General features: G+C 58.9%; 10 protein-coding genes, 1 long non-coding RNA gene and 1 other non-coding gene across 23 annotated transcripts; 9 read left to right on the plus strand and 3 right to left on the minus strand.

The window, feature by feature from the left end:
* The first annotated feature begins 7,728 nt into the window (after window positions 1-7,728).
* Window positions 7,729-9,849, plus strand: LOC117437276 (uncharacterized). Its single transcript, XR_004550424.1, has 2 exons — window positions 7,729-7,775; window positions 8,936-9,849. It is a non-coding gene; the product is annotated as an uncharacterized lncRNA (long non-coding RNA).
* Window positions 9,850-10,501: 652 nt separating this feature from the next.
* On the plus strand, window positions 10,502-10,575 carry TRNAR-UCU (transfer RNA arginine (anticodon UCU)). Its single transcript has one exon. It is a non-coding gene; the product is annotated as a tRNA-Arg (tRNA).
* A 1,211-nt stretch (window positions 10,576-11,786) lies between these two features.
* Window positions 11,787-16,308, minus strand: PRUNE1 (prune exopolyphosphatase 1). Of its 5 annotated transcripts, XR_004550423.1 has the most exons (10): window positions 16,209-16,304; window positions 15,900-16,050; window positions 14,425-14,529; window positions 14,151-14,353; window positions 13,839-14,017; window positions 13,602-13,760; window positions 13,336-13,430; window positions 13,104-13,278; window positions 12,627-12,987; window positions 11,787-11,846 (listed from the first exon to the last, which is right to left on the minus strand). XR_004550423.1 is itself a non-coding variant. In XM_034071297.1 (9 exons), exons 2-8 carry the CDS (start codon window positions 16,014-16,016, stop codon window positions 12,664-12,666), a joined length of 1,473 nt encoding a protein of 490 aa, XP_033927188.1. In that variant the 5' UTR covers window positions 16,017-16,050; window positions 16,209-16,308; the 3' UTR covers window positions 11,787-11,846; window positions 12,627-12,663. The 5 variants fall into 5 exon arrangements, 4 of the variants coding, with proteins under 4 accessions (XP_033927188.1, XP_033927190.1, XP_033927189.1 ...); XM_034071297.1 differs by having other exon boundaries at window positions 12,627-13,278; window positions 16,209-16,308; XM_034071299.1 differs by lacking the exon at window positions 11,787-11,846 and having other exon boundaries at window positions 12,371-12,987.
* A 2,832-nt stretch (window positions 16,309-19,140) lies between these two features.
* On the plus strand, window positions 19,141-24,578 carry CERS2 (ceramide synthase 2). Of its 2 annotated transcripts, XM_034071301.1 has the most exons (11): window positions 19,141-19,227; window positions 20,190-20,363; window positions 20,641-20,758; window positions 21,378-21,496; window positions 21,930-21,987; window positions 22,069-22,119; window positions 22,272-22,364; window positions 22,500-22,628; window positions 23,011-23,117; window positions 23,211-23,364; window positions 23,908-24,578. In XM_034071301.1, the coding sequence occupies exons 2-11, from the start codon at window positions 20,191-20,193 to the stop codon at window positions 24,028-24,030; spliced, it is 1,125 nt and encodes a 374-aa protein (XP_033927192.1). In that variant the 5' UTR covers window positions 19,141-19,227; window position 20,190; the 3' UTR covers window positions 24,031-24,578. The 2 variants fall into 2 exon arrangements, with proteins under 2 accessions (XP_033927192.1, XP_033927191.1); XM_034071300.1 differs by lacking the exon at window positions 19,141-19,227 and having other exon boundaries at window positions 20,029-20,363.
* A 218-nt stretch (window positions 24,579-24,796) lies between these two features.
* Window positions 24,797-42,473, minus strand: SETDB1 (SET domain bifurcated histone lysine methyltransferase 1). The gene is given in 23 exon segments (XM_034071295.1): window positions 24,797-25,134; window positions 25,460-25,548; window positions 26,048-26,256; window positions 26,631-26,811; window positions 27,938-28,070; window positions 28,231-28,259; window positions 29,164-29,714; window positions 31,052-31,221; window positions 31,645-31,761; window positions 32,212-32,324; window positions 32,326-32,800; window positions 33,777-33,935; window positions 36,119-36,257; window positions 36,610-36,739; window positions 37,486-37,676; window positions 37,965-38,038; window positions 38,705-38,906; window positions 39,072-39,239; window positions 39,537-39,636; window positions 39,739-39,773; window positions 40,083-40,255; window positions 40,876-41,115; window positions 42,440-42,473. Coding segments are annotated over 22 exon segments (3,789 nt in total). The 5' UTR covers window positions 41,109-41,115; window positions 42,440-42,473; the 3' UTR covers window positions 24,797-25,016.
* Window positions 42,474-44,435: 1,962 nt separating this feature from the next.
* Window positions 44,436-69,161, plus strand: ARNT (aryl hydrocarbon receptor nuclear translocator). 4 transcript variants are annotated; one of them, XM_034071099.1, is made up of 23 exons: window positions 44,436-44,516; window positions 49,825-49,918; window positions 51,164-51,208; window positions 52,207-52,251; window positions 54,558-54,602; window positions 56,848-57,061; window positions 57,644-57,857; window positions 57,939-58,004; window positions 58,113-58,212; window positions 58,442-58,507; window positions 58,961-59,046; window positions 59,442-59,518; window positions 59,637-59,771; window positions 61,024-61,098; window positions 61,765-61,916; window positions 63,174-63,284; window positions 63,444-63,522; window positions 63,757-63,880; window positions 65,161-65,260; window positions 65,696-65,846; window positions 66,830-66,989; window positions 67,581-67,732; window positions 68,755-69,161. In XM_034071099.1, exons 1-23 carry the CDS (start codon window positions 44,492-44,494, stop codon window positions 68,842-68,844), a joined length of 2,406 nt encoding a protein of 801 aa, XP_033926990.1. In that variant the 5' UTR covers window positions 44,436-44,491; the 3' UTR covers window positions 68,845-69,161. The 4 variants fall into 4 exon arrangements, with proteins under 4 accessions (XP_033926990.1, XP_033926992.1, XP_033926991.1 ...); XM_034071101.1 differs by having other exon boundaries at window positions 65,696-65,795; XM_034071100.1 differs by having other exon boundaries at window positions 63,450-63,522.
* Window positions 69,162-71,874: 2,713 nt separating this feature from the next.
* On the plus strand, window positions 71,875-74,556 carry CTSK (cathepsin K). Of its 3 annotated transcripts, none has more exons than XM_034071122.1 (8): window positions 71,875-72,016; window positions 72,443-72,572; window positions 72,658-72,780; window positions 73,448-73,603; window positions 73,693-73,911; window positions 73,984-74,149; window positions 74,230-74,335; window positions 74,410-74,556. In XM_034071122.1, the coding sequence occupies exons 1-8, from the start codon at window positions 71,925-71,927 to the stop codon at window positions 74,507-74,509; spliced, it is 1,092 nt and encodes a 363-aa protein (XP_033927013.1). In that variant the 5' UTR covers window positions 71,875-71,924; the 3' UTR covers window positions 74,510-74,556. The 3 variants fall into 3 exon arrangements, with proteins under 3 accessions (XP_033927013.1, XP_033927014.1, XP_033927015.1); XM_034071123.1 differs by having other exon boundaries at window positions 71,885-72,016; window positions 72,446-72,572; XM_034071124.1 differs by having other exon boundaries at window positions 71,898-72,016; window positions 72,449-72,572.
* Window positions 74,557-75,752: 1,196 nt separating this feature from the next.
* CTSS (cathepsin S) lies at window positions 75,753-79,717 on the plus strand. The gene is made up of 8 exons (XM_034071121.1): window positions 75,753-75,907; window positions 76,306-76,474; window positions 76,638-76,760; window positions 77,149-77,367; window positions 77,441-77,665; window positions 78,464-78,629; window positions 78,993-79,095; window positions 79,480-79,717. The coding sequence occupies exons 2-8, from the start codon at window positions 76,349-76,351 to the stop codon at window positions 79,577-79,579; spliced, it is 1,062 nt and encodes a 353-aa protein (XP_033927012.1). The 5' UTR covers window positions 75,753-75,907; window positions 76,306-76,348; the 3' UTR covers window positions 79,580-79,717.
* Window positions 79,718-82,368: 2,651 nt separating this feature from the next.
* Window positions 82,369-86,065, minus strand: CD244 (CD244 molecule). 2 transcript variants are annotated; one of them, XM_034071230.1, is made up of 9 exons: window positions 85,983-86,065; window positions 84,236-84,556; window positions 83,906-84,166; window positions 83,488-83,610; window positions 83,120-83,154; window positions 82,935-83,000; window positions 82,768-82,833; window positions 82,630-82,689; window positions 82,369-82,550 (listed from the first exon to the last, which is right to left on the minus strand). In XM_034071230.1, the coding sequence occupies exons 1-9, from the start codon at window positions 86,020-86,022 to the stop codon at window positions 82,479-82,481; spliced, it is 1,044 nt and encodes a 347-aa protein (XP_033927121.1). In that variant the 5' UTR covers window positions 86,023-86,065; the 3' UTR covers window positions 82,369-82,478. The 2 variants fall into 2 exon arrangements, with proteins under 2 accessions (XP_033927121.1, XP_033927120.1); XM_034071229.1 differs by having other exon boundaries at window positions 83,090-83,154.
* Window positions 86,066-89,782: 3,717 nt separating this feature from the next.
* On the plus strand, window positions 89,783-92,511 carry LOC117437268 (uncharacterized). Its single transcript, XM_034071215.1, has 3 exons — window positions 89,783-89,967; window positions 90,110-90,433; window positions 91,609-92,511. The coding sequence occupies exons 1-3, from the start codon at window positions 89,913-89,915 to the stop codon at window positions 92,133-92,135; spliced, it is 906 nt and encodes a 301-aa protein (XP_033927106.1). The 5' UTR covers window positions 89,783-89,912; the 3' UTR covers window positions 92,136-92,511.
* Window positions 92,512-97,399: 4,888 nt separating this feature from the next.
* Window positions 97,400-121,149, plus strand: LOC101877195 (kin of IRRE-like protein 1). The gene is made up of 15 exons (XM_034071239.1): window positions 97,400-97,460; window positions 113,913-114,062; window positions 115,235-115,384; window positions 116,357-116,514; window positions 116,639-116,789; window positions 117,783-117,888; window positions 117,977-118,125; window positions 118,204-118,331; window positions 118,410-118,536; window positions 118,634-118,734; window positions 118,826-119,024; window positions 119,168-119,275; window positions 119,386-119,525; window positions 120,108-120,185; window positions 120,271-121,149. Exons 1-15 carry the CDS (start codon window positions 97,403-97,405, stop codon window positions 120,712-120,714), a joined length of 2,247 nt encoding a protein of 748 aa, XP_033927130.1. The 5' UTR covers window positions 97,400-97,402; the 3' UTR covers window positions 120,715-121,149.
* Window positions 121,150-126,809: 5,660 nt separating this feature from the next.
* Window positions 126,810-131,982, plus strand: LOC115947529 (SLAM family member 8-like). Its single transcript, XM_034071328.1, has 6 exons — window positions 126,810-126,882; window positions 129,495-129,836; window positions 130,035-130,328; window positions 130,605-130,724; window positions 130,795-130,886; window positions 131,866-131,982. Exons 1-6 carry the CDS (start codon window positions 126,810-126,812, stop codon window positions 131,980-131,982), a joined length of 1,038 nt encoding a protein of 345 aa, XP_033927219.1.
* Window positions 131,983-134,799: the final 2,817 nt, after the last annotated feature.

A 134,799-nucleotide genomic window follows, 5' to 3' on the forward strand; every position in this document is an offset into this window, starting at 1 on the left:
TCAACCAGAGGATTCCTGCTTAGTGCTTGGTAAAGCCTTTGGGAAGAGTCCCACTTGCCTTCAGTGCTGGAGCTTGAGGAATGTTGTCCACCTCCTTCCTGCTTTGGATCCAGGTTGGCAGGGGTGGAACTGGAGGATCCTTAAGGTCCCTTCCAACCCATTCCAGGATCTTATCCAGATGTGTCTTTGTTTTCCTGGAATACATCAGTTTCCTCCTCGGCTCATTCCCGGCAGCAGCATCAGCCTCCTCTGGGAACCACCATGTGGATATGGGGAAGTTTTGCTTGGCTCCATCTGGAAGCTGTGGATTTCCCCATCACTGTTGAAGTCGGCTCCGGAATGTCCCATAGAGGACACCCAACGCTCCTGCTTTCCCACAGGATTCCCAAGGATTTGCCCACCCTCCATATGAATCCAAGAGGAACCTGTGGCTCTTTCCAAGTGCAGGGATCTTGGGAACCAGACGGAGCCAGTTCCCACTGTGTTTTCCCAGTGGAAACCAGTGAGTGATGACCTCTGGTGGCCTCAGCCTCAGCCCCCCCATTGAAGGGCAGTGGGTTTGGGCAGCCCCACTGGGGGTCCCTTGAGCTCAGGGGCACTTCCCAGATGGTCCAGGCAGGAGCATCCATCCAGGCACGATGGGATGTGCTGTATGGTCTGCATGGAGCTGCCCTGTGAAGCCTATCCCTTAATTCAGAGCCTAAACGGCCCCAGCAGCTCCTTGGGCTGCACTTTTCCCATTGGATTTCTAGGACGGCAGCCCCGCTGCATTCCATAGGTAAATGTTTGCTGCCACCTAATTGTCCCTGATCCACAGTGTTCGAGGCTGTTGGCTCTGTCCCCAGCGTGCTGAGCTTCAAAGGAAGCTATAGAAGAGCCTCTGTTCCTCCAAGCATGGGGTATATTTAACACGGAGCCATCTCCCAACCTGTCAGGGCATGGGAAGGAGAAGGGAAGGGGGGAGCAGCAAACCCCATGGGCTAATTATAAGCACTCAAATATAGGAGAAAAGCAGCTTGCAGCAAGTAAATGACACCAGCAACAACACTGAGCTCATGGGTACCAACGAGGACCTGGGATGCTGATGGGTGTCTGCATCCAGGGATCAGGAAGCAGACGGGATCCGGCCTCGGGAGTGAGCTCCCAACCATCCCCTGGATGTGGGATTCACCTCCAGGCTCCTTAGAGTAAGGCAGGTACCATCCTCGGCTCCGCATCCCGCATGGATCCCAATGGGAATGTGGAGGGATGGATGGAGCCCAGTGCCGGCAGCGCTGCCTTGGTGCTTCCCCATCACCAGGGCTGTGTTTGCACAGGCTTTGGGCGAGGGAAGCTGCGTTTTCTCAGCTCTAAATACAAACAGAGGAGAGGCTGAGCAGGGTTTTTTAAGGCAGGAGCAGCCTGTGTGTGTGCAAAGCAGCTCTATTTTCAGCTCAGGAAGGGCTTTGAGTTGAGCTTTTGGGGTGTTTAATGCCTTTAGTTTAGAGCCTGCCTGCAGGAAATGAGCTTCATGCACAGCTCTGAGGGGTGTGATGGGAGGGAGGGCAACAAAACCCAGGTTTGGGGTCAATGGGATGCTCCTGAGAGTCCCCGATGAGCACTCAGTGTTCCAGGGAGATGGGGCTGCAGGGAATGGGATTACATCCGCTTGGATTGCAGGAGCAATGGGCAGCTCGTGGTGGGAGCAAGTATCTGCTGCCTGACCCGTTCCTGGCTATAACGGGACCAAAACCTCATTGGAGGCATCACTTTGGGGCTGTTTGTATTGGGATGGATGAGCCTCAGCAGTGGGTTTCCCAGCCCCAGTGATGAGGTCCCAGCAGAGCTTCTGCTTCCCTCAGGAACAGGCACTGAGATGGCAGAGTGGGAATCACTGGGATGGGCACTGGGATGCAGGGGATGAGCACATGGAACATGCTGGGACCACTCAGGGTGGGGGGGGGGGGGGGGGTATCCCCACCATTAATCTCTATCCAGAGTAGGATATTCCCAAGCAAAGCCTATTGGGAACAGTCCCTGTCCTGTGCCTGGAAGCTTAGAGGGACCTGGATGGCCAAACCCATGCTGGAAGCTGCCCAGGGGATGGAGTAGTGAGGATGAGAGTCCCTGTGCCAAGGGATGTCTGATGCAGTGGAGATGGAAACACTTCCAGCAGCAGACTGGGATTTGCCAGGCTGGGAGCTGTGGTCTCCTTCCGGCACCCAAAACATCATCAGCATCACATCCTCTAACAGGCTTTGGGGAGTCAGTTCATGGATTCATGGATTGGGAATGTGCTCCAAGCATCCTGGTTGCAGACAGCTCCTAGGAGCAACAGGAATCGATTCTGGCTTCAATTCTTCATAGCAAACCATCCCCAGATGGACACCTCCTGCTTGGAGGCTCCTGAGGTCCTGTCCAACCCATCCCATCCATCCTATGCTGCTTGCCCTGCCTTCAAAAGGAGCCTTTTGCTGCCCTCTCCTGCCCAAAGCCGGCCAGAAAAGGGGCCGGATGGATCATGAAGACCCATGGAGGTGATGGGGTGGGAAGGGGGCAATGGCAACGGGATGGTTGAGGGGTCCCCGCTCCCCCCAGCAGCCAGGAGAGCACTGGGGGCACTTGCCCCTTGCCTTGATGGGTGCCCCTTTGCAGCAGCCCCAGGCTTAGACTGGGGCTGGTGGAGCTGGAACCCATCAGTGAGAGCATGAACCCCCCTCCAGCTCAGCCTTAGCTGGTAAGCGCAGCTCCTGGCTTAGGGAATGATGTGCTCAAGCTCTCCCCAGCTGCTGCGCTGGAGGATGAGCCTGAAGCTCCGCATTGATGGCAGGAAAAGGACAGATAAGGGTTTTATCTGGGATGTCTCAGCTTGGGAAGAGAAATTGCAGCATGTTTGAGGCCGGACATCCCCCCCCCGCTCCTCAGGGCTGCTGAAGCAGCGAGTGCTGTTATCAAGCCTGCCTCCCTATCGTGTTCCTTAGGTGACAATCTCCAAGCACAAGGGAAGAAGAAAGCAATCGCTTATCGGCTCCAGGCTGTCACATCAGCCTCTGTGCAGGGACTTCCCATTGCTCGGGCGATTCCAGCAGTGAGGAGTGAAGATCCTGAGGGTATCCAGCCCCTGCTGAACGCTGGGGGTGAGCGGATGATGCTCTCCATAGGGTTATGCTCTCCATAGGGTTATGCTCTCCATAAGGTTATGCTCTCCATAAGGTTTCTAGGTGGCTCTTTCACTGATGGATGATGCTCCTGGGGCATCTCTGGCAGCAGAATGAGAAAGGCCATGGAAAGAGGGGGAAAGGCAGGAAAATGACCATTGTCAGAGCCAAATTCCTGGTTTCCAGCAGTGGGGATGAGCTGGGAGCTGCATTAAACACAGGATCAGACCCTCTGGCCATAAGCCATAGAAGTGTATGGAGCAATGAAGCCCAATGTGATAGGGGGAGAGCTGGAGGGGTGGCCATGGCATTGCCATTACACACTGTGGATCGTGTCAGGCAGAACCAGCTCCATAGCCCCTGGGAAAATGGTCCTTGCTCCAGTGGGAGATCCCTCCGGATCCGGCCCATGCAGCTGGATGTGTGTTCAGGCTCCATCCCAGTCACCCCTTTCTGCCCATAGTCACCCTACACTGGTGATGCTGGTGTAACTGTGAGGCCCCTGAAGCCACTTGGCTCTCCCCTGTTAGAACTGATCAAAGCACTGCCCCATTAGCCCATTATGATGGGGTTCCTCATTCCCTGCTCTGCTCAGCTCTGATGGAATCTGTAATGCACAGTCAGGATTTGGGGCTGGTCATTGCTTGACACCTCCCTTGCTCTGTTCCCCACCTGACTCATGCACTCCCTGCGTCCTCATAACTGCAGAATTCCTGCTTTAAACAGGTCCTGGTCCAATCCGGAGCCATGTGTGGAGCACTTGGATTTGTTGGGATATTTATGTTCATGCTTTGGAGAGCAAGTTCCCCTCTGAAACCTCACACCCATCATTCCTGCTCCGGCTCTTGCAGTGGTTCTGCATCACCCAGTGACAAGAGCCCTCGGCCCTGCAGGATTTATGCCCCAGGAGATGGAGCAGCCATAAAACATCAACATGTGGGTCAGGTTTAACCGGTTGGATCCTTTGAGTGAGTTTATTAGAGTTCACTCATTCTGACCTGATTTAGTCACAGAGATTCCCTAACCCTAACCCTAACCCTAACCCTAAACCTAACCCTAACCCTAATGGTTTATCGGAGTTCACTCATTCTACCCTGATTTAGTCGCCGAGATTCCCTAACCCTAACCCTAACCCAACCCTAAGCCTAACACTAAGCCTAACCCTAACCATAACTGTAACCCTAACCCTAACCCTTCCATGCTTCATGCCTTGTGTGGGACCTCCCATGGTCCCAGAATGGATGAAGCACACGGGATTGGAGTCCATGGGATGTGGCAGGAAAGGCTCAGCTCAGGGATGCTGAGAGCCTGGTATTGAGCTGTTGTACCTTGTCTTTAATCAGGTGGGAATCTGTGGTGTGCACATGCTCCGGGATTAGGCACAGCTGGAGTGAACCCATTCCAGACACGTGCATCCATCCCCGTTCCTCATCTGCTGCTCACCATGGATCATGGGAGTCCCCATTGGGGGAGCTGAGCTTGGCTTTAGCTCCAGGCACAGGGGAGAAACAGGGGCTGGCTTCAAGGGGCTTCTAATGCCAAGGTGAAGGAGACACATCTGACCCCCCCATGATCCCAGTGCCGAAGCTCAGGCTCTCCGGACACTGGGAATGCAACAACCTCCTAAGGCTTTGCCACACTGGGAAAACTGGGATTCACCTGGCCTGAAGATGCAGCAATAGCACAGGATGGACAGCAGCAGCCCCAGCAGGGCCTGGGCTTGGTCCTGGGGTGCCTCCTCTTGCCCCATCTCCTATAGGATGTGACTCGGGATCTCATTCCTGCCCTCACAGCTGCTCCCTCCTTAGGGAACAAAGGCTTTGAGGAGGCAGAAGGATGTTATTTTACCTTAATGCCATCATTAAAGGCTTGGCAAAGACCCTCCCAGCTTGTCCTGTGTCCTGTTGCCCACCTGATGTGGTGTTAGGCTCCCTCCCAGCATCAGGCTCCAGCTGTGCCCAGATGCTGAAGGGTCCAGATGCTGCCTCCATGCGCTCCCATCACCATGTGCTGCTCTGCTCTCCCTGCCCTTTGTCACTGGTTCTGTTGGAGCTTCTTTATCTGCTCCAAACCTCCCCAAAATGCTGATCAGAAGCATTAACTGCAGTTAATGGAGCTGCTTCTCCACAGTCAGCTCCTGGTCCAGCACCTTCCCAGCGCTGGCTGGGGCAGGATGGGTGCCTCCGAGAGTGAGAAGCATTTCTACTCCATCCAGATATGATCCATAGGGGGGATTGATCCCTAAATACTGGCTATGGAGAGCACACAGAGCCGGTGCTGGTGGGTATGGCCAAGGGAATGGGGGATGCTCAGTTCCTTACTGGCTGAGTGTGCCTTGGGAATGCAACGGGAGCCGTCACCGGGAATCTGGCCGGAGCTTTGTCACCAGGAGTAAAAGGCAAAGCAGTGACAAGGGGGAATGTTCCTGCCCAGTGATGGATGGAGCTGCCACCAGGGCCTGATTATCACATCTAGAACACGTCTTCCCCCTCCTGCCTTCCCCAGCTCCTGGTGCTTGCAGACAAGGAGCAGATATTGGGATGGCAGCAGGAGCCGGAGCTTGCAGTGCCTAAGGAACCAATACGTGCCCTGGGTTGGTCCTCATTGAGCTATAGGGGCATCCTATGAGTGGTCACTGCTTTGCTTGCCCATGGATCTCTCTAACCCCACAGACAGGGAGCTCCTAACAATGAGACCCACATTTATCACTGCTCCGAGATGATTCCTGTTGTCACAATGAGGGTGGTCAGGGAGAACTGCAGCACAAACCATGCAAGAGAAGCAACATTCGTGTCTTCTCCAGCCCAGGAGAAGGTGAATTTGGCAGCAGCAGCTATTGATAAGCTCTGAGATCTGGGTTATGATTGGGAAGCTCAGCTGTCAATGGGAGCTCCACAGCAGGGCTGACAGGGCACATGGGTTTACACACAGATCTCTATGGCTCCAAAGGCAAAGGGACCCTTGCAGGGGCATCGCACAGCCCCACAGATGCTGAAGCCCTTGTTCACCATCTACAAACCCTCTGAGAGGCTCAAGTCCTGTCCTTAGGAAGCAGCAGAACAGAGTCAGGGTCTTGTCCTTTAGAAGCTGCTGTTGGGGGTTCCCAGTTCTCCTGGTGCTGCCTGGATGCTCTGGTCCATGGTGGAACCAAGCGGGATGCAGGGACCACAGTGACCTGCTCCATCCTCCTCCCTGCAGACACTGCTCATGTTTATTCATCCCCGTGTGGTGTTTCTCTTTGTTCAGCTCTACCATCACCAGGGCCAGATGCCAAAAAGCATCTGTTGATATGAAGCACGTAATGATAACAGTGATTTGATGGGGAGCTCAGCTCCATGCACCGATAGGAGATGATGCTCATCCGGCTGATGAAGGGAACGGTGTTGACACCTCCATGTGCATAAAGCACATCCTGGGCCTTGCTCTTGAACACACACCATGGTCAGAGGGGACCATGGGGATGGCACCTTCACCTGGACCAAAGGAACCCAATGAGGTCCCTGTGCTACAGAAGGTGCAGGCGCACTGCTCATGGGTGCTCATCTCATGCTTTGAGGCTCCTTTTGACCCCACCACAGTGGCAGTGGCCTTGAAGGAATCCATGGGCCCTATTGACCCACAGCAGCCTCACCCCACACATGATGTCCTCGGGTTGTGCACCCAAACCAGGGCATGGAGCCTTAGTGCTCAAGCTCCCATAGCCATGAATGGGAGGAGCAGCATCCCTGTACCCCTCCATCGCATGAAGAAGGGGTCTCTCTGTCCCCATAGGGTTTGTGCCAATCCTGCTTTATCTTCCCAAACTTCCCACTCTTTGGATTGCTCTGGGCTGGTTTTTCCCTGCTTTTACCCCAGCCTCACACCGGCTGCTTTGCTACTGGGAAGCATGGAGGAACAGTGGCACCAAGTGACCATAGACGGGAACAGAACCACAGCAACCGGGAATGCTGGAAAGGGAATAAACTTCGATCCACCATCAAACTCTTTAGGGCCAGGGCATCCCACAGGATGCGCTAGGACAGGAGGTTGCGTTGTGAGCATCCACAATGGTTTGTGTGCCCTGGGATGGCTGACCGGGACCTTTCCCTATGGCAGCAGCAGGATGGGATGAGCCCTTCTCTATGCACTAAGCTGCATCCCCCGAGCCCCAACCTCCCATAGCATCCTTGAGGAGCATCCCAACCGGGTTCCTCTCGCCATGCTTCGGTCCTGCTCCCTGCTAACCCCATTCGGGACCTTCCTTTCACCCTCACCCCCCCTTGGATGCCTGTTCCAACGAGAGGAGCCACGACCGGAGCCCAGGGCTGCAGGACGGGGTTGGGGAGGGTTATTCGGGTGCTTTGCGTCCCCGAAGCACGGACGGGGCCCAAGCACCGACCCACCCCCGAGGGCTCCGATGGCAGCGGCAGCCTCGGGGTCCCTCCTCCGTGTCCCCCCCTCGCCCAGCCCCAACCACCGCCTCCATCCCCATGGAAACTCCGGCCGGGCCGGGCGGAAAGGGCAGGACGAGAGGGGACAAAGGGGAAGAGCCGGAACAGAGGGAGCGAGGCGGAGCCGGGGGAGGTCGGAGCAGGATGAGGCCCCGGCCGGGGGGTGCGGAGCGGAGGAGGGTGACGGTGTCCCCGGTGGGACAAGGAGGTGAGTGAGGGGTGAGGCCGGGATGGGGTTTTGGGGAGGAAAGAGGCAAAAGTGGAAGGTTTTGGTCCGAAGGAGCCGCAGGGGTCGGGAAGGAGGCAACGGGAATGGGGGTCACGGGTGAGTGGGTAAACTGAGGCACCGACACCATGGGGGGGGGGGGGACGTTTGGGGCTGGAGCAGACGGGAAGGGATAATCCCCATGGATCCGGTGCGCGGCTCCGGGGCCGTCACTGCAGGAGCTGGAGTGGGGTCAGGGGAGGGCAATGGGGCTGGGGCATAAGGGATGGGGAACATGGGGGGGTCCGATGGAGAAGGGGGGGTCCGATGGGTCCCTACAGGAGCATGGAGCCAGGAGGGGCTGGGCTCTGATCCCAAGGAACAAGGGATGGGACAAGAGGAACCGGCCTCAAGCTGCACCAGGGCAGGTTCAGATGGAGCTGAGGACCAAATCCTGCCCCACAGGGTGCTCAGCATCAGAACAGGGCTGGACTGGATGAGCCGAAAGCTCTTTTCCACCCTGGTTGATTCCATGATATCCTTGGTTTCTGTGGATTTCTGGGCTCTGGAAGGTTCCCATCCCCTCTGTGTACAGGGTGGTGGTGATTGCTCCGTTGGGATGGTGTCAGTGACTGCATCCCAACACTAGGATCTAGGGAAAACCCATTCCCATTGTTTCTATGGGGTTATTGGGCTTGGTGCCCTGCAAGCACTCAGCTTCTAACCCCATCCTTAGCCCGGTGGGGCTGGTCCTTGGTTTCTGAGGGGATGCTCTATAAGCCATAGCCACGGATGGCACAGAGCAGCCCAGCCCTGAGGAGGGTTTGCTGTGCATGGAGTGGGCAAAGAGGCTTTGGGATCCCAGTGCTGATGATGGAGGTGGCATCATCCTGCTCCATAGAGACATCCATGCTCCTGCTTCAGGCTGTGTCCCACAAAGGCCTCTCCCTGCTGTTTCTAAGGGAATAAATGGGTTTGGTTCACCCTGTTCCACCACATCCTGGCTCATGGCTTGTGGTTTGCCTGCTGGCAGTGAATGGTTTGATGCTGTGGGGACCAGTTTGTGCTGGGGACATTGGCTGTAGCAACACCTCCCTCTGCATCTCAAGATGCTCGTGCCTCAGAACATGCAGCTGACTGAACTCCATTGTCTCTTCCCATAGGAACGGGTGTGTTGGCATCCTCCAGCGCCAGGAATAACCTGCTTGTGCCTATCTCTGCTTCCCAAGCATGGATGGAACAGGGACAGGCAGTACTGGGGGAGCACTGGGCAAGTCCCTGCAGGTATGGAGCTGCCTGGATGGTGTTCCAGGGACCTGGAAGCTGCTCATTGCTTCCTGCTATTTGTTATGGGGCTTTGGTGCCTTGTGGCCGTGTCCTTGTGCTGGGACAAGGAGGAGGAAAGGGCTCTCAGGGGGTGCCCTGTGATACTGTATGAGAGCAGAAGGGAAAGGCAGAGCTCAAACAAGCCCTAATTCAGCTCAATGAGGGGGAATAGGGGTTCTTCAAACCCCAACTGACCCATAAAGTCACTGCTGAGCTCTGTGCCCTTGAATGCTTCATCTCCATGCTTGGTAACACCGTGTTTGGGGTGCAGCCCCCCAAACATCCCATTGGAAGGGCTGGAGGTGCCTGTGCTGTGTGGGGTTTGTTCCTTCCCTTCTCTTCTGTATGGCTGCTTTATGGCTTGGCCTGAATGGGATGGTTTGGGTGACGTTCATGAACCCCAACCTTTGCTCACCCTGCAGAGAGGTGTTTTCTACCCCTTGAGCTGGCTCAGGGGGATTACAGTCGGTTCATGGTGTTCTTTACCTCCAGGGTTGTTGGTTTATGGGTGTCTCTTGCAGCAGGAGGGGGTTGGTCTGGCACAAGTTAAACCTCTGCCTTCATTCCCATCACTTCAGGCTGGATTTCACTGTCAAGGGAAGCCTCAATGCATCCAAAGCCTCAGAGCATCAGGCAAAGGGAACCCCAACTCATTGGGTTTGCGTTGGATGTGCTGGGGTTAATGCTGTGAGCATGTTAATGTCCTGCCTTTCCTAAGGAGCCTATTGAGGAGTAAATACCCTAAAATCCCTGCAGTTCAGCAATGCAGACGGGTTTGTTCCCAGCAAGCATCATGCCACAGAGCCTGATCCATTGCTAATAGCAGCTCAGTGGATGGAAAAGGAGATTTCCTGGTGTTTTGATGCCGTTTTGCTAATGGGAGCTGCACACAGGGCAACATTCAAGCCCTGATTGACAGATGCTTGGAAACAAACCCACGGGAGCTGCTTTTCCTTTGCTTTCTGTGCTCCAACCACAGGATCCTGCATTTTTCATGGTGACAAACAGCTTTCATCCTCCTGTCAGAGCTAAATCCTCTTTCATCTGCCTCTCCCTTGGCTCTGCACTGAGGATGCTGCTGAGGGAGATGCAGCAATTCACTCCTCCAGGCTTTAGCTCTGCCCTCAGGCAAGCAGGAGATGCTATGGGAAGAGGAGCCTGCATCCAGGTTTTTGCTGCATCCCTGCTGCTGCGCGGATGCAGCTCATCCCGCGGTACCTCCTATGGAAGCAGGGATGCTGGAGGTGGGGATGTACAATGGGGATGGAGCAGGGTACCGGCTCCCCTCCTGCCTCCGGTGCCGGTGATGCTGGTGATGCTGGTGATGCTGGTGATGCTGGTGATGCTGGTGATGGAGATGTGGCATATTTCAGTTGCGGAGCGGATGCTGCAGCCGTGGTGAGGTCTCTGTGGCGCAATGGACGAGCGCGCTGGACTTCTAATCCAGAGGTTCCGGGTTCGAGTCCCGGCAGAGATGATCTCCAGGCAGGTGGCTCTTTTCTTTTCATGCCCACCCCCCCCCAGGTCCCATTCAAACCCCCCCCCCAGGGCTCCATAGGTGAGGATGACAATGACCCATCTGACATCCCTCTGATGCACATGAACACTCCTGTGCTCCTAACACAGCTCCCTCATCATCCTCATTCCTTTTGGTACCTCCGGGTGTTCTAACCCTGCTTCTGCCCCCTCCCATCCTCACTACCTCCATCAGAACAGTCCTGGGCTTCCCATTGGGAATCAGGTGCTGAGGCAGAGCTTTAGAGCCTTCTGCTGAGGTTTCTTGGGGTAAACGGGGCCTTTTTGCTTCTTTCCCTCAAATCTGTGGCAGAAATAACATAGGGCCACATTGTGCATCCCACCTTAGAGAAACTCGTTGCAAATGCCCTTATTTTGGCATGGGTTTAGTTAGAAGATGCAGGTTTGCTGACAAACACATCCCCATAGAGGTTCCTCTTCCTGGGTACCAAAGTGACTCTTCTTTCTCTTTCATGGATGTTCCAGGTTGTTAGTATGGAATCTGATTGCTGTCAATAGGGAGAAGGGAGGGAGGGGAGCTGTGGTGAGAGCAGGGACTGGGAGGTGATGGGTTTTCCAGGCTATTCCAGGGGTTACTGGTGTTGGAGAAGTGCTGAACTGGGACTCGTCAGAGGGAAGTGTGTGTTGTTGGTGTGTGATGGAGGCTCAGCTCTGGAGAGCTGCTCGGAGCAGGGATGCTTGTGCCTGAACACAGAGGGTGCTCTGGGATCTGCTGTGGGTCATGCCAGGACCTGCTCATTGCTGCCACTTGGAGCTCAGCCTGGTGGGAAGAGCATCCCTGGTGCTGCTTGGAACTGCACCTGTGGTCATCCCGACATCCAGGACATCCTGACATCCATGACATCCATGACATCCATGACATCCTGACATCCATGACATCCATGACATCCATGACATCCAGGACATCCAGGACATCCAGGACATCCAGGACATCCCTGACATCCAGGACATCCCTGACATCCATGACATCCTGACATCCAGGACATCCAGGACATCCAGGACATCCAGGACATCCCTGACATCCATGACATCCAGGACATCCAGGACATCCATGACATCCATGACATCCATGACATCCAGGACATCCATGACATCCATGACATCCATGACATCCAGGACATCCATGACATCCAGGACATCCAGGACATCCATGACATCCAGGACATCCAGGACATCCAGGACATCCAGGACATCCTGGAAGGCTGAAGGAGGCTGTTCAGAGAGGACACACAGTGAGCATGGATGCACCCCAGTAGGGATGAGGGAGACAGGGCATGGATCCCATGTACCCTACAAGGAACAGAGGGTGGGATGTGTGTTTTCCTTGCACATGTGGCCAAGCAAGCCCAGATCCCTGTGGTGTGGGAGCTGTTGGGGTTGCTTGCAAAGGGATGGGGACACCACCAGGTCCCTGCTGCCTTCCACAGCACCAGCAGGCAGTGGGAAGTGGAAAGGGAACTTCAGCCCCATTTCAAACCCCTTTCAGCTGCAGGACCTTCAGAAGGGGCCAGGAGCTGATGGGGGCAGCTTGGGGGGACCTGCTGACCCCATGGGGAGGACCTGGTTGTGGGGCTGCACCATACCCAGACCCACACTGTCCTCCAGCCCCTTGTCCTGTGCATGGCACCAAGGCAAACACCCCTCAGGGAGGCTGCACCCCAAAAGAAGAGGGGACCCCCATGGGGTGAATGGGGCAGCATTGGACCCATTGCAATAGAAGAGGCACGAGCCAAGAGTCCAGGAGGGGAGTTTAATCCTGGGAGCACATGGGTACAGCATTGGGGTGGCTGCACATCCAGCCCCACCACCATTAACACCCCCCTTGCCCCCCCAATGCCTTTGTTAAAGTGCATGTGAGTGCTGCTGCCCTAATGCCCATGGGGTCCCCAAAATCCCACCTGGGAGGACCAAACCCCAGCAGGACTGGGGGTGCGAACTGCAATGGGACCCCATCCCTATGGGGGAGCCCCAAACACCCCACCATGCCCCCACCTTGTATGGACCCCCCATCCATGGGGCGCTGATGCTGTTACTTGGGGGAGCCGGGGGGCTGCCCCACAGCGATGCGGCTGACGCGCTCCAGGACATCATGGGGGCAGATGGGGGGCACAGCCTGTGCCAGGGGGCTCTCCTCCACCAGGCTGTTCATAGGGGTGGGTGGTGGCACCACCTCCTCCTCCGGCCCCCCCATGGCAGCACCGGGCGCTGCCAGCGCTGCCTTGAGGATGGGCAGCACCTTCTTCCTCGATGCCAAAGCATTGCCCTGGTTGTAGGCAGTGATGCAGGACCATGGGGTCGGGATGGGTTGGAGGTGCAGAGCTGGTGCTGTGGCCTCCTCCAGCGCCCGGCACACCTGGAAAGGGGGAATGGGGTTAATGCCCCGAACCCAGCGGGTTTTGGGGTGAGCCACAGCCTGGCTGCCACCCCAGCCCCTGTCTATGGGGTTTGGGGTCCCGGCCCCCATCTCACGGCACTGCGGAGGTTCTGGTGCTGGCTGTAAACCATGAGCTGCCGGCTGAGCTCCTGGCTCTCGTTGTATGGGACGATCATGGCCACCAGCCCCATATAGCCCTGAGCTTGGCAGAAAGCATCCAGGTCCTGCAGCAACCCAGGTCTGTGCAGGAAGGCCTGGATGGGAGAGGTGCTGGCATCACCCCAGTGCCACCATCGTGCCACCGGTTCCCCCCTTGCCGGCTCTCACCTCCAGCCCCACATAGATGGCACTGATGGCAAGGACCAGCTCATCACCGGAGAGGACTTTGAGGTCCTTCCGCAGCATCTGCTCCGTGCTCAGCCCTGGGAGCCAAAGGGGATCTCAGTCCTTGATCCCAGGGAGATGGGGCTGTCCCAGTGCATCCCAGTACATCCCAGTGCATCCCAGTGCATCCCAGTGCATCCCAGTGCATCCCAGTACATCCCAGTACATCCCAGTGCATCCCAGTGCATCCCAGCACCCCGGGCACGGACCCGACACATCAAACTTGGCTGTCTGCAGGGTCCTGAAGAGGGTGTCCCGGTCTGGCAGGTCAGGGAACCTCTCCTCCAGCAGGGATACACAGGCCACATCCCTTGGTGTCACCTTGCCAGCGGCTGGGCTCAGGTTGATGGAGTCCAGGATGATGGTGGCTGTAGGGGACAATGGGACCCATCCATCACCCATCCCTGACCCCCATTGCAGTGCATTGAGGACCACCCCATGCTCACCATGCAGCAGAGCGGCCGTGGTCCTGTCCAGCACCCCCGGGGGTCCCTGTGCCATGCGCTCGGTCACCAGTGTGGCACAGGACCCCACCAGTGCCACGGTCACTGGGCAGCCTCGAGGCCGTTCCAGCGGCCGGTGGTCCAGGACCTCCACCACAGCATCCTCCAGGGCTGCGTCAGTGCTGGGGGGAGATGGGGATGGGGAAGCTCCATTCATGCCCCAAATCCTGCCCTAAAACACCCCACAAAGGGAACAGCTTCACCCACCCTGAGGCCAAACCTGACCCCAGTTGTCCCAGTACCCCCCATGCTCACCGGGGCAGGACATTGTGGTCAACCAGGGTGAGGGTGAGGATCCCAGCACGGTGCAGCCCATCCAGGTCGATCTCATCCCGGCAGATGAGGGATGCGCTGGGAATGCCGTGATCCCGGAGCAGGAACGTGGTCTCCGTGCGCAGCGGGAGCTCGGACCGGGGGATGTTCAGCACCGGGATGAAGGCTGTGGGATCCGGGGAGGTCTGGGGCAGGCGGTGGTACCGGTGAGGGGTCCCCGAGCCCTGGGTACCCCAGTACCGCACCCGAGCATCACCTGTGCCAGGTAATGGGCCAGGGCCATGGCTGAGACGGTGGAGTCCAGGTCACAGGCTTCGTTGCCCATCACCACGTGGATGTGCCGGTGGTGCCGGATGTGCTCCTGTGGGATGGAGGCATCAGGGAGCACTGAGGGATCCGGCAGCTCCGGACATCCCATAACCCTCCGGCCGGAGCCGTTTCTGGCACAGAAGCCACGTTTTTGGGGCACGTGTGTGAAACCGGAGGCCCCAAGGACAACGGGAACACTGGGACATTCCCAACGTCGGGAATGCTGTCACAGCACAGAGTGTCTTTGGCAGAGCTGCCTGTCCCCCAAAGGACAACATTGCACCCCCTTTTCCTGCCAAACCATGGCAGCGTCACCCCCACATGCCCCATCCCTGGGTGCTGGCACCTATCCCATCACACCCCATGGAGCCCCCTCGTCTCCAGGCCCTGGGTTTGGGGACAAGGAGTTGATGCCATGACCCAGATTCAGTGGAAGCCAAGGGAGGAAACAGGCGAGAGCCACTGGTGGTGGTAACTGGGAACCAGTACCCGGTGCTGGGGGAGCAGGGACAGGGCTGGGGGTGCTGGGGAGCCCCCATGGCTTTGGGGGGGCCCCAGTGTGGCTGTGTCAGCACAGCCTGAGCCCTCTCTGCAGGGGATGTGGGTGCACCCCAAGGAAGGGTCCTGATGCACCCCATTGTGTGTGTGCCTGCACCCCAGTTCCAACACTGGGAGCCCAGTCTCCTTGCTCCCCTGGGGACACAGCCCTGCTGCAACCTGCACCCCAATCCCATGGGTACCCCAATCCCCCTGCACCCCCTCCCATGGGTACCCCAATTCCCCATGCACCCTAAGCCCTTGCATCCTGCTCCCTCCTGCCCCTCAAACCCCTGCACCCCAATGCCATGAGCATCCCAATTCCCTCCCTGCACCCTAAACTCCTGTGTCCCAGTTCCCCCAGCTTCTGAGCTCCCTGCTCCCCCATGAACCCCAAACTCCTGCACCCCAATCCCCTGAGCACCCCAGTTCCCTCCCCTGCACCCCCTTGGGCACCCCAATTCCCCCAGCACCCTGCTCCTGTGAACACCCAGTCCCGATGAGCCCCAAGTCCCTGCACCCCAATCCCCTGAGCATCCCAGTTCCTTCTCCTGCACCCCAACCTCTGCACCCTCATCCACTCAGCATCCCAGTTCCCCCACATCCCAATCCCTTCAGCACCCCAGTTCCCCCCCCGCACCCTCAACTTCCACACCCTCATCCCCTGAGCATCCCAGTTCCTCCGCATCCCAATCCCTCGGGCACCCCAATCCCCTGATCACCCCAATTCCCCCCCATGCTCCCTCAACCTCTGCACCCTCATCCGCTCAGCATCCCAGTTCCCCTGTATCCCAATCCCTTGCCCATCCCAGTTCCCCTGTATCCCAACCCCTTGCCCATCCCAGTCCCCCCCATCCCCCTGACCACCCCATTCCCCCCCGTTACCTGCAGAGCCTCCCGGTTCCGCTGCACGAACGTCTCCATCCCAGCTCCGCTCCGGATGCGGCTCCGGTACAACCGGTTACGCCACGGGACGGGACGGACCCGCCCCCTTCCCAGCATCCCCTGCGCCGGGTCCCATTGCCGAGGCTTGAGGCTGCGGTGATGGTCGTGGTCACCCCCATTGACCCCCCCCCCTCCATTGACCCCCCTAAAACCCCTCCCCTTTAACCCCCCCCCATCCCCATCCCATCCAACACCGGGCGTTAAAACGGGAATATCCCGGTGATGTTGGGTCTCGGTTGGGAAAGGCACCGGGAAGCGTCGGGATTCCCATAGGGAAGCGGCGCCGCTGCCTCCGCTTCCCACCCCTCCTCTGCCTCCTCCTCCTCCTCGTCCCGTCAATCCCGGCGGAGGGAGAGGGGGAAGGAGGGAGAAGGAAGGGAAAGAGGAGGGATAATGAAGGGAAAGGGGAATAAAGAAGGGGAAAAGTGGAGGAAAGGGAGGAAAAAAGGAGGAATAAAGGAGGAAAACGGCAATAGGAAGGGGGAAGGAATAAAGGGAAAGGAGGAAGAAAGAGGGGAAAAGCAGGAATACAGAAGAAAAGAGCAGGAATAAAGAAGGAAAAGGGAGGAAAAAGAAGGAAAAAGGAGGAAAAAGAAGGAAAAAGAAGGAAAAAGGAGGAAAAAGGAGGAAAAAGAAGGAAAAAGGAGGAAAAAGAAGGAAAAAGAAGGAAAAAGGAGGAAAAAGGAGGAAAAAGAAGGAAAAAGGAGGAAAAAGAAAAAGAAGGAAAAAGAAGGAAAAAGGAGGAAAAAGAAGGAAAAAGGAGGAAAAAGAAGGAAAAAGGAGGAAAAAGAAGGAAAAAGAAGGAAAAAGAAGGAAAAAGAAAGAAAAAGAAGGAAAAAGGAGGAAAAAGAAGGAAAAAGAAGGAAAAAGAAGGAAAAAGAAAGAAAAAGAAGGAAAAAGAAGGAAAAAGAAGGAAAAAGAAAGAAAAAGAAGGAAAAAGAAGGAAAAAGAAAGAAAAAGAAAGAAAAAGAAGGAAAAAGAAGGAAAAAGAAGGAAAAAGAAAGAAAAAGAAGGAAAAAGAAGGAAAAAGAAAGAAAAAGAAGGAAAAAGAAGGAAAAAGAAGGAAAAAGAAGGAAAAAGAAGGAAAAAGAAGGAAAAAGGAGGAAAAAGAAGGAAAAAGAAGGAAAAAGGAGGAAAAAGAAGGAAAAAGAAGGAAAAAGGAGGAAAAAGAAAAAGAAGGAAAAAGAAGGAAAAAGGAGGAAAAAGAAGGAAAAAGGAGGAAAAAGAAGGAAAAAGGAGGAAAAAGAAGGAAAAAGAAGGAAAAAGAAGGAAAAAGAAAGAAAAAGAAGGAAAAAGGAGGAAAAAGAAGGAAAAAGAAGGAAAAAGAAGGAAAAAGAAAGAAAAAGAAGGAAAAAGAAGGAAAAAGAAGGAAAAAGGAGGAAAAAGAAGGAAAAAGAAGGAAAAAGAAAGAAAAAGGAGGAAAAAGGAGGAATAAAGAGGGATAAGGAGGAATAAAGAGGGATAAGGATGGAAGGAGCAGTCGGGACACGGACGACCGAAGGCAGCGGCTGCACCGTAAGCGGGGCCGGGGGCTGCGGGACCGGTAACACCGGAGGGGGGGGGGACACGGACCCCGGTACGGGGGGGCGGGGGCGGGGCTGGAGCCGCCCCCCCGAGCCGGTTATTCCAGCTCCGGTCCGGGTCTCACATCCCTCCTTTCCCTTTAATTCCCATTATTTACTCTTATTTCCCTTTATTTCCCATTAATTCCCTTTATTTCCCTTTAATTCCTATTATTTACTCTTATTTCCCTTTATTTCCTTTCATTTCCCATTATTTCCTTTTAATTCCCATTATTTCCCCTTATTTCCCTTTATTTCCCCTCAATTCCCTTTATTTCCCTTTATTTATTTACTATTATTTCCCTTTAATTCACTTTATTTATTTCCCTTTATTTCTCTTTAATTCCCATTGTTTCCCTTTAATTCCCATTCTTTCCTTTTATTTGCCATAATTTCCTTTTATTTCCCATTATTTCCCTTTAATTCTTTCCTTTTATTTTCCTTTTAACCCAATTTCATTTTATTTTACTTTTTCCCTTTCATTCCTTTCTTTCTCCTCCCCATTTCCCTCCCAGATTCCAGCCCCATTCCCTCTCATTGACCCCATTCCCTCTCATTGACCCCATTCCCTCTCATTGACCCCATTCCTGCATCTCCTCCTTAGCAATTCCCTACCCCATTATTCAATCCTTACCCCATAACCCTCAGCTCTTTCCTCACCTCCCATTGCTCCACATTCATTCCCTTCACCCCCACTTTATCCTTCCCATTTTCTGCCTTTATTTCCTTGGTTGTGGGTTTATTCCTGCAGGAATTCTGCTTTATTTGGTTATTAATGACATTTTCCATGTCTTGGGAATGTTGTAGTTATTTATTGCTCCACCTCTGTGCTGATACTCATTAAATAAGGACAATAGTTATACTACTATTACTACTACTACTCCTATGTTTGGCATTAGACTCCATCCCCTTCCTTTCCTCTCCCCAAATCCCTTTGCTCCAGCCCTAAACCCGTCAGGAACAGCCAAATTTCCTCAAATTCCAGGATTTCTAAGCCAAATTTCCTCAAATTCCAGGATTTCTAAGCCAAATTTCCTCAATTTCCAGGATTTCTAAGCCAAATTTCCTCAAATTCCAGGATTTCTAAGCCAAATTTCCTCAATTTCCAGGATTTCTAAGCCAAATTTCCTCAAATTTCAGGATTTCTAAGCCAAATTTCCTCAAATTTCAGGATTTCTAAGCCAAATTTCCTCAAATTTCAGGATTTCTAAGCCAAGTCCCACTCGGTGGGATCCCAGGGACAATACATGGAGGAAGGGGGGGTCGTGTCCCCCCCCCACTGCTGGGATCACCCCAATCTTTCCAGTGGCCTTAACACGGGGGGTTCCCCCCACAAGGGGACACTTATGGGGGGGCACTTATGGGAGGACACTTATGGGGTGGGCACTTATGGGGGGACACTTATGGGGTGGGCACTTATGGGGGAGACACTTATGGGGGGGCACTTATGGGGGGGGCACTTATGGGGTGGGTTATGGGGTGCACCCCCCCCCCCTTATCCCCTGCTGTATAAAGGCTTCACCCCTACGTGTCTCCGCCCGGCTCCGGGGGGGGGTGCGGCTGTTCCGGGATGCGCCGCTCCTCCTCTCGGCGCTCGACAGCTCAGGCCTGGCGGCCCCGCCCCCCCCCGCGGCCGTCGGCGTTGGCGGTGACGTCACTCCGCCCGCTGCCTGGCGCGAGGCGGCGGCGGCTCCGGGCGGCGGCGCGTGAGTGGGGGAGGGGCGGGAGGGGAGGGGGGGGGGGAGGGGAGGGGGGGAGGGGGGGGGAGGGGGAGGGGAGGGGGGAGGGGGCGCTCCCGGTACCGCTGCGGGGGGGGCGGGGCCTGGGTCCGGGTCCCTTCCCCTCCCCCCCCCCCGCCGTCCCGGGGCTGCCCCCGGGGGGGGGAGGGGGGGGGGGGGGAGCGGCTCCGGGCTCCGGTTCCCCCTCCCCCCCCGCCCGCCCCTCCCCCCCCCAGCCCCGCTCCGGTTCCGGCTCCTCCCTATGCCCGTTCCAACGGGAACCGGAGCCCCTCCCCCCCCCCCCCCCGGTCCGTGCCCCACGTTGGGGCCTTCACCCCCCCCCTCCGGTCCCGGTGTGGCCGCAGACCCCTCCCGTACCGAGCCCGGTGGTGCCGGTGACGGCTCCGCTCCCCCCCCGGTGCCCATCGGGAGCCTCTGTAGGCACAAAGCTCTCATTGTCCCGTTGCAAATCCTGATCCCGCTGCTCCCGTTCCTGTATCCCATTCCCTGTATCCCATTCCCTGTATCCCATTCCCTGTATCCCGTTCCCTGTATCCCATTCCCTGTATCCCATTCCCCCCATCCCATTCCCCATATCCCATTCCCCACATCCCGTTCCCTGTATCCCATTCCCTGTATCCCATTCCCCATATCCCATTCCCCCCATCCCATTCCCTGCATCCCGTTCCCTGTATCCCATTCCCTGTATCCCATTCCCCATATCCCATTCCCCCATCCCATTCCCCATATCCCATTCCCCCCATCCCATTCCCCCCATCCCATTCCCCCCATCCCATTCCCCCCATCCCATTCCCATTGGAACACACGGTGCCGGTGCCCCAGCTCCGGTCAATGTCCACCACTGCCCCCGGGGGCAGAGTCCAGCAGTGCCGGAGCCAGGGGGGGGCATTGAGCACCAGTGTCCCCATCACCTCCTGCCTCCTTCCCAGTATGTTCCAGTCCCTGTACGGCTGCTTCTGGTGGGAGCGGCTGTGGCTGCCGGAGAACCTGACCTGGGCCGACCTCGAGGACAGGGATGGTCGAGTCTATGCCAAAGCCTCGGACCTGTACATCACCATCCCCATGGCCTTCGTCTTCCTCGTTGTCCGGCACCTGTTTGAGACGTGAGTCCCATCCCAGTGCTGTACTGGTGGCACTGGGAGGTCCTGCCCCATATCCCCCTATCTGCACCCATCCGGCTCTGGGCATCCTACAGGGCTGGGAGCAGATGGGGCTTTGTTGGCGAAGCCCATGGTGGGATGGGGATACAGGCACCGAAAGGGGCATTGATGGTGGGATGGGGGAACCGGCACCAAAACGGGTGTTAATGGGGCCCTATGAACCCCATGGTTCGGTGCCGCGGCACCGGAATGACCCCCCCGGTGCTGTGTTCCCCCCCAGGTATGTGGCCACCCCCTTGGCCGCGGTGCTGAACGTCAAGGAGAGGATCCGGTTAAAAGCCACCCCCAACCCGGTGCTGGAGAGGTTCTATGGGGCCACCTCCAAGCACCCCAAGCAGGTGAGGTGATGGGGGGTGTCCCCAAATGGGGTTCGGTGTGGATGGGGGGGGTACGAGCAGGGTCCCTGTGTGACGGTGGTGACGGTGGTGATGATGGTGATGATGGTGATGATGGTGACGGTGGTGATGGTGATGATGGTGATGGTGGTGATGATGGTGACAGTGGTGACGGTGGTGATGATGGTGATGATGGTAATGATGGTGACGGTGGTGATGATGGTGACGGTGGTGATGGTGATGATGGTGATGGTGGTGATGATGGTGACAGTGGTGACGGTGGTGATGATGGTGATGATGGTAATGATGGTGACGGTGGTGATGGTGATGATGGTGATGGTGGTGATGATGGTGACAGTGGTGACGGTGGTGATGATGATGGTGATGATGGTGATGATGGTGATGATGGTGATGATGGTGATGATGATGGTGATGGTGATGGTGGTGATGATGGTGATGATGGTGATGGTGATGATGGTGACGGTGGTGATGGTGGTGATGATGGTGACGGTGATGATGGTGGTGATGATGATGGTGACGGTGGTGATGGTGGTGATGGTGGTGATGATGATGGTGACGGTGGTGGTGCTGGTGATGGTGGTGACGGCTCCGCTGTCCGCAGGTGGATGTGGAGATGCTGTCCAAGAAGAGCGGCTGCACCGTGCGGCAGGTGGAGCGCTGGTTCCGGCGCCGGCGCAACCAGGACCGGCCCAGCCTGCTCAAGAAGTTCAGGGAGGCCAGGTGAGAGCCAGGGCATGGACCTGTCACCATCCCCATCAGTATCCCCAGCACTGTCCCTATCCCCATCGTCCTCATCACCATCCCAGTCACAGTGCCCATCACCATCCCTGTCCCCGTCCCCATCATTGTCCCCATCATTGTCCCCATCACCATCTCCGTCACCCTGCCCATCACAGTGCCCATCACTGTCACCGTCCCCATCACTGTCATTGTCCCCATCACCATCCCCATCATAGTGCCCATCACCATCCCTGTCCCCGTCCCCATCATTGTCCAGTCACCATCCCCATCACAATCTCCATCCCCATCACCCTGCAGGGGCACCCATGTGGCTGGGGGGACATGGGGCCGGGGGGTTATGGGGCCAGTGGGTCCGTCCTTCTCCCTCCCTCACCCTGTGCCCATCTCAGGACCCTCTGCTTCCTTTTTCCAGTTGGAGATTCACCTTTTACCTTCTTGCTTTCATTGCTGGCATGGCTGTTATAGTGGATGTAAGTGATGCTCCCCCCTTCCCCTGCCCCATAACCCCCCGCTCCCCTCTAACCCCTCTCTGTCCCCTCCCCATCCCATAGAAACCCTGGTTCTATGACCTGCGGGAGGTGTGGAAGGGATACCCCATCCAGGTGAGCTCCATCCTGCCCTGGGCAGCAGGGTCCAGAGGCCCCAGTGCTGTCCCTACTGGTGCTGGTGATGCACAGGAAGGGGTTTGGGTGCTGTGGGTCTGGGGGTGCCCATAGGAGGGGGTCAAGCCCTTGAGCTGTGTCTTGGGTTCCAGAGCATGCTGCCCTCCCAGTACTGGTACTACATGATCGAGCTCTCCTTCTACTGGTCCCTGCTCTTCAGCATCGCCTCTGATGTCAAGCGCAAGGTGGGATGGGGCAATGGGGCTCAATGGGGGTTCTTCACTGTGCCCATGAGGGTTTGGGGCTGGGGGGATGTGGGGTAGGAGCAGTTGTGGTGCATGGAGCCGGCTCCAGCTCCAGCTGCCCCATTCCTGGTGCAGGACTTCAAGGAGCAGATCATCCACCACGTGGCCACCATCATCCTCATCAGCTTCTCCTGGTTTGCCAACTACATCCGTGCAGGGACACTCATCATGGCTCTTCATGACTCCTCCGACTACCTGCTGGAGGTACAGCCCCCCCATGGCCACCCCATGGAGCTATGGGGTGGGTTGGAGGGGGCTTAGAGCTCATCCAGCTCCATGGGATGGATGGGACCCTTCCACTGGAGGATGCTCCAATCCCAGTGCCTTGAGCACTGCCAGGGATGGGGCAGCCACAGCTCCTCTGGGCACCCTGTGCCAGCGCCTCAGCACCCTCACAGGGAACAGCTTCTGCCTCAGAGCTCAGCTCAGCCTCCCCTCGGGCAGGTTCAAGCCATTCCCATTGTCCCATCCCTGCATCCCTCATCCCAAGCCCCTCTCCAGGTTCCCTTCAGCCCCTTTAGGCTCTGGAGCTGCTCTCAGGTCTCCCCTTCACCTTCAGCTCTGTCCCCCTCTCTGTCCCCCCCAGTCTGCCAAGATGTTCAACTATGCCGGTTGGAGGAACACCTGCAACAACATCTTCATCATCTTTGCTGCCGTCTTCATCATCACCCGCTTGGTCATCCTGCCCTTCTGGTGAGTGCTGAGCACCAGGACCCTGAGCCACGGAGCCCATATGGGGTGTGAGGAGCAGGATGTGGGTCCCTAACGGGGCCGTGTCTCCCATAGGATCATGCACTGCACCATCGTGTACCCGCTGGAGCTCTACCCGGCCTTCTTTGGCTACTACTTCTTTAACCTGATGATGGCCGTGCTGCAGGCGCTGCACATCTTCTGGGCCTACCTCATCATCCGCATGGCCCACAAGTTCATAACTGGAAAGGCAAGAAGGGAACTGGGGGGACTGGGACACATGGACATGATGGGGAACCCCAAAGATTGGAGCCGGGTTGAGTTTGGCTCCTGCATCCCGGAGAGCCCTCGGTGGGGATGGGATGTTCTGGTGCTGTGTGGGTCTGGTTGGTGCCCATGGTGGGGGTCAGGCTGCAATGGGGCAGGTGCTTCAGCCCCATGGTGGAGGTCAGGCTGCAATGGGGCAGGTGCCTGAGCCCCATGGTGGGGGTCAGGCTGCAATGGGGCAGGTGCCTGAGCCCCACAGTGTGGGTCAGGCTGCAATGGGGCAGGTGCCTGAGCCCCATGGTGTGGGTCAGGCTGCAATGGGGCAGGTGCCTGAGCCCCATGGTGGGGGTCAGGCTGCAATGGGGCAGGTGCCTGAGCCCCACGGTGTGGGTCAGGCTGCAGTGGGGCAGGTGCCTGAGCCCCATGGTGTGGGTCAGGCTGCGGTGGTTGCAGTGGTGAAGGTGCCTGAGCCCCACGGTGGTCGCAATGGGGCAGGTGCCTGAGCCCCACACTTGGTGACCCACAGGTGGTGGAGGACGAGCGGAGTGACCGAGAGGAGACAGACAACACAGAGGAGGAGGAGGACAAGAACGGGCCCCTCTCCAATGGGCACCCAGTGCTCAACAACAACCACCGCAAGACCGACTGACCCCCCCTATGGGGCGCCCCATAGCCCCGGTGCCCTCCGGGTGCTGCCCTCCCTGCCTTTCACTGCTGCCTTAACGCACTGCGGTGCCGCGCTCCGGCCCCGTTGTTCCCCTTTCCCACTCATCCCAATGGGAAGCACATCCCATAGATGCCTCTAACACGGGGAGAAGCCCCGAGCCCGGGGCAGGGGGGGAGGGAGGAGTGGAGCAGATCCATGGGGACACTGATGGGAGCTGTGGGGTTTGGATCCCTTCCTTTTGCCAATGGGATTTGGGGTCCCCCCCCCCCCCCACAAATTCACATCCCAAATCCTTCCTTTTGGTGTTTTTGCTGTTCTCTATTTATTTGGATGCCAGAAGGAGCCGGAGTCGGCTCCGGGTCTCCTGCCTCCATCCGGATGTGCCAGCGCCGAGGGAGGGAGGAAAGGACCATTCCCAAGCACAGACCAAAAACCGTCTTTTGTTGTTGTTTTTTAAGAAAAGAAAGAAAGAAACAGGTGAAAAGAGGAGAAAAGTTCACAATTAATAAACTTCCAGAAGAAAAAGAGAATTCCAGAGCTCTGGAATCATCGGGGGGGGGAGGGGGTTGCAATGGGGTGAGGCCAAAATGGGGCAGATTTGGGGGTTTTTGGTGGTTCTCAAGGTGTGAGCATCACTTTGGTAACATCACCTGTGGTCCATGGCTCTGCTCCATGCCCCAGCTGCAGGCCTTGAGCATCCCATCAGCCCACACTGGGCCATTGAACTGGACTCATCCCATCACCCCCCCCCCCCCCCCCCCCCCCGCACCAATTCCCTGGAGTGTTTCCCATTGGAAAACCAGTGCCAGAAGCACATCCCATAGGCTCAGGTTGGGCATCCATCATCCCATGTCCCCCCATCCCATCTGGCTCTGGTTCAGTTCGTGTCCATCCGCTCCCTGCAATGGGAGGTTCGGGAGTCGAGGCCGCGTCCTCAGCTCGGGAAGGCGAGGCTGCGGGGATGAGGCTCAGAGCAGCCGCCCACGGCACTCGATGGCCCCACAGCAGCACAGCAGCTCCTTGCCCTCCACGCTGCCCACTTCATAGTTGTAATCCCAGGTGAGCTCTGTGCCCGCACGGATCCTCCTGGAGACAGAAGGGAATGATGGGAAGAGGCAATTCCAGAGGGCAGGAGCAGCTCCAGCTGATCCCATTGGAGTGATCCAGCTCCCCCCAGGCCAAGGGTGAAGGTGGAGCCTCGGGCTCCATAGGGAGCAGGGGGACAAAGGTCCTGGATGAATCACTCCTATGGGGTTTCCCTAAGGAGGCTCCGTGCTCCTGGAGGCCTGGACTTGGCTCCCCCCATAGGAAAGGTCTAAACCAACCCAGGGGCACACAATGGGGGGTTCCCCCATTCCGGCTGGGGGGGGATAGGGGATATGGGGACCCCATTCCTGTGCCCCACACTCACTTGCTGGCGAAGAAGGCGACCCATGGGAAGCGGAGGTCATGGGTGTCCACAAAGACGTTCTGCACAAAGAGGTTGGGGCTGCAGCTATGCTGGAGGGAGCAGAGGCACCATGAGTATGGGGCTGGAGCCAGGCCCCAGCATTCCCTATGGATCCATAGGGGTGGATCCGTCCTCCCCATCCGGGTCCTTTCCCAGCTGTTAATGGGTTGGGTTAGGAGGGAGCTTAAAGCTCATCTAAAGCCATGGGCAGGGACCCCTTCCATGGAGCAGGATGCTCCAGCCTGGCCTTGAGCCCTGCCAGGGATGGGGCAGCCACAGCTTCTCCATTCAACCCATCCCAGTGTCCCTTGATGCAGAACTTCCCAATATCCAGCCTAAATCCCCCCTGTTCCAGTCTGAACCCATCACCCCTTGTCCCATGGCTGCAGTCCCTGATGAAGGCCCCTCTCCAGCATCCTTGCAGCCCCTTCAGACACTGGAGCTGCTCTGAGCTCTCCACGCAGCTCCTCTGCTCCAGGCTGAGCAGCCCCAATGTTCCCAGCCTGGCTCCTATGGGGCTGCCCCATTGCCCCCCCCCATAGCACTCACGTTGAGGTATCGGCCCAGGTTCCCCTCCAGTTTGGCATCAATGATGTAGCAGGACTCCTCCCCATCATAGAACTGGCGCGTGGTCCGGCGCACTGGTGTGCTCTCACCCTTGTCCGTGCCCATGGGGGTGGATTTGATGGCAATGCCATGGGTGGACTTGAGGGCAAAGCCCCGTGTGGATTTCACAGCCACCTGCCTCTTCATGGGACCTGCCATAGGGAGGTAATGGCACCATGGTCCCTTCATCCCCTATAAGGCATTGATTCCAATGCCCCATCCCTGGCAGTGCCCAAGGGCAGGTTGGACACAGGGATTGGAGCAGCTGCTCCAGTGGAAGGGGTTGAACTGGATGAGCTTTAGCATCCCTTTGGACTCAAACCTGGGCTGGCTCCAGAGCCTCTCCCAGCTCTCCCACTGACACATTGAGCCCCACAGTTGGTTTTCCTCAGCTCTCCCAGTATCCAGCACTTGGGGACTGGGTTTTACAGTCATGGTCCATAGGGAAGCCTCATCCCTCGGGTGATGGAGCCGGATGCACCACGCTCCAGCTGCATCCCCACTGACCCCATTGTGTGCTCCTCACCTGCCCCTGAGGACGGGTTCTTCTTCTCATCCCCCTCTTCCTCCCCGGAGCCGGAGGAGATGGTCTGGATGTCATCACTGTCGTTGGTGGGGGCCTGGCCCTGCCCCGGGGCTATGGGGCCGTTCTCCCCCTCGCTCTCGGTGCTGCTGGACACGGTCAGCACGTCCTGGGTGAAGGGCACCTGGGGCAAGGGGAGCATCGGTACTGGTGGGGATGGGACAGACCCCACAGCACAGCCCCATAGCACTGAGGTGTTACAGCCCCACAGCACTGAGGTGCTGCAGCCCCATAGCACCGAGGTGCTGCAGCCCCATAGCACTGAGGTGCTGCAGCCCCATAGCACCGAGGTGCTGCAGCCCCATAGCACCGAGGTGCCGCAGCCCCATAGCACCGGGGTCCTGCAGCCCCATAGCACTGAGGTGCTGCAGCCCCATAGCACCGAGGTGTTACAGCCCCACAGCACTGAGGTGCTGCAGCCCCATAGCACCGAGGTGCTGCAGCCCCATAGCACCGGGGTCCTGCAGCCCCATAGCACCGAGGTGCTGCAGCCCCATAGCACCGAGGTGCCGCAGCCCCATAGCACCGGGGTCCTGCAGCCCCACAGCACTGAGGTGCTGCAGCCCCATAGCACCGAGGTGCTGCAGCCCCACAGCACCGGGGTCCTGCAGCCCCATAGCACTGAGGTGCTGCAGCCCCACAGCACCGAGGTGCTGCAGCTGCACAGCACCTCTACAGCCCCATAGCACCGAGGTGCTGCAGCCCCACAGCACTGAGGTGCTGCAGCCCCATAGCACCGAGGTGTTACAGCCCCACAGCACTGAGGTGCTGCAGCCCCACAGCACCGGGGTCCTGCAGCCCCATAGCACTGAGGTGCTGCAGCCCCACAGCACCGAGGTGCTACAGCCCCATACAATGCACAGCCCAAAGCCCACGTGGCTCTGGAGCTCTGGGAGCCACAGAAGGGCCCCAGTGGCAGATGGAAATCACAGCCACCAAGCACAGCCCCATAGCACTGGTGCCCAATGGGAATGGAATGGAAAGGGAATGGAACTGGGAATGGAAGTGCAGAGGAACAGCCCCAAAGGAAGGGTCAAAGCCTTCAGTGCAGCAGGGGCAGAGCCAGGCCCACCCCTTCCCACCCAGCTCCGGCATTCCCATCCCATCCATCCCATCCCATCCCATCCATCCCCATCCCATCCCAGCCCATCTCATCCCATCTCATCCCATCCCATCCCATCCATCCCATCCTATCCCATCCCATCCATCCCATCCATCCCATCCCATCCCATCCAAGGAGCTCTGCTTACAGCCGTGCTGGGCTGGGGGGTGCTGGAAAGCCTCTTGCTCTGCAGCAGTGCAGTCCTGCTCGTCGGCCTCCGGATGCCCTCAAGCTTGGGGGGGCTGGGGTTGTACCCATACATCCTGCCCAGGTCACCCAGCCTGTGGGGAGAGGGGGTCAGTGGGATACAGCAGCAGGGACCGGAGCTGGATGAGCCCACAGGGGTCCCAAGCTCTGTGCTGGTGCTGAACCAGCCCCAAAGCTGCATCAGTTCATTATGTGGCTGTAAGAAGCAGGAATCTCCATGCTCAGGAATCTTACCCTGGAATCTTGGGGATGTCCTCAGGTTCCTGCAGGGGGATAAGGACACAATGAGAACCTCTCCCTTTGGAGCATCCTCCAGTGCAATCCCTTCCCAACCCCCAGACCAAGCTCTGGCCATGGCTCTTCTGTCCTCTGTGTCCCTTATGGGTCCTCAACAGAGCAGGGATGGGACAGGGAGCACCCCATGTCCCCACCATCCCATGTCCCCCTCCACAGCCACAGAGCACCAAGGGCCTGAGGCACATTCAGTGGGTGCTGAGCAGCCTCAGTGCAGGCTCTTGTGCCCAAACACCCCCCAGGAAGGGGACAGGCACCTCCCACCCCCCCAGCAAGCAATGGCCAGGTAAGGGTTAGGGTTAGGTAAGGGTTAGGGTTAGGTTAGAGTTAGGGTGAGGTAAGGGTTAGGGTTAGGTAAGGGTTAGGGTTAGGTAAGGGTTAGGGTTAGGTAAGGGTTAGGGTTAGGTTAGAGTTAGGGTGAGGTAAGGGTTAGGGTTAGGTAAGGGTTAGGGTGAGGTAAGGGTTAGGGTTAGGTAAGGGTTAGGGTTAGGTAAGGGTTAGGGTTAGGTAAGGGTTAGGGTGAGGTAAGGGTTAGGGTTAGGTAAGGGTTAGGGTTAGGTAAGGGTTATTTATGAGTTAGGGTTAGGTTGGGTTTAGGTAAGGGTTAGGGTTAGGTAAGCAGAGCATGTGGACACCAAATAGCACCCCAGGCACGTTGCATGTGTTAGGGTTAGGGTAAGGGTTAGGTAAGGGTTAGGTTTAGGTAAGGGTTAAGTAAGGGTTAAGGTTAGGGTTAGGTAAGGGTTAGGGTTAGGTAAGCAGAGCATTGGGACACCAAAGAGCACCCCAGGCACTTTGCATGGGTGTAGAACCCATTGAGCAAGAGCACAGCTGATCCCCATTGCAGTGCCTGCAGTTCCTCCTCTCCCTTACCTCTTTCTTTGCCACCTTCATCTCCTGATCCCCATCTCCGGCTGCAGCAGCTCCAGTTTTCTCCTTGTCCTCTGTGATCTCCTGTTTGCCGACCTTGTTTTCCCCCCCGTCCCCCATCCTGAACCCGGCTGCACCATCCGTGTCCCTCATTCCCTGTCCCACACTGTTAGTGCTCAGCCACGACTCCACTTTGTTATCAGTGCTCTGCTCCGGCACCGGCACCACCGGCTCCTTGGCAGCCGCCTCCGAGAGCCCTCGGGTCTGGCGCCGGGTGGCATAGCTCCTCCATACAGAGCCAGTGCTGAAGTCCTCGTCCTTGCCGAAGTTGTCATCCGAGCTGTCCTCATTGGACTCCTCTGGCTCCTCAGTGCCTGTGTTATCATCATCATCCTCCCTCAGGTCTACCCCGCTGCTGTCGGATGAGCACCGAGCGTCGCTCTCATAGCCCTCCTTGAAGTTCTCCACGCTCTCTATGTGGTCCAGGTTGGCAAAGTACTCGTCGCCCATCTCCAGACCCTCCTTGTCTGCGAAGTCGTCCGTGAGGATCTTCCCTATGGAAGGGGAAGCAGAGGGAGGTTTGGAGGGATGTGGATCCCAACACGATGCACAGCACTGGGATAATGGGGCTCGTATCACCTTATGGCAAAGGTGGGTGAGGACAGTGTAGGACACTGATACTGGGGGTAATCTGAAGCACTTGGGTGGTGTAAATGGGTTAGAATGGGTTAGGTTGGAAAGGAGCTGGAGATCACCCAGTTCCAAACTGGGACACCTCCCACTAACCTATGGCACCCAAGGCTCTGCCCAACCTGGCCTTGAACACCACCAGTGATGGAGCATTGACAGCTTTGGGCACCCTGTGCCAGAGCCTCAGCACCCTCACAGTAAAGAACTTCCCTATATCCAACCTGAACTTCCCCTGTCTCAGTTTGAAGCCATCACCCCTGTCCTGTGCCTACATCCATGTTTCCCACTGCAAGGTCCTTGCTAACATCCAGGTTTCCATGGACAGCAGCAGTCAAACAGGGACACTGCCTTTGGGCTGATGGCACAGCCCAGAGGTGATGCTGAGGGTGCAGAGCACCAGACCCCAGCAGTGCTCCTGCTTCAGTGTGGGGCTGATGCAACCGCCCTGAGTAACTTCTGCATTTGGTTGCTTTGTGCTCATGGCCCCAACAAGCAGTGGGGTGGAAACAGGAACCAGGTTTGTGTTGGTTCACAGTGTGCACAGGCAGTGCTGGGGTCACAGCAGTGCTTGGAAGGGAGCTTAAAGCTCATCCAGCTCCATGGGATGGATGGGACCCTTCCACTGGAGCAGGATGCTCCAATCCCTGTGTCCAACCTGGCCTTGAGCACTGCCAGGGATGGGGCAGCCACAGCTGCTCTGGGCACCCTGTGCCAGCGCCTCAGCACCCTCACAGGGAACAGCTTCTGCCTCAGAGCTCAGCTCAGTCTCCCCTCGGGCAGGTTCAAGCCATTCCCATTGTCCCATCCCTGCATCCCTTGTCCCAAGCCCCTCTCCAGGTTCCCTTCAGCCCCTTTAGGCACTGGAGCTGCTCTCAGGTCTCCCCTTCAGGAGCCTTCTCTTGTCCAGGCTGCCCCAGCCCAGCTCTCTCAGCCTGGCTCCTATGGGATCTGCTCCAGCCCTGCAGCAGCTCCATGGCCTCACTCCAGCATCTCCACGTCCTATTTCATGTTAAACAAAGCCCAGATCCCAGGCCTGACACAACCACATCTTCTCAAACCCTTATTCCCCCCACTCCTGAACTGAAACGGAGCAGATTCCTATCGGGATTCATGTGACAGCCTCAACAAAGCCTCTTCATTCAGAGCCCCCATTCCAAAGCTAAGAGGCTCCTACCTGCTCAGCCCATGGGTGAGGTCCTACCTGCATAGATGCAGACAAAGGAGCCTTTGGCAATATCATCGAGGCAGCGAATGCCCCAACCTTTGTTCTGGGTCTTGAATAGCTGCAGGCGGACTTGGAGGCCGTGCTGGACCAAGCGGTTGGTGCACATGTTCACGTTGCACTTGCACCTCTTGTTGCACTCATAGACCCTGAGAGAGGAGGACAGAGGCATCTCCCTTGGTTAAGATGCTCCCAGGAGCTGCTGTGGACCAGGAATGACCCATAGGGACCTGCAGCAGTGACTGGGAGCTCAATGGAGCAGGGGAAGTGTTGGGAGGTGCATGGCCATGAACGGAGATCCCGGGGTACATGTGAACAGGCAGCAAGGACAGAGGCAGGTTTGCATTACCTCCATCACAGAATGGTCTGGAAGGGACCTTAGAGCTCATCCAGGGACACCTTCCTCTAGACCAGGGTGCTCCAAACCCCATCCAAGAGCTTCTTCCTTCATCCCAGTCTCCCCTCGGGCAGGTTCAAGCCATTCCCCTTGTCCTGTCCCTACATCCCTTGTCCAAAACCCCTCTCCAGGCACTGACAGCATCAAGAGACCAGTGTTCTGGGGCTCTGCTTACCCTGTAGGCAGACACTCTTCCAGCCGCTTGTGCTGGTATCCAGAGTTGGGGTTGATCTGTCCCCCTGGGGTGCAGCCTGTGGCTTGGACAGTCAGCTGGTGACAGGCACACTTGGACCTAGGGAGACACCAAAAACACACCCATCCTTCAGAGGGTTCATTTCAGACACTGCTTTTAGAGCAAGGAGAGGAAACCCCATCTTTGTGAATGGTACCCACAGAGATGAGCGAGTTTGGGGTCAAATCTGACCAGAGATGACCAGTCAGACCAGTCAGGGATGACCAGTCAGACCAGTCAGAGATGAGCAGTCAGACCAGTCAGAGATGAGTGTGTTTGGGATCAAATCTGACCAGCCAGAGATGACCAGTCAGAGATAACCAGTCAGACCAGTCAGAGATGAGCAGTCAGACCAGTCAGAGATGAGCAGTCAGAGATGACCATTCAGACCAGTCAGACCAGTCACAGATGAGTGCATTTTGGACCCATCAGTGCCGTATGAAGCCCAGAGCAGACCCACCCTGTGCCATACCCCCCCCCATCCCCACCAGCCCCCATGGGGTCACCCACTTGTCTCTGCATCCATCCTTGCAGTCGCATCCCACCAGGAACTCCCAGCTGGTGTTGATGTACACCCCCTTGCCCGGGATGCGCTCCTTGCTGTATGCCACCTGCGGGGGGGGGGGTCCCATCGATCTCATTGACGCAGGACAGCGGCACATCCTCCCTGCCCTTGGTGATGTCCGCGATGTAGTAGTAGGGTTTGTATGGCTGGAACTTGCGATCCACCAGCACGTAGGGATCCAGGCAGAACATCTCCAGGAACAGGAAGTCACAGTCGGTCTCGAACAGGTACCGCTCGATCTCGGCCATGCTCCGCAGGCACAGCCCGCAGGGTGTCTTATACAGCACGTGGAATCCCACCTTGCGGTTGAGCCGGCGCCTGGCGGTCATGCGCCGGAAGTCATAGAGCAGCGGCACCAGCAGCGGGTTGCGCCCGCGGTACTGGTCGCGCCGCAGCGGCCGCACGCGCGCCAGGCAGGCCAAGCTGCAGACGTGGGGCAGGTAGAAGAGCTTCTCCAGGGGAGCGCGGTAGGAGGGCTCGGCCGGGACGCGCTCCAGCATGCTGTGGAAGGGGTGTGGGGTGGTGGTGGGCTGGCTGGGGGGGAGAGGGGATGTTAGCATCAGGGAATGGGGGGAAGGGACATTAACATCAGAGAATGGGGGGGAAGGGACTTTAAGATCAGAGAATGGGGGGGAAGGGAACTTAAGAACAGAGAATGGGGGGGAAGGGACCTTAGCATCAGAGAATGGGGTGGAAGGGACCTTGAGATCAGAGAATGGATTGGAAGGGACCTTAACATCAGAGAATGGGTTGGGCTGGAACCCTAAGATCACAGAGTGGTTTGGGTTAGAAAGGACCTGAAGACCATCCAGTCCCAACCCCTGCCATGAGCACAGACACCCTCCACTTGCCCATGGCACCCAAGGCTCTGTCCAACCTGGCCTTGAACAGCACCAGGGATGGAGCATTCACCACTTGGCAACCTGTGCCAGAGCCTCAGAGCTTCAAGGAGCTAAGGGATTTCAGGCACTTCACCCCTGCTTTGGTGAGATGCTTCTTGTGGTTACACACAGGACACCCCTTGGTTTTGGTGCATGGCTGAACCAGACACCAGCATCAGCACTGCCAGGGATGGGCAGGCCCCAAAAGGGGTGCTACCAGCAGCAGAGAACATCACAGGAGGGAAGCAAAGCCAAGGCCAGGCTGGTTGTGGTCTGACCATGGAGCAACAGCTTCTGTGCTTCCAATGGCCACAAAGCCACCTGGAGATGGACACTAACAGCAGCTTCCCTCTGGGCCTAGGAGGCTGTAGGAACAGGAGTCCTCCAACAATAAGCAGGGAGAGGCTTTGGCCAGAATCCCATTGGAGTAAATGCTGCTCAGAGCTGATAAGAGACCCCCCGAGCTCAAATATAACAGTTCTCTGGGAGGCAACAGAAAGCAGCAGCCAAATGGATGAGATAAGCTGCAACTGAAGAGCTCAGTCCATAGGGAAGCAAACCCAACAACCCCAAAAGCTGTCCCAGCATCCCAAACTGCCCCAGGGATGCAGGGAACACACTGCACTTACCGGTGCTGCTGGGCTGCACTGGTCCTGCCTGTCAGAGCTGCATCACTGAGGATGGGGGGAGAAGGGGAGGACTGCCCAGAGCCCACAGAGCTGGGACGGAAGGAAGTGCTCTTCTTGGCCACTTGTTTCCTTGCCTGGGCCAGCTGATTGTCAGAGCACCTGCGGGAGGGAAGGGGTCAGGCATTGGAACAGGGTGCAAAGGGAATGGGGCAGTCACCAGCACAGGAGGTGATCCCAATGGGGGCAGATGGGGCCCTTTGTGATAGGGGTTAATGGTGGGGAATGGGTGGACTTGATGGTATTGAGTCTATTCCACCCTGAGGGATATGCAGGATTCACAGTCAGCAGTTCCCCATCCAGGAGGAAACAAGCAGGTTTTCCCCCAAAGAGGGTAAAGATCAGCCCATTTCTACCTCTTGGCCCTACAACCCCAAGCAAACACCAGCGTGCAATGGGAAGTGCTATTTATGTAGCAGCAAGGCCTGAGGGTGACAGGAGGGTAACCAGGCTGCCCAAGGGCTTCAGTGTGAAGAAGGTGGCCAAACCAGTCCATAAAGAACCCCTGCACCAGCAGAAACTGGAGCTTAGAGCTTGGGCAGTGCTGAGCAGTGGGAGGAACAGAGCACAGAGGACTCCTTTGTCTGTACCAAGCAACAAGATAAGATTGTGTGAGGGCACAGAACAACACTGCTGACAACAGGGGCTCCCAAACAGGGATGCACAACACTGAGGAGGTGGGGGACACATGAAGGACACAACACTCCCACCCTAAGCAACACCAGCAGATCTAATCCACTCACACCCATCAGAGAACCAGCCCAAACCAGCCCCAGTTGTGTTATCAGGGCACAGAGGGTGGGGACAGTGAGAGCAGAAGGGGGTGGCCACTTGGCAAACATCTGCCTTCCAAGCCAAGTGTCAGCACCCATTGGGAAGTCAAGAGCAAGGGAACAGAGATCCCATTGATGGACTGCAAACAGTCCCAAGTGGCAGCTCCCTGGCACTTAGAGCTTGAGAGTGAGCCTAGCACCAGCCCTTCCTCAGAGCAGAGCAAGCAGCAGGGTGAACAGCACATCCTCTCAGGCTTAATAAGCTAAACCCAATGGGGTTTAAGCCATCACTTTCCTCTGGGACATGGATATTGCTGCCTGCAGTCACTGGTGTCTTTAAGCAGTTCACTGTTTAACTGCAGGGCAGGGAACCAGCTGTAATGTGTGTCTTGTACAAGAGCCTCAAGCCAAAGCCTTAGTGGGGAGAGAAGAGAAGCCCAAAGCTCCTATGGAAATGCTGAATGGGAGAGGAGCTTCAGCAGCCTCAAGGGTGTCTGATCCAACTCCATCATCTTCATCCCCTGCTGGTGCACATCCTTCCTCCACCCTCAGCCTGAGGCTTAGGGCCACAGCCCAGGACTGCTTGAGGAGCTGGATTCCTGCTGGAGCAGACCTCTTGTGGTGCAGCAAGAGAGGAATGAGGCTCTTATGGTTCTGAATGGGTTGGAGGAGCATTTCCAAGCTCGAAGGGCACAATGGGTCCTATTGCACTGGTGGGGCTGGAGGCTGCAGGCAGGGGGGTTCTTAGATGCTGCTGCCCCTATAGAGCATCCCATGAGTAAAGGATCACTTCCTGCACAGCTCCTTACAGCTGGGACCCATCTGCCCCAGCAGCAGGGCAGTCACACAGAGGACATGCTGGCATGGGGCGAGGAGCCCATAGATCCGGATGGGGGATCCACAGTGGTGACAACAATGAACTGGGGCAGCATCTCCCTTCCCATGGAGGTCCCAGGGCACGTGCCCAGGTACCCTGGTGGGGTCCAGCACACTCCCTCCATCACCAGCTTGAGCTCCTCCTTCATCCAGGCCTGCACCTCCAGAGCATCCTGCCTGGGCCCCTGGCAGCAGGAGGCACAGCTGGGACTTGGCTGTGGCTCAGCTCCATCAGCTCTGGTCCATGACCAAGCACTGATCCCATGTTCCCAGTGCCCCATAAGCCATTGAGGTCTGTGAGCAGCTCAGTGCAAGGGGGGTAAAACAAAGCAGGGGGGCCAGGGCCTGGATCATGACACCAGGAAGCAATTGAGGCTTAGAGAGGAGAAGGAGCAAACACTCCAGGTTGGAAATGCATCAAGGGTGAAGCCTTGAGGAAGATGCTGGTGCTTGGCTCTCAGCCCCATTACTCATCCAACTGCCCTGATCCAGAGCTTCCCATCAGAAACATGACCCAGAGCAATGTGGGCAACCAGGAAACAGGTTTGTCATGGAGGAAACGTGCACCTGAGGGTGCCTGAGCATGGAGATGACAGGAGGCAGTGCTGGGAGCAGGGAAGTGACTTCAGTACTTACTCCATCTCTGCAGGCTGTGGTGAAGCAGAGCGTGGAGCCTGTGAGGCTGCCTGCATCTGCTCTAAGGGCTTGTACTGGGTACCAGCTCCTGTGAGGTCCTGGGTGTACTGCACCACGGGCCCTTTGCTCCTCACAGCACCTGGGGGGGAAAGGGGAAGCTCAACAGGAGAAGTCTCCACCATCGACCAAAGCCATAAGATACTGATTTAGTCCCCAAAGGCAACCAGGGAAGAGACATTTGTGGTTAACACCATGAATGGTTAACCAGAGCATGGTTAACATCAGGTCACAGGTGAGTGTGGGCAGAGCCATCACCTCAGGCACATTGTGGCCACTTCACACAAGTGCATCCTGGTTCTGTGGCACAAAAAGCCCACTGGGAATCCTGGATCCCCAGGAGCTCCATTAAACCCAACTCCAAACCAGAACCATCCAACCCAAGGCTCTCATCCAGACCCCAGGACCCGGATGAAAGGACAAGGGCCACGTACCAACATTGGGACGAGTTCTTGCTTGCCCACTGAGCTTCTTCTCCTGGGTGGAGGCTGTGGAAGCCTTCATGCTGAACATGGGCTCGAGGCGTGTGGAGCCCCTATAAATCCACTCGCAGCGCTTGTCATCCTGCAGCAGGGAGAAGGAACACCCAGCACCCATGGCAAGAGCTGCCAGAGGGATAACCCAGCCCTGGGACACAGCACAGGCCAATGGGAAGCAGGCAAAGCATTGACCTGAAGGCTTCTGAAGGACCATGCAGCCAAAGGACAAGGGCAGTAACTCTGTATCTGGGGCATCATGAACACAAACCCAACCTAGAGATGCTCCATGCCAAGACCCCAAACCTTGCTCTATCCTTAGCCAACAGTGACCATGGGACACGGCTGGATCCCCTTGGAAGACAACCAGTTCCTTGGCACAAGCATCCTCCAGGCCGGGGGGGGTACACAAAGTGCCCCCCATCCTGGTGGCCTTGCACTGGTTGCACAGGGAGGGAGCCAAATGGGACCAGACATGGCATCCATTCCCCTTGTGGGATTGGGAGCAAGCAGCAGCTCCCAGCCCATGCTCAGGTTCAATCCTGCTCCTCAGCCTAGCTCTTGGGGTAGGACAGAGGCCATGGTGCATGGGATGGATTTGGTTTCTTGTTCTGCTTTAGTTTCAACTCCCAAATGCTTTAGAGACTTCTGAATGCAACAGAAGGAGTTTGACCATCACTTGGTGGGACTACCAGGAAGGCAGAACTTGGGGGTCTACCTACTGAGCAGAGCATGTGCTGGCTTCAGACCCTGTGTGACACCAACTAAACTGGACTCAGACATCACCACCGGCCTCACCTTCCCCTTCCCATGGCAGAGAGGGAACTGCCTTACCAGGAATAGGATCCTGACCAGGCTGCTGTCCACTTCCTCCACTCGGGACTTCCACCAGGTCCCTTCCCACTCAGTCTTGATGAGCTGCCCGGCCTTGAGCAGCACCATGGGGCGGTTGGGGTAGGCTGTGATGTACTCCTCAATGAAGTCCCGTGAGGAAACATCCTCAATGTCTTCCCAGGTCTTTTGCACTGCTCGGAATGGGATGGGGGGAAAGGGATGCTCAGGGATGGAAAACCCTCACAAAGAGGAGCTTTACATGGAGTTTTCCATAAGAACATAAGGGGGGGGGGGGGGTTGGTGGCAGGAATGCACCAATGCAAGGGATCAGCAGCACCACCCTGCCAGGAAGAACCCAGTCCCCTCCAGCTTCACACACCAACACCTTCAATGTGTTTGGAATCCCACCTCCTGCATCCAGCCAAAGACTCCCCATACAATCCCAGTGTTAGGGCACAGAAGGGGCAGAGCTCACTCACAGGGTCTGCAGACTGGGTACAGCTCCCACTCCTTGACGTATGAAGCGTAGCCATCATCAAAGAAGATGAGGAACCTGGAAAGCAGCAGCATTGGAAGCTGGGATTAACCATGCAGCTCAATACAGCACAGGTCTAAGGGAAGGAAAGGTGTTCCTGGAGCCTTTGGGGCACAGCAGCAGCAGAGAATGAGGATGGGGACAAGGAGGGAGCTGGGAACACCTCCAGGAGGAGTAAATGTGCAACCTGAGTGTGAAATGCACTGCATTTACAGTGATGGAACATGCATCAGATAGAATGTGCCACAAGGAGTCAGTGCTGGCAGAGCCACAGCTGAACCAGGGCACTCACATCCCTTAGGATCTGCTCAGGAAGCCCAGGAACCTAAACCCCACCACAAAGAAGCTCTGCCCCATATCTATACACAGCTGAAGGCTCTTTTAGACCTGCTCCTGCTCCTCAAGTGATGTGAAGCTCAATGCTCTGTTTCCTAAGCCTGGGTTTTGTGCCTTAAGGGAGGCAGATGTGTGTGATATGTGGGTGATTTACCAGCTCTGGTCCATGACTCAGGGCAATGATAACAGAGCAGAAGCTCCACCCAGAGCTCTGAGATAAGAGAAGCTCAAGAAGCCACACTCAGAACTACATCCTCCTGAAGGGCAGGGAGGGATCCAGCTCCAACAGCAACAGATAGACCTTATCCCCCCCCAACCCAATGAGAACAGAAGGGGGGGGATGGATACCTCTCCTTATTCTTCACATTTGGGGTCTCAGCCACAATGCCAGCATAGAGCCAGACCTGGTTCCCATCTTTGTATTTGGCCACGACCCTGCTGCCAACATAGTGCTTCTGAGGCACAGGGTGGTAGTCATAGGCAATGTGGTTGCCAGAGAGCAAACTCTTCCCTTTGTTATCAAACTTCACCTTGTACTTCTTGCCAGCACCTGCAAGGCAATGGTACCAGCACCACGGTAAGGGCAGGATTGAGCCGTTCCAGCCGAGCCCCATCCCATAGCCCATTCCCAGCCTAGGGAATTCCTCCCAAAGCCTTTGGGAATGAAGCTTTCCCGACCCCAAAGTGGGGTGCAAGCCCCATGCAGGGCACATACCCACTCTCTGGATGGCGATCAGGGTCCCCTTGTGCCACGTTTTGGTTCTCTTCTTGCCCAGGATCCTCATGCCAACGTTGAGGTCCTCATCGTGGCTCAGGTCCCCCATGGATGCTGCAGGGCCAGAGGGCTGGGCAGAGCCAGGGCTTTCCTGAAGGCTTTGAGCCTCTATCCCAACAACAGCAATGGGGGATCCGTTAGAAACTGCCCATAGATCCCCTCTTTTAGGCTGGAAGAGCATGGATCTGGTGTGGGCAGGAGCATCCGGATCCTCTGCACCTCACACAGCCCCAAGTGCCTCCGTTATCCCGGATGGAATCATCACCAAGTGGGGTTTAAACAGCCTTAAAAGGCTTTTCCCATCCTGGAATTCCCAACATTGGCTTTGGGAAGAGCCTCAAGCCCAAGAGGAATCTGGGATCAGCAGCAGGGAAGCAGCAGCTCCTTTGTCTGTCCCCCACTGACCTTCCTGTGCATCCTGAGCTCCCGTTTTCCTGCTCACAGCATCCATGAACTTCTGCATCTCCTGAGCAGACTTCCTGATTGCAGCCATGGCTTCCTGCAGCTCGAGGGAAGGAGAGAGGGATAAACCCCATGGAACCTGTTCCCTTTGCTGCCCAAGCATCCCACAATCCCACTGGGAGCATCCCAGTTGGTTCCAACTCACCAGAGTCTGATCCTTTGTGATCCCAGTGCCTGAGTCTGAGGGGAACAAAAGGGGGTTCAAACATCCCAGGGATGGGAAAGGAAGGGAAACAGAGGGAACAGAGGAACTCAAACCCCATAAGGGTGCTTTATCCCTGCCAAAATCCACCCAAGTGAGGCTTTTCCTAAGCTATCCCTTCCCATAGGGATAATGGGCAGGTGGGAAAAGGGAAGAGTCCCAGTGCTGGATTCCAGCAGCTCTGGAATGGCTGTAATGATGTTTCCTCCCATGTTATCCCTATCCCAATCCCTCATCCCCCAGCACATCCCTCCCTGGGTACCCTGCAGTGTAAGGGGTTACTGGACCTTGCTTCCAGCCGGGATCGATGCTCATGACATCCTCATCATCCTCATCCAGGATCTCAATCACGTCCATGGCCTTGGCAGCCAACTCCTCATCCTCGGAGCTGCTCTCCCGGTACTGGAGCCCCAGTTTGGAGTACAGGTCCTTCACCAGACCCTCGCACTTGTCTATGGCTCTGGGGACAGGGGAGAGGCAACCGGAGCACATCCAATCCAATCCCACACCGCGAGCTCATGGGAACGGGTTGGGGCATCCTTGGGATCATGGAGCCCATAGGGAAGCAATGGGCAGCCACATGGGAACGGGTTGGGGCATCCCTTGGGATCATGGATCCTATAGGGAAGCAATGGGCAGCCACATGGGAACGGGTTGGGGCATCCCTTGGGATCATGGAGCCCATAGGGAAGGCAATGGGCAGCCACATGGGAACAGGTTGAAGCATCCCTTGGCATCATGGAACCCATAAGGGAGCCCATAGGGAAGGCAATGGGCAGCCACATGGGAACAGGTTGGAGCATCCCTTGGGATCATGGAGCCCATAGTGGATCCCATAGGGAAGGCAATGGGCAGCCACATGGGAACGGGTTGGAGCATCCCTTGGGATCATGGAGCCCATAGTGGAGCCCATAGGGAAGGCAATGGGCAGCCACATGGGAATGGGTTGGAGCATCCCTTGGGATCATGGAGCCCATAGGGAAGGCAATGGGCAGCCACATGGGAATGGGTTGAAGCATCCTTGGGATCATGGATCCCATAGTGGATCCCATAGGGATGATCCCATCCCAGCATTCCCACCTGGACGCATCCTCAAAGAGCCGATCCACTCCTGCCACCTCCTCCTCCTTGCGCCTCACACAGTCCTCGAGCTCCTGCAGCTGCTGGCGCCGCAGCCGGACACCCTCACTCTGCTCCAGCTCCTGCTCCAGCAGCGCCTGCAGCTGCTCCATGGGGATCCCCAGCTCCTGCTCCAGCTCCTGCTCCAGCTCCTGCTGCAGCTCCTGCTGCAGGTCCCGCTGCAGAGCGTCCATCCCTGCTCTGGGGGAACCAGATGGTGCTCACGGATCTGCCCCACAGCCTGACCCACAGATCCCTGCATGCCCATTCCCTGCCCCACAGCTCCTGCTCCAGATCCCGCTGCAGAGCGTCCATCCCTGCTCTGTGGGAACCGGATGGTGCTCAGGGACAGGGATCTGCCCCAAAGCCTGACCCACATCTCCCTTCACCCCCATTCCCTGCCCCACATCTCCCTTCACCCCCATTCCCTGCCCCACATCTCCCTTCACCCCATTCCCTGCCCCACATCTCCCTTCACCCCATTCCCTGCCCCACATCTCCCCTCCCCCATTCCCTGCCCCACATCTCCCCTCCCCCCATTCCCTGCCCCACATCTCCCCTCCCCCCATTCCCTGCCCCACATCTCCCCTCCCCCCATTCCCTGCCCCACATCTCCCTTCACCCCATTCCCTGCCCCACATCTCCCCTCCCCCCATTCCCTGCCCCACATCTCCCTTCACCCCATTCCCTGCCCCACATCTCCCCTCCCCCCATTCCCTGCCCCACATCTCCCTTCACCCCCATTCCCTGCCCCACAGCTCCCTCCCCCCATTCCCTGCCCCACATCTCCCCTCCCCCCATTCCCTGCCCCACATCTCCCCTCCCCCCATTCCCTGCCCCACATCTCCCCTCCCCCCATTCCCTGCCCCACATCTCCCCTCCCCCCATTCCCTGCCCCACATCTCCCCTCCCCCCAAAGCCTGACCCACATCTCCCTTCACCCCCATTCCCTGCCCCACATCTCCCCTCCCCCATTCCCTGCCCCACATCTCCCCTCCCATTCCCTGCCCCACATCTCCCTTCACCCCATTCCCTGCCCCACATCTCCCCTCCCCCCATTCCCTGCCCCACATCTCCCCTCCCCCCAAAGCCTGACCCACATCTCCCTTCACCCCCATTCCCTGCCCCACATCTCCCTTCACCCCATTCCCTGCCCCACATCTCCCCCTCCCCCCATTCCCTGCCCCACATCTCCCCTCCCCCCATTCCCTGCCCCACATCTCCCCTCCCCCCATTCCCTGCCCCACATCTCCCCCTCCCCCCATTCCCTGCCCCACATCTCCCCTCCCCCCATTCCCTGCCCCCCCTCCCCCTCCCCCCATTCCCTGCCCCACATCTCCCCTCCCCCCATTCCCTGCCCCACATCTCCCCTCCCCCCATTCCCTGCCCCCCCTCCCCCTCCCCCCATTCCCTGCCCCACATCTCCCCTCCCCCCATTCCCTGCCCCCCCTCCCCCTCCCCCCATTCCGTGCCCCACATCTCCCTTCACCCCATTCCCTGCCCCCCCTCCCCCTCCCCCACTCACCGTGGTCCGGACGAGCTCTGAGGGGAGCGTGGGGGGGGTGGGGGGGGAGAAGGGGGCGCCCTCCCCACCGGAACCTGCGTGACGTCACGTCCGGCAACAGCAGCGCCCTGCGCCTGCGCGCTGCTGCCGGGGGGCGGGGCTCCAACCGCCGGGCGGAGGCGGGGATTGGCTGAGGGGCGCGCGCAGGGGGGAGGAGCTGACCCCGCCCCCCCCGGGAGGAGGCACCGTGCTGCCCCCTGCTGGAGCGGAGGATGGGGGGGGGAGGGGCAATGGGGGTAATGGGAGGCAATGGGAGGCAATGGGGGTAATGGGGGCAATGGGGGTAATGGGGGTAATGGGGGTAATGGGAGGCAATGGGGGTAATGGGGGCAATGGGGGCAATGGGAGGCAATGGGAGGCAATGGGAGGCAATGGGGGCAATGGGGGTAATGGGGGTAATGGGAGGCAATGGGAGGCAATGGGGGCAATGGGAGGCAATGGGAGGCAATGGGAGGCAATGGGGGTAATGGGGGTAATGGGAGTCAATGGGAGTAATGGGAGGCAATGGGGGTAATGGGAGACAATGGGAGGCAATGGGGGTAATGGGGGTAATGGGGGCAATGGGGGGTAATGGGAGGCAATGGGGGCAATGGGAGGCAATGGGAGGCAATGGGGGCAATGGGGGCAATGGGGGGTAATGGGAGGCAATGGGGGCAATGGGGGTAATGGGTCAATGGGGTCAATGGGAGGCAATGGGGGCAATGGGGGTAATGGGGGTAATGGGGCAATGGGGTCAATGGGGGGCAACGGGGGGAATGGGGGCAATGGGAGCAATGGGGATGCTGGTGGCAATGGGAGTAATGGGAGGCAATGGGGGCAATGGGGGTAATGGGGGTAATGGGGGCAATGGGGGCAATGGGAGGCAATGGGGGCAATGGGGGTAATGAGGCAATGGGGGTAATGGGGCAATGGGGTCAATGGGGGGCAACGGGGGGAATGGGGGCAATGGGAGCAATGGGGATGCTGGTGGCAATGGGAGTAATGAGAGGCAATGGGGGCAATGGGGGTAATGGGGGTAATGGGGGCAATGGGGGCAATGGGAGGCAATGGGAGGCAATGGGAGGCAATGGGGGCAATGGGGGTAATGGGGCAATGGGGTCAATGGGGGGCAACGGGGGTAATGGGGTCAATGGGGGGCAATGGGGGTGCTGGGGGCAATGGGGGTAATGGGGCAATGGGGTCAATGGGGGGCAATGGGGGTGCTGGGGGCAATGGGGGTAATGGGGCAATGGGGTCAATGGGGGGCAATGGGGGTGCTGGGGGCAATGGGGGACAATGGGGGTGCTGGGGGCAATGGGGGGCTGTTCCCATGGCTTGAGGTGCTCCCTGGGGGATAACTGGGATGCTGGGAATGGGATCTCCCATCTCGGTCCCCAAAGGCTGACCCCAATCAGCTCTAATCAATGCTTTATTAATGCAGCTCCAAAGGCTTCTCCCAGTCCTGATCCCAACCCCATTCCCAGGCTAAATCCACAATCCCAATCCCCATACCAGTGTAATCCCTGTAGCAGTCTTAACCTTAGTTCCAGCCCCCAAACCAGTCCAAATTCCCATTCTCAATCCCAGTTACAACCCAAACCACATCAGAATTCCCATTCCAAGCCCAGTCTGAATTCCTATTCTCAAACCCATCCCCAATCCCAGTCTAAATTCCCATTCCCATTCCCATCCCAATCCCAACATCAATCCCCATCCCAATTCCTGCCCTCCGACATAAAACCGCCCCAAACACCCTCGCCCCGCCCCACTCTGGCCACGCCCCCTTAAGACCACGCCCCCTCTTCTGTAGGGGCGGGGCTTACCACTCTCCCCCCACCCCATTGGCCGCTCAGCGGGGCGCGCTCGCCCCGCCCCCTCACCTCAACCAATCACAACGCACCCCTCTACCCTCGCCCCGCCCCTCCCGGCGTCGGGTTGGGCTGCGCGGCAGCGCGGAGGGTTTTCCTGCGCCGCCATCTTGGCGGTGAGGAGGCCGGGGGGGGCCGCAGTGCGCAGCCGCAGTGCGCAGCGGCCATGGCAGCCTCCGCCGCCAACCCGGGTGAGCCGCGGGGCTCGGGGGGTACCGGTAACGTAATGGGGTCGGGAAGGGGGGACCGGGATAGGGGGGGGTCCGTGGGGTGGAATAGGGGTGTTCCTGAGGTGGAGTTGGGGTGTTCCTGAGGTGAAGTTGGGGTGTTCCTGAGGTGGAATGGGGGTGTTCCTGAGGTGGAGTTGGGGTGTTCCTGAGGTGCAGTTGGGGTGTTCTTGAGGTGAAGTTGGGGTGTTCCCGAGGTGCAGTTGGGGTGTTCCTGATGTGAAGTTGGGGTGTTCCTGAGGTGAAGTTGGGGTGTTCCTGAGGTGGAGTTGGGGTGTTCCTGAAGTGGAGTTGGGGTGTTCCTGAGGTGGAGTTGGGGTGTTCCTGAGGTGGAGTTGGGGTGTTCCTGAGGTGAAGTTGGGGTGTTCCTGAGGTGAAGTTGGGGTGTTCCTGAGGTGGAGTTGGGGTGTTCCTGAGGTGAAGTTGGGGTGTTCCTGAGGTGCAGTTGGGGTGTTCCTGAGGTGAAGTTGGGGTGTTCCTGAGGTGCAGTTGGGGTGTTCCTGAGGTGGAGTTGGGGTGTTCCTGAGGTGGAGTTGGGGTGTTCCTGAGGTGGAGTTGGGGTGTTCCTGAGGTGGAATGGGGGTGTTCCTGAGGTGCAGTTGGGGTGTTCCTGAGGTGCAGTTGGGGTGTTCCTGAGGTGAAGTTGGGGTGTTCCTGAGGTGGAGTTGGGGTGTTCTTGAGGTGAAGTTGGGGTGTTCCCGAGGTGGAGTTGGGGTGTTCCTGAAGTGGAGTTGGGGTGTTCCTGAGGTGGAGTTGGGGTGTTCCTGAGGTGGAGTTGGGGTGTTCCTGAGGTGGAATGGGGGTGTTCCTGAGGTGAAGTTGGGGTGTTCCTGAGGTGGAGTTGGGGTGTTCCTGAGGTGCAGTTGGGGTGTTCCTGAGGTGCAGTTGGGGTGTTCCTGAGGTGCAGTTGGGGTGTTCCTCAGGTGAAGTTGGGGTGTTCCTCAGGTGGAATGGGGGTGTGGTGTGTGGGGGTGCTGAGGGCAGATCCGTACCAAGGAGGGTGCTGTGGTGGGGAAGGGGCTGGTGCCGGTGGTGCTGGTACCGGTGGTACCGGTGGTGCCGGCGCTCGGTTGTGTGGCCGGTACCGGTGGTGCTGATGGTGTTGGTAGTGCCGGTGGTGCCAGGGCTCGGTTGTGTGGCCGGTGATGCCGGTGGTGCTGGTGTTGTTGGTGCTACCAGTGGTGCCAGGGCTCGGCTGTGTGCCCGGTGCCGGTGTTGCCGGTGTTGCCGGTGTTGCCGGTGTTGCTGGGGCTCGGCTGTGTGCCCGGTGCCGGTGGTGCCGGTGTTGCTGGGGCTCGGCTGTGTGGCCAGTGCCGGTGTTGCCGGTGTTGCCAGTGCCGGTGGTGCCGGTGTTGCTGGGGCTCGGCTGTGTGCCCGGTGCCGGGGGCCTCCGTGCCCCTTGGGGTGGTTGAGCCCCTGCGGTGCCGGTTCAGGGGGGTCTGGTCGGTAACCAACGGGTACAAACCGGCCTGAGGAGGCTTCCATCCGGGTGCTGGCGCTGCTGGGAGCCGGGGGGGGGAGCAGGGCCTTTAACACCTCCTCCGGTTGTAACCGAGGGTGATTACCCCGTTCCCACCCCCTGTCATGGGCAGGGACCCTGATCCCTGCCTGCAGGCAGCTGTGAGGCCCTCACGGCATCAGATCCATGGTGTTCCCATCCCTTTCCTGCCCCAAATGAGCGTGTATGGGGCTGTGGAGCGGGGATGGGATCACACCACAGAGCTGCTGTGGTTCCGGGCTCTGGTGATGCTTTAGATTGGGGTTTGTGTGGGTTCGTGTGGCTGGAGGCTGGTGGGACACGGGCAGGGCTGGAGGCACCTCCTAAAGGATGGGGTTTCCTACACATATAGGAAGCGTTTGGGGCTTGAGGTTGTTTGTGGTGGGTGTGAAGCACGGGAGCTGGAAGGACAGGGCTGTGCTTGTGCCATCGTCCAGGGGCTGCAGGGAACATAGAGAGGGGCTTGGGATGAGGATGCAGGGACAGGCCAAGGGGAATGGCTTGAACCTGCCCGAGGGGAGGCTGAGCTGAGCTCTGAGGCAGAAGCTGTTCCCTGTGAGGGTGCTGAGGCGCTGGCACAGGGTGCCCAGAGAAGCTGTGGCTGCCCCATCCCTGGCAGTGCTCAAGGCCAGGTTGGAGCATCCTGCTCCAGTGGAAGGGTCCCATCCATCCCATGGAGCTGGATGAGCTTTAAGTTCCCTCCATTCCAAACCATTTAATGATGGAAAACTCTTCAGCAACTGGAAGTGGTGAGGTAGGAAAAGCTAAAACTGCTCTGGGGGACCCACCTGCAGCACTGGGGGCAGCTCTGGTGGCCTCAGCAGAAGGACATGGAGCTGTTGGAGCAAGGGCAGAGGAGGCCACGAGGATGAGCAGGGGCTGGAGCAGCTCCCATAGGAGCCAGGCTGGGAACATTGGGGCTGCTCAGCCTGGAGCAGAGGAGCTGCGTGGAGAGCTCAGAGCAGCTCCAGTGTCTGAAGGGGCTGCAAGGATGCTGGAGAGGGGCCTTCATCAGGGACTGCAGCCATGGGACAAGGGGTGATGGGTTCAGACTGGAACAGGGGGGATTTAGATTGGATCTAAGGAAGGAATTCTTCCCTGTTCAGGTGCTGAGCACTGGAATGGGCTGCCCAGGGAGGTTGTGAATGCTCCATCCCTGGCAGTGTTCAAGGCCAGGCTGGGCAGAGCCTTGGGTGCCCTGGTTTAGTGTGAGGTGTCCCTGCCCATGGCAGGGCTTGGATCTGGATGAGCTTCAGCTCCTTCCCAACCCTCCCTGTTCTATGGTTCTATGAAAACCAAGCCCCAGATTCCTAGTTCAGCTCAGCCAAAGGAATCCTGGACTGGAAAGGAAGCTGTGATCCCATCCTGTGCGGAACACTTCTGGCTCTGGCACCATCCCATGAGCCATGGAGCTTACTCCAAGGAGTGAGACCCTCCTCGTGTGTGCTGCTTGGGATGAGGATGGAAAACGTCTGTTAGGAGCCAGCGGTGGAGGAGCCTGTGGCTGGGAAGGGAAGAGCCTCTCGTGTCCTGCAGGGTGTTTGTGCTTGGAGCTCCTCTGCAGAGGAGTGAGGCTTTAAAGGAGGGGGAGAGAAAGAGCTTTACACATCTGGGTTTAATCCTGGGAGCTCTGGGCAGAGGGACCAGTGCTGGCTTGGCCCTTTCCAACTGGGTGGAGGGGGAAATAGAGGCATTATAGACACCGAGATCAGGAGTGGAACCCATCCCTTGTGCCAGTCCTGCTCTGCAGGGTGGCTCCTCTTCTTGATGCTGCAAACCCTGCCATGCCCCCACATGTACCCCCCGACCACATCTGGAACAGGCTGTGCTGAGAGCTGGGACAGGAAGAACCCAGAGCTCCTTTGTGTCTTCAGGCATCTTGTGAGTGTTCCAAGTGCAGTTTGTGCTGCGGGTGCTGTCCCCATGGGCACTTCTCCCTTTGCAGATGGGGTGAGAAAGCTGCAAACCCCTTCTGCTCCCTGTTGTTGAGAGGAGGGGAGCCCCTGTGCCTGGTGTAGCTGCAGGGTGCTGCACTGACAGCTTCGTTGGATGAGTTCTGTGTTGTTCTGATTGCTGATGAGGAGCAAACAGCATCCACTACATGGGGGGTAAAGGAGGAGGGAGGTTTCCTTGCCTTCCTTTCCAGGTTTTAATGTTAACTTGGGTTGTTGGGACCCTTGGTGCAGGCTGAAGGGCCTCCAACCACTTCCCTTCATGGAAAACTGGTTCCTCCCCCTTGGAAGTGGAAGATCCAGGCTTTTTGTGTTGATTTCTATCATGCTTCTTGGAGAAGGCTCCTGTGGGGCTGGGAGGGCTGAGCTGGCCCAGCCTAAAACCTCCCCTCTTGAATGTACCTGGATGTGCTGTGGGACAAAGCCCTGCACCCTTCACACAGCCTTGGGCTGCTCTTCCCTGCCCCAAGCCTGCTCTGAGCTCCTTTGGCTCTATGGGGAGGTTGGAGCTCAGCCTTGTGCTTGCCTGAGCCTCAGAACACCATCTGCTCCCAGTCCCTGCGGCTGCAGCCACAGTGGGACAATAAGTGGGAGCAGGGAAGAGCTCCCAGGCCCAGCTCATAAATCCCAGCCTGGAAGGTTCCCGGAGCCTTTTACTTGTGCAGCTCTGTCCCTGTTGGGATGCCAGGAGTTGCAACAGAGCCTTCCCAAGGGAGCAGGCCTGGAAAGCTGCCTCTCCACATGGCATTCCCGGAGTCAGCTCCCGGCCTGTTCTATTCTGGGGAAGCTCTTGGCTGGGTTGTGGTTGTGCTCATGGGTTTCCAGGCGAGGAGCTGGAATCGCTCTGTGCTGCCTCTGCTTATCTCTTCTGGCCTCAATTACAGTTCCCATATGTTGGAGGCAGGCAGGGATTGAGTCGGGAAAGGGCTGGAACAGAGAGCAGGATCCTGCCTGTTGCAGCATGAACCCCCCTGCCATCTGAGAGGGATCAACTGGGATGGAGCTTGAGGCCCCCCAGCACCAGCTGCTTGGTGGGTGCAGAGCCCGGTTTTGGGGTGAGGAGGTGGTAAAGAGGCTGTTGGCTCAGTGGGATGCAGAGCACAACACTGCCCGTTTATAGGGCCGAACCTTAGGGTGTTTGATGTGCTTCCACTTGGGAAGGGGCACCTTGTGGCAGCAGAGGGGAGTGCTTCCCAGTGGGAAGCTGGGGGGGGTAAAGCAGCTTCGGTAGGAGGTGCCAGGGTACGCATGGGGCTCCTTGGGGATATCCAAGGCTGAGATGAGGCCTCTACTGAGACCCCCCCTCCCCGTTCCCCCTGAGCCCTACTGAAAGCTGCTCTGCAGAGGAACAGCTCTGGTCACTTCCTTCCCTGTCCCAAAGAGGAAATTCCTCTCTCCATAAGCAGATCATCTGTCCTGCTCCAGAGAGCTCAGTTCTGGACAGCCCCTGGGCAGGTTCAAGCCATTCCCCTTGGCTTGCCCCAGTTCTCCAAGGTTTTCCTGGTGCCTTCCAGTATCCTGGTTAATTCCTTGTCTCTCAGGTTGGGAATAGAGCCCTCCTGGAGCAGCAGTGTTGATGTGCTCAGGCCAGCTCCCAGCTCAGGCTGCTGGCTCACAGCCTCAGCCCCTCCTCTGTGCAGGAAGGAGACCACAGCTCTTGGCTTGGAGCTGATGGGAGCTGAGCCTGTCCCATCCCTTTGGAGCAGCTTGGGGATGGAAGCCTTGGAAGCTGTCAATGGAGCTCTATGTGCAGACCCCCCCCCGGCCTGGGGGTTGATGCCATTCCCAGTGTCCTGATGGCTTTTCCCACTCTCCTCCTTAGAAATGGCTTCAGACGTTTCCGTCAGTGCCGGGACCGCTGGGGGGGCCCAGGCTGCAGGAGCCATCGTGCAGAGAGCACCCAAGAGGCGGCCTGGGTGAGCCTGGGCTGGGGCTGGGGGGTGGGGAGTCACTGGGGGGAGGTTTGGGGGGGGGGGGGGGGGGGTGTATTCTGTTGTTCTCTTTGTGGGCAAAGGCTGCTGCTTCCAAGCCCAGAAGCTTCCTGCAGGTGAGTTGCATCCCATCATAGGGGTGCCCAGGTGAGTTACATCCCATCGTGGGGGTGCCCAGGTGAGTTGCATCCCATCATAGGGGTGCCCAGGTGAGTTACATCCCATCGTGGGGGTGCCCAGGTGAGTTGCATCCCATCGTAGGGGTGCCCAGGTGAGTTGCATCCCATCATAGGGGTGCCCAGGTGAGTTGCATCCCATCATAGGGGTGCCCAGGTGAGTTGCATCCCATCGTGGGGGGGCCCAGGTGAGTTACATCCCATCGTGGGGGTGCCCAGGTGAGTTGCATCCCATCGTAGGGGTGCCCAGGTGAGTTGCATCCCATTGTAGGGGTGCCCATGAAAAGAGGGGGTTAAAGAGCTGCATGAGAAGAGGGTTCCCTACCAAACACTAGGAGTGGAGCAGGAGTCACTGGAGCAGTGGGAGCAGCTGCTGCAGGAGGTGGAGGAACAGAGTGGGAGTGATGGAGCCTTACTCAGGGAGGAAGAGGAGGATGGAGGAAGCTGCCATGTGCCTGCAGGCAAATGGAAGGGATCTCGAGTGGCTGCTCTGGAATTCCTGCCACAATGAAGTTCCTCTTTCACTTTAAGGCTACTCCAGAGCCCTCCCTGCTCCCCCCATGTCCTTCACCCCCTGATGCTCCCATTGCTTGTTCCCCACACCCCATTGACAGTGCGACCTCCACACCCTGTTCCTCTGTCCTCCCACAGCAATGGGGGTGTCCCTGTCAGAGCAAGCACTGGGATGTGTCTGCACCCACCAGGTCACCACCTGAACTTTAAACCCTTCAAGGGTTTTGTCCTCCTCTGGTGTTTCGGGTTCCAATGCAGCTGATCCAGGCTGGGAATGCTGCCTCCAGCAGTGGGATTGGTTGTGGCAGCTTCAGATCCCTGCAGAGCTTTAGGAGCAGTGGGTGCTTCAAGTGGGCTTTTCTCCCAGTGCACCCAGTCTGTGGCTCTGTTTCTGATGGGCAAAGGAAGCTTCTTCCTGAGCCCTGGGTTTGCTTACATCTTCCTTCCCAGCACCAGCTGCGTCCCTGTAAGGACAGACAGAACCAACCAGTAAAGGAGGAGCTGCTAGGTTAAGAGTGATCCTTTTCCTTCTGTTTTCCAGGCTGGATTTTGATGATGATGGAGAAGGGAACAGTAAATTCCTCAGGTGAGGAGAGCATTGCTGTGTGTGTGCATCCCCTCTGGAGCAGCAGCTCCATGTCCATGTGGCTTTTCCTCCCAGCAGCACACAGCGAACTGGGGGAGGCTGAAGGAGCCTCCACTTCCTTCAACCCTTCCCTTCCTCCATCCCTGCAGCTGATGCCAAAGCAAAGCTGCTGTGCACATGGGGCTGAGTGCAGGGAGGGGATCCCAGCGCTCCTTTGGGATGCAGTCTCCATCTGAAGCCTCCAAGAGGAGGTTGGCTGAAGGACCAAGCCCTGGGCTCAGGTTCAGGGCTCCAGGAGGGTGTTGCTGTGTTCAGTACCAGATTAAATCCTTCCCATTCCTGGCAATGCACTGGTTGTCCCAGCACTGCCCTGTGGAGCTCTGCTGCTGCCCAGTGATGGGAGAGCCAGCAATCCCCTGCCCAGCAGCTTACTGGGATCCATGGGAGCTGCTGAGCTCTTGTTGGTGCCTCAGACCCCTCATGTGGTGGGAAGATGCTTCAGTTTCACAGCCAGCAAGAGGCTCCCTTCGTGATCCATATGGAGCACAGAAGAGATGGAAGATCTCATGTGGTGTGTTTGTAGTCTCACTACATGGTTTAGGACAACTCCAGTGATAGTGAGAGCCCATCCATATGACTTAAAGGTGACTTCAGGGTGGCTTTGAGGTGACACTAGTCCAGTAGGATCTACCTACCAAGACTTTGGGCTTGGCTTGGGCTAATGTCACTGAACCCATTTCTTTGTGTGAACCTATTCCTGAGTGTGATGCCAGTGTTCTCGATGGGAATGTGATGTGGAAAACATCATCAAGGGAATAAAGCAATCAAACTGTGGTCTTTTAAGTAGATAAATGAAGGGTTCTGGGCTGCCCACATGCAGTGGAGTTCGTCTTTTGGGTACCAGCCCTTCTTGGGGTGATGGGTTCAGCCTTGTTCTTCTCTCAGTGGCTTTGGAAGTGTCACCACTGTAAGAACTCTTCCTCTTCTCCCCCTTTCAGGTGTGATGATGACCCAATGCCAAATGACAAAGAGAGGTTTGCCAGGTAAGAGCCTGCTGGGATGCAGTCGTAAAGCAGCTCAATGTGAGAGATCCTGCAGCACCCTTCTCATCAGCAGCACTTGGGTCTCCTCTCTTGGAAGGAAGCTGCTCCAAAGGGATCTGATCCTTTCCTGGATGGTTTGGGGCCGGCTCATTGAGCAGGATGAATGACATTCCTCTCTTCCAGCATCTCTTTCAGCTCTTGCTTTGGCCTCTCCTGCTCAAGGAACGTGCTGAGGTTCAGTTTCTTGCTCTTACCTGGACAGGGGCTCCTGGCACATGCTCTGGGTGGTGCTTGGGGGGGTTCTTCGAGCTCAGAGGGTGCAGCTCCATCACAGCAATGTTCCAGCTCTCAGTATCTATTGTTGGTGTTTGAGAGTCCCCCCCAGCACTGGCACTGCCCTCATGGTGGTTTTCCAGCTTTCTGGAGCCTCCGGAACTCCAATCGAGCCATTTCACAGCTTTATTTTGGGTTGATGTGGGAGATGTGAGGCTCTCGGTGTGCATCTGAGCTCTGTAAATGCCAGAACGTCCCCTCAGTGTGAAGCCACCTTGTACTGTGTCCTACCAAGAGACAGAAGTGAGCAGATGCAGGGTGCTACAGGCCAGGACACTGCTGGAGGGGAGATCTCCATGCAGAGAGGCCAGAGAAGGGCAGAACTGAGGATTCCAGGTTGCCAAAGGGCTGGCAGGGACTTAGCTGGGAACCAGAGGGACAGCAGCCCCTGTGCCCTGTGATCCCCCTCCTTAACACACACATAGGTGAGGAAGGAGTAAAGGAACAAACCAGCCCAGTTGTGGGCTGCTGAGGGCTGGAATACCAGTGTCAGCAGTGCCTCTGCTGCAGTGTGGGCCTCATCCTGCCCTGGGCACCAGGGATGGTGGGAGCAGCCAGTGGTGTGAGTGTGACACCCTGAGAGCAGCCACAGGCTCCCCTCTGCCCCTGGGCTGCCCATGGCTCCATCCTGCTCCTCACACGTCAGGCAGACCCCCTGTGCCAGTGCATCCTTCCCATACTTTCCTAATGCATTCTTCCCATCCTCCTTTTCCAGTGCATCCTTCCCATCCTCCTTTTCCAGTGCATCCTTCCCATCCTCCTTTTCCAGTGCATCCTTCCCATCCTCCGTTTCCAGTTCATCCTTCCCATACTTTCCCAGTGCATCCTTCCCATCCTCCTTTCCCAGTTCATCCTTCCCATCCTTTTCCAGTGCATCCTTCCTTGTCTCCTTTTCCAGTGCATCCTTCCTTGTCTCCTTTTCCAGTGCATCCTTCCCATCCTCCTTTCCCAGTGCATCCTTCCCATCCTTTTCCAGTGCATCCTTCCCATCCTCCTTTCCCAGTTCATCCTTCCCATCCTTTTCCAGTGCATCCTTCCTTGTCTCCTTTTCCAGTGCATCCTTCCCATCCTCCTTTTCCAGTGCATCCTTCCCATCCTCCTTTTCCAGTGCATCCTTCCCATCCTCCTTTCCCAGTGCATCCTTCCCTGCCTCCTTTTCCAGTGCATCCTTCCCATCCTCCTTTTCCAGTGCATCCTTCCCATCCTCCTTTTCCAGTGCATCCTTCCCATCCTCCTTTCCCAGTGCATCCTTCCCTGCCTCCTTTTCCAGTGCATCCTTCCCATCCTCCTTTTCCAGTGCATCCTTCCCATCCTCCTTTTCCAGTGCATCCTTCCCTGCCTCCTTTCCCAGTGCATCCTTCCCTCAAATGTTCTGAATCAAAAAGAAGTGAATACAACTCCTTTGTTACTGCACTAAATCCCATTGGAAATGGCAGGGGAACACAACCACCTCCAGTACTCCATGAACCCACTGAGGGTTTAGATGCTCAGCCTCTGCCTTCCTGTGCCCATGTGGTACCTTCTCCTTTCCTGCAAGGAGGAAACCTCCCCCTCACCCTCTGCACACCCAGGTTTGCACATTCCCATTCCCTGGAAGCTGGAGTGCAGCCGGTTGGGATGTGTGTGCTCTGGAGGGGATGCTCCCAGCCTCAGTGGGCTCCTCACTGCAGCACTTTGGGGTTTGGGGTTGGGGGTCTTTATTCTTCCTATCAAAGCAACCACTGGGTTCTCTTCTGCTTACCTGGAAGGAGCAGTGTGTGGCTGGGACCCCCTTCTAACCCTACACAGGGTACCTGGCACCCCAGTGCACCCCAGCGCTGCCCTATGCCTGTGTGATGGCCTCACTGAGCTGCAGGACCCCAACCCTTCGAGCTGGCAGTGTCCTGTGCAGAGCCACAAGCTGCTTTCCTCCTGCCAATTCCCATTCCCAGTCATTTTTCCATGTTAGCTTAGCTCACTGATTTTGTTTTTAGGTCTGATGATGAGCAGAGCTCAGCGGATAAGGAGAGACTTGCCAGGTAGGAGAATGGGGATCTCCAGCATGGACAAGCAGAGTGTTCCCTTTCCTCACTGTGTTCCCAGGCATCCCTTCTCTTGTTGCTTCCCCCTTCCCTTCCTTCCCTCTTCTGGAACAGGCTCCTGGAAGTGGCTGTGATTGCAATGAGGAGGGCAAAGGCTTCAGCAAACCCTATGTGGGAATGGGGAACACACAGAGGGAGTTGTTTGCAAGGACAGGCTGAGGGCAGAGTGCTTTGTGGTGCTGTAGCTTCACTAACCTGTGCTGAACGCAGCTCCTGTGCTGGCTGCAGGTGCTGAAGGGCCTCTTGTTGCCTGGGTAAGGTTTGTTGCAGGAATGCTGCTGTTCCAACAGAATAAGCCATTGGGAAAGCACCAATTCCCTTTGTTCCAGCCCAGAAAACCTCCCAGGTGTGGTGCTGGCCTGGGGGGGACAGCTCAGGCTTCCTGAAAGCAGGAGTTCCTCCAGGTTCCTCTCTGGACCCCTTGCTCCCATTGCCACACGTTGGGATGGGTGTTGGGGAACTGCATCCCTGCAGCAGCAGAACCAGCTCCAAATGCACCCAAACCCAAATGCACCCCAAACCCAAATGCACCCAAACCCAAATGCACCCAAACCCAAATGCACCCCAAACCCAAATGCACCCCAAACCCAAATGCACCCAAACCCAAATGCACCCCAAACCCAAATGCACCCCAAACCCAAATGCACCCCAAACCCAAATGCACCCAAACTGAAGCTGATCCCTGGGGGGTGGCTCTTTCTGGGCCCCTCTCCCCCCTTCTCTGTGGCTCCTGAGCACTGTTCCACCCCAGCCTTGTTCTGAAGGACTAAAGAGACCATCCCAGGTGCTGAGGATGGCCCCATTCTGCTCCATGTCTTGCCTGGGGCTGGTTTGAGACCAGAGCAGAGCCCCAGCTGCAGGATGGCAGCTTTAATGCTTGAGGAACCCAAGGTGAGACCCATGCACCCAGCAAGCAGCAGAGCTCTGGGGCTCCTTCCCCACGAGCTCATCCTCACTGGCATCTGAGAGCCTGTAGTAAAGAGGTTTGGCAATGGGGCAAGTCCAGGGTCTGGGGTTTCCCAGTAGGTTGTAGTGAAGGTGGTGGCCTCGTTTCCCACTTGGAGAAGCTGCACTGGAGGTGAGTGTGGTCATTGGAGCACCTCTGTATCCTGAGTAGCAGTTTCCTACAGCGAGGAGCAGGTCACTGGATGCTGGCACCCCCTGGTAGTAGCTGCTCACTGTGGTTACCCTCTTGACTTCACCTGCTTGGCTGTGTCCCTTCCACCACTCCCATCTCATTCCAGTTCCCACCATGTGCTTCCTTGCATCTCATGCATCCTGCATAGGAAACCTGGCTTTGGGGTTCTCCCCCCCTTAGCCACCCAGTTAAACCACATGCACTGGGGAGAACTGGACCAGGACTAACCAAATGTCACCTCTGGGGGTGATGGGGACTGTGCTCTGTGGGCAGAGACGTGTGAAGAACCTTGAGGCTGCACTGGTCATGGGGCCTCTTTAGAGGCCTGGGTAGGTGATCTGCCCACGTTGGCCTTGGTGTGTGGGGCAGTGAGGTGTGTGTCTGCTCTAGAGCTGCCCCATGGGTGCAGAGGTCGTGATGTAACTGAGAAACAGCTTCATGGGGAGACTCTGCTGTAACTCAAGTGCAGCCCTGGCCTCCTGGAGGCACAGGAGCCTCAAGGCTGCTGATGGAGGGGGTTGGCTTCAGCATCCCTGGCCAAGCAGTGGCTGGGATGCGTCTCCCAGTGCAGGAGCCACTGGGAGAGCAGAGGCTCAATGGAGCCCATGGGGAAGCGGCTGCTTGGCTGCAGCAGCCTCAGCCTCCAGCGGCTCAGCCTCAGCCTCCAGCGGCTCAGCCTCAGCCTCCAGTGGCTCAGCCTCAGCCTCCAGTGGCTCAGCCTCAGCCTCCAGCGGCTCAGCCTCAGCCTCCAGTGGCTCAGCCTCCAGTGGCTCAGCCTCAGCCTCCAGTAGCTCAGCCTCCAGCGGCTCAGCCTCAGCCTCCAGTGGCTCAGCCTCCAGCGGCTCAGCCTCAGCCTCAGCAGGGAGTCAGGGGGTTCAGTGAGGCCCTTGCCTGCAGCACAGCCTCAGGGTAGAGGCTTCCCCTTGCACCTCTGCTCTGTGCACACCCAGCATGCGAGGCGCTTGCGGCCCCTCTAACACTGAGCCTCTCCCCTGCCCTTGCCATGGGGCCGTGGCTCTCGGTGACCCCTCTCCATCCATGCAGGGAGAACCACAGTGAGATCGAGCGGCGGAGGAGGAACAAGATGACCGCGTACATCACGGAGCTGTCGGACATGGTGCCCACCTGCAGTGCCCTGGCACGCAAGCCAGACAAGCTGACCATCCTGCGCATGGCTGTGTCCCACATGAAGTCCCTGCGGGGCACGGGCAACACCTCCACGGATGGCACCTACAAACCCTCCTTCCTCACTGACCAGGTGATGCTCTGGGGGGAATGGGGGGGTTGGAAGGGGCCTTGGGATCATCTGGTCCCAACCCCAGCCACTGGAGCAGGATGCTCCAAGCTCCTGTGTCCAACCTGGCCTTGAGCACTGCCAGGGATGGGGCAGCCACAGCTTCTCCATTCAACCCATCCCAGTGTCCCTTGATGCAGAACTTCCCAATATCCAGCCTAAATCCCCCCTGTTCCAGTCTGAACCCATCACCCCTTGTCCCATGGCTGCAGTCCCTGATGAAGGCCCCTCTCCAGCATCCTTGCAGCCCCTTCAGACACTGGAGCTGCTCTGAGCTCTCCACGCAGCTCCTCTGCTCCAGGCTGAGCAGCCCCAATGTTCCCAGCCTGGCTCCTATGGGAGCTGCTCCAGCCCCTGCTCATCCTCGTGGCCTCCTCTGCCCTTGCTCCAACAGCTCCATGTCCTTCTGCTGAGGCCACCAGAGCTGCAAGCAGAGGGGCAGCATCCCCTGCAATGAGGGGGGAATCAGACCAGGGTTGGGGGACAGAGGTGGGGTTAGAGGATGTCAGTGCTGGGAGTGAAGCACATGTCTATGTGTGACTGCAGGAGCTCAAACACCTCATCCTGGAGGCTGCCGATGGCTTCCTCTTCATCGTGTCCTGTGAGACAGGGAGGGTGGTTTACGTCTCGGACTCCGTGACCCCAGTCCTGAACCAGCCCCAGTCTGAGTGGTTTGGCAGCACCCTCTATGACCAAGTACACCCGGATGACGTGGGCAAGCTGAGGGAGCAGCTCTCCACCTCCGAGAACGCCCTGACAGGTAACACAGCCTGGCTGCCATTGCCAGGGGTGGGTGTGTGGAAGCCTGCGGAGGCCTTGGATTGAAACCTTCCCTTTGTAGAAGGAACCAAACCCTGGTGCCTTCCTAACAAGGATCCTGCAGCCCCCCCTGAGAGTGCATCCAAAGGTACCACTGGTGACACTTGTGTCTCGCTAGCCCCCAATGCGTTGCCTGGTGCCTGTGCTGTGATGGCCTCGTGCTGCTGCAGCAGTTTCCTGCCTCTTCTTCCCCCAGGTCGCATCCTGGATTTGAAGACAGGCACTGTCAAGAAGGAAGGGCAGCAATCCATGAGGATGTGCATGGGCTCGAGGAGGTCCTTCATCTGCAGGATGAGGTGAGGAGGAGATGCTCTGGTCTCACTGGAGCCTGAAGCTCCAGAAGATCCAGTTGCAAGTAACAGTTTGCTTGGAGTGTCCCTTGAAGTGTGTAGGATGAGGTGGTGGAGATGCAAAGGTTCATCCCCGTTTATAGATGGGTTTATACCCCTCTCCTTGAGGATTGTCAGATAGTTGTGTTGGGCAAGGAAGGTGAAAGCCTTTCCCATTGGATTTCTCCTGGAACAGGTGTGGCAACAGCTCCGTGGATCCAGTGTCTGTGAATCGTCTCAGCTTCATGAGGAATCGCTGCAGGTAAGGGGTGCAAGGGTTAGGATTAGGATTAGGATTAACAAACCCTCTGTCATCAGAGTGCTGAGGCCACAGATCTACTGGGATAGGAACCAAAGTGCCAGATAATCCTGGGGAAGGTCGTTATGGGATCCTGGAGCAGTTTGTGCCCTTGAAGCTCATGTAAAGCCATGGGCACGTTGCTCCAAGCCCCATCCATCCTGGCCTTGAACACTCCCAGGTGTTCTTATCCCAAGCTTTGCACTCAGTTGAGCACAAAGCTCCTTCACACTGGTGCTTGTGGGCTCTTTAACTTGAAGCTGAGACAGATTCCAGCCTCTTCTGTCCTCGAACCTCTGCATTTCCATGAGGTCTTTGTCCTTTTTCACTTTGAAGATGTTCTCCTTTAACTCCAAGTAGAAACCTTCCCCCCCCAGTTTAGGACAGAGCACAACCAGGCTCTTTCTCTCTCCCAAGGAATGGCTTAGGGGCAGCAAAGGATGGCGAGCCTCACTACGTGGTGGTGCACTGCACGGGGTACATCAAGGCCTGGCCTCCTGCAGGTAACAGCTTCCCTCGCCTGGGGCTGCTTTGAAGTCTCAGGTTGTCCCTTCTGGTGCATGGAGGTGGCAGCAAATGCTTTGCACATGGATATACCACTTGTTAGGTGCCACTTTTAGTCTGAGCTGATGGTTGCAGGTGTTGGGTCCAGTGTGTCTGGACAGGGAGATGCTGATGAGGGTGGCAATAGCATCACCCCTCTGACCTGTGCTGAGAGATCTTCAACCCTTCTGGTGATAAAAGCAGGAGGAGACAACCTCACTTCCCAGATCCCCCCATGGGGAAGGCTGTTGGGTGTAGAACAGGGTGGGAGATGCTCCAAGGGTGCCTCTCTCCTCTGGAATGAGCAGTTTCTGCTGTACTAACCCTGCTGGCTGCTTTGGCTCTCCCCTCTCAGGTGTTTCCCTGCCTGACGATGACCCAGACGCAGGCCAGGGCAGCAAGTTCTGCCTTGTGGCTATTGGCAGGCTCCAGGTGAGTGGTGTATCCCAACACCAGCATTGCCCAGAGGTAACCTGAAGATGCTTCACCTGTGGGGTGAGGAGGAAGCAGCTCCCCTATGCACTGACCCCATCCTGGGCTCCCCTTGCAGGTCACGAGCTCCCCCAACTGCACAGACATGAACACCGTTTGCCAGCCCACCGAGTTCATCTCCCGGCACAACACCGAGGGCATCTTCACCTTCATAGACCACAGATGTGTGGCTACGGTTGGTTACCAGCCACAGGTGAGATGCAGGAGCTGCCTCAGCATTGAGTGCTGCTCACATTGACTTCTGCTTCCTGCCTGGCTCATACAGCACAACCTCATACAGCACAGCCCTGCCTGGTTCATACAGCACAGCCCTGCCTGGTTCATACAGCACAGCCCTGCCTGGCTTGTACAGCACAGCCTCATACAGCACAGCCCTGCCTGGCTCATACAGCACAGCCCTGCCTGGCTTGTACAGCACAGCCTCATACAGCACAGCCCTGCCTGGCTCGTACAGCACAGCCCTGCCTGGTTCATACAGCACAGCCTCATACAGCACAGCCCTGCCTGGCTCATACAGCACAGCCTCATACAGCACAGCCCTGCCTGGTTCATACAGCACAGCCTCATACAGCACAGCCCTGCCTGGTTCATACAGCACAGCCTCATACAGCACAGCCCTGCCTGGCTCATACAGCACAGCCTCATACAGCACAGCCCTGCCTGGCTCATACAGCACAGCCTCATACAGCACAGCCCTGCCTGCCTTGTACAGCACAGCCCTGCCTGCCTTGTACAGCACAGCCCTGCCTGCCTTGTACAGCACAGCCCTGCCTGCCTTGTACAGCACAGCCTCATACAGCACAGCCCTGCCTGGCTTGTACAGCACAGCCTCATACAGCACAGCCCTGCCTGCCTTGTACAGCACAGCCCTGCCTGGCTTGTACAGCACAGCCTCATACAGCACAGCCCTGCCTGGCTCATACAGCACAGCCTCATACAGCACAGCCCTGCCTGGCTCATACAGCACAGCCTCATACAGCACAGCCCTGCCTGGCTCATACAGCACAGCCTCATACAGCACAGCCCTGCCTGGCTCATACAGCACAGCCTCATACAGCACAGCCCTGCCTGGCTCATACAGCACAGCCTCATACAGCACAGCCCTGCCTGGCTCATACAGCACAGCCCTGCCTGGCTCGTACAGCACAGCCCTGCCTGTCTAACACATGCCCAGGGCCTAAACCAGACGTGCTTCTTCTCCAGCAGTTGTGTTTTCATGTGCTTTGATCCCTGGGAGGATGGGGGGCTCTGGCTTATGTCAGACCTCAATTAGGAGCAGTGTGGCCTCCAGTTGAGCTCAAGATCTAACGTTAGGCAGCTGCTGTTGTGCTTCTCTGCCTGTTCTGGGCTTGCTTTGTGCACCAGTGCTTTGGGGATGGATGGGGGGAGCAGTACCTGTGTCCATAGGGATCTGCTGCAGCTCTGCCTTTGTCTCTTCCCATTAGGAGCTTCTGGGGAAGGACATTGTGGATTTCTGCCATCCAGAAGACCAGCAGCTGCTGCGGGACAGCTTCCAGCAGGTACAGCTCTGCAGCTGCCCCCTTGCATGGCCAGTGCTGGTGCTTGCGAAGCAGTGACACGCATTGGAAAAGCAAGAGAAACCTCAACCTTAGAGCCTGCAGTTACACTCACCTAACTGCACACGTGCAAAGCATCTGATGTCTGAACTGTTCATCCTCTGCCTGCTAGTCCAGTCTGCTCGTAGGGCCAGAGCTGTGGCTACAAAGGGCTTCTGGGGACCACAGGCTCATCTCTAGGGCCCAGCCCAGTGCTGCACAACTCGAGCTGGAGCTGATGTCCTTGCCCTGTTGTCGTTGCTCTCGTTTCTGAGGGCCTTGGACTGGGTCAGGGCAGGTAAGGCTGCCCCTGTGCTTTCATGGCTCCAGGAAGTAGTGCTCATGTCCATCTGTCCAAGTAGAGTCGGAAGCAGGAGCATGTGCTTCATGTGCTGGAGGCTTTTCCATACATCTCACCAGGGCAAAGAGATAAAGGCAAAGAGGGGACGTTGGATTCTCCTCCCATAGCATTCAGGAAGAGCTGGAAGTGCCGTTTAGCTGAGGAAGAGCCAGATGTGGTGCTGAGGCCTGGAGGCAGAGGGGTCAGGGCTCTTATGGGGTGGCTCAGCAGCAGGATGCTCTTCCCCACCTCCTTTATCAGGTCCTACTGATGGCATTACGTTTTTTTAGGTGGTGAAGTTAAAAGGCCAGGTTCTGTCAGTCATGTTCCGATTCCGATCCAAGAACCGGGAATGGCTCTGGATGAGAACCAGCTCCTTTACCTTCCAGAACCCCTACTCGGATGAGATTGAGTACATCATCTGTACCAACACCAACGTCAAGTATGTACATGGAAACGACGTGCAGCAGTGCTAGCACCCGGCCTGAGCCAGCAGCACACAGGACAGCAGGAGCTTTGGCCTCTCCATGGGGAATTCCTGCAGGAATTGCTCTGTTCCTGGGCTGTGCCAGGCTCTAGAGGCCTGGAAACACCTCCTTTGGCTGTGTGGGGTGTAGGGCTCAGCTCCAGCAGTGCCTTCTGGAGCAGGTCTGTGTGTGTGACCCCATTCAGAGCCCATAGGATGAAGTCTGCTCTGGATGTAGCCCCAGGGCTCAGGGACAGACCTGCTCCATGGAATGGCTTTCCCAGGAGCAGGACTGGTGCAGGAAGTGAGCTCTGGTTCCTGCCTTGCCTGCTGTAGGCTCAGGAGCTGCACGGGGGCTGCTTCCATTGCTGCTCTCTTCCTTTGCCCCTATGGGGTTGGTGCATCCCCTTTGGCAGGGTCAGAGCCCAGCAAGCTCCAGGGCCCTACAGGAGAGCAGCTGAAACAAGGCAGTGTCAGAAGCAAACCAAGGGCCTGCATGGGACTGAGGTGTAGATGGGGTCTGTGCAGCCAGGAAAGCAGGCAGGTCCCAGAGGGCAGGAGCTGCTTCCCCATGGGAAAGGATGAGGAGCTGGGCAGTGACAAATCCCTTTGGCTTTACAGAGCCAGAGGCTGAGCGCAAGGCTGAGACCTGATGTGGGCCTGCCTCAGGCCTTCATCCTGGTCCTGGGCTTAGATCTCTTTGACCTCATCCATTCCACACACCTCCATTCCCACATCCATGCTACGCCTTGGAAAGCACTGTGAGCTCAGGGCAGCAGCAGCCGGGCCCTGGAGGTGCAGTTTGTGTTGCTGGGTGTTGGTGTTGTCTCATGTGCAAGATCAGCTGCTCCTGCAGCCAAAGAGCTGTTGGGAAGAGCCTGGATTCCCTTCCTTGCATTCCCTGGCTTCCAACAGGGACAGAAGAGCAGAAACAGCTCCACCAATGTCTTGGGCTTGATCCTAAAGCTCTGGTGTCTCTGGAGTGGCTGACATGGAGCTGAATGCAAACCTTGGGGGGTTGAGGCTCCTGCACCCTTTGCTTGTGCTTTGAGGATGCAGCTGTGGCCATGGTGTTGGCTGCTCCCTGCTCAGTGGGAGGGTGCAGAGCCCAGCCAGGAGCATTGCATTCCATGCCCCCCCCCTGGCTGGAAGGCTCCATGGCTTTGCAGGGTGTTTGCTTCCCTTCCATGCACTTCCAACCTCTCTGTTCCTTTGTCTCCCATTGCTCCCAAGGAACTCGAGCCAGGAGTCCCGTCCTGCCCTATCCAGCTCCATGCAGAGGCCCCAGCTGGGCCAGGCCGTCAGCCTCCCCCTGGAGATGGGCCCAGCACAGCTGCCCACAAGGTCAGGATGTGCTCAGCCCCTATCCATGCCTCTGGTGCTGGTTGTGCCATAGCCTCCCTGCCACAGCTCTGTGCCTGGTGAACCAGGGCTGTGCCACAGAGGAGCTGTTCCCTTGGCAATCCCCTTTGGGGCTCTCCTCTCACACACTTCCTATTTCAGGCAGCAGCAGCAGCCCCAGCAGCCAGAGCTGGAGGTGGTCCCAGGAAGGGAAAGCCTGGCTGGGTATGAGCACTCACAGGTAACTGCACCAGCTTTGCTTTACCCCTTAACCTAAATACCCTATTGCTGGTGTGGCCACACCATGAGGGTTGGGAGAGGGAAGTGCTCTGCCTTGGGTCTCTTTGCTGCATCCCCTCTCTGCTGTGCCAGCTCTGAATGGCTCCCAATGGAACACAGATCCATGGAGCATCCCCTTGCCTGCGAGGGCATCTCCCTGTGTGCTGCAATGGAGCTCCCATATCCCCTGCTCCAGGTCCCTGTCCAGGCTGTGAGTGCTGCAGGCCCCGAGCACAGCAAACCCCTGGAGAAGCCTGAGAGCCTCTTCCCCCCGGAGAGGGACCCGAGGTTCAGTGACATCTACAGCAGCATCAGTGCAGGTAGGGATGGTGATGCCAGAGCATGCAGATGGTGATGCCAGAGCACGCAGATGGTGATGCCAGAGCACACAGGTGGTGATGCCAGAGCACGCAGATGGTGATGCCAGAGCACACAGGTGGTGATGCCAGAGCACACAGATGGTGATGCCAGAGCACGCAGATGGTGATGCCAGGGCATGCAGATGGTGATGCCAGAGCACACAGGTGGTGATGCCAGAGCACGCAGATGGTGATGCCAGAGCACACAGATGGTGATGCCAGAGCATGCAGATGGTGATGCCAGAGCACACAGATGGTGATGCCAGGGCATGCAGATGGTGATGCCAGAGCACACAGGTGGTGATGCCAGAGCATGCAGATGGTGATGCCAGAGCATGCAGATGGTGATGCCAGAGCATGCAGATGGTGATGCCAGGGCACACAGATGGTGATGCCAGAGCACACAGGTGGTGATGCCAGAGCATGCAGATGGTGATGCCAGAGCATGCAGATGGTGATGCCAGAGCACACAGATGGTGATGCCAGAGCACACAGATGGTGATGCCAGAGCACGCAGATGGTGATGCCAGAGCACACAGATGGTGATGCCAGAGCACGCAGATGGTGATGCCAGAGCACACACATGGTGATGCCAGAGCACGCAGATGGTGATGCCAGAGCACACACATGGTGATGCCAGAGCACACACACGGAGCCTTCATCTGCGCTCAGCTTCAGGCCTGGGGTGCTTGGCTCCTTGCTCAGGTGGTCAGTGTGGTTGGGGTTTGGCAGTGGTGCTTTGCACTGTGGTGATGCTTGTGCCATGGGGTGGAATGGGTTGAACCTTCCCGAGGGGAGGCTGAGCTGAGCTCTGCCCCATGAGGGTGCTGAGGCACAGGGTGCCCATTGGAGCTGTGGCTGCCCCATCCCTGGCAGTGCTCAAGGCCAGGGTGGAGCATCCTGCTCCAGTGGAAGGGTCCCTGCTGTGGCTTTAGATGAGCTTTAAGCTCCTTCCCAACCCAAACCATGCCAGGGTTCCATGTGCTGTGTGGCAGGAGCTGTCTCCTGCTCTCTGCCTTTGCTTCTCACTGTGTGCCCATAGGGAGCAGTTCTCTGTCCCTGCTGTGAGCTCAGGGGATGCTCAAAGCCCAGAGTTCATCAGCAAATGGAGATGGAATCAGACTAAAGAGGCTGTTCCAGAAGCACCTGGAGCAGGAGCTTCAGCCCACGAGCTCCTGCCCCTGCTCCATCCCTGTCCCTGCTGCTCCTGAGCCCTGCAGTGACTCCCCCTCTGTCCCCAGAGCAGGGCAAGGCTGTTCCTGCCAGCACCGTGCCTGCCAACCAGCCCCTCTTCAGCCAGGGCAGCACCTTCACCGCAGCGAGACCAGCTGAGAGCTTCAGGTGAGGCTGTGGTGCCCGTCCCGGTGCCCTCCTGGTGCCATGGGCTCATCCCTGCCTTGGGTGTGTGTCCCTGTGTGCCAGTGAGGAGCCATAAGGGTGTTCCTTTATGGTGGGCACAGGGGAACCCATCCGGGCATCCCTTTGAGTGCCACCTCCTGCCTCTTGGTCATGCAGAGGCTGAACCCCAAAGGCTGAGCCGTGCCCTCAGTGCCATGGGTTAATGGTGGCTTTGGTAGTCCCTGGTTATGGTTGGATTTGATGATCCTAAAGGTCTTTCCCAAGCTGTTTGGTTCTATGGTTCTGTTCTATGGGGGCTGTGTGATGGGCACCGGAACCATGGTGCTGGGCTCATCTCTCCCCCAGTAACAGGCACTGGGGGGGGTGTCTGTGCCCTCCTTTGGGGTGCAGGGGTCTGAGGGTGCCTCTCACCTGCAGGAGCAGCAGCATGGGCCCCCCCGTCAGCATCATCCAGCAGCAGCCCCCCCCCGCGGGCCGCATCCTGGCCCAGATCTCGCGCCAGTCCAGCCCAGCTCAGGTCAGCGGCAGCAGTTGGGCTCCAGGGACACGACCGGTGTTCACCCCACAGGTAGTGCCCGAGCCCCTGGTGCAGCCCCGGGGCCCTGCTGTGGCACAGACCCCTCTGGCCACCACACACCGACCGGCTTTGGCTCCACAGCTGGTGATGGAGCAGGGCTGGGTGATGGGTGCTGGGTGATGGGTGCTGGGTACTGGGTGATGGAGCAGTGCTGGGTGCTGGAGCAGTGCTGGGTGATGGAGCGGTGCTGGGTGATGGGTGCTGGGTACTGGGTGACGGAGCAGTGCTGGGTGATGGGTGCTGGGTGATGGAGCAGTGCTGGGTGATGGAGCGGTGCTGGGTGATGGGTGCTGGGTGCTGGATGATGGGTGCTGGGTGCTGGAGCGGTGCTGGGTGATGGAGCAGTGCTGGGTGCTGGAGCGGTGCTGGGTGATGGAGCAGTGCTGGGTGATGGAGCAGTGCTGGGTGATGGGTGCTGGGTGATGGAGCGGTGCTGGGTGATGGAGCGGTGCTGGGTGATGGAGTGGTACTGGGTGCTGAGTGCTGGGTGATAGGTGCTGGGTGATGGGTGCTGTGTGCTGAGTGCTGAGTGCTGAGTGCTGGGTGCTGGGTGCTGAGTGCCGGGTGCAGAGTGCTGGGTGATGGGTGCTGGTTGCTGAGTGGTGGGTGCTGGGTGCTGAGTGCTGGGTGCTGAGTGCCGGGTGCAGAGTGCTGGGTGATAGGTGCTGAGTGCTGAGTGCTGGGTGCTGGGTGCTGAGTGCCGGGTGCAGAGTGCTGGGTGCTGGGTGCTGGGTGCTGGGTGCTGAATGCTGAGTGCTGAGTGATGGATGATGGGTGCTGGGTGATGGAGCAGTGCTGGGTGATGGAGCAGTGCTGGGTGATGGATGATGGGTGCTGGGTGATGGAGCAGTGCTGGGTGATGGAGCAGTGCTGGGTGCTTCCCCTTGGGGCCATCGAGCAGCTTCTGACCCTCACTAAGATGAGGTTCCAAACACATCCCTCCTCTTCCTCTCCTGTTCCATGTCCTTCCCCAGCAAGTGGCATCGCAGGCAGTGAAGACTCGACCCGCTTCCTTCGGCATGGGGACGTTCCAGGGGACCCCGTCCTCCTTCAGCCCCATGGCAGCTCCTGGCTCCACAGCTTCCCCTACAGGGGCTGCGTACCCAAACCTTGCCGGCCGTGGCACAGGCTTCAGTGAGTACAGCTTGGGGTGCTGGGGGCAGCGGGACCCCCTTGGAGCAGAGCTGGGGGCCAGATACAGATACTGGGTGGGAGATGCTCCCCATTGGTTCCTTGTGGATGTTGGGAATGCTGGAATGTGGTGAGCAGAGCAGAGGGGGAGAATCCCATCCCTCAACCTGATGGGGAAGGGAAGGACCTGATGGCTCCTACAGGAGGATGGAGCCAGGAGGGGCTCTGATCCCAAAGGATGGGACAAGAGGGAACAGCCTCAAGCTGCCCCAGGGCAGGTTCAGATGGAGCTGAGGACCAATTCCTGCCCCACAGGGTGCTCAGCATCGGAACAGGGCTGCAGGCACCATCCCTGGTGCTCACACCCCCTCAGTGCCATGGGGCAGTGCTGGGGTAAGGGTTGGATGGGATGAGCTTGAAGCTCTTTCCACCCTGGTTGATGCCACGATGGGGCTGGGGATGCAGCACCCGGGGCTGTTGGGCTCAAGCACACACTGAACGGGTCCCATTGAGCTCCTCATCACCCCACACCCCCCTGCCCTATAAACCCCATCCCTGTGCCGGCAATGACACACTCCCTGTGCTCTGTTCCAGCCCCGGATGCGGCTCAGACCCCGGCCCCGTTCCCGGCGCGCGCGGCTGAAGGTGTTGGGATGTGGCCACAGTGGCAGAGCCAGCACCACAGCACAGCACCCGGAGAGCAGCATGTGCCACAGCCACAGCCCAGCCAGCCTGAGGTGTTCCCGGTAAGAGCTGGTGCCTGCCGCAGCCACCGGAGTGGGACAGGGGCTATAGAGAGGCCTGTAGGGAGCCTATAGGGCAGGCTGGAGGTGTATAAGGGAGGAGGTATGTAGAACCTATAGGACAGGCTGGAAGTCTGGAAGGAGGTGTATAGAGCGTATAGGGCAGGCTGGAGGTGTATAACAAAGGAGGTATGTAGACCTATAGGGCAGGCTGGAGGTCTATAAGGAAGCAGATGTATAGAGCCTATAGGGCAGGCTGGAGGTCTATAAGGAAGGAGGTATGTAGATCCTATAGGGCAGGCTGGAGGTGTATAAGGGAGGAGGTGTATAGAGCCTATAGGGCAGGCTGGAGGTCTATAAGGAAGGAGGTATGTAGACCCTATAGGGCAGGCTGGAGGTGTATAAGATGGGCTGGAAGTGTATAGGGCAGGGTGGAGGTGTATAGGGCAGGGTGGAGGTGTATAGGGCAGGGTGGAGGTGTATAGGGCAGGGTGGAAGTGTATAGGGCAGGGTGGAAGTGTATAGGGCAGGGTGGAGGTGTATAGGGCAGGGTGGAAGTGTATAGGGCAGGGTGGAAGTGTATAGGGCAGGGTGGAGGTCTGTAGAGCAGGCTGGAGGTCCAGAGGTCCAGAGGGCTGGAGAATGGGAGGGCTGGAGGACCAGAAGGCTGGAAGACTGGAGGTCCAGAGGACTGCAGGTTCATAGTGTGGGAGGTCCATAGGGCTGGAGTTCCATAGGGCTGGAGGTTTGGAGGTCTGGAGGTCCATAGGTCTGCAGGTCCATAGGTTTGGAGGTCCATAGAGCTGGAGGTCCATAGGGCTGCAGATCCATAGGGCTGGAGGTCCATAGGTTGAGGTCAGGAGGTCCATAGAGCTGGAGGTCCATAGGGCTGGAGGTCCATAGGTCAAGGTCTGCAGGTCCATAGGGCTGGAGGTCTGGATGTCTGGAATGCTGAGGCAAGCCCAGCAGAGCAGCTCCTCGGGCAGGTGCTGCTCTGCTCCAGCTGCTCTCCCTGTACCCCACAGGACATGCTGACCATGCTGGGGGAGCAGGGCCCCAACTACAACAACGAGGAGTTCCCGGAGCTCAACATCTTCCCGTCCTTCTCCGAGTAGATCCAAGCCTGGGACACTCATCCCAGCCCCATATCCCATCCAGGGCTGTGCTCCGAGGAGCACTTCCTGCCTTCTGGAAGTGCATCTCCAGCATGGCTGGAGCTGGGCAGGAGCCGGTGAGGTTATGGGCAGTGGGCTCTGCTCTGGAGGCCTCAGGACTGGACCGGTGCCGGCGCTCACCAAAGCACCGCGGTTCCTCACACCGGGATGCTCGGAGGGGTTGGAACCTCCGAGGTCTGAGGTGGCTTTTCCTGGTTTTATTCCAACCTTTTATCCCCTCTTTTCTATAAAACACAAAGTATTGTAACTTTCCAGTATTGGGAGAGGCTCTTCCATGTGTTAATCCATGCGGATCTCCATCCTGGAGGATGCTGGGGTCAGAGCCTGTGTCCCAAGCAGCTCCTCACTGCAGGAGCCTTCCTCTGAGCCTTGTTCCCAAGCTCTGAGGAGCTTCAGATGCTCCCACATTGTGGGTGCTTGGACTGCACCTCCCCTGTGCACTGTGCAATGGGTTTGGGCTTCAGTCGGTGTCACCATCGGCTCCTGGTTGTGCCGGGAATGATGGGAATGATGGGATAGTTCCGTAATAGCCATAAAGCTGTTGTATCTGCAGAGCTTTGGTCCTGGTCAGCTCCATGGGGGCAATGGGACTGCTCTGTGTGGTCAGTGGGGTTCCCACATGGAGATCCCAGTCCTCACCTTCCTCTTGGAGCTCAGGAGCTGCTTTTCCCTATCTGCTTATCCCTCAAACCCTGGCTCCAATGGGATGCAGGAAGGTGGGAATGGGACATTGAGGGTTTAGATCCATCCACTTTAGTTTAAACCTTCAGACCTTGTGGCAAGAAGAAGTGTGAGGCAAATCCTGCTCCTCAGGCTCCACACTCGGATTCCGGCTGCCAGGGCTTCCATTCCCATAGGAAACCTTGCTCCTTGTGGAGTTGAACGTGGAAGGAAGCCTGGCCCCAGCACAGCAGCATTCCTGAAGCCTGGATCCATGTGGGGCTGTGCTGCATGGAGCTGGTGATGGGGAGATGCTTGGTACCATCCACCACCTCCATCGTGTTCCTGCTCATGGAGTCGATGCTCGGGGGGCCCTGGAGAGGCTCTTGGGGCAGAGCACAAAACTGACCCTTTTTTACCACTTTTCTCCTGGTTTTAGTGGAAAACTGAGGTTTGAAGTTGGTTTTTTCCTCACTCCCAAATGTCACCATGGGAAGGTGGAAACCTCCCACTTGGGAGCTTGGGAGCATCCCATGTTCCCCCTCCCTGGCCTTTGATCCAGCAGAGACCTGCGTGCTCATCCCCATGCTCCAGCATGGGAACCCTTCCCAATGGGATGCAGGATGGAGCATCCCTCACTGCCCAAGTTCCCATTGCACTGATGTCCTTCATCTCCAGAGCACCAGAGCCTCCTCTTCCTCCTCGTGTGGTCCCCCTCACTGCAGCACTTGGGGATGGTTCCATGGGGCAGGGGTCTCATTCCTGCCTCCTCCATCCCTGTGCATGGCCATGGGGTACCCGGAACCCCATCCTTTACCCACCAGTGATACTGGGACCCATGGGTGCTCCAGCCCTGGGTGCTCCATCCCCTCTTGGGTGCTGGGGGTGCTCAGCCTGGAGCAGAGCAGCTCCAGTGTCTGAAGGGGCTGCAAGGATGCTGGAGAGGGGCCTTCATCAGGGACTGCAGCCATGGGACAAGGGGTGATGGGTTCAGACTGGAACAGGGGGGATTTAGGCTGGATATTGGGAAGTTCTGCATCAAGGGACACTGGGATGGGTTGAATGGAGAAGCTGTGGCTGCCCCATCCCTGGCAGTGCTCAAGGCCAGGCTGGAGCATCCTGCTCCATGGAAGGGGTCCCTTCCACCCCCCCCATCCCATAATTCCCCCTGCAGAGGGGATGCAGTCAGTGCCCCTCCTTCAGCCTCACCTTATTCCCACCTCTTGGCTGCCTGCATGGAGCTGGGCCCCCTAAACCAGTGCTCCCAGTGCTCCCAGTGCTCCCAGGGCTCCCAGTGCTCCCAGTGCCCCCAGTGCTCCCAGTGCCCCCAGTGCCCCCAGTGCTCCCAGTGCTCCCAGTGCCCCCAGTGCTCCCAGTGCTCCCAGTGCCCCCAGTGCTCCCAGTGCCCCCAGTGCTCCCAGTGCCCCCAGTGCCCCCAGTGCCCCCAGTGCCCCCAGTGCCCCCAGTGCCCCCAGTGCTCCCAGTGCCCCCAGTGCTCCCAGTGCCCCCAGTGCTCCCAGTGCCCCCAGTGCTCCCAGTGCTCCCAGTGCTCCCAGTGCCCCCAGTGCTCCCAGTGCTCCCAGTGCCTGCTGTGGGTGCTGTTCCCCATGGGTGGCCTCACCCCTCCGTCACACTCGGCCACGTCAGGGCCCCGTGCTCGGGGCTGTGAATCCCCATTGGGGCCTGAGTCAGCCCCACTATGGGCAACTGGTGTCTGCTGTGGGTCCCTGTGGGGGGGGGGCTCCGTCCTTGGGGCTGCTCCATCCCCTTTGCTGGGCCCCATGGTGGAGTGATGGTGATGGTGGTGATGAAGGTGATGATGGTGATGGATGGTGATGGTGATGATGGTGATGATGATAATGATGGATGGTGATGAAGGTGATGGTGATGGTGATGATGATGATGGTGATGAAGGTGATGATGGTGATGGATGGTGATGATGATGGATGATGATGATGATGATGATGATGATGATGATGATGTCCCCAGTGTGATGGAGCCGATGCCACCAGGTACCCATCCCTGCAGGAAGCCCCATCTGCCCCTGCCCCCCCTGTGCTGCTGTGGGGTCAGGGCTGACCTGGGCACCAGTGCCCGAATCCTGCCCCAGTGAAGCAGCAGCTCTGGTTTGGGGACAGAGAGGAGCCCCCATCCCTGCATCCATGGGGGGTCCCATCCTGCCCTCACCCTTTGGGAACCGCCTATCCCAGAGCATGTGCTGCTCAGCTCCCATTGGGAATGCCGCAGCCCTGGGGCAGGGCTATGGGACACGGAGCCAGGGGCTGACTCAGCACCACGTGCAGTGGGGATGGATCCCCCCCCTCTTCCCCATCTCCTCCCTCCATCCGGGAGCAGCTCCTATGACTTTCCAGCTCCGACTTCCTCAATCCGGGAATATAACAGAGCCGAGTCCGCAGCTCCCACATCCCATTGCCCACAGCACCGGGATGGGGTAAGGATGGGGCCCAGGGGGGCGGGGAGGGGGGGAGACCCCAATGAGGCCTCTGTGGGGCGCTGGGGTGGCTTTTCCATAGGGAAATGGGGTCCTGTGGGGCAGCAATGGGGCTGGAGAGGGGAAACTGAGGCAGGGACATTGAGTGGGGTTGAAGTGGGGGTGAAGCCAAGGGGGTGGATGGGAACATGGGGGTGCCCCCATTGCCCCTCTGTGTGCCCCATATGGGCTCTCCCTGTGCTATGGGGCAGCTCCAGCATCGGGAATGGGGCTCATGTGATGCTGCTCCCGGCCCAATCCTGCTGCTGGTGGAGGGGGGTCCTGAGCTCCCCATGCCCCTATGTGGGGTGGGAATGGGGTCCCCAGGGTCCCATTGCCCTATAGGGGTGATGGGCACAGGACCCCGTTCCCCTCTGTCCCCATCAGCAGCAGGATGTGGTGGCCCACGCTGCTGGCCCTACTGGTCCCCATGGTGGCCCCATTACACCCGGAGCAGGAGCTGGATGCCCATTGGGACCTATGGAAGAGAACCCACCGCAAGCAGTACAACGGGAAGGTATGGGAGGGATGGGGGCTGTGGGGCTGGACCCATGGGGTGTGGGGCGGGGGGGACGTGAGCTCCATCTCACCCTATGGGGCAGGAGGAAGAGGCAGCGCGGAGGCAGATATGGGAGAGGAACCTCAAGTACATCAATACCCATAACCTGGAGCATGCACTGGGGGTCCACAGCTTCGAGCTGGCCATGAACCACCTGGGGGACATGGTGAGTGTGGGGCAGCCATGGGGTGGGAGACAGGGGGCACATCTATGGGGCTGAGTGCATCCATGGGGCTCAGCACATCCATGGGGCTGAGCGCATCCATGGGGCTGAGCTCATCCATGGGGCTGAGCGCATCCATGGGGCTGAGCACATCCATGGGGCTGAGCGCATCCATGGGGCTGCACTCATCCGTGGGGCTGAGCTCATCCATGGGGCTGAGCTCATCCATGGGGCTGAGCGCATCCATGGGGCTGAGCACATCCATGGGGCTGCACTCATCCATGGGGCTGAGCGCATCCATGGGGCTGAGCACATCCATGGGGCTGTGCTCATCCATGGGGCTGAGCGCATCCATGGGGCTGTGTTCATCCATGGGGCTGATCACATCCATGGGGCTGAGCGCATCCATGGGGCTGAGCACATCCATGGGGCTGCACTCATCCATGGGGCTGAGCACATCCATGGGGCTGCACTCATCCATGGGGCTGAGCGCATCCATGGGGCTGAGCACATCCATGGGGCTGAGCGCATCCATGGGGCTGAGCACATCCATGGGGCTGCACTCATCCGTGGGGCTGAGCGCATCCATGGGGCTGAGCTGAGCACATCCATGGGGCTGCACTCATCCATGGGGCTGAGCACATCCATGGGGCTGCACTCACCCCCCCAGACCAGCGAGGAGGTGGTGAGGACCATGACAGGCCTGAAGCTGCCCCATAACCGTCCCCATGGCAACGAGACCCTCTATGTCCCGGACTGGACCGAGCGGACCCCAGCAGCCGTGGACTGGAGGCGGAAAGGTTACGTGACCCCCGTCAAGAACCAGGTACCGGTGATGCCCCTATGGTGGTGCCGGAGCCGGTGCCGGAGCCGCGGCTCTACCACCGCGGTGCCACCCCCCATGTGTCCCTATAGGGCCAATGCGGTTCCTGTTGGGCCTTCAGCGCCGTGGGGGCCCTGGAGGGGCAGCTCAAGCGCCGGACTGGGAACCTGCTGGCTCTGAGCCCCCAGAACCTGGTGGACTGTGTGGCCACCAATGATGGTTGTGGTGGTGGGTACATGACCAACGCCTTCGAGTACGTGCGGCACAACCGCGGCATCGACTCCGAGGACGCCTATCCCTACATAGGGCAGGTGTGGGGCTGGGGTCCCCCCCCCGCTCCCTTCCAACCCCCCCTTCCCCATTGACCCCGTTGCTCCCGGTAGGACCAGAGCTGCATGTACAGCCCCACTGGTAAGGCAGCCAAGTGCCGTGGCTACCGCGAGATCCCTGTGGGCAATGAGAGGGCATTGAAGAGAGCTGTGGCCAGGATCGGGCCCATTGCTGTGGGCATCGATGCCAGCCTCCCATCCTTCCAGTTCTACAGCCGCGGTATGGGGCAATGAGGGGAAACTGAGGCACGGAGGGGGCTATGGGGTTATGGGCTCTGCTGACCCCCTCCTGCCCCATAGGGGTGTACTACGACCAGAGCTGCAATGGGCAGAACATCAACCACGCGGTGCTGGCCGTGGGGTATGGCACACAGAAGGGCACCAAGCATTGGATCATCAAGAACAGGTACCTGAGGGCACCGGGGGGTGCTCAGCACTGGGCTCCTCCATGGGGCTCAGCTCTGCCTCTTCACCCCATAGCTGGGGCGAAGAGTGGGGCAACAAGGGCTACGTGCTGCTGGCGCGGAACAGGGACAACGCCTGCGGCATCGCCAACCTCGCCAGCTTCCCAAGGATGTGAGCCCATTCCCAGCCCAGATCCATAGGGAAGTTGGGATGAGCTCCCCCCCCCCCCCCCCCCCCCCCCCCCCTTTGCCGTGCTGGGTTCTGCCTTCCTATGGCTCCAGAGCCATAGGAGATGCTCGTGCAAACAGGGGCTGATCCTTTGGGAATGGGGCATCCCTATGGAGAGCGCTGTCCCCCTGCATCCCTGTATCCCTGTATCCAAGAATGGGATGCAGGCAATGAGAGGACTCTGTTTGTAAATAAACTGTTGGGAATAAACTCTTGGGATGGGTCTTGTGGGACTGGGCCCTGTGGGGCTGGATCCTGTGGGGCTGGGTCTGTGGGGCTGGATCCTGTGGGGCTGGATCCTGTGGGGCTGGATCCTGTGGGGCTGGGTCCTGTGGGGCTGGGTCTGTGGGGCTGGATCCTGTGGGGCTGGATCCTGTGGGGCTGGATCCTGTGGGGCTGGGTCCTGTGGGGCTGGGTCTGTGGGGCTGGATCCTGTGGGGCTGGATCCTGTGGGGCTGGATCCTGTGGGGCTGGATCCTGTGGGGCTGGGTCTTGTGGGGCTGGGTCTTGTGGGGCTGATGTCTGGGGTGAGGTGGGGAGAGAAGATGCTGATGGGGGCTCCGATAGTGAGTGGGAGCTCAGGTCTACCCCGTTCATTGCAATAAATGGGGGGTCTACCCCATTGACACCAATGGTGGGAACTCAGGTCTACCCCATTCACACCAACAGTGGGAGCTCAGGTTATCCTATTGACAGTAGCAAGGTGGGAGCTCAGTTCTACCCCATACATTGCAATAAATGGGTTCTACCCCATTCACACCAGTAGTGGGAGCTCAGGTCTTACCCTATTGACAATAGCAAGGCAGGAGCTCAGGTCTTACCCCATTGACACCAATGGGAACGCTACCCCATTGACACCAGTGTAAAGGCAGGAGCTCAGGTCTACCCCATTCCCACCAGTGTAGAGCTCAGATCTACCCCGTTTACTCTGCCCTTGCCCCGTGCTCGGCCTCATCCTGTCCCTCAGCTCAGCACCAACCCCATAAGTGCCCAAACCACATCAGCAGAGCAGGACCCCCACTCCTGACACCCATAACCCCATGAGCGGGACCCACATGGGATAACATAGGGATGTTGGGATGCAGACCCCCCATGTACCATCATTCCCATCGCTCATCCCAATGCTCATCAAAGTGAAAATGAAATCAGAGCTTTCCTCACTTCCTGGCTCGTGATTTGTGTGCTGAGCTCTGACCCACAGGCAGACGGCACTGGGGGCACTGCTCTGCCCCACTGATCCCTCTGCCCCACTGACCCCACTGCCCCACTGACCCCACTGCCCCACTGACCCCACTGCCCCACACACGCTGTGGGTCAGTGCCCATCGCCAGCAGGAGCCTTCCAGGTACGTTGGGTGCTTTGGGCTTTAACCCCCCCCCCGATGGGGAGGACGGAGCTTTGAGGAAGTAAAGCACAAGAGGAGGTTTTGCTGTGGGTCTGGCCCCATTTTAGCCCTGATTTGCCCCAAAGCCTCTATGGGCAGTGCTGCAGGAGGGGGTGAATGGGGGAGGGTCTGGTTTGCCCTTCACTGATGGGATTCCCCTTCCCAGGGATTGGGATGGGACAGGATTCCCCTTCCCAGGGGATAGGAATGGGATTGGGATTCCCCTTCCCAGGGGATTGGGATGGGATTGGGATTCCCCTTCCCAGCCCACAGGGGCAGGAGCCGATGGCATCACCAGTGTACCGAGGTCAGGGATGGCATCACCTGCTGCCTCTTACCCAACCGGATTGCTCACCAAGGCTCCGGTCCCTCTGCTCCCGGCACTGGTGCCATCGGATCGGGATGGAGCTGCTGCCTCCCATCACCTTCATGGCCATACTGGTGGTGGCCATGGGGCACCAGGACCCGGCGCTGGACTGGCACTGGCAGCAATGGAAGAAGACCCATGGCAAGGAGTACCGGCACGAGGTGGGGATGCGGTGGGGGCGGTTTGGGGTGCGATGGGGGGGGTGCTCCCCATAACCCAGCATCGCCCTATGGGGATGGGGATGGTTGGATGCACACACCCTTTAGGGGGATGGAGTGGTTGTGGGGCCATTGGTGCCCATTATGGAACTGGGTTTGATTCCAGAAGGAGGAATGGGATCGACGGGAGATCTGGGAGAGGAACCTGCGCCTGGTGATGCTGCACAACCTGGAGCACTCCATGGGGCTGCACTCATACACACTGGGCATGAACCACCTGGGGGACATGGTAGGGACTGGTCCTGCTGTGGGGATGGGGTTTGTCTGGGTCCCTGTCCCATATGGGATGGTTTAATATGGGATTGGGGTGGGGAAACAGCAGCTCCTGAGCCCTTGTTCCTGTGGCTTCCAGACATTCCAGTGCTCAGCTCCCAGTGTGAGGCAATGAGTGTGAGGAAATAGCTCCTCATTGCTGCCTTTGGGGTGCTGAGCCCCGGTCCTGAGCATTACACGTGTGTGTAACTCACCCCTATTCACTGTCCTGAGGCATTAATGACACATCCCAGCTTGTAGGGCTGCTGGGGCTGAGCTTTGTGCATCCCTATTGCCCTTCCCAATGATGGGGTTGGATCCTGCCCCATCCCAGTCTCTCCATGAGCCGCTGTTTCCCCCCCCAGACCAGTAAGGAGGTGGCAGCTCTGTTAACGGGGCTCAGCATCCCCCCCGGATCCCAGCGCATCCCTGCATCCCAGCGCATCCCTGCATCCCAGCGCATCCCTGCATCCCAGCGCATCCCTGCATCCCAGCGCATCCCTGCATCCCAGCACATCCCTGCATCCCTCCCGGACACTGTGGATTGGAGGGACAAGGGATGCGTCACGGACGTGAAGAACCAGGTTGGGAGCTCCCCCTTCACCCCCCATATCCCAGTGCCCCCAATGGGGTCTGAGCATCTTTGGGGTCCCATAGGGCGCGTGTGGGTCGTGCTGGGCATTCAGTGCTGTGGGAGCACTGGAGGCACAGGTGAAGCTGAAGACAGGGACGTTGGTGTCGCTGAGCACCCAGAACCTGGTGGACTGTTCGGTGCCGCAGGGGAACCGCGGCTGCAGCGGCGGCTTCATGACCAGAGCCTTCCAGTACATCATAGACAACAACGGCATCGATGCCGACGACGCTTACCCCTATAGGGCTGAGGTAGGAACCGGGGCCGCCGGTCCCAGCATTCCCTATGGGAATCCGGTGTGGAGAGGTGGATTCCTCCTCACCCATCACCCTCCTGGTTTGGGTCTCCTCAGCCCTTCCAAATCCTTGGAATCCCCTTTGGCTCCAGGTGAATGACGGGAGCAGGAGCCGGAATTTCCACACGTTTCTTTATGTCCTATATAAGTTATTGGGCAACACATTCCAGGGAAGGGGAATGGGGCAGGAGGCTCTGGGCATGAACCCATCCTCTGTAGGGTGAGGGTGCTCTTCAATAGCTGCCTATGACACATAAGAGAAGCAAAGATCCCGGTGCTGGAATGTCCTGATCCCAGATCCATGGCTTGATCCAAGGAGCACAATGAAGGCTTCAAACATCCCAGATGCTGCTTCCTCTGCCCAGAGGAGGATGAGGAGCCCTGGGCTGTGTTTGCATCATGACAAATGTAGGTTAGAAGGAAGGAGGAGGTGAGGACGGTGTCCTAGGGAGGCAGGAGTCATCGGAGCCTTCTAGCCCATGGCCATTGTGTTGCAATGGGGCCACTGCTCTTGCTATGGGGAGATGAGGTGGACAGGATGGTCCCTTCAGGTCCTTCCAGCCATAGTGTATAGTACGTCAGTAGTACGTAGTACTACATACATCCTGTATGTACATACATCCTATATGTAGTATGGTGGTCAAAGGAAAGTGAGGAATGGGGTAGAAGGGGCTGATGGAACCCACACACCTGAGGGTGTTGGGATGTTCCCAGTGGATTCCTGGTGCTCCTCAACCCCTTTTGCTCCTCCCAGAATGGGACGTGTCAATACAACGCTTCCGCACGAGCTGCCACTTGCTCCAAGTACATTGAGCTGCCCTATGCTGATGAGGATGCTCTCAAAGAGGCTGTGGCCAATGTTGGCCCCGTCTCTGTTGCCATCGATGCTGCACAACCAACCTTCTTCCTGTACAAGTCAGGTCTGTGCTGTTATCCTGGGGGTCTTCCCAGTCTCTTCTGCTCCGGAAACTGGGTGGGACTGGGAATGCTCCTGGAGTTCTTCCCTTGAGGGTGATGGGGAACTGGAATGGGATGAACAGAAGAGCTTTGGGTGTCCCATCCCTTTCCAGGCTGGACACAGGCGCTTGGAGCAGCTGCTCCAATGGAAGGTGGTTGGAACTGGATGAGCTTCAAGCTCCTTCAACCCAACCCATTCCATGCTTCCAATTCCCGGTTGGAAGCATCAATACAAGCAAGCCCAAGGCAGCAGCACTGAACCAGCATTGGCCTCGCCTCCAGGATGAGGCCTCGCATGATGTGTTTCCAACCTCCTTCTGCTGCAGGGGTGTACGATGACCCCCAGTGCTCCCAGGAGGTGAACCATGGGGTGCTGGCCATCGGCTATGGTACCATGGATGGCAAGGATTACTGGCTTGTGAAGAACAGGTAAGGAACAACCGCCCATCGCTTGTTGCCTCCAGCCTCACCGCCTGTAGGCAAGGTCTCATTGACCTCCCAGTGCTCAACCCTGCACCCAGTGTCCCATATCCATACGGATGGGAGCTGGAAGCTGCTCTTGGTCCTGGAATCATGGTGGGAAGCACCTTTAGATGCATTTCAAACCCACTTCACACCCACCTCAAGCTCTGCTTGTGCTGTGTTGGTGTCACCCATTGGGATTGAAGGGATCTGGAGCTCATCCCACCCAGTACAGGATGAGGAGCCCTGGAAGCAGTTGATGGAAACCCTGTTGGGATGAGGAGGAATCCATGGAATCCATGGAATGCCATTGACGTTTCCCTGTATCCCTTTGGTTCCCATCCCATCCAGTTGGGGTGTGCGCTTCGGAGACGAGGGCTACATCCGCATGGCAAGGAACCGCTCGAACCACTGTGGGATCGCCAGCTACGCATCCTACCCCCTCATCTAGACACGGCATTCCCGACGGATCCACCTCGGGATCTACCCCAGGGCATCCCCAACCCAGAGCTTTGTGCCCCTATGGGCAGCGATCAGGGAGGGAGCAATTGCATGGGAGGATGTTGGGATGTGATTTATAGACATTTGGGGCTTCTGTTTTGGGGGAAAACGGGGTTGTTTTGGGGTTTCAGAGTAGGATTGTGGGACCCCAATGGGGACCGCGCTCTCCTCGCTCCAGTTCAACACTGGGTACGACTGCACTGGAATCTTTCCCTTTTGGGGTGATGCTGTTGCGATTGCAGATGCTCTTTGAGAAATAAAAGATCCTTTTGCTGTTCCATAGCCAATGTCTGGTCTGGAGGCAGGAATGGGCGGAATTCCGGCTGGAATTCTGCTCTGGCTCCACCATAGAAGGAGCCCTTTCCACAAGTGATGCTTCACCATCCTCCTGCATCACCCATCGAGTACATTGGCTTCCTGAGCCCATGGGTGGGTTTGCCTTTACCTGAAGCAGGAACACCCCAAAGCTGCCTCCCCAGCACATCCAAGAGCTTCATCCCACCCTATAGCATGGGAAAGCTCATCCCTGTTGGCTTTTGCTGTGGATCCCAGTGCTCGGAGCCCCACACCCGTTGATCCCAGTGTTATCCAGGAGGACCAAGCCAGGGATTCGTTGTTATACCCAGAGTGAGACCATGACACAAATGCTGCTCATCAGAGAGGGTCATTGGTCGCTTACCTAAACATGGATGTTCCTGTGCTAAGGAAGCAGGGAAAGGGAAGGGAGAAACGGGAACGGGAAGGGAGGAACGGGAAAGGGAAGGGAGGAACGGGAATGGGAAGGGAGGAACGGGAACGGGAAGGGAGAAACGGGAAAGGGAAGGGAGAAACGGGAACGGGAAGGGAGAAACGGGAATGGGAAGGGAGAAACGGGAACGGGAAGGGAGAAACGGGAATGGGAAGGGAGGAACGGGAACGGGAAGGGAGAAACGGGAAAGGGAAGGGAGAAACGGGAATGGGAAGGGAGAAACGGGAATGGGAAGGGAGAAACGGGAACGGGAAGGGAGAAACGGGAATGGGAAGGGAGGAACGGGAACGGGAAGGGAGAAACGGGAAAGGGAAGGGAGGAACGGGAATGGGAATGTCTCCCTCTCGCGGGGAGCGATGCTCGGAGCCCCCAACAGCCACGTCCGGGGAGCGCTGGGCTCGTTCCAGCCCCTCAGCACCGACCGGGCCCGATCCTGCAGCAGGGTCCTGCAGCACCTGGATGGGGAGCATGGGGCAAAGCTGCCCATGGGGCAGTCCTGGCCCTGGGGGGCTCAATGGATTGGGATGGAGGGAACTTAAAGCTCATCCAGCTCCATGGGATGGATGGGACCCTTCCACTGGAGCAGGATGCTCCAATCCCTGTGTCCAACCTGGCCTTGAGCACTGCCAGGGATGGGGCAGCCACAGCTTCTCTGGGCACCCTGTGCCAGCGCCTCAGCACCCTCACAGGGAACAGCTTCTGCCTCAGAGCTCAGCTCAGTCTCCCCTCGGGCAGGTTCAAGCCATTCCCATTGTCCCATCCCTGCATCCTCATCCCAAGCCCCTCTCCTGGTTCCTGCAGCACTGGGATGAATCTCATGTGCACAGTGAAAGCTTGAGCTGAAAACCTCCCCTGAGGAGGGATCACCAGCATCGGGCTGGGGCATCCCAGTGCCCCCAGTTCAACCAGTGCCGGTGGGAAGGGGATGGGAGGGATGAGCTGTGGATGCTACACCCCAAGCACACTGCTGCTGGGCTCAACCAGGGCAGGGGCTTAAAGCAAAGGACTCAATGAAGGCCTGAACCCTTCCTTTGCTCTGCACCAGCACAGGGATGCAGGGAGCAATGGAGCCCTCGTGGCCGTTGGCATCTTCCCATTCCCCATCCCATTGGGATCATGCAGCACTGGGACTGACGCTACTGGGAACAAAGGGCAACGGTGGCATCCGCTGGGCCCTGATCCAGTTTGACTCCATCTTTACAGCCCCATCCCTTGGGAAGGGGATCCAGGCTCACCCCAGGAGATGCTGCTTCCATCCGAGCTGATCCCATATCCCACCACAGCACCGGGATCGGAAGCCAACTTCCCTGGAGCTGCACATTCCCTGTCATTAGCATGGATTAGAGCTCAGCCATGGAGCTGTGCTGGGGGAGGCTCATCCATGAGGAGCTTCTGCTCATCCATGGGGAATTGGAGGTTCGGGATACAAAGGGAATGAGGCTCTGGCTTCAGCCACGAGGATGTGACCACATCCCCAGTGCCGCACTGGAGGGTTCCCATCACCCCATTGCCTTTTCATCCCTTTAAGTTGCCTTTAGGAAGAGCTTTGAAGCTGGATCCCCTCTTCTTCCTCCTCCTCCAAGGACCTCTCATGTGGGATAGCTTAGGATGAGCCATGGGAAGGGATGGGGCAGCCCCAGTGCAGGGAATGATGCTCAGGACCATCCTGCCCCTGCCCAGCTCCCTGCAGCTCTGCAGTGCCCCTCTCATCATCAGATTCCAAGGCAATTCCCACTTGCTCCCTGTGCCCGAGGCACATCTGGGGCTATAAATACCTATCAGAGCTCATTAAACAAGCAGCATCATTGCCTCATACAGCTCAGCTTGTATTGACACCTAACATACCCTCCTGAGCTGTATCAGACCTCCCTAACCCTAACCCCTAACCCTAACCCCCCCACATCACACGTACATCACCTGTATCCCCCTCCCCACAACCCCATCAGCCCCATTCCACTCCCATCCCCTCCACACACAGGTTCCCATCACAAAAGCCTGGGATTTGATCCCCGGTTCCATCCTGAGGGTGCTTTGCTGGGTGGGATCCCAGTGGGTGCTGGGGGTCTCTGGGTGCTCCATTGGGGAAGGTCCTGCTGGGGCTCTAGGAGAGGTGGGGGCCGGGAGGAGCTGGGGACACCATATGTGATGGGGGGCGTCCGGGGCACCCCATAACCTGCAAGGACACGGTTGGGTTTACCCACCCCAGCCCCATAGAGCTGATGAGCTCCATGTCCCCATCCGGTGCCCATCACCTCTACATAGGCAGTGGAAACCAAAGCAGGGTCCAGCCTCTTCCTCCTGAGCGATGGAGACTGTGGAGCAGAGCACAGCACCCATGAGGCAGAGCAGGATGAGCCCAGCACCCTGAGATGGGGTCGGGACAGCCTCACCTGCCTGCTGGGCTGCACACTGGTGTAAATGGTTCTGCTTTCGGGCTCCCGTTGGAGGCTGGGGCCCTGCAGGGAGCAACGGCCCAAAATGGGTAAAGAACAGCAAAGTTTGGGCAAAACCGGGTGGTTTCTGAGGCCATGGGCAGCTCCAGCCCCCCCAGCCCCACCTGTGCCTTGCAGATGACAGCATAGACGGTGCTTTCCCCCGATGTGCTCTCATTTCCTCCTGTGCTCTGAGGGGGGAAGTGACCCCATGGTGGTTAAAGGGGTGCCCAAGCAGAGGTCCAGGAGGGGGGACCCCCTGGACCCCCCCAGCACTCACATGGGCTCGTCCTGTTTGGTCTTTCCCCACCTCCTCGTAGACAGTGAGCGCCTGTTCCATGTGTCCTGGGGGGTGGGAAGGGTCAGAGTGGGGCACTGAGGGTACAGCCCCTGTTTGGGGGGGATCAGCCATCAACCAGAGGGATGCTGCAGTGTATGTCCAGACCCAAACCAGAGCCCATGGGATGAGGCCTCCGGGTCTGGGATGCTGGGATGCTCCAGCCACACATCAGCCCAGGGCACCCTCCATTGGCTCTGGCAGCACCCAGTGGGTTATCCCTTAGCCTGAGGAGGAGGAGGAGCCTCGGGGCTGGCACCGAGGGCATGAGGAGCATCCAGGACCATATCCAAGAGCTGCCCAACCACAGCCCCATACCTGCCTGTGCCATGGGCACCAACCTGGGGGATCCCTTTGTCGTGTCCTCCTCCGGCTGCAGGTGATGAGCAGGGCTATGGCAATGGGCAGGACAGGCACAGCCACTGCCAATGCCACTGCCCAGGGTGGGAAGGTGCTGAAGAGCCCTGGGGCAGAGGGAGAGGAGAAGGGGAAGCTCTGAACCGGTTCTGAACCATCTCCATCACCGCTGATGAGCATCAACCGGTTCTGAACCGTCTCCATCACCGCTGATGAGCATCAACCGGTTCTGAACCGTCTCCATCACCGCATGGGACGGACCCGGCCCGGAGACCCCAACGTGGCTGCATCCCCCACCCGGGTCCGTGCTTCCATCCCCACCTATGGGATGCGCTCCTGGAACCCACAGGGGCTCCAAGGGGGCAGCGCATCCCTTAACCCGCATGGCACTGGGGATGTTACCGGTGCAGGCGGCAGAGGCGCTGGCGTCGGCCGAGCTCCAGCTCACCGCGTTGCTCACATTGCACCGGCACACGATGGGGTCGGCACCCGCATGGAGCCGCAGCTGCAGCCGGGGCCCCGGCTCCATCACCGCATCCCCATTGCAGGACCAGCTGTAGGAGACGGGTCCAGCACCGGTTGCAGTGCAGAGCAGGGAGAGGTTGCACCAGCCCCGGGGCTCGGGCAGGATGAGGCTCTCGACGTGCGGAGGCTGAAGCGGCTCTATGGGGATGGATGCGGTCAGTGGGGAGAGGGGCTGTGGGGCACAGCGCGCTCAGCACCGGCACTCACCCCATACGGACACACGGAAGCATCGGGGGCTCAGGGCACCCCCGGGGGCCTCAAACTCCGCCTCATAGAGCCCCGCATCGGCCGCAAGGACAGGGCTGATCCGCAGGGAAAGGGGATCCTGCTGGAAAACGGCTCTCCCGGAGAACGGACCCTTACGCATGGATGCGGCTCCGTCCCGCTCGGCCACCAGGATCACCCGGTAGGAGCCTGCATCCAGCCCCGTTCTCCATCGGACTCTGCTCCATTCCCACGGGGGGGTCCCTGGAAGCAGCTCCAGGATCCCATTGGCAGACACGGGTCGGTCCTCACAGTCCGGGGGTCCTAAAGCAGAGGGTTGAGTCCATCTCCATCCCCACCTCGGGCTTCCCTTCTCTGCCCATCCCAGCCCGGCTGTGCCTGCCCTGACCACAGCATCTGCCCCTTCCTTTGTCCCCAGCTCCATCATCACAGATCCAGCCTGGGAAGCATCAGGAACGTTCCCTGCTGGACCCTTTCCCCATGAGCATCAGTGCCCATAGCCCCGGATGTCAGCAGAACACCCCCGAGCCCTGTGGCTTCCTCCTGCGGTCAGGGCAGCGCTGGGGCTGCAGCCCAGCATGGAGCCAAGCATCAGCCCCCAGGGCAGGGTTTGCCTTGTGTGAACACTCAGAGCATGGCCCAGCACCTCCAGCATTGCACAGGCACAAGGATATCTGCCCCATGAGCCCCAGGGTGCGGATGGGACATCCCTGTGCCCACCGGATCCAGGGATACAAGAGGCTGGAGCAGTCAGACACAGAAGCATCATCCCATGTGGAAATGATGGAGCAGGCTCAGGAGCAGCTGCTATTGAGCAGATCCCACCAGGACCTGCAGTTGGTGACAAACGGGACCCCCCCCCCCCCCCCAACCAGGTCCTAAAGAGCCTCCAGGACACCAGGACCACTGCTTACCACAGCCCTGCAGGCACCAATGCTGCAAGATGGGGGGGGGGGGGAACCATCCTGCCCTCAGCCCATGGTGCTGGAGCAGTGAGGGTGCAGAGGGAGGTGTGAGTGTGACCCTGCAGGGTCAGTGCTCCACAGCTCTAACCATGCTCTGTGGGTTCATCCTGCCCTGGGCAGGGGCTGCTCAGCTGAGCCCCCAATGCTGCAGCTCTGAGCACTGAGCACCCGGGACTTGAATCCTGCATGGATGGGATGGAGGGAGCGTAGAGCTCATCCAGCTCTATGGGATGGATGGGACCCCTTCCACTGGAGCAGCTGCTCCAATCCCAGTGCCTTGAGCACTGCCAGGGATGGGGCAGCCCCAGCTCCTCTGGGCACCCTGTGCCAGCGCCTCAGCACCCTCACAGGGAACAGCTTCTGCCTCAGAGCTCAGCTCAGCCTCCCCTCGGGCAGGTTCAAGCCATTCCCATTGTCCCATCCCTGCATCCTCATCCCAAGCCCCTCTCCAGGTTTCCTGCAGCCCCTTTAGGCTCTGGAGCTGCTCTAAAGCCGCAGTTCTGGTACAGGAAAAGCCCCATCAGGGCTCGGGCCATGGGTGCTGCTCCCACAGGGAAGTGACTTCCTTTGGATGAGCCCCAGGAGCAGGATGGGACCCGGGGAGCAGCCCGAACCCCCCCCCCCCCCAAACCCCCTCTGTCCCCATAGGGACCCCGTGCTCAGGACACAACGACCCCCAGCACCCATCCCTTGTGCAGAGCTCCCCATGCCTGCACCCATCCTGTGCTCACCCCCCTGCACCCAAGCGAACCCCCCCCCCTCACCTCGGTCCCCATCCGTGACCATGGGGGCCAGGACCAGCATCACCAGTGCACACCATGGACCCCAGTGCCCCCCGTGCTGGAGCATCTGGGGCCGGCTCCGGAGCATCCGATGGGAACTCCCCAGTTCTGCTCCGTCCGGAGGCTGCTTCCTGCAGCCTCAGAGGAAGGGGGGGCTCGGGGGGGGGGGGGGGGGGGTTTGCTTTCTCTTTGCGGCTCACGTCGGGAGCAGAAGCCGTTTGTGACGTTCGGACCACAGGGTTCAGCCCATAGAGGAGCCTGCGATGGGGGATGCGGGAGACGGGAGATGTGGGGGGCAATGGATGCAGAGCCAGGAGATGTGGGGGGCAATGGATGCAGAGCCAGGAGGTGTGGGGGGCAATGGATGCAGAGCCAGGAGGTGTGGGGGCAATGGATGCAGAGCCAGGAGATGTGGGGGGCAATGGATGCAGAGCCAGGAGGTGTGGGGGGCAATGGATGCGGAGCCAGGGCCCCATTCCCACCTTTCCCTGGGAATGCCATGGAGCATCATGTCCTTCTGCTCCTTGACCCCATCTCCTTCCCTTAAGGAGCCCAAGGTGAGGCTGGGAAGTGCCTTGGGAGCCTGCTCTTGGGTCTGGCCTTTATCTGCTTGCAAGTGAATGGGGTCAGAGCACTCACTTGGGGTCTTGGGTGAGGAATCAGACCCCCCAGATGAGAGCTGGAAGGGAAAAGGCCTTTTGGAAGGGCAGAAAAGCTCTTTATGGCTTCAATGGGGCATGAAGAAGGAATTTGGGTTAAAACGTGGCCTTTTCCTCTCAAGTATTGCACATGTAGGAAAAACAACACTCTGCTCATGAGGGTTGGAGGAGGAGGCCCAGGACAGGCCTTTGGGAATGGGATTCCCTCTCCATGAGCCTTAAATGATAATTATATATAGGGACAAAACACCCCCCATGGGGCACAGTGTCTCTAAGCACAGGCACAGGATGCCAAAGGAGGAACTGAAAGTGGTGTCCCAACCTCTGCTTGGCTTCCCCCATGGCAGGGCTGAAGGCACCGGATGTGGGAGCTGTGAGCCCCAGTTCCATAGGGATGGGCAGAGCTGTGCCCCCTCCCACACACACAGAGCATCTCCCAGTGCCTTGCTCAGAGCTTTAGGACCCTGGAGTGTGAGGATTGAGCCATGTCTGCCAATGGGATGCTGGAGCTGCTGCATCCCCTGCTCTTTGTGTGCTGGGTGGGATCCCCCCCATATGGGAGCCTACAAAGCAGCCCCAGCCCCTGCCTCACTTTGTGCATCAGCTCCAGCCTCAGACACCCCAAGGAATGAGCTGCTTTAAGCCATGGGGAGCTCTTAACCCGCTTGAGCCTGGATTAAGGAAAACCAGACTCTGTTCCCTTGATGTTCTGTAGTTTGGGTTCTTGGGCAGGTTCTGTGCTGTTGTCCAGGCAGGACACAGCAAACAGGCCATGGGCTGATGATGATGATGCTCTCCTTCATCCACCCCAGGCTGTGCTTCCCCTTGGGTTTTGGGAAGCAGGGACCCGTTGGGCTGGGATGGAGCCACCCTGATGGGATGGGGATGTGAGGACCGAGGAGCATCCATCCCCCCAGCCCAGTGTTAATGCATGTTGGATGTCACCCTCTCACTGAGGAGGTTTATTCCCTCTCCCAAATATCCCAACTCTTCCTCTGGGGCCCCAGACGGAAGGAACATTGTGTTATCCGGACACAGCAGCATTGCCCATCCCTTATCCAGCCCCATCCAACAGATGCCACCTGCTTAGATCAGTGCGAGACATCCATGAGCTCATCCCTAGAGTGGTTTTCCTATGAGGCTGGGACATCAGGGATGGACAAACCCATCACAGCCCTACTGGGGCTCAGTGTCCCCTGTCCCCACACTGTCCCTTGGCCAACAGCATCACCACAGCACTGCTGGAAGAGAGCAAGGGACACCATGGGATGCTGGTGGCCTCTAATCCCATCGTGCTGCCGTCTGCTTCTGCCCTGCTAATCTCCTTATGGTAAGCTCATTGCCTCTGAGCCATTCCCAGCTTGGATGTGGGCAGGAAAACTGTGGCTGGGAATTGGGTGTTGCATGGGATGCGATGGGGACCCCACTTGCAGAACAGCCTCCCCCAGCAGGGGCTGTTGGCTGGTTCCCTATGGGAAAACTGGGCCAACGGCTGGGAAAGGGGCAGATTCCCAGTAAGAACCTTGGGAAAAGGCCACAGCACATCCCACAGAGAGGGATGGGATCAGCTCTGCTAGACTGAAACCCGCTGTGTGCCCAAGGGATGCACAAGATGATGGGTCCTGCTCCATCACCCATCAGCACCCAAGTGCTTCAGGGCCATCAGTGGGGAAAACTGAGGCACAGCCTGATCCCCCCCCCCCCCCAGGCCTGTATGGAGCCGGCTGGAGCAGCTCCTTCAGCTTTCCCTCTGGATTCCACAGCCCCTTCCTCCGAGCAAGAACCCAATGAAGGCTACAAAGGGAAAAGCAGCATCGTGCAAGGCTGCGGGATCAGGGCTGAGCCGATGGATCAGAGCCTTTGTCCAGGCTCCATTCCCCATGTAGGGAACCATTCCCTCCCGGAGACCCTCCCCCGGGCCGGGAGAGCTGTGCCCATGGAGCTGGATCCATAGGAGAGGCTGGGAAACGAGCAAGGGAGACAGGGAATGAAAGGGAAGCGCTCAGCGCATCCCGCAGGCAGCGTTGGGAACGGGGAGATGCTGCCTCCCGAAGCACCGCATTGCAGAGGGTGTTCTCATGCAGCGCATCATCCTCATCCCCCTGTCACCAAACCTTGATCCCGGACAAGCACGGGGTGTCTGGGGGGGTTACGGGGCTGTGAGGCTGCTTCCCAACCTCTGGAATGCCGCCGTGCTCGGGAATGCGGCCGCTGCGGTTTGGGATGCGCAGGTGGGAGTGGGAAGGGGGTGGTCATTCCCGATGGGGTTTTCACCTGGATAACACCATTGGGGACCGCACGGGGACCCCTCCGGCTCCCCCCCTGCAAACCGGCCCCTTTGCGAGCCCATCCCCGTGGCCTCCTGCCTGCACCGAAACCGTGGGAGGAGGAAAAAACCTCAACTATGGAGAGCCCAAAATCACCTCAATTGAACCCAAAAATGCTCTCCCCGGCCGGAGTTCGGGTCTGCCCGAGAGGTGGCAGCACCCGACCGTGCTCCGTGGGACCAGCAATGGGATGGGCAATGGGGGGGCTCAGCCTGGCCCTTGGCTGGGGCCCTCTAACCACACACACACCCCCCTAGCACCCATCCCATAGGATCTGAGCCCTGGAGCTGTGCCTTGGGTCCAGATCACTTGGGGGAAGCAGTGAATGGATGGGATGGAATGGGATAGGGATGGAGGATGGGTCCTGGAGGTTCCCATCCAGAGCATCCCAAAGGGGGGCTGAACCTCCCCACAGGAAATTCCCCCATCCTGGGAATTCCAAGTCCCATTTCCCATCTGGCTCCAATGGGAAAAGTGCTGGGATGCCCATGGGAAGGACCCTGGCACCATTCCTGCCCCACCAGTCCCACCCAGTGAGAGCTGAAACCCCAGCCCTGGTCCCACCACCTCCATTGGGATGTGCATCATCTGCACAAGACAGAACCAGGGAATCCGGGAACGGTTTGGGTTGGAAGGGACCTTAAAGCTCATCTCAAGCCATGGGTATGGAAAGTGGGAGCTGCCCCTTCCTCTTCCCCCTCAGCACGTCCTGTCATGCACCAGCTGCCACCACTTCCCCATGGGGCTGGTTCCATCACCAGTCACCACTTCCCTCACGTACCAGCACCCACTGGTGTCCTTCCTGGTGATGAACCTTGTGCAATCCCCTCTGCCAGCCCTGCCGGGGGGTTTCCTGCCCCTTATGGACTCATCTCCATGGGTCGGGCACCGCAGCATCTGCTCAGCCCCACACATGTGGAGGGGACATGGCTGGAGCTGGGACCACACTTGCCTGCTGCCTGCTGCTGGTGGGAGCCAGGGGTAAGGATGCTCTTGGGTCTGGGAGGACGGGGCGGATGGGTTGGAGCATCCCATCTGCACAGCACCATCCCTATGGATGCTATGGGGTGCTTTGGATGGAGACCCCCTCAACCATCTCCCCATCCCAACCATCCCCTTGCAGGGCTCTGCTGTGCCATGGAGCTGCTGAAGGGGATGAAGGGGCAGTCCTTGTCCTTCCCAGCCCTGCAGCTCCTATCCCATGACATCGTGCGGGTCACCTGGAGAACCAAAGGGACCCACATTGCTGAGGCCAAGCCCATGGTGAATGTGTTCATTGCTGATTTCCTGCCTGTGTTCCGGGGCCGGCTGCTCATCCATCCCAATAACCTCTCACTGGAGATCAACCCACTGCAGCCATCGGACAGTGGGAGCTACGAGGTGGTCGTGGACACCTCCTCTGACCCCACCAACCCAAGGACCTTCCGCTATTCCTTGATGGTTCTGGGTGAGTCCAAGGATGGAGGGAGGAGGGTTGAGGGCACCAGGTTTGCGTTGGGGCCACCCTGGGCATAGAGTCATGGAATGGTTTGGATTGGGAAAGGTCTTAAGCTCATCTGGTTCCAACCATTGCCACGGGCAGGGACCCTTTCCACTGGAGCAGCTGCTCCAAGCCCCTGTGTCCAACCTGGCCTTGAGCCCTGCCAGGGATGGGGCAGCCACAGCTTCTCCATTCAACCCATCCCAGTGTCCCTTGATGCAGAACTTCCCAATATCCAGCCTAAATCCCCCCTGTTCCAGTCTGAACCCATCACCCCTTGTCCCATGGCTGCAGTCCCTGATGAAGGCCCCTCTCCAGCATCCTTGCAGCCCCTTCAGACACTGGAGCTGCTCTGAGCTCTCCACGCAGCTCCTCTGCTCCAGGCTGAGCAGCCCCAATGTTCCCAGCCTGGCTCCTATGGGAGCTGCTCCAGCCCCTGCTCATCCTCGTGGCCTCCTCTGCCCTTGCTCCAACAGCTCCATGTCCTTCTGCTGAGGCCCCAGTGCTGCAGGAGGGTCCCCCAGAGCAGAGGGGGGTTCTGGGCTCAAGCTCCCACTGAAGCCAGGTTATGGGAGGCTTCTCATGGACCAGCACCCCAAATCCTCCTCCTCAGCTGCTCTGCATCCCTCTCTCCCAGCCTGCAGCAGGGGATGTGCTGTCACCATGAGCCCACCCAGCCCTTGGCCTGTGGAGGAGCTCAGGATGGGCATGTGGTCAGTGGGGAAATCCCCCTTCCTCTTTCATTCCCTGCTGCACCCATTGCACCCATTGTACTCACTGCACCCACTGTACCCATTGCACCCATTGTACCCACTGCACCCATTGTACCCACTGCACACACTGCATCCATTGCACCCACTGCACCCATTGCACCCACTGCACACATTGTACCCACTGCACCCACTGCATCCATTGTACTCACTACACACACTGCACCCATTTCACCCATTGTACCCACTGCACCCATTGTACCCACTGCACCCGTTGCACCCATTGCACCCACTGTACCCATTGCACCCACTGCACCCATTTCACCCATTGTACCCACTGCACCCATTGCATCCACTGCACCCCCTTCACCCAAGGGCAGCCCCTGTCCCCTGCTGCAGCCCCATGGCTCACCCCATGCCCTGTGCCCACAGATGGATCTCCAGTGCCGGATCCCGGGGCTGGTGTCACCAAAGGATCCATCAGGAACACAGTGGATCCCCATGGAGCATCGGTGCCCAGCACTGGTGTCACCAAAGGACCCATCAGGAACACAGTGGATCCCCATGGAGCATTGGTGCCCAGCACTGGTGTCACCAAAGGACCCATCAGGAACACAGTGGATCCCCATGGAGCATCAGAGCCTGGTGCTGGGGATACTGGGACGGAGGACACTGGTGGGAGGCATCCCCCAAGGTCCTGTGGGGCTCAGGACCACTACTGCCTGGTGAAGGGCTATCTCATGGCTGGGGTCCTTGTGCCGCTGGTGCTGCTGGTGGCTGCTGTCCACATCATGACCAGGGACAAAGGCACCAGGGCAGGGAACGGGGTCTCAGTGGGGTTTGAGCCCCTCAGCATCCCTGCTCCGCAGGACCCATCCCCATGGAGGCACCGAGCCTGGATTCCAGGCTCCGGGAGCAGCATCCCCTCTGCCTCCATTGCCCCATCCAGGGCCAGATGAGGTTACGGTGCTCAGAGCCCCCCAAGGACGTGACATGAAGCTGGTTCCTCATCTCTTGCACAAGGAGCTGCTCTAAATGCGTCAATGCTTCCTCCTCCCTGAGCCCTTTGGCAGCACCAAAACCCATCCCGGCACCAAGCAATGGGATGTGGGGATGCTGCTGTTACTGGAGACAGCCTCAGTTTCCTATCCCCAGCCCCAAACGTGGGGGAGCATCACTCAGAACCCCTCCTGTAGCTGATAGGGGTGACTGATTCACTGGCGACCCTGACTAACGCTGTGTGCCATCCATTATTGAGCAGCAGATCTGTCAAGAAGTCCTCATAAATAAGTGATCTGATGCTGTCTTAATGCTGGCAGTAAATCCCTCATTCAATCTCCCTATAAATGCTCTCCCGGGGAATCATTCCTTGAGTTAGGAATTGGGCCTGGGAACACAGGAAGAGCCTTAACAGGACACCTGAGGGTGTCCTTGGGGATGATGGTCCCTCCTGAGAGCATCCCTGGTGCTGCCCTGTGCTGGGTACCAGGTGGGATGCAGCCATCCCCATCCTGGGATGCTCAGCACCCTCCTTCCAGCCAGGCGGTGATCCCAGGTCCTGCAGTGATCCCAGCTCCCTGCAGTGATCCCAGCTCCCTGCAGTGATCCCAGGTCCTGCAGTGATCCCAGGTCCTGCAGTGATCCCAGGGTCAGGCAGTGATCCCAGGTCCTGCAGTGATCCCAGGTCCTGCAGTGATCCCAGGTCCCTGCAGTGATCCCAGCTCCCTGCAGTGATCCCAGGTCCTGCAGTGATCCCAGGTCCTGCAGTGATCCCAGGTCCTGCAGTGATCCCAGGTCCCTACAGTGATCCCAGGTCCCTGCAGTGATCCCAGCTCCCTGCAGTGATCCCAGGTCCCTGCAGTGATCCCAGGTCCCTGCAGTGATCCCAGGGTCAGGCAGTGATCCCAGGTCCTGCAGTGATCCCAGCTCCCTGCAGTGATCCCAGCTCCCTGCAGTGATCCCAGGGTCCTGCAGTGATCCCAGGTCCCTGCAGTGATCCCAGCTCCCTACAGTGATCCCAGGTCCCTACAGTGATCCCAGGTCCCTACAGTGATCCCAGGTCCTGCAGTGATCCCAGGTCCCTACAGTGATCCCAGCTCCCTGCAGTGATCCCAGCTCCCTGCAGTGATCCCAGGTCCCTGCAGTGATCCCAGGTCCCTGCAGTGATCCCAGCTCCCTACAGTGATCCCAGCTCCCTACAGTGATCCCAGGTCCCTGCAGTGATCCCAGCTCCCTGCAGTGATCCCAGGGTCCTGCAGTGATCCCAGCTCCCTGCGGTGATCCCAGGGTCCTGCAGTGATCCCAGGGTCAGGCAGTGATCCCAGGTCCCTGCTGTGATCCCAGGTCCTGCAGTGATCCCAGGCCCCTGCAGTGATCCCAGCTCCCTGCAGTGATCCCAGCTCCCTGCAGTGATCCCAGCTCCCTGCTGTGATCCCAGCTCCCTGCAGTGATCCCAGGTCCCTACAGTGATCCCAGCTCCCTGCAGTGATCCCAGCTCCCTGCAGTGATCCCAGGTCCCTGCAATGATCCCAGGTCCCTGCAGTGATCCCAGGTCCTGCAGTGATCCCAGGGTCAGGCAGTGATCCCAGGTCCCTACAGTGATCCCAGGTCCCTGCAATGATCCCAGGTCCCTGCAGTGATCCCAGGTCCCTGCAGTGATCCCAGGGTCAGGCAGTGATCCCAGGTCCCTGCAATGATCCCAGGTCCCTGCAGTGATCCCAGGTCCTGCAGTGATCCCAGCTCCCTACAGTGATCCCAGGTCCTGCAGTGATCCCAGGTCCCTGCAGTGATCCCAGGTCCTGCAATGATCCCAGGTCCCTGCAGTGATCCCAGGTCCCTACAGTGATCCCAGCTCCCTGCAGTGATCCCAGCTCCCTGCTGTGATCCCAGGGTCAGGCAGTGATCCCAGCTCCCTGCTGTGATCCCAGGTCCCTGCAGTGATCCCAGGGTCAGGCAGTGATCCCAGGTCCTGCAATGATCCCAGGTCCCTGCAGTGATCCCAGGTGAATCCATAGGGAGAGCGTTATCCCAACAGCTCCCATCCCCTTCTCACCCCGTCTCCTTTATCCCTGTGACTCTGACCCACTTGTGAAACCTCTTTCCAAGGAGTCAGTGGCTGGAGTGAAGAGAAGCTGCTTTTCCATAGGGAACTGAGCTTCCTGCAGCAATCCCCCTCGGCTGCGCATCGGGAGCTGGGAGCACTGGGATCACAGGGATGGAGAGGGCACCAATGGGAGCCGCGGGTGCTGGCAAAGGGAAGAAGGAATAAGAACCCTTAAAGGGAGCTGGGAACAGACTTTTCCTGCCTGCCCACTGATTTCAGTGGGAATTCACCCTCCTTTTCCTGCCAAGGGGCTTCTCAGGAGCCAAAACGCACCTCATGTTATTGTGCTCCCTGGTGTTGTGTCCCAGCAAGTGGGAAGTGAAATCCCATCCCCTCCATCCCTTCTCCATTGCTTCACCTCCATCCCTTCTCCTCCATCCCTTCCTCACCATCTATTCCCCTCCATCCTTTCTCCTCCATCCCAACCCCTCCACTATCCCAGCCCCTGCATCCCTTCTCCATCCCTTCCCCTCCATCCCTTCTCCATCCCTTCCCCTCCATCCCACCACCACCATGGGATCCCAGGGCACTGCACCACCCTGGGGCTGTGGATCAGGGCCGGATAAGAAGCAGGAATGAGGAACAGCGAGCGGCTGCCTCCAAATGGATTCTGGAAGCTGCTCGGAGCCATTAGGCTCCGTATAAATAGGATGATGATGGTTATTATCATTGGCACGGATGGGCTGCCGCGCACCGCGGGAGATCCCACTCTGCTTCCCAATGCAACCATTGCCAGCGCCATTCCCGGCTCCACACAGGGCTGGGACCCCCCCCAGCTCCCATTGAGCCCACTGGGACCAGTGCCACAGGGGTGTCCCCCCCCGGGGCTGGGATACCCGCTGAGGATGGGTCTGCTCCATGCGCCCCGATGCCAGGGTGATGGGCCCGATGCTGGGCTCAGGGGGGCTCTGCCCCCCAACCCGCTATGGGTTGATGGGGGTCCCACACTGCTGCTCCCCCTCATCCCATTGAGTGCTCCCGAGCAGCCAACGTGGCAGCTCTCTGCTTCCCTTCGTCAGCACATTCCGGCCACCGCCACTCCCCCCTGACCTCTCTCCTCTTCCTCCCTGCCCCACACACTCCTTCATCCTCCTCCCCACGTCATCTGCTCTCCCACTCGGATTCCTCCTGCATCCCAGAGGAGCCCCCAGTGCCAAGGGGAGAGCCTGGGAATGGGCATGACCCCATGGACACCCCCATGTCCCCCCCAGTGCCGATCCAGACACAACCGGTGTCACCCCTGGCATCCATCATCCATCTCTGCTCCCGCAGCCACCACCATGGCTCCCGTGCCCTGGGGCTGGACCAGGATGGGTTTGGGGTCCCTGGCTCCATCCAATCCCATGAAATTCCCCCTGGGAGCAGCAGATGCCGGAGGAAAGCTGAAGGAAGAGGAGGGAGCTGAGGGCCCCATGCAGGGGACATGTGCCACCCATTGGGACACTGGGATGGGTTGAATGGAGGAGCTGGGGCTGCCCCATCCCTGGCAGTGGGCACAGGGAGTGGAGCATCCTGCTCTGGTTTGCACATGCAAAACCCCAGCACACACGAACACAGACCCCACAACACGTGTGTGCACACACACACATACACACACACGTATGTGCACACACACACATACACACACACGTATGTGCACACCCCAGTGTGAATAAGGGGGATGCACACCCCTGACAATGATGTAAGCACCCCAGAAATCACACACACACGCAGACACGCACCCCAACGCACACGTATGAACCCCAACACACACGTATGAACCCCAACACACACATAAGAACCCCAACACACATGTATGAACCCCAACGCACACATATGAACCCCAACACACACGTATGAACACCAACACATGCGTATGAACCCCAACACACACGTATGAACCCCAACACACACATATGAACCCCAACACACACGTATGAACCCCAACACACACATAAGAACCCCAACACACATGTATGAACCCCAACGCACACATATGAATCCCAACACACACGTATGAACACCAACACATGCGTATGAACCCCAACACACATGTATGAACTCCAACACACATGTATGAACCCCAACACACACATAAGAACCCCAACACACTTGTATGCACCCTAATACACGTATGAACCTGCACATGTATGTACTCCAACACACACATATGAACCCAAACACACATGTACATACCCCAACACGTGTGTACATGACCAAGCACACGTGTGTGCACTCCAACACATGTATGAACCCCAAAATATATATATGCATCCCAACACGTATTTATGAACTCCAAAACACATGTACACATCCCAGCACACATATACACACCCCCAATACACATGTATGAACCCAAACATGCATGTACGAGCCCCAACACTCATGTGCACACTGCAACACTATGTGCATACCCCAAAACACTTGTATGAACCCCAACACACACGTATGAACCCCAATGCACATGTACATGCCCGAACACACCTGTATGCACCCCAACACACATGTACATGTCCGAACACACATGTATGCACATCAACACACATGTACATGTCCGAACACACATGTATGCACATCAACACACATGTATGCACCCTAACACACATGTACATGTCCGAACACACATGTATGCACATCAACACACCTGTATGCACCCCAACACACATGTACATGTCCGAACACACATGTATGCACATCAACACACATGTATGCATCCCAACACACATGTATGCATCCCAACACACATGTACGCACCCCAACATACATGTATGCACCCTAACACACATGTATGCACCCCAACACACATGTATGCCCCCCAACACACATGTAGGCACCCCAACACACATGTACATGTCCCAACACACACGTGCCCACCCCCCCACGCACCCGCGTGCACCCAAACACGCTCCAACACCTCCCGTCTGCCCCCCCCATGTTCCCACCCCCCATCCCCTCCCCCCCCTCCCCCCCTTCCCCCCGCCCCGCCCCCGCCCCGCCCCCGCCGCTCTCGGGGCTCTCGCGCTCGCAGCGGGGCCGTTCCGGTGCCGGAGCCGGTGCCGGTACCGGGGCCCCCCCCCCCCCCGGTTCCGGGCTTGGAGCGGGGCAGCGGTTACCCCCCCCCCCCCCCCCCCCCCGGAGCGGAGCATGCGGAGCCTCCTCATCCTCCTCTGCCTGCTCAGTGCCGCCGGGACCCGCGGGCAAGGTGGGTACCGGATACCGGATACCGGGTACCGGGTACGGGTACTGGATACGGGCACCGGGCACCGGGAGCGCCGCCGGGCTCGGAGCGGGGCCGCCCGAAGTGCGAGTCCCAACTCCTCGGGCACGGCTCCAGCCCCCGCCGCGAGCAACGGCTCCGATCCCGGCGGGATGGGAACGGGATCGGGATCGGGATCGGGATCGGGATCGGGAACGGGATCGGGATCGGGATCGGGAACGGGATCGGGATCGGGATCGGGATCGGGATCGGGATCGGGATCGGGACCGGGACCGGGAGGGGGGGACGCGGTGGCTTCGATCCCTCGGGAACCGACGGTATGGTCGGACCCCCCCCCCCCCCCCCCCGTACCCCCGGAGCATCCCCCGTTCCCCGCGGCCGCTCCTCGGGGCCCGTCCGCAGCCGTTACGAGGGGTCCTCCGGTTCCCCCCCGGTTCTGCCCCCGGTGGGTGCCCCGCTCTGGGGCTTGTGGGTCCCCCCCTCATCATCTGGGTGCTGGGGGGGCCCCGTGGGGCTCCCGGTGCCGCCGGTGGTGCGGGATGAGGGGTGCGGGGGAGCAGCGGGGATGGGATGTGGGAATGGGAAGTGGAATGGGAATGGGAATGGGGGGGGGAGGTGGAGGGCACCCCAGGGTGCTCCAGCAATGGGGACCCGGCCCTGGGCACCCCGGCTTTTGGGGGGGGGGACACCCAGGGCTGAGGATGATGGGATGCTGGTGGAGAGCCCATCCATGGGGATCGGTGGGGGGGGGCTCTGAGACCCCCATTTCCCAACCCTCGTGCTTAGGGGATCATGGGGCCCCCTCTCTGCCTTCCAGAGGTTGCTCCCCCCCATTAAAACCCCCAAATCGGACCCCAAATCCCTGCACCCTCCAGGGAAACTGAGGCACGGGGGGGGGGGGTTGGTTCTGCAACCGAGGCCAGGCCAAGCAGCAGGAGCAGGATGGGGGTGTCCCCCCCCGGCCCTATGGGGCCTCCCCAAAGCCCAACCTCACTTGAGGGGCAGGGGGATGTGATCCATGCGTGCAGTGTGATGCTGAGGTCTCAGCAGGGATGGAGGTCCCGTTCACCCCCATCCCCACCCCAAATCCCCCCTCCCCCCCCCCCAACCCCCCCTCCCCCCCCCCTCCGGCTCCTTCCCAGCTCCAAAACCCAATCTCAGTTTTAATTAAGGAGGCTTCGTTGCTGAGATGCCGGAGGAAGGAAAAGAGGCTCCGAGGCCACCCTGGGTTTAAAGGAGCCTGTAAAGCCTCTTATAGGGGGCCGGGGGGGGGGGGCAGGTCCCAGGCTCCCCCGCGCCATGGGGCTCCGCTGCCCTCCCAGGAACAAAAGCTCCATCTCTCCCATCCGGTGCCATGTGGATCCCTTGGGAATGGGAGATTCCCAACAGCACTTATGGGGGGTCCCCTGTGACCCCCAATTCCCCATCCCATCGTGCCCCCCATGGGCAGGTTGGCCTCTTGCTTCCAAGCCTTGCTCCGAAGCTGGGTGCTGTTGGGGGGGGGGTGTTTAAATGTGGGTCCCCCCCCACATTCCAAGCCCCAGGAGCTGGGGGTGTCGGTGCCATTCACATCCCTGCACACTGAGATGTTGGATGGGTTTCATCCCTCTTCATTGCTCCCTCCATAATTCCCTGTATCTTCCCTAAATGAATCCCATTCTTCTTCCCCCGTTTCCATCACTCGCGGTGATTGTGCCTCACATTGAGATATGGATTCATTTTCTGGGTGATTCGGTGGGATTTTCCTCTCCCATCCCCTTCCCTCTCCAGACTGAAGGGGATGGAAGGGGGTGATGGGGACACAGGGCTCATGTGTGGTGCTGAGGCCTGGTACGCTCGCTGCATGCCCTGGCTGAGCATCCCTTGGGGGGCACCAGCAGAAGGGACCTTCCAGGTCAGGGGGGTCCCTTTGCTGGTTGGGCTTGGATGGGGCTTGGATGGGGCTTGGATGGGGCTTGGATTGGGCTTGGATGAGGCTTGGATGGGGCTTGGATAGGGCTTGGATGAGGCTTGGATGGGGCTTGGATTGGGCTTGGATGGGGCTTGGATGGGGCTTGGATGGGGCTTGGATGGGGCTTGGATTGGGCTTGGATGAGGCTTGGATGGGGCTTGGATAGGGCTTGGATGGGGCTTGGATGAGGCTTGGATGAGGCTTGGATGGGGCTTGGATGGGGCTTGGATGGGGCTTGGATGGGGCTTGGATGAGGCTTGGATGGGGCTTGGATGAGGCTTGGATGGGGCTTGGATGGAGGGATGTGGCCACTTGGCCCCAGATTTCTACGGTAGGAGGGATGTGGATGAGGCAGGAGGGATGGGGACAGGATAGGAAAGGAAGGGGACAGAGCAGGAGGGATGGGGACAGGGACACCCAAACCCTTCCCCGTTCATCCCACCCTGTCTGTGGGACCAGTGCTGGGCCCCATCCTGGGGTGAAGCCACCATCCACACACCCTCATTCCAGAGCTGATCCCATGGATCCAGCCCTGGCTCTGGGTTCAGCAGCCACCAGTGCAGGGCAGGACCCCAGGTCACCCCCATTGTACCTCTGGGGTCCCCCTCAGTGCAGGGGATGGGACCACAGTGGGGCCCTGCAGCCATCTTTCAGGAAACCATTATGGCAACTGGGATCGGGGCCGTTGGGTTTTGCTGATGCTTTTCCCATTCCGGAGCAGGGGGAAGGGGACGGAGCCCCTCGTGCCCCCCCCCCGGGCACTGCTCCGTCTTCCCATGTGGGAGCCAGGGATGCGCCACAGCTCCATTTCCATGGATGGATCCATGGGTCCGGATCCATCCCTGCTGCCTTTGGAGGCAGCCGGATGGGCTCTGCCGTGGCAGCCGCAGCCCATGCCAGGGCTTGCCCAGGCTGCCTGTGCCAGGGTTGAATCAGCCGGTGCCGGCAGGGAGGCAGCCAGCGCGGCCACAGAGCGCCCAGCATCATCCTGCCTCTTGCCTCCGGGATCCGGAGCCGTCCATGGGTCCATCCGGTAGCAATGCACCCATTGGATGTGGAACTGGGGTCACTGGGGACCTCTCTCCCACTAGAGCCAAGATTCCCATTTCAGTCAGGATTGGCTCAATCCCAAACCAGTTTGTCCTCCTGGCCTACATCCTACCTGGGATCCTCATCCCACTGAGCGGATGCCAGAGCACATGGAGGCTGTTTGTCCTCTCTGCCTGTCTGTGGGTCTGTCCGTGCATCCAGCCCCTGCCACGCAGGGATTATAGCGAGCGCTCCATAAAGACTCCCCTAATTGCTTGCCTTAGCTCAGGTTTTAGCATCAAAGCAGCCGTTCTTCCCTCTCCAGCCTCCTTTTCTCTTTATTATCTCTTAATTAATCACTCCAGCTTCGCACTTAGCAGATAATTACAGTCTCCTGGGCACGCAGCTCATTTTCATAACCTCCTGCTCCCAGCCAGGAGCGGGCACGGCAGAGGGGATGAAGGGATCAGCCTGTGCTGCCAGCGGGAACCATGGGGCTTCCCTCCCCGGCATCCTCCGGATGGGATGGGAGGGAGAAAAGCGTCGGGTACCAGCCCATAGGAAGAATGCTTGGGTGAGGATGCTGTGGGTACCAGCCCATGGGGAGGATGCTGTGGGTACCAGCCCATGGGGAGGATGCTGTGGGTACCAGCTCATGGGGAGGATGCTTGGGTGAGGATGCTGTGGGTACCAGCACATGGGAAGGATGCTTGGGTGAGAATGCTGTGGGTACCAGCTCATGGGAAGGATGCTTGGGTGAGGATGCTGTGGGTACCAGCTCATGGGAAGGATGCTTGGGTGAGGATGCTGTGGGTACCAGCCCATGGGAAGGATGCTTGGGTGAGGATGCTGTGGGTACCAGCCCATGGGAAGGATGCTTGGGTGAGGATGCTGTGGGTACCAGCTCATAGGGAGGATGCTCGGGTGAGGATGCTGTGGGTACCAGCCCGTAGGGAGGATGCTGTGGGTACCAGCCCATGGGAAGGATGCTTGGGTGAGAATGCTGTGGGTACCAGCTCATAGAGAGGATGCTCGGGTGAGGATGTTGTGGGTACCAGCCCATAGGGAGTATGTTCTGGGTACCAGCTCATAGGGAGGATGCTTGGGTTAGGATGCTGTGGGTACCAACCCGTAGGGAGGATGCTCAGGTGAGGATGCTGTGGGTACCAGCTCATAGGGAGGATGCTCGGGTTAGGATGCTGTGGGTACCAGCCCATAGGGAGGATGCTGTGGGTACCAGCCCATGGGGAGGATGCTCTGGTGAGGATGCTGTGGGTACCAGCTCATAGGGAGGATGCTCGGGTTAGGATGCTGTGGGTACCAGCCCATGGGGAGGATGCTCGGGTGAGGAACTTCTCAGGTACCAGTTCATGGAAGAGACTTTGAGGCAAGGAACCCTCCCAGGTACTAGCTCACAGGCAAGGATGCTTGGATGAGGAATCCCTGAGTACCAGCCCATGGGGAAGGATGCTTGGATGAGGAACCAACCCCCAGAGGAGGATGCTCAGGAGCAGAGTTAAGGATATCTGGAACAGGGCTGGAGCTCTGCTCCAGGATCCAGCCTGGACTTCTCTGGGCTGCATCTATTGAGGCTGGGAGTTGGAAGCCAAGCTCCTTTCCACCCCCCACCCCTGAGGTCCCGTCGGACGTGGCGCAGCCGGTGACGCCAGGTCCTGGTGCCAGGCTGGATCCCAGGCTCTCTGCTGCAAGGGGATGGCAGGAAGGAGGGATTTAAGGAGCAAACCCACTTGGGGAAGGGAAAAGGGGGAGAGAGGCCTTTTCTGCAAGGGCTGGGACATAAAGGGCTGCCAGTGCTGCCATGGCAACGGGCGGATTATGATCCAAATGGAAATCAAAATAAGGGGGGGGGGAGAAGAGTGGAGTAAAGGAGGAGGAGGAAAAACAACTTTTATTTCCAGTCGGAGAGCGGTTGTGCCTTGGAGGGGTTGCCATAGGAACGGGGAAGAAAAGGAGCTGTGCGGGCGGGCGAGTGTGCAAGGGAGTGTGCAAGGAGCACATGGGGTGCAGTGGGGTGATGCAGAGGAGCGGGGTGAAGGATGCAGCCCCAGTGCATGGGGATGCTCCATGAGCCCCATCCCATGGGAGGTGTGGGATGGGGCACCCAGGCTGCCCATGGTTGATGCTCAGGGTGTCCTCATGGGTACCGGTGCTGGGGCTCAGCTCTGGGCAGAATGGGGCCCTCTGAACCCTGTATGGGGGGGGGGGGGCTCCAGCTGCCTTCTCACTTGCTCCTTCCATCCCCTTTTAGTTCTTTTATGACCCCCCCTCGGTCTCTCAAGTGTGTTTGATATCAAATCATACTTGGTATAAAATCGTAGTTGATATAAAACCATAGCTGATATAAAACCGTAGTTGATATAAAATCAGATTTGATATAAAATCATCGTTGATATAAACCCACAGTTGATATAAACCCATAGTTGATATAAACCCATAGTCGATATTGCGTTGGGGGGTGCACAGGGTGATGCGCTGGGTGCTGGGGGGCTCCTTGGGGCACAGCAGGAGGGTGGCAATGGGGAAACTGAGGCACGAAGCGCTTTGCTTCCCACATCAGTGCGGCTCCATGTGGGAGCAGTGAGCAGCACCCCCAAAGCTGAATGGGCACCCCCAAAGCTGAATGGGCACCCCCAGAGCTGCATGGGCACCCCTGAGGCTGAATGGGCACCCCGAAAGCTGTGTGAGCACCCCCAGAGCTGCATGGGCACCCCCAAAGCTGAATGGGCACCCCCAAAGCTTCATGGGCACCCCCAAAGCCGCATGGACACCCCCAAAGCTGCATGGGCAACCCCAAAGCTTCATGGACACCCCCAAAGCTGCATGGGCACCCCCAGAGCCGCATGGACACCCCCAAAGCTTCATGGGCACCCCCAAAGCCGCATGGACACCCCCAAAGCTTCATGGGCACCCCCAGAGCTGCATGGGCACCCCCAGAGCTGCATGGGCACCCCCAGCGCTGCATGGACACCCCCAAAGCCGCATGCCCCCCCCAGCGCTGCACGCACCCGTACCCGGGCAGCGCAGGGTTAACCCAGGGGCTTCGCTCGCTCCCGTCTTCCAGAGCCTTGGCAGGAAATTCCTCAAATTCCAGGCTTGTGGGATCATCGCTGGGCTCTGACCGCAGGGACGGGAGCGGGAGCCGGGACTGCTCCTGCGCTGCGGCTCCAGCACACCCCAATGCGCGCAGGGTCACCCCATTGTGAGCCCCAAACACAGGGACACCCCATTGTGAGCCCCAAACACAGGGACACCCCATTGTGAGCCCCCATTGCAACCCCCTAAACCCCATTGTGTGTGTGTGTTTGTGCCCCACAAACCCAGGCTCACCCCCATTGTGCTCCCCCATTGCAACCCCCTAAACCCCATTGTGTGTGTGTGTGTGCCCCCAAACCCAGGCTCACCCCCATCGTGTCCCCCAAACCCAGGGTCTCCCATTGCCCTGTATCCCCTCACATGATGCTCGCTCCCCCCCCCAGCTGTGGGGACCGCAGCATTGGGGTGATGGGGGGGGGCACTGACCTCCAATATCCACGGGACCCCCCCAGTTTATCCCAAGTGGGGTCCCCCAAAGCCTGGATCCTCACACGTGGCTGGTTGGGATGGGATGTGGATGCACTGGGGATGCTATGGGGCAGGTCGGGGGGGGGGGTGATGGATGGGGAGGAAGGAGCAGGAATGTGGAGCAGGGAAGGGAGCAGGGCCGGGATCCAGCCCCAGCCCCATGGATTTGCTCCTATTTCCTCTTGGATTCGGGGGTTTCATTAAACCCATGGAATCCAACCCCCCCTCCTCACCCCCCCTCACAGCACCACCATTGAGCTGCCATGGGGAAACTGAGGCACAGTTTCCATCACCCCCACACCCTCCCTATCCCTTAGGATCGCTCCCGGTTCACCCCATTCCATCCATAGGGATGCAGGGGCCCTGCTGGCCACCTCCTCGCGCTCTCCCAGCTGCCTGCCCCACTTCAATGGGGTTGATAATCCCATTATTATTAAGCGCTGCCTCATTAAGACATCTGTAGGGGCGGAAGGATGCCAGAGACCCCCCCCCCTTCCCCTTCATTAATGATTTGGGATCTTTATCCCCCCTCCCCTTTCCCAAAGCAAACCCCCTGATTGCACACACAGACAAAGGTCTTAATTAGACATTGTTCCAAGCAGGAATATTCCACATTAATGGAACCGCAGCCAATGGAGCAGCATTGGCAGCCCCGGCACTGGGGGGGGGCCAAGGGATGCGCTGAACCCAATGGGGGCCGTGGGGTGTGGGGTGGGGGGGGTGACCCCAGGAAACCCGGGTGGGAGCCACATCTGGAGCATCCCACACATCTGGAGCACAGGCCTGGGTAGGGAGGAGGAGGAGGAGGAGGGGTCAGGGTGGGGGTGAAGGCAGCTCCGATCCCCCCTCCCCCAACACCAGCCTAGGGCATTGCAGGGCCCAAGGGTGGCAGAGGGTCTGTGCACACGGCTGTACATGTGTGTGCATGTGTGTGTGCGGGGGCACAGCTCTGGGGCACGGCTGTTACCGGGCAAGCACACAGCACACACGTGCACACACACAGCACACATGCACAGGCACACACAGGAACACACATGCACACACATGTGTGCACACACAGCACACACATGCACAGGCACACAGAGGAACACATGCACACACATGTGTGCACACACAGCACACACATGCACAGGCACACAGAGGAACACATGCACACACACGTGTGCGCACACATGCAGACATGCACACACACACACATGCATACACACATGCACACACATGTGCACACACACATGCATGCACATGCACAAGCACATACATGCAGACATGCACACGTGTGCACACATGTACACATGCATATGCACACACACATGCATGCACATGGATACAAACACGCACACACACAAGCACACACATGCACATACATGCAGACATGCACACGTGCGCACATGTGCACACATGCATATGCACACACATGCATGCACATGGATACAAACATGCACACACATGCACACATATGCAGCCATGCACACACACATGCACGCACATGCACAAGCACACACATGCACATACATGCAGACATGCACACGTGTGCACACATGTACACATGCATATGCACACACACATGCATGCACATGGATACAAACACGCACACACACAAGCACACACATGCACATACATGCAGACATGCACATGTGCACACACATGTACACATGCATATGCACACACATGCACACACATACACACACTCCATGCAAGCACACATCCAGCACACGTCCCCACATTGCCCCTTCCACCCCATGCCCACTGGTTCTGTGTTCCCCATTCCCCCTGTTCCCTGCATGTGTCCCCATGGACCCCATGGCCCTGAGCCCCCCATTCCCACCCCTGTCCCTCTGTCCCCCTGTCCCTCTGTCCCCCTGTCCCCCTGTCCCTCTGTCCCCCTGTCCCCAGCGCGGGGCCCACTGAGCCCTTTGTCTTTCTGCCTGGCTGCCCCCTTTCATTGGGATTAACGGCAGGAAAAGGGGCCGGAGCTTTTCCATCAACTTCGGGTCCTGCCCCATTGTGGGGGGAGCAGGACAAAGACCCCCCCCCAACCCCCCAGCCTTGACTTGGGGGGCAGGAGCAGGATGTGAGCATCCCATTGGTGGAGCTTGGGATGCGGATGGGGGCAGGCCATGGGGCAGCAATGGGGGCCCAGTCTCCATGCGGCACTGGAGCACTTCATTCCATTCCTTCCCGAGTTCCTCTGCCCAGCTCTGGTTTATGTTCTATTGGCATCTTTGCAGTGTCATTAGGAGGGGAATTCAGATGTTGTTTCGTAAGCCGGGAGTTCAGTTTTGGTTTATATGGGTATTATGAGAAGGGGAATATTTAAGGCTCCTCGGGAAGGGGAACTGGACCCAATTCCAGCACAGCAGCTCCCCTGCTATTTATGCCTCTTCCCAAAGAGAGTTTAGTTGGAAACGGGTTTGCGTGGTGCCTGTGTTGTGTGTTTTTACCCTGCGTCTAATGAGGACCCGAAGCCTTGGCCCATGTTCCATAGGAAAAGGTGGAAAACGTAGGGATGGGTTGGGAAGAGGGGGGATGAGCTCCCCATCTCCCATCCATCGCGGTCAGCCTCAGTTGCCCCAGCACCTCCTGTGACCATGGCAACCGGGGGATGCTCCCCAGGCAGTGGTACCCAGGGTACCGCATCCAACACGGAGGTGGCAGTTCCCTGCCCTGGGAATAATGGGGGTGGAATATCTGATGGGATGGGAAATGAGCTGCTCAGTCTGTGGGGAGATTGGTGTCACCAGTAAAGGAGAAATGAGGTTATGGGAGAAGCCAGCACCGCAGCAGAGGGATGGGGACATGGAGGAGATGGGGTCACCATGGATGCCCATCCCAGTATCCCAGCGGATGCTGTGCTGGGCGGCACAGCCGATGGGAGCGGGAGGGGAGGAGGAGGAGGGGAACCAATCTCCTCCTCATTTGTTTGGATAATTCTGCCTTTTAAACCATGGGAATAACTGGAGCATCCTTTCCCTGGAGACATTCCCGACCACCGGATCCGGGAGCAGAGCGGGAGGCACAGAGCAGCCCGGGGGGAAACTGAGGCACAGCAAAGCCACGGGGGGGGTCCATGGATGGGTTTGGGGTATCCCAAAGTACCCCCCATGCTTGGTTATCCCCCTTTCCGGAAGGGTTTGGGGTAAAACCGCCCTGGTTCTGCCCTCACAAAGGGGATCAGAGGCTGATCCCCCCCTAAGGATGGTGCTGGGGGGACCAGGCTGGATGAGGCCCCATCCCGGTGCCTCCCAAGCACCCGCTGGGCGCTCGCCAGTGATGCGCTGGCGTCATATGATGGTGTTGAAATAGTTTCCGTTCCCGTTGGATGGGGAGGACCCGGGAGCGGAGCCAGGGCCGAGGGTCCGGAGGCAACGGGATGGGGATGGAGACGGGGATGGGGATGGAGACGGGGATAGGGAGGATGCTGGCACAGTGGGGATGCTGCCAGCGCCCGCACAGCACAGAGCAGCAGGATTCAATTAATAAGGAATTAAAGGATGGGAATATTCAATTAATGTCAATCAGAGCAGGATTATGGGAGAGAGATTCTGGTCAAATGGGGTCGATGCCTTTGTGATGAGGATGCGCCAGGGGCTGCTAATGGAGAGCGGGGGGGGGGATAACGGAGCTTTGAGCCCCCGAATGGGATGGGGCAGGATCCCGGCACCATTCCAGGGATTCCCAATTGCTCCCAACCATGTTCGGGTTCAAAAGCCAAGAGGGAAGAGGAGAAAATAGAAGAGGGCATTGAGTGATTCCGAACAAGGAGCGGAAGCAGCTCCTAATGCCAAGCTCTTCCCAATCCCCTGCTCGGCCCATTCCTGCCTGGCGCTGTCGTGCCGGGATGAGCGCGGCAAAGGAGCTCCATAAATCGGTGCTGGCAGCAGGGACCTTCCCCAGCAAACACCCATTTACTGCTGGGAGCACTGGGCCGGCTCCTGCCAGGACTGGGAATGCTGTGGGAGATGGGGGGGGGCACCCCCGAGGTGAGGATCCCACTGGGAAGCCTCATCCCAGCCATCAGGATGGGTGCAGTGGGGCCGAGGGTCCCGGCCCCACACCAGCCCCACACATCCCTGCCCTGAGATGGAACCAGCTTCAGCTGAAAGCCCCAAATTGCCGGAGCCTAAAATAGCCCCGACAGGGAGCGGGGGGAGGGCCGGGATGTGCCAGGGATAATCACATCTCCAGCGGCACATCCCGCCAGCGGCAAGGAGCAGCACCAGGCTGCCAGCACCAGCAGGATGTGACCCACAGCGGCTGCATCCCTGTGCCTGGGGGATCCATTGTGTTCCATGGTGATGCTGGTGGGTGCTGCCCCATCCCTGCCTCAGTTTCCCCATTGCCAGCTCCTGATGGGATCAGGATCAGGATCCGGCTATTGGTGCCTTTCAGCTGGGGTTGGGTGAGGGCACTGGGGAATGAATGGGCACAATGGTGGGATGGGGGCAGTGATGCTCATCCATGGCCTCATGCAGAGACCCAATGAAGCCGGCAGAGGGGCTGTTCCCCTTCCCTCTCTATTTCCCCCCCATATAAATAGAAGGGAACGACTTGGGCAGAGGGAAGGGGAGAAGGTCCCGTTGGGAAGAGCGAGAGGAGGAAGGGATGGAGGTAACGCAGACATAGGAAGGGATGGAGGTAATGCAGTCATAGGAAGGGATGGAGGTAACGCAGTTATAGGAAGGGATGGAGGTAATGCAGCCATAGGAAGGGATGGAGGTAACGCAGACATAGGAAGGGATGGAGGTAATGCAGTCATAGGAAGGGATGGAGGTAACGCAGTTATAGGAAGGGATGGAGGTAACGCAGCCATAGGGGGAAGGGAATGGAGGTAACGCAGCCATAGGAAGGGATGGAGGTAACGCAGCCATAGGAAGGGATGGAGGTAACGCAGCCATAAGATGCAGTTATGGAGGTAACGCAGTTATAAGGTTCAGGGATGCAGGTAACGCAGCCATAGGAAGGGATGGAGGTAGCACAGTCATAGGAGGCAGGGATGTGGGTAACGCAGTCATAGGGTTCAGGGATGTGGGTAACGCAGTTATAGGGTTCAGGGATGCAGGTAACGCAGTTATAGGGTTCAGGGATGCAGGTAACGCAGTTATAGGGTTCAGGGATGCAGGTAACGCAGTTATAGGGTTCAGGGATGCAGGTAACACAGTTATAGGGTTCAGGGATGCAGGTAACACAGTTATAGGGTTCAGGGATGCAGGTAACACAGTTATAGGGTTCAGGGATGCAGGTAACGCAGTTATAGGGTTCAGGGATGCAGGTAACGCAGTTATAGGGTTCAGGGATGCAGGTAACGCAGCCATAGGATGCAGGGATGCAGGTAACGCCGTCGGGAACGCGGCAGGGCCTCGGGTCTTGCATTCGGCTCCATCTGAGGGATGTCAGAGCTCATCCAGGGCTCGGCTTTGAGCTCGGCCGTGAGAGCAGCGGAGGGAGGAGGGAGCGGGGAGGGAGCGGCCGCCCCGGGGCTCCGGCAGCCCCCGCCTGGCGAGGGAGGGAGATGGGGATGGGATGTGCCTGCGGACACGTGTGGGGATGGAGTGGGGCTGGTGTGGGGCTGGAATGGGGCAGGAGTGAGGCTGGAGTGGGGCTGGTGTGGGGCTGGAATGGGGCAGGAGTGAGGCTGGAGTGGGGCAGGAGTGGGGTAGGCATGGGGCTGGCCACAGGCACTCGGAGCCCCACAGGGACCCCGCATGGACATAGCCCCCTGCACACATGGATGTGTTCCCATGCACACGTGTGGATTCCCACCCATGTGTGTTCCCATGCACATTCCCATGCACACATGGATGTGTTCCCATGCACACATGGATGTGTTCCCATGCACACATGGATGTGTTCCCATGCACACATGGATGTGTTCAGATGCACACATAGATGTGTTCCCATGCACACATGGATGTGTTCAGATGCACACATAGATGTGTTCCCATGCACACATGGATGTGTTCAGATGCACACATGGATGTGTTCCCATGCACACGTGTGGATTCCCACCCATGTGTGTTCCCATGCACACATAGATGTGTTCCCATGCACACATGGATGTGTTCCCATGCACACATGGATGTGTTCAGATGCACACATGGATGTGTTCCCATGCACATGTGTGGATTCCCACCCATGTGTGTTCCCATGCACATTCCCATGCACACATAGATGTGTTCCCATGCACACATGGATGTGTTCAGATGCACACATGGATGTGTTCCCATGCACATGTGTGGATTCCCACCCATGTGTGTTCCCATGCACATTCCCATGCACACACACACGTGTACCCCATGTGCATCCATGCACATCCTTGCTCAGAGCCCAAAGCCACCGTGACACAATCCCCCCCATCCCCATGCCCTGGTGCCAGGGCTGGGACACAGGGACAGGGGTAACGGTGATGGGGGGAGCACAGTGATGGGGGGGACACCCTTTGCCCTTTGAGCCCCAGCCCTTGGGAAGCGCCGTCTCTTCCGTGCCATGGCCCCATAACATGGAATTCTGGGCTCTGGCTGTGCTGAGCCCCCCCCGCATCCGCTGGGATCCACACTCAACATCCCCATTCCCAATGGGATGGGAGCGCAGGGGAGGGTGTTTGGGGGGGAGACACTCAAAGCCCCCACCTGGGTCCTGTGGGGCACCCAGAAAGGGGAGGGAAGCAGGAGCCTGCTGCACCCCAAAACCCAGCACCCAAAGGCCCCTGCCCTGAGGATGTGGGGTGCAGGATGGTCCCATGGATGGGTGTTTTGGTGCTGGACATAGGGGTCACATCCCTCATCCTCATCCTGCCTAGGAGCAGGGAGCTGCTTCCCAGGGAGCTGCAGCCTCAATCCCTATGGCTCCTGGTTATCCAGTGCCAGGATTAGCAGCAGGGCTGGGGCTGGGCAGGGGAGGGATGCTCAGCACTGGGAATGGAGGCAGAGCATCCACATCCTCATTGCCAGTCACTGTCACCTTCATCTGCTGGGAACATCACCCCCATCCCATTCTATCCCATCCCATTCTATCCCATCCCATTCCACCCCATGCCAATGCCGGCCTCCTCCTGCTCCCTCTTCCCTCTCTGATCTTCCCTCCCTCCCACCTCTCTCCAGGCACCTTCCGCTTTGATCTCGGCTCTGTGCTCCCCTCATCCCAGCTCCATCCCTCCCCTCATCCCTGCTCCATCCCTCCCCTCATCCCAGCTCCATCCCCATCCTCATCCCTGCTCCATCCCTCCCCTCATCCCTGCTCCATCCCTCCCTTCATCCCAGCTCCATCCCTCCCCTCATCCCAGCTCCATCCCTCCCCTCATCCCAGCTCCATCCCCATCCTCATCCCTGCTCCATCCCTCCCCTCATCCCTGCTCCATCCCTCCCCTCATCCCAGCTCCATCCCTCCCCTCATCCCTGCTCCATCCCTCCCCTCATCCCTGCTCCATCCCTCCCCTCATCCCAGCTCCATCCCTCCCCTCATCCCTGCTCCATCCCCATCCTCATCCCTGCTCCATCCCTCCCCTCATCCCTGCTCCATCCCCATCCTCATCCCTGCTCCATCCCTCTCCTCATCCCTGCTCCATCCCCATCCTCATCCCTGCTCCATCCCTCTCCTCATCCCTGCTCCATCCCTCCTCTCATCCCAGCTCCATCCCCATCCTCAACCCTGCTCCATCCCCATCCTCATCCCAGCTCCATCCCTCCCCTCATCCCAGCTCCATCCCTCCCCTCATCCCTGCTCCATCCCCATCCTCATCCCTGCTCCATCCCTCCCCTCATCCCAGCTCCATCCCTCCCCTCATCCCAGCTCCATCCCCATCCTCATCCCTGCTCCATCCCTCCCCTCATCCCTGCTCCATCCCTCCCCTCATCCCTGCTCCATCCCTCCCCTCATCCCTGCTCCATCCCTCCCCTCATCCCTGCTCCATCCCTCCCCTCATCCCTGCTCCATCCCTCCCCTCATCCCAGCTCCATCCCTCCCCTCATCCCTGCTCCATCCCCATCCTCATCCCTGCTCCATCCCTCCCCTCATCCCTGCTCCATCCCCATCCTCATCCCTGCTCCATCCCTCTCCTCATCCCTGCTCCATCCCCATCCTCATCCCTGCTCCATCCCTCTCCTCATCCCTGCTCCATCCCTCCTCTCATCCCAGCTCCATCCCCATCCTCAACCCTGCTCCATCCCCATCCTCATCCCAGCTCCATCCCTCCCCTCATCCCAGCTCCATCCCTCCCCTCATCCCTGCTCCATCCCCATCCTCATCCCTGCTCCATCCCTCCCCTCATCCCTGCTCCATCCCCATCCTCATCCCTGCTCCATCCCTCCCCTCATCCCAGCTCCATCCCTTCCCTCATCCCAGCTCCATCCCTCCCCTCATCCCAGCTCCATCCCTCCCCTCATCCCTGCTCCATCCCTCTCCTCATCCCTGCTCCATCCCCATCCTCATCCCTGCTCCATCCCTCCCCTCATCCCAGCTCCATCCCTTCCCTCATCCCAGCTCCATCCCTCCCCTCATCCCAGCTCCATCCCTCTCCTAATCCCAGCTCCATCCCTCTCCTCATCCCAGCTCCATCCCTCCCCTCATCCCAGCTCCATCCCCATCCTCATCCCAGCTCCATCCCTCCCCTCCTTCCCCCCTCTCCCACTCCTGTTACCTCCTTCCCTGCCTGCATCCCTGCTCTGTCTCTTCCTGGTACCTCAGCCGGGGGATCCTGGGGTGCCTGGGCTGGGGGTACCCCATGCGGAGGGTCCCTGGGTACCTCATTCCAGGGATGCCCTATCCCGGGGATCCTGGAATACCGAGTCCCAAGGATCCAGGGGATGTTGTGATGCCTGATTTGGGGGTACCCCATCCCAGGGATGCTGGCATACCCCATCCTAGGGATGCTGGGGTACCCTATCCCAGGGATGCTGGCATACCCCATCCCAGGGATGCTGGCATACCCCATCCTAGGGATGCTTGGTGTCATGTGCCAGCAATCCTGGGGTTTTTGGGGTGTCTGCCAGCACAGCCTGGCACCTGTGGGTACCACACATGGATCTTGGGGTGTCTCCAGCTCCAGACCCCTTGTATTGTTGTATCCCGGCCTGTGCCAGCACCAGTGTGCTGTGCAGTGCCAGGCCCAACTCAGCCCCACAGCAGCTCCATCACCCACAGCTCACTCATCCCAAGGGATTTCTGCCTCACAGCGGAAATCCTTTGGATAGCTCAGGAAAAAGCCTTTCCATGGAGACCCCCCCGGGGACGAGGCTGCTCCTCCCCATGATCCCATTCCCACTCCCCATCCCTGCCTGCGGCCGCTGCATCCCACTCGATGTGCGCCGGCCGCATGATGGGCGCCGGGATCGATCCCGAGTGCTCCCATAGGAATGGGGCCGTGAGCTCCCATAGGAATGGGGCCGTGAGCTCCCATAGGAATGGGGCCGAGCGCTCCCATAGGAACGGGACCGTGAGCTCCCATAGGAACGGGGCCGTGAGCTCCCATAGGAATGGGGCCGTGAGCTCCCATAGGAACGGGACCGTGAGCTCCCATAGGAATGGGGCCGTGAGCTCCCATAGGAATGGGGCCGTGAGCTCCCATAGGAATGGGGCTGAGAGCTCCCATAGGAATGGGGCCGTGCGCTCCCATGGGAATGGGGCCGAGTGCTCCCATGGGAATGGGGCCGAGAGCTCCCATAGGAATGGGGCTGAGCGCTCCCATAGGAATGGGGCCGTGAGCTCCCATGGGAATGGGGCCGTGAGCTCCCATAGGAACGGGACCGTGAGCTCCCATAGGAACGGGGCCGTGAGCTCCCATAGGAACGGGGCCGTGAGCTCCCATAGGAATGGGACCGTGAGCTCCCATAGGAACGGGGCCGTGGGGGAGCAGGGAGCTCAGTGCCCTGCTCCGCCCCCAGCGCTGCAGACGCGGTTCGTGGAGGAGCCCGAGGACCGGAGCGTCATTGCCGGGCACAGGATCGTCCTCTCCTGCGTGGTGCTCAACTACTCGGGCATCGTGCAATGGACCAAGGACGGGCTCGCCCTGGGCATGGGGCAGGGCCTCAAAGGTACCCGGGGGGGGCAGTGTGTGGGGCAGGGGGCGGCACCGCATGGGGGGATCCCATTGAGCACCGCATCTCCTGCAGAGCCTGCTCCCGGCTCCCCGTGCTCCGGTCCCGGCTGCAGTGGGGCTCACGGCACTGAAGCATGGGGTAGGGATGGGTGCCTGTGGTCTGCTCCTTGCTGCACTCACTGCTGTGCCTGCGGGGCCTGCATGCACTGGGGTCCCTGCACATATTGGGGTCCTGCACATATTGGGGTCCTGCACACATTGGGGTCCCTGCACGCACTGGGGTCCCTGCACGCACTGGGGTCCCTGCATGCATTGGGGTCCCTGCATGCACTGGGGTCCTGCATGCACTGGGGTCCCTGTGCACACTGGGGTCCTGCATGCATTGGGGTCCCTGCATGCACTGGGGTCCTGCATGCATTGGGGTCCCTGTGCACACTGGGGTCCTGCATGCACTGGGGTCCCTGCATGCACTGGGGTCCCTGTATGCACTGGGGTCCCTGCACACACTGGGGTCCCTGTATTCACTGGGGTCCTGCATGCACTGGGGTCCCTGCACACATTGGGGTCCCTGCATGCACTGGGGTCCCTGCACACCCTGGGCTCCCTGTATGCACTGGGGTCCCTGCACACATTGGGGTCCCTGCACGCACTGGGGTCCCTGCATGCACTGGGGTCCCTGCATGCACTGGGGTCCTGCATGCACTGGGGTCCTGCACACACTGGGGTCCTGCATGCACTGGGGTCCTGCACACACTGGGGTCCCTGCACATATTGGGGTCCCTGCACGCACTGGGGTCCTGCATGCACTGGGGTCCCTGCACACACTGGGGTCCCTGCACACATTGGGGTCCCTGCACACACTGGGGTCCCTGCATGCACTGGGGTCCCTGCACACATTGGGGTCCCTGCACACATTGGGCTCCCTGCATACATTGGGGTCCTGCACACATTGGGCTCCCTGCAGACACTGGGCTCCCTGTGGGCACTGAGCATCCCCCATTCACCAGTGCCCCCACATCCCCCCTGCTCTGCCCCTGTCCCCCCGGGGCTGGCACCGGGTGCAGGCAGCCCCTGGCTCTGCCCAGCGGGGCCGCAGCAGCTGCTCCATGGGCATGGGATGGAGCAGGGCTCTGGCGCACCGGTGACACCATAACCCTGTGCCCACAGCCTGGCCGCGGTACCGCATCGTGGGCACGGCAGACTCGGGGCAGTACAACCTGGAGATCAGTGATGCTGAGCTCTCCGATGATGCTGTGTACGAGTGCCAGGCCACCGAGGCTGCGCTGCGCTCGCGCCGGGCCAAGCTCACCGTGCTCAGTGAGTGAGAGCCCAACCGCGTCCTGTGTGCCCCATGGCCACTGTACCCCATGACCCCCATTACCCATGTCCACACCATACCCTATCTCCCCCACTGTACACTATGTCTCCCCCATACCCCATGTCCCACCATACCACATGTCCACACCATGCCTTATGTCCCCCACTGTACCACATGTCTCCCACCATATTCCATGTCCATGCCTCATGTCCACTGTACCCCATGAGCCCCATAACCCATGTGCCCTATTCTACCCCATGTCCCCCATTACCCATGTTCCCCATTCTACCCCATGTCCCACCATACCATATATCCCCCACTGTACCCCATGTTGCTACTATAGCTCATGTCCCCACCATACCCCATGACTCCCACCATATCCCACTGTCCCCCATGTCCCCCCATGTCCCACGGCCGTGCAGGCAGCAGTGTGGGTAGCACTGGCTCCGGCTGTGCCTCCCCTTGCCTGCGGCAGCCTCCAGTGCTGGTATCTTTAATGCCTCCCTCTCTATGAGCTCTGGCACCGCCGGCAGGATCTTGGAATTCCCAACTTCTGTGGCTTGGGAAAAGGGAAGAAAATGCTGGAGCTGCAGCAGAAACACTGCAGGGGGGGGGGGGATAGTTCTGCTTTTCCTTCCTTCCTTCCTTCCTTCCTTCCTTCTTTCCTTCCTTCCTTCCTTCCTTCCTTCCTTCCTTCCTTCCTTCCTTCCTTCCTTCCTTCCTTCCTTCCTTCTCCTTTCCTCCTTCCCTCATTCCTTTTCCTTCCTCCCTTCCCCTCCTCATCCTCCTTCCATACATCCCATCCTGGAATCCACCAGGTTGAAGAGCTTTAATCTCCTCCAGTCCAACCTTTACCCCCTCAGTGCCACAGCCCCAGGCCTGGATGAGGCTGCTGTGGGTGCTGGGCTCCCTGACACAAGGACCCCCATCTCTGCCCCCCCCTTCCCACCATGTCCCCTGTGTCCCCCCAGTCCCCCCCGAGGACCCCACCATCGATGGAGCCCCCGAGATCCTGCTCCGCGCGGGGACCCCCTACAACCTGACGTGCCGAGCCCGCAGTGCCAAACCAGCAGCCACCATCGTCTGGTACCGCGATGGGCTGCAGCAGGATGGAGCCATCACCAGCACGGTACAGCACCCGCATCCATCCCTCAGCACCAACGCGTCCCCAGTGCCGTGCTGGGAGCTATGGGACCGTGCTGGGAGCTATGGGACCGTGCTGGGAGCTATGGGTCCGTCCCATCTCCTTGCAGGAGGTGTTGGCCGATGGCAAGAGGGAGACAACCACGAGCCAATTGGCCATCAACCCCACGGACCTGGACATCGGGAGGGTGTTCTCCTGCCGCAGCACCAACGATGCCATCCCGGCCGGCAAGGAGACCTTCGTCAAGCTCAATGTTCACCGTGAGTGCCGGGAGGGACGGGATGGATCCTGGTGCTGGTGCTGGGGATGAGCTCCTGGGGGCTGTGGGTGCCCCAGCGGTGGAGCTGGGTTCATGCACAGCGGTTGTGTCCATCGGGATGCTCCCATCCGGTTGCTGGCCGGGATGGAACTCGGTGGAGAACACCGACCTCCAGTGGCTGCTGCGGGAAGGGTCTGCACCCACCACCAGCACCCGTGATGGGCAGGGATGCTGGGTGCCCACCACCAGCACCCGTGATGGGCAGGGATGATGGGTACCCACCGCCAGCACCCACAATGAGCAGGGATGATGGGTGCCCATCACCAGCACCCACAATGGGCAGGGATGCTGGGTGCTCACCACCAGCACCCACAATGGGCAGGGATGCTGGGTGCTCACCACCAGCACCCGTGATGGGCAGGGATGGTGGGTGCTCACCACCAGCACCCGTGATGGGCAGGGATGCTGGGTGCTCACCACCAGCACCCACAATGGGCAGGGATGCTGGGTGCTCACCACCAGCACCCGTGATGGGCAGGGATGGTGGGTGCTCACCACCAGCACCCACAATGGGCAGGGATGCTGGGTGCTCACCACCAGCACCCACAATGGGCAGGGATGCTGGGTGCTCACCACCAGCACCAACAATGGGCAGGGATGTTGGGTGCCCATCACCAGCACCCACAATGGGCAGGGATGCTGGGTACCCACCACCAGCACCCACAATGAGCAGGGATGCTGGGTGCCCACTGCCAGCACCCACAATGGGCAGGGATGCTGGGTGCCCATCACCAGCACCCACAGCAGGCACGGATGCTGGGTGCCCACCACCAGCACCCACAATGAACAGGGATGCTGGGTACCCACCCCAAGCTTTGGGCATCTCCTGCTCATCGTGTGGGTGAAGCGATGCCAGCAGCACTGGCAGGGGCACTGTCCCTTGGTCCCCTGTTCCTGGGCCATGCTGACCCCCTGCCTCTCCATCACCCCACAGACCCCCCGACCGTCACCCTGTCCATCCAGCCGCAGACAGTGCAGGAGGGCGAGCGGGTTGTGTTCACCTGCATGGCCACCGCCAACCCCGAGATCAGAGGCTACAGGTGAGGCTCCCTCCCCAACCCCCTCCTTGGCTGCAGCATCCCATGGGAATGCCGAAACCGGCCCCATCGGGTGTGTGCCCCCATCCAGGTGGGCCAAAGGGGGGGTGATCATCGAGGACGCCAAGGAGAACAGGTACGACACACAGGTGGACTACACCTTCTTCACGGAGCCCGTCTCATGCGAGGTGCACAACGACATCGGCAGCACCAACGTCAGCACCCTGGTGGATGTGCACTGTGAGTGGGGCAGCCCCACACCCCAGCACCCCCCAGCTCCCGGTATCCCCCTCTCATCCTATCCCCATCTCTCTCCAGTTGCCCCTCGGATCGTGGTGGACCCCAAACCCACAGTCACCGACATCGGCTCCGACGTGACACTGACGTGCGTGTGGTCTGGTAACCCACCGCTCACCCTCACCTGGACCAAGAAGGAGTCCAACATGGTGAGGGGCTGATGGGTGGGATGGGATGGGGGGAACCAGGGGTGCCCCGTGACCCTCATTGATGGTGTTGGCACCCAGGTCCTGAGCAACAGCAACCAGTTGTACCTCAAGTCCGTCACCCAAGCGGATGCAGGGCAGTACATCTGCAAAGCCATCGTGCCGCGCATCGGTGTTGGGGAGCGCGAGGTCACCCTCTATGTCAATGGTGAGTGTGTCCCCCCACCCCAGACCCTGCCCCATGGTGGGTGCTGAGCAGTGCATGGGGTCCAGGTCGAGCCCCCCCATCCCTTTGTATCCCATAGGACCCCCCATCATCTCGAGCGAGGCCGTGCAGTACGCGGTGCGTGGGGACCGGGGCAAGGTGGAATGCTTCATTGGGAGCACACCACCACCAGACCGCATCGTGAGTGCTCTGCGGGGCATATGGGGTGTTGGGGGTGACCCCAAGCTATGGGTGTTGATGCAAACCCCTCTTCCCACCCCATTGTGGACAGGCTTGGGCCTGGAAGGAGAACATCCTGGAGGCAGGGACGCTGGAGCGGTACACGGTGGAGAGGACCAACACGGGCAGCGGTGTCCTCTCCACCCTCACCATCAACAACGTCATGGACGTGGACTTCCAGACCCGCTACAACTGCACGGCCTGGAACAGCTTCGGGCCGGGAACAGCCATCATCCAACTGGAGGAGGAAGGTAGAATGGGAATGGCACCGCGGGATGCAGGGATGCTCGGGAGCCCGTATCGGTCTTGGGTGTTGAAGGCAATGGAGCTGTTGTGCATGGCCACAGAGTCCCTGTCCCCTTGTCCCCAGCTAATGTCTCCCCATGTCCTGTAGAGGTTTTGCCCGTGGGCATCATCGCCGGGGCCACCATCGGCGCCAGCATCCTCGTCATCAGCTTCCTCGTGGCGCTCGCCTGCTTCCTTTACCGGCGCCGGAAGGGAAGTGAGTGGTGGGCACAGGGGGGTCTGCACTCGGTGCCGTGGATGTCACCCATGGCAACAGGGTGGGAGGATGCTGCTGGTGGCCGCATCCATCCGTGCCCGGTCCCACAGGCCGCAAGGATGTCACCCTGCGCAAGCTGGACATCAAGGTGGAGACGGTGAACAGGGAACCCCTGACACTGCACACAGACCGTGAGGAGGACACGGCCAGTGTGTCCACAGCCACCCGTGTCATGAAGGCCATCTACTCGGTAAGGGAACCCCATGGCCCCATCCCTGCCCTGGGTAGATGGGACCGAGGATGACATTCATCAGTGGTATCTTCATCAGTCCATCAGGACTGGGGTGATGGGTTCAGACTGAAACAGGGGGAATTAGGTTGGATGTAGGGAAGGTCTCCCCTGTGAGGGTGGTGGGGAACTGGGATGGGTTGAATGGAGAAGCTGTGGCTGCCCCATCCCTGGCAGTGCTCCACAGACACAGGGGCTTGGAGCATCCCGCTCCAGCGGATGACATCCCAGGTTGGAAACGGATGCGCTTTAACCCCCCCCCCCCAACCCAACCCCTCCTCTGGAGGACCAACCCCATCCCTCTCCCCCATCCTCTGGAGGACCAACCCCATCCCTCTCCCTCCTCCAACCCAACCCCTCCTCTGGAGGACCAACCCCATCCCTCTCCCCCATCCCCTGGAGGACCAACCCCATCCCTCTCCCCCATCCTCTGGAGGACCAACCCCATCCCTCTCCCCCATCCAACCCAACCCATCCCCTGGAGGACCAACCCCATCCCTCTCCCCCATCCCCTGGAGGACCAACCCCATCCCTCTCCCGCAGTCATTCAAGGACGATGTGGACCTGAAGCAGGACCTTCGCTGCGACACCATCGACACCCGCGAGGAGTACGAGCTCAAGGTGTGTTGTGGGGCAGGGTCTGGGGGGGGGTCCCCCTCATCCTCCCCATCACCCCCCCCCATCACCCCCTTTCCCCCCCATCCAGGACCCCACCAACGGCTACTACAACGTGCGCGCCCACGAGGACCGCCCGTCCTCGCGCACGGTGCTGTACCCCGATTACCGCACCCCGGGGCGCTTCGATGCGCGCCCCCCCTCGCGCCTATCACACTCCAGTGGCTACGCTCAGCTCAGCACCTACGGCCGCGGCACCGAGTACCCCCCGGATGCGGCCCCGGCTCCGGCTCCCGGTGCCGACACCGCGAGCCAGCTCTCCTATGAGAACTACGGTGGGCACGCGGCGTTCCCGGCCGGCGCCGCGTACCCCACGTACCGGTTGGGCTATGGGCAGCCCCCCAGCATGGAGCGGGCACCCTACGATGCCTACGACCCCATGGGCAAGTATGGCAGCGCCACGCGCTTCTCCTACACCTCCCAGCACTCGGACTATGGGCAGCGCTTCCAGCAGCGGATGCAGACGCATGTCTGAGGGTGCAGGGATGGGAGGCATAGGCACAAAGAGGGGGGGTCCCATCGGTACCTCATGAGTGTCCCCTGATATTCAGGGGCTCATCCTGACCCTCCTGCGGGTCCTGAGGCTCTGAGCATCGCCCTGGCCCTGGGGATGTGCCCTGAGCTTCCACTCATCCGGTTCTGTCTGTTTGGTACCTTCCCAATGGATGGGGGGGGGGCACCAACCCAATTGATCCCCCCCCCCCAGCCTCAGTGGGTGCGTGCGGGTCCACGCGGATCCCCCCGGATCCCTTCCAAAGCTCTGTGGGGATGGAGCCTTCCTCCATGGGTCCCCTGATCCAGCTCCTCTGCAGGAGCGAGGGGCTGTGCATCACATCCCCATTCATCCCATCCATCCCCTCCATCCCATCCAATCCATCCCATCCATCCCATCCGATCCCATCCAATCCATCCCATCCATCCCATCCAATCCATCCCATCCACCCCCTCCATCCCATCCATCCCATCCAATCCATCCCATCCCATCCACCCCCTCCATCCCATCCAATCCATCCCATCCATCCCATCCATCCCATCCGATCCCATCCAATCCATCCCATCCATCCCATCCAATCCATCCCATCCCATCCATCCCCTCCATCCCATCCAATCCATCCCATCCATCCCATCCGATCCCATCCAATCCATCCCATCCATCCCATCCCATCCAATCCATCCCATCCATCCCATCCCATCCAATCCATCCCATCCAATCCATCCCATCCCTGCAAGGGAGCTGCTGTATGTCTGCACACATGGCTGTAGGTACAGACATACAGGCAACACCAAAACAAGCCCCATCCCATCCCATTCCCATTCCCTGTGCCTTGATTTTGGGGACAGTCCACTCCCAGGACCGGCTTCCCCTTTCCCATCCATCCCACTTCCAGCCCCATGCTCCCATCAGGGGTCCTGGGGTGCTGCAGACCCCCATTGTCTGCACACTCAGAGCTGTGGTTCCAGGTTCTGCCTTGCTGGTGTCACCCCAAGCCCACCCCATTGGTCCCATTGGTGTGGAGATGGGGGGGGGGTCCCTCTTCTGAATGTATATAAGGTGTAAATGGGGGGGGAGCACCCCCCAGACCACCAGCAAGGGTTCCTGCTCCACACACCTATCCCTGGAACATTCCCAATGGAGCCATTGACCAAGCCTGGTGGGAGCAGGGAGACACCAGTGTGATGGGGACCCCAATAACCCCCTGTGAGCTGGGGTGTGATGAGCTTTGGAGGAAGGCTGGAGGCTTTTGGGATGGGGACCCCCAAACCTGGACCCTGCACCCCCCCCCCCAGGGTTAGGTACGAGCTCTGTCCCCATCTGCATCATGGGGATGTGCATCACGGTCCCCATCCCACTGCGCACCCCTGGATCCAGGTACAATTCCAAGGGGCTGCTGGGAGGGTTGGAGGGGGGGGGGGGGCAGTACCAGCACATCTTGGGGGCCCCCTGCACCCCTCTTCTCCTCCCCACCCCCCCACAAGGTACTGTCAGCCCAGCCTGAGCCTCCGACTGCAGGACCACGTGCCATTTCTTGCAATGGTGCCTGATTTACCCCCCCCCGACACCCCCAAACCCTCCCCTGTGCCCCCAGGGGGGGGGACAGCCCCGTTTTGGGGTGCTGCACCCCCCCACCGATAGCAATACCCCCCCAGCAGCACGGGACCAGCCACCCCGGCTGAAGCTGAAGCTTTAAATCCAACCTCCCCCGGGGTGGGGAAGGGACCCCCCCGGCCATGGGAGCCCCCCAAAGGTCCGGGTGAGGGGTCCCTTCCTTAGCACAGGCTGGTTTAGACCCCAGAGACACGTATCTGTGAGCCCCCCCCCCAAAACCTCCTGTTTTTTATGTTTTCTTTTCCTTTCCTTTTGTTTTTAAATATTCTGTACTATATTTTTAGTCTTAAACACGATATATTATATATATTTAATTTTTTTATATATATATATAAATATAAATGGTCCAAAAAGGGCGTTTATGGGGTTTCTTTTGTCCCGCGGGAGCAGCGCCGTGGGGGGGGTGGTATTGGCACAACAGGCACATGGCTCCAGTATTGGCACTGGGGACATGGATGTTCCCAATCCAAAGCATTGGCTTTTCCCACTGTTCTCCCATTGAGTTTTGGATGCTGAGGGCATCACCCATCCCCTCGAAGCCTCCTCTTGCTGAGGGATGTTCTTCAACCTGAAGTAAGTCTATAGTAGCCTGCAACCACTTGAAGGGGGATGCAGATACAGCATCATGGAATGGGCTGGAAAGGGCCTTGAGGTCATCCAGTTCCAATCCCTGCCATGGACAGGGATCCCTTCTACTGGAGCAGGATGCTCCAAGCCCCATAGACACTGCAAGGGATGGGGCAGCCACAGCTTCTCCATTCAACCCATTCCCGTGTCCCAGCACCCTCACAGGGAAAAGCTTCCACCTCCGATCCCATCCCAGTCCCCATTCCCACCCCTGCAGACCCCATCCCAGCAGCTCAGGGTGCAGCCAGGCTGTATCCAAGCTGTTTCCCCAATGCCAGGCTGGGCCCCAGAGCTGCCCCAGCTCCTCCTGGATGTGTTCCATCCATAATCCCTGCTTTCCCTGCAGACAGCCTCACTGAACGACTCCACTTCCCATTCCTGGCTGTGTTTCCATGCCTGGTTTATTATGTATGAACCAGGCAATTTCCCTGCTGCTCCCGGGACCCATCTCGGAAACCACTTTGTCATTCCTAATGGCTTGTGCTGGAGCAGGGAGCAGTGGGACCAATGGAAGCACCAGGGCACGGAGGAGAGGAGAGCATCACATCCTGGTGTGAAGCAAGCTGGGAGCTCCAGAGATCCCATATCCCATCTCCTTGCTGAAGAAGCTGCCTCCATTCCCCAGGATAGAACACCCCCTCCTCACCACCGCCTCGCTCATCCCGATGGATTCCAAGCTATTCCACAGCATCCTCCTCCTTCTCCCTTGCTCTTCCTCCTGCTTCCTTCCCCTCCTTTGGAGAGGGTGGGATTTAGGGTGAGCTGCAGGATCTGCTCCCACTTCCATCCCCATGTGCCTGTTCCCACCTTGATGGGGCTGGTGAACCCCCTGCCCTCATCCCTATGGGATCAGGGGGAGGATTCCACCAGGGATCAGCACATTCCTGCTCTCAGGAAAAGCCATCCTGGAGCAATGCTGCCAGGCAGGGAGAGGAACTCGGTCCCACAGCCTGGAGCTTGGGTAGGGACAGCCCCATAGAGCTCCAACATCCCCATGGAGCTCCAACATTCCCATGGAGCTCCAACAGCCCCATGGAGCTCCAACATTCCCATGGAGCTCCAACAGCCCCATAGAGCTCCAACATCCCCATGGAGCTCCAACATTCCCATGGAGCTCCAACAGCCACCAGCCCTGGCAGTGCTCAAGGCCAGGTTTGGAAGGGGTCCCTGCCTGTGGCTTTAAACAAGCTTTAAGGTCCCTTTATCCCAAACCATTCCATGGCGCTAGGAAGTTGGAGACCCCATCCCCATCACTATACCTATCCCTATCCCCATCCCTATACCTATCCCATCCCACCCCCATCCCCATCCCAATCCCCATCCTTATACCTATCCCTATCCCTATCCCCATCCCCATCCCCATCCCCATCCCCATCCCTATCCCTATCCCCATCCCCATCCCCATCCCCATCCCTATACCTATCCCTATCCCCATCCCCATCCCCATCCCCATCCCTATACCTATCCCTAACCTTATCCCTATCCCCATCCCCATCCCCTCCGCGCAGCCCCGCCCCACCACGGTGTTTTCTATCCCCTCGGCACTCTCGCGAGATTTGACAGACGAGACCAAGGCGTGGGGCGGGGCTTGTTGCCTCCTAACGCTGCATCCGCATCCTGCCCAGGCCAGGATGGATGCAGGGCTTGGAGCATCCTGGTCCAATGGAAGGGTCCCTGCTATGGAGCAGGATGAGCTTCAAGCTCCCTCCATCCCAACCCATTCCATGGTTCATGACCCGAGCAGGTCCCCAGCGCAGGACAACAGCGGGGGCTGGTGCAGGATCAACCCCTCCATCCCCGTTGTGTGCTTCCAGGAGCAGGATGGAGGCGAGCGCAGCTCCTCCATCGCTGTGGCTGTTCCTGAAGCCTGGGGACAGATCGGACCCCCGTCCCCTTGCTCTGTGTGTGCAAAGGGACGAACTCGGGTCCGTGCTGATCCATGCTCCCTGTGGGTGCTGTGGGTCCCGGTGGTTTCCTGCCTGTCACCGAGCCCCTGTGCTCCCCCCAAGCACCCGAGGCCAAGGAGCACATAGGCAGCTCCGAGCTTCCCGATCCCCCCTGTTCCCTTTGCACATCCCGAAACCAGGAGCTGGATGCATCCAAAGAGCCCTGCGTGGTGCCACAGGGAGGGGGACCAGAGACACCATGGCCTGGATGAGGGAATGAGGGTGTCTGGATGAGGGAATGAGGGTGTCTGGATGAGGGAATGAGGGTGTCTGGATGAGGGAATGGGGGTTTCTGGATGAGGGAATGAGGGTGTCTGGATGAGGGAATGGGGGTTTCTGGATGAGGGAATGAGGGTGTCTGGATGAGGGAATGGGGGTTTCTGGATGAGGGAATGAGGGTGTCTGGATGAGGGAATGGGGGTTTCTGGATGAGGGAATGAGGGTGTCGGGGTGCGTCCCCTCTGCAGAGGGATCAGACGGGAGGGTGAGGATCTTTTGGGGGGCCCCTGGTACTTCAAGGCCCCACAAGGTCCCTCGTGCCCTGCAAAGGGCAGTGTTGGCAGCCCCAGTGCCCTCACTGGGCTCCATCACTGCTGGACCACGGTGGCTGCTGTGGAGCTCCTGGAGCTTCCCAAGGTTCCCCTGTGGCACATCCCTGATGGACAGGACACGGTGATGGCTCAGGTCTCCATTCCCACCTTGCACTGCTGCTCCCTGTGCTTTGGGGGCATCCCTCACTGCCGCATGCCAAGGACCACATCCCATAGTGGATGCAGCTCATGTACCAGTGGGAATGATGACCTCGGGATGGATCCTGGATCCGATGGACACCCCAAATCCCTGCAGAGGATCGAGCCCGTGGCGTTTCCCAGTGTGATGGAGGGAGGAAGAGATGGACTCAGTGTTTCCCAAAGTCCTGCTTGTGGGACCCCACAGCGCCGGGTGCTTGGAGCCCCATCTCCTCATGGGTGACCCCACAGCTCCCAGCCGCTCCATCCTCCTCCTCCTCTGCTCTCGGGATCAGCTGCTTTTCCCTGGGAACTGGAACTTCCAACTCAGCCGCTTTCATTGCTGCTCAAGAGAGGCAGCGGGTCCAGCCCCTGCTCAGCTGCCTGCGCCCCTTGGGGGGACCCCAAAGGAGCTCATCCCCTCTTGGGTGCGGGTTGATGCTCATAGTGGCAAACCCCATCCCCATCCCCACCGCCTGCGGAAGCTGCTTCCCCTCATCCCTGTTTCCCACTTGGAGGGATGGAACAAGAAAGAAGCTTTTTGTGCTGCTCATGGGAAGTTTCCTTCCAGCCCCAACCCCCGCAGCAGCTCCGGGCTCTGCAATCCCGGCTGGGGGGGAAGGTTGGGGGGGTCCATTTCTGCCTCAGCACCTTCACCAGCCCCCCCACAGCATCTGCTCCTAAGGGGGTTGCTTTGGGATCCAACCAAGACCTCGCATCGCTCCAGGACATCCCTTCCCGTGCAGCTTTCCGCACCCAAAGGTGCTCGGGTCCCTCCTGTCGGGAGTGGGACCTCCCCCAGCCCCGGGGCTGCCATTCCCAAAGGAAAATGCTCCTAACTTCGGGAAGCCGCTTCCCAACGAGCTCCCCGGCGCCGGCGGGTGACCTGGCAGAGCTGTGCCGTTAATCCGGGTACTGAACCGGGATAACGGGGGGGGGGTCACCGGCAGCCCCCCGCTGAGCATCCTCATCAGTGCGGATGCCACCCCCGGCCACTTAATGATGGCGAACTAATGATGAATTAGCCGGTTGTGCCCCGCGATGCGCTCGGGCTTCCTACGGGTTTAACGGGTTTGCTCCTCCCCGTCTCTGCTTCTGCCTCTGCCGACGGAGCCGCACCGGGAGCCGAGGAGGAGGAGGAGGAGGAGGAGGAGGAGGAGGAATGGAGCGGCATTTGGCCCGGAGCAAAGCGCGGCTGCCCTCGCTGCTCCTGGCGCTGCTCGGCCTCGGGCCAGGTGAGTGCGGGGCTTGGGGGGCACCGCGTCCTCATCCCATGGGGAGGGCTGCGGACCTCATCCTGCTGCTCCCGCAGCCCCATCCCGGTCACCGCAGCATCCGCATGGTGCCTGGAATGCGGGTCCGGCTTTAACGGATCCCCCCCTGCTCCACTCCCTCACCCCTAACGTGGCTTCAAGCCATGGGGCCGCTGTCACCCCACAGAGCCCTTTAACCCCCCCAGGGCCGTGTCTCCTCCTCCTTACATAAAGCAGGAGCGAGGAATCCCCTTAATTCCCAGCGTGCTAATCCACACTTTGAATAATTCCCATAAAACCTCTGATTCCTACAGAAAGCATCTAATACTGGGGGCAGATTAGCGCAGGGGGGTTTATCTTCCTAGCGAGTAATTAGCTTGAGGAGCAAGGCGAGCTGTCAGCAGCCCTGGGGCCGGAGGGATGTGGCACAAGGTGCCAGCGCTGCGCTGCTGGTGCCAAGCCTCTGACCCAGCTCCATGCGGAATGGGCCTTGGGAGCTTTCCAGTTGCTTTTTGGATCCAATTGATTGGATACCAGAAGGGAGCGGGGGATGAGGGAGAGCAGAACCCGAGGCCGCGGTGATGGACCCCGGGCTGGAATCAGTCACGTAGCCCTGGCTTTAAGGTTTAATGGAGACTGAGTTGGGGTAATCCGGGTGCTGAGCGCAGCGGGATGCAGCGAGGTGCCTGCATCCCACCCGCCCGCAGGATGCTCGCACAGGGTCTCTGCTTCCCGGAATCCCGGGATAAACGGGATGAGGCAGGAGGAGAACGGCCTGGGGCCGCCCGCAATTCCCAGCCGGAATTTCCTCCAGCTGCTGCGTGTTCTGCTGCCTGTGTTCTGCTGTTCTGCTGCGTGTTCTGCCTGTGCTCTGCCTGTTATCTGCCTGTGCTCTCTCTGTTCTCTGCCTGTGCTCCCCTCTGCTCTCCCTGTTCTCTCCCTGTTCTGCTGCCTGGATGAGCAGCCCCTGTTTAAACACGACAGGCAGCACTCCCAAGGGAGGCTGATGGACAGACAGACAGACAGACAACACCTCCCGCCTTGGCACGGCTGCGACGAGGGGTGGGCAAAGAGCATCTTCCATAAGAAGCCCAATGAGCTTCTGCAGCCCCCCCCCCCCCAGCTCCCTTATGCCAATCCTGATCCCTCCTGTTCCCACACAGACCCCAAACCTGATGCTCAGGACCCCCAGTGTCCCCTTCTCATTCCCATGCATGGGCTCAGCATCCTTGGCCAGAGGCTTCATGGGACCCCAAAACTTTGTGATCACCCAGGGACGTGCCAGGGATTCGGTTTGGTTTAGGATTTGGCTGGAAGAAGCGGGATCGAGCCTGGGATAAGCGGGATCAGGACAACAAAAGCTCCAGTGATGTGGAGCGCTGCTTCTCCTAAAGCAAAGAGCTTGGAACGTGCTGGGGGGGGGGGGGGGGGGGGGGGGGGTTATACAAAGGCAACACTCAGAGTCTGCATTTAATCTGCTTTCATATCCAGGCACATCTGCTTCAGCCTCCTGCGGGTGGGGAGGCGATGGGGGTGAGCGTGTGTGGAGGGGATGTGGGACCCCTAACCCTGGACCCAGTGCGATGGGAGCAACACGGCTTGCCCTGGCCTCATCCGTCCCGATGGGATGGAAAAGTGCATATCCCATGGATGGGATAAGGAGAGGGAGAAGAGGAGGATGTCATCCTGGCAGCAGAGGGGAGTGGGGGGCCGCGGGGGCCGGGGCCGGCAGAGGAGACAGCTTGTGGGTAGGTGGGAGCTGCAGGAGCGAGGGAGGTGATGCTGAGATGCTGCAGAGCTGAGGATGCTGCCAAAAACACCCCACGATGGAGGCTCAGATGGGCTGAAACCCCCACGGGAACCATGGAACACTTTGGGTGTGAAGGGACCTTAAAGCTCCTCCAGTTCCAACCCCTACCACAGGCAGGGACCCCTTCCAATGGAGCAGGATGCTCCAAACCCGCATCCTTGAGCACTGCCAGGGATGGGGCAGCCACAGCTCCTCTGGGCACCCTCATAGGGGAGAATTGCTTGAGACCACCCTGGTCCTGCCCCTCGGAGGTGGCTCCATCCCATCCACGACCCCCATAGCCCCCATTGCTTTAACCCGTGTCGATCTTCCGCAGGGATCGTGGCCGAGGTGCGCGTTAACGCGGACAATGCGGGTTTGCTGCCTGGGAATTCCTCCCAGACTCTCTTGGAGCGTTGTTCTGGTGAGAGCCCGGCCGCAGCCGGGGCACGGATGGAGCACCCACATCTGAACCCGTAGATGCTTCGTTCAGATGCAGCACCCACATCTGAACCCGTAGATGCTTTGCATTCTTTAGCGAGCAGAATCCAAGCCCAGCATCTTTCCTTCCCTGCTGGAACAGGAGGTGGCTCCGGCGGGATACAGGGTCCTATGGGGGGGGACACCAGTCCCCAGCACAGACTGGGACCAGCCGGCGGCGAGGAGACCAGGGCAGGGAGATGCTGCTTCACACCCCTGTAAAGAGACCCCTTCCCAAGCGTGTCCCTGCTGTGTCCCTGTCTTATCCCTGCCGTCCCCATCCCATCCCCATCCCATCCTCACGGTGACTCTGCCTCGTCCACAGAGCTCCTGTTCGGCCAAGCCCGGCCCCAGCCCCGGCAGGTGAACGGTGTCCTGGGGGGGTCGGTGCTGCTGTCCCCGGCTCTGCCCCCCAACAGGACGGTGAAGGAGATCGAGTGGAGCTTCTCGGCCGGCACCGGGGCCACCATCCAGGTGGCAGAGCTGGGCCCCGGTGGCTTCGAGCGCCCGGACCCCAAGGACCGGTTCAAGGAGCGGCTGGAGATGTTCAACCAGACGGGGCTGAGGATCGCGGGGCTGCAGCGTGGGGACAGTGGGGTCTATGGGGCTCGCATCAAGCTGCACCCGGCCATGGTGGAGGATCAGTTCTTCAACCTCTCCATCTATGGTGGGTAAGGGTGAGGGTGAGGGGGGGCAGAAGCAGAATGTGCTTAGTGTGGGCATGGAGGTGGGGAAACTGAGGCACGGGGATGGGATATCCCAGTGTCCCCAGCCTTTGCCTGCAGCCCCGCGAGCTCATCCCAAGGCCAGAGGATGGGCAGGATGCAGCATTCCCGACCTGATCCATCCCTTGTCCCCTGCCCAGAGTCGGTGCCAAGCCCCCGCACCCGCAGCCAGCTCCTGGCCAGCACCTTGGAATGGTGCAACGTGACCCTGCAGTGCCAGGGCTCCGGGAAAGGAGCCGTTAACGTCACTTGGAAGCAGGATAACATCGAGTGGGAGCGGAGCTCGGAGCGGCACCAGCTCTCCCCCGACGGGACCACACTGCGGCTCTGGCTGCCGCCCGCAGCCACCAACGGGACCCTGGCGTGCACCGTCAGCAACCCCGCGGACCGCAGGGTCGTGCTCTTCGACCTGGGTGCTATTTGCCAAGCGGGAGGTGAGCCCCGAGCCCCGGTCCCGGTCCCGATCCCGGTCCCGGTCCCAGTCCCGGTCCCGGTCCCGGTCCCGGTCCCGATCCCTATCCCGATCCCGGTGCCGGTCCCGGTCCGGTCCCTCCGAACCCGGCTCAGCCCCAGTGCCGGTCCCTCTCCCGATCCCGGTCCCAGCCCCAGTCCCGATCCCGGTCCTGGTCTGGTCCCGATCCCGATCCCGGTCCCGGTCCCTGTCCCTCCTACCCCGGCTCAGCTCCGGTCTCTGCCCCATCCCACCGCAGGGGGACAATCGGGCTTCTCCAAGTCGGGCTACATCGTCCTGACCCTCATCCTGCTGGCGCTGAGCATGGGGGGAGCCTTCTGGTGCTGGAGGGTTAACAGCGACAAAGCGGCAGAGCAGGGTAAGTGATGCCGGGATGGGGGTGATGCCCGATGGCCGTATCCCGTTATCCCATCGCCTGCTCCCTGCAGCCGCATCCCACACGGCGCCCACGGAGGAGCCGCCCCCCGAGCCCCCCTGCACCGAGACCGAGCAAAGGAGCCCCCCGGAAGGTAATGACCAGGTGAGGCCCCGGGAGGGGCTGGGGGGAGGCCCGGGACTGGGGCATGGGGACAATGGGGACAATGGGGGACAATGGGGACATGGGGACAAGAGGACAATGGGGGTCCCAGACACACTGGAGTCATGGAAACACACTGGAGGTTGTGGCCATACTGGGGATACCAGGCACACCAGGTCACGGCCATACTGGAGGTCCCAGTCACTCCAGTGTCATGGCCATACTGGGGTGTCCAGGTCGCACCAGGTCATGGCCATACTGGGGCCTCAGTCACACCATAGTCATGATCATAATGGGGTTCCCAGTCACACCAGGTCATTGCCATACTGGGGTTGTACCGGTCACACCAGGTCATGGCCATACTGGGGTCCCAGTCACACCAGGTCATGGCCATACTGGGGATCCCAGTCACACCATGGTCATGGCCATACTGGGGATCCCAGGCACACCAGGTCACGGCCATATTGGAGGTCCCAGTCACTCCAGTGTCATGGCCATACTGGGGGTGTCCCAGTCACAGCAGGTCACGGCCATACTGGGGTCCCAGACACACTATGGTCATGGCCATACTGGGGATCCCAGTCACTCCAGTGTCATGGCCATACTGGGGTCCCAGACACACTATGGTGGTGATCATATTGGGGTCCCAGTCACACCAGGCCATGGCCATACTGGGGTCCCAGTCACACCATGGTCATGATCATACTGGAGTCCCAGTCACACCATGGTCATGGCCATACTGGGGTCCCAGTCACACCATGGTCATGATCATACTGGGGTCCCAGTCACACCAAGTCATGTCCATACTGGGGTCCCAGTCACACCATGGTCATGATCATACTGGGGTCCCAGTCACACCAAGTCATGTCCATACTGGGGTCCCAGTCACACCATGGTCCCACGCCTACGGGACACCCAGGGGTGCAGAGCACACCCCAGGGTTCCCCTGGGCCCCTCCTCAGCCCCCCCATTGCTGCCGCAGGGCCCGGCTCCCACCGGGAATGAGGAGGAGCAGAGCACGGAGCAGAAGGCACCGGTGACCACAGAGAACGAGCAGCTCCAGAGGGCACCAGGGGACACGGGCGCGGAGGTGACATAGACCCAAAGGTACCAAAGGGCACAGGGGGGGTCTGTATGTGGGACCCCCCCCCCCCCCAAGCTCCATCCATCTCCATTCTGTCCCACAGCACCAGCAGAGCCGGAGCATTGGGAATTCCGGAAGGGCTGTGCCATGTGTCGTGTGCCAAATCCGAACCCTCCGTCTCGGCTCCGGGGGGGGACAGACAGACAGACGGACACGTGTCCCCCCCCCACCCCACTCCGGTTCCTCTCCAACCTCCTTGTCTGATGCTCTCCAAGACTGTTTGTGGAGTGGGATCCTGGACCGAGGCAGGGATGTGGTGGTGGAGCTGGGGGACACTCTATGGCTCTGGGATGCTCTGGATGCTCCGGGATGCCCCAGGATGCTCTGGGGTGCTCCAGGATGACCCGGGATGCTCTGGGATGTCCAGGATGCTCCAGGATATCTCTGGGATGCTCCGGGATGTCCCTGGATGCCCTGGGATGCTCTGAGATGCCCATAATGCCTCAGGGCACTCTGGGATGCTCTGGGATGCCCTGAGATGCTCTGGGATGCTCTGGGATGCCTCTGGATGTTCCAGGATGCTTCGAGGTGTCCTGGGATGCTCTGGGATTGGGATGGGGGAAGCCCAGATTTCACCTCCCATCTGCTGCCACACTTGGCACACTGGGGGCACTGGGGGGGGGGGGGGGTCGGCAAGGGGCACATCTCAGTGCTACAGGGGCAGGGTGACCCCAGTGTCCCCCCACCCACCACCAGCACCCCCAGGGCCTCATTGGGACCCTCTCCGGGGTGGTGCCCCCATGGGATGGATGGGTCAGAGGGACACAGGGGGTGTCCCCCATCCCCATCCCATGCAGGTCCCCATCAGTGGGGATGCGGAAGGATGCGGAAGGGACCCATGCACTGGGGAGCACCCCTATTCCCCCCCCGTAGCTGTCACCAGTGAGGGCCATGCACTGCCACGATGGAGGGGGTGTCACTGCCTGTGTGTCCTGCACCTCCCGTCCCCCCCATCCCCTCCTGTCCCCTCCTGTCACAGAGCTAATAAATGTCAATGAGTTCACAGCCGGGACCTGACACGGAGCACACACGTGTGGGTACATGTATGTGCACACCCATACATGCATGTGCACACGTGTGCACACCGGTCTCTGTGCACCCACACATGGAGCCGCTACAGGAGCATCCCTCCTGGGGCTGCGCAAGCCGCATCCCTGACCCCCAAACCTCCTGCTTCCCTCTTGGAATGGCAGCAGCGCTGTGTCCTTATGGACACCCAACCCCAGAGCGGCTGACAGATGAGCTCCAGAGATCCTGACAACATTAATGGTGTTTTGGGCCAGCTTGGAGGCTTTGGGACCAGTTGAGGGCTTTGGGACCAGCCTGGGGGGCTTTGGGATCCAGTTGAGGGCTTTGGGATCCAGTTGAGGGCTTTGGGATCCAGTTGAGGGCTTTGGGACCAGCCTGGGGGGCTTTGGGATCCAGTTGAGGGCATTGGGACCAGCCCTATCCCCTTGCTGCAGCAGAAAGAAGAGCCCCCATCCCGGCCAGGCCATTCTGGCTGGGTCTCAATGGGGTCCCCATAGTGTCCTCACCCCACTGCTCCCTTGGGGAGGTGTGATGCTCTATGTGAGTACCTTCGCATGCTCCCTCCTCCAGCTCAGCATAAAGAGCTGGGGGCTTTAGAAACCACCTTGGGGGCTATAGGGACCAGCACTGGGGGCTTTGGGGACCAGCACTGGGGGCTTTGGGACGAGCTCTCCCCATTGCTGCAGCAGGAAGAGCTCCCTCATGGCCAGCCCATTGTGGGCTGCCCTTGCCCCACCGCTCCCCCGGAGGGAGCTGCTCTCTATGGGTTCATCTGCATGGTCCCTCCCAGCACAGAACTGGGCTCAGGGCCCCGGGGCTATGGGGACGTGGGTCTGTGGTTACCCCCGTTCCCCCATCACGGTCCTTGTGGTCCTCATGTGCTGGCAGGGAGGGGATGGATGTGGGGCTGGGAGGGTTCCATGGATACCCCAGCGCTTGTGACCCCCATTCCTCTGCAAACCCCCTCTCAGTGACCCCCATGTAGGCAGCAATGGGGGAGAGCGGATGGGATGGGGTGGGGAACATTGGGCTTCCATCCTGAAGGTCTTTTCCAGCCCGGTTCTATGGTTCCAGGTCAGACTCTAAGGGTGGGAATAGGGTCTTCTTTGTGTGAGGATGATTTCCCTTTGGAGCTGCTTCCTTGTAGCTGATGTGCAAAGGGATGAAGGGCTCAGCATGGGCATGAATCAACCCCACAATGGTTTAGTGCTGCCACAAATCAGCCCTGGGTATGGGCAATGGCAGCAATGGTGCCCGCTGGGGCTGGGGGCTCCTTCTGCCCCATGGATGCTCCGGCTCATCCAAGGCAACCCTACAAAGGGGAGATGGAGTCTGAAGGGAGATGGATCCTGGTGGATCACGATGGATCTCCCTTGAGTGCTTCCATAAGGAGCAAGAGGGAGCCTGAAGGGTTCCAAGTCCTTGGGATCAATGGTTTGCACCCTGCAGCCATGGGGACACCTGGGATGCACTCAATGGATGCAAGGAGAATCCCACCCCCATCCCCATGCGCAGCTGCTGGGACCAGGGGGGTCTATGGGGTGATGAACCCCACTGCTGCTGCTGTGCTTTGGTGGCCCCTGCTCTCACCTTCATCCCTGCAAACCAAAGTGGCTCCCACAGCCCCCAGTGGGGGTCCCTGTCCCCACTGGGACCTGCAGGGCCATTTCCCACAGGTTTAAGCCCAAACCTGGCCTGGTTTGAGCCCTGTGATGGGGGGAACGTCCCCATCCTCCCTGGGAA

Source organism: Melopsittacus undulatus, chromosome 20 (assembly GCF_012275295.1).
Source record: "Melopsittacus undulatus isolate bMelUnd1 chromosome 20, bMelUnd1.mat.Z, whole genome shotgun sequence".
NCBI lineage: Eukaryota > Metazoa > Chordata > Aves > Psittaciformes > Psittaculidae > Melopsittacus > Melopsittacus undulatus.

Excerpts from the sequence above, each read along its gene's own strand:
- PRUNE1 (XM_034071297.1), bottom strand. The coding sequence starts at position 16,016 with ATGCTGGGAAGGGGGCGGGTCCGTCCCGTCCCGTGGCGTAACCGGTTG. Across the intron at positions 14,354-14,424 it reads TGGCCCATTACCTGGCACAG|ACCTCCCCGGATCCCACAGC; the intron begins GTGATGCTCGGG and ends CGCCTGCCCCAG. Across the intron at positions 13,761-13,838 it reads CACGGCCGCTCTGCTGCATG|CCACCATCATCCTGGACTCC; the intron begins GTGAGCATGGGG and ends TGTCCCCTACAG.
- CERS2 (XM_034071300.1), top strand. The coding sequence starts at position 20,092 with ATGTCCACCACTGCCCCCGGGGGCAGAGTCCAGCAGTGCCGGAGCCAG. Across the intron at positions 21,988-22,068 it reads GCATGGCTGTTATAGTGGAT|AAACCCTGGTTCTATGACCT; the intron begins GTAAGTGATGCT and ends CCCATCCCATAG. Across the intron at positions 22,629-23,010 it reads CCTCCGACTACCTGCTGGAG|TCTGCCAAGATGTTCAACTA; the intron begins GTACAGCCCCCC and ends TGTCCCCCCCAG.
- ARNT (XM_034071099.1), top strand. The coding sequence starts at position 44,492 with ATGGCAGCCTCCGCCGCCAACCCGG. Across the intron at positions 54,603-56,847 it reads GATAAGGAGAGACTTGCCAG|GGAGAACCACAGTGAGATCG; the intron begins GTAGGAGAATGG and ends CCATCCATGCAG. Across the intron at positions 57,062-57,643 it reads CCTCCTTCCTCACTGACCAG|GAGCTCAAACACCTCATCCT; the intron begins GTGATGCTCTGG and ends GTGTGACTGCAG.
- CTSK (XM_034071122.1), top strand. The coding sequence starts at position 71,925 with ATGACTTTCCAGCTCCGACTTCCTCAATCCGGGAATATAACAGAGCCG. Across the intron at positions 72,573-72,657 it reads GCAAGCAGTACAACGGGAAG|GAGGAAGAGGCAGCGCGGAG; the intron begins GTATGGGAGGGA and ends CCTATGGGGCAG. Across the intron at positions 73,604-73,692 it reads TGACCCCCGTCAAGAACCAG|GGCCAATGCGGTTCCTGTTG; the intron begins GTACCGGTGATG and ends GTGTCCCTATAG.
- CTSS (XM_034071121.1), top strand. The coding sequence starts at position 76,349 with ATGGAGCTGCTGCCTCCCATCACCTTCATGGCCATACTGGTGGTGGCC. Across the intron at positions 76,475-76,637 it reads GCAAGGAGTACCGGCACGAG|AAGGAGGAATGGGATCGACG; the intron begins GTGGGGATGCGG and ends GTTTGATTCCAG. Across the intron at positions 78,630-78,992 it reads CTTCTTCCTGTACAAGTCAG|GGGTGTACGATGACCCCCAG; the intron begins GTCTGTGCTGTT and ends CTTCTGCTGCAG.
- CD244 (XM_034071229.1), bottom strand. The coding sequence starts at position 86,022 with ATGCTGGTCCTGGCCCCCATGGTCACGGATGGGGACCGAG. Across the intron at positions 84,167-84,235 it reads CTTCCGTGTGTCCGTATGGG|AGCCGCTTCAGCCTCCGCAC; the intron begins GTGAGTGCCGGT and ends CCATCCCCATAG. Across the intron at positions 83,001-83,089 it reads ACCAAACAGGACGAGCCCAT|AGCACAGGAGGAAATGAGAG; the intron begins GTGAGTGCTGGG and ends TTCCCCCCTCAG.
- LOC117437268 (XM_034071215.1), top strand. The coding sequence starts at position 89,913 with ATGGCTGGAGCTGGGACCACACTTGCCTGCTGCCTGCTGCTGGTGGGA. Across the intron at positions 89,968-90,109 it reads GCTGCTGGTGGGAGCCAGGG|GGCTCTGCTGTGCCATGGAG; the intron begins GTAAGGATGCTC and ends ATCCCCTTGCAG. Across the intron at positions 90,434-91,608 it reads CTATTCCTTGATGGTTCTGG|ATGGATCTCCAGTGCCGGAT; the intron begins GTGAGTCCAAGG and ends CTGTGCCCACAG.
- LOC101877195 (XM_034071239.1), top strand. The coding sequence starts at position 97,403 with ATGCGGAGCCTCCTCATCCTCCTCTGCCTGCTCAGTGCCGCCGGGACC. Across the intron at positions 97,461-113,912 it reads CGCCGGGACCCGCGGGCAAG|CGCTGCAGACGCGGTTCGTG; the intron begins GTGGGTACCGGA and ends CTCCGCCCCCAG. Across the intron at positions 119,526-120,107 it reads TCATGAAGGCCATCTACTCG|TCATTCAAGGACGATGTGGA; the intron begins GTAAGGGAACCC and ends CCTCTCCCGCAG.
- LOC115947529 (XM_034071328.1), top strand. The coding sequence starts at position 126,810 with ATGGAGCGGCATTTGGCCCGGAGCAAAGCGCGGCTGCCCTCGCTGCTC. Across the intron at positions 129,837-130,034 it reads CTTCAACCTCTCCATCTATG|AGTCGGTGCCAAGCCCCCGC; the intron begins GTGGGTAAGGGT and ends TCCCCTGCCCAG. Across the intron at positions 130,329-130,604 it reads TGCTATTTGCCAAGCGGGAG|GGGGACAATCGGGCTTCTCC; the intron begins GTGAGCCCCGAG and ends ATCCCACCGCAG.